This window comes from Prionailurus viverrinus, chromosome B1, assembly GCF_022837055.1.
Source record: "Prionailurus viverrinus isolate Anna chromosome B1, UM_Priviv_1.0, whole genome shotgun sequence".
NCBI classification, from domain to species: Eukaryota; Metazoa; Chordata; class Mammalia; order Carnivora; family Felidae; genus Prionailurus; species Prionailurus viverrinus.
In genome coordinates, this window is record NC_062564.1 from 52,826,565 (window position 1) to 52,940,205 (window position 113,641).

Sequence of the window (113,641 nt, forward strand, 5' to 3'; positions counted from 1 at the left end):
TTTGAGAGAGAGAAAGCGTGTGTGCGCAAGTGGGGGAGGGGCAGAGAGAGAGAGAGAATCCCAAGCAGGCTCCACAATGTCAGCACGGAGCCCAACACGGGGCTCGATCCCAGGAACCGTGAGATCATGACCTGAGTTGATATCAAGAGTCAAACGCTTAACTGACTGAGCCACCCAGGTGCCCCTTACCATAATAATTTTTTTTTTTTAGGAATAGAATTTAGTGATTCATCACTTATATATAACACACAGTGCTCATCCCAATAAGTGCCCTCCTTAATGTCCCTCACCCATTTAGCTCATCCCACCCCCCAACACCCCTCCAGACCATAATAATTTTTTATAAAGTCCATAAAGGGAAGCTACTTGGGAGCAAGACAGTCCTCTGGTGAAATATCGGACGCGCTGCTCCCCTGGAGAAAGAAGGTGGACCCGAGCTTCTGCATCCTTGTCTTATACTGTTCAGCTCACTCTTTAGGAATTTTAATGATCTGACACCACAGGGAGTTTTACACTAAAATCTTCCTGTGGCATAGTTTTTACAAGCTATTTGGCGGGGGGAAGAGTGTAGAGGCAGATAACAGTAATAGACACCTTATTCATCACTTATAAAAATATTCGTAACTAAAAATTTTTAGAAGGGAAAAATATTCATTTTCCCCTTGTTTTTCCTTTTTTTCCCAGGCCTTCATCTCTCTCATTTCTTTTCCACTACACATTTGCTCTTTGATTTCTGGCAGTTCAGTTCCCTTTTCTGTTTCAGGTTCCTGGTCTACATACGGAAAAAAGGTAGTAGGTTGTATGTTCTCTCCTCACTTGGCAGAGACCGTTGTAAGGATCCTGGGAGTCTGGGAAGCGGGAACTATGTTAAAGTATAAAGGTATTGTTGTTCTTCTTATTATTAAGAACCGCCTCTGGGAGATGCTGATTCCACAGAGGAGACTCGCCCTAAATAAGGCCGGGCCTGAGAGGAAGGAATTCCATGCAGCTCGTTCGACTGATGACTCCAATCAGGCCGCGGCCGGCCGCAGCTCCCTGTTTCTTCCCATGTGCCTGGCACAGCCCTGCGATCTTGGGTCATTTGTGGGGCAGGGAAGTACGGTGGCCAGTAGAGCTGTACCTCCATGCATTGTAGAGTGATGAGCTCCCCATAGCAGGCAGGAGTATTCAGAGTACAGCTAATCACCTCATGGGGATTCCTGCTTTGGGTAAGAGATTGGAATTCTGAGGTATCTTCCAATCCTAAGAATTCACTGATTTCTTTATTGCTACATTAGAGAGCAATTCATCTAGAATCCGACATGGGCTCTATCCTTTTCCAGGCTGTGTGACTGGGCCACCGGCACATTTCTAACCTCTCCAAGCTCAAGGATCTCATACTGTTTTAGAAGCTGCCTGCTGCTCCTGTTGTGAGGAGCCCAGGAAATACTACATGAACAAGTGTTATTTTTTATTGCCTACTGGAAGAGCAGTGCTGCTGTTATTGTTATCTCTGCCCTCAGAGGACGATGTCGCCTAGGCCAGCACCACCAAAGTCTGGACTAGCCTCTGAGAGACTTGGGGGGAAGAAGTCTCATGCTGTGAAGTCAGCATTTTTCCCCCACAAATGGTGACTCCTTAAGTTTGTTTCCTGTAGGTCTCAGTCCTTCTGAGTGACCTTCCGGAAGCATCTCTGGAACCTTGTGAACACTGACTTATTAAAAAAACGTCCAACTAGGGCTTCATTCCCTAACAGGGTTTCCTTCCACTTGTACACATACCGAAAAAAAAAAAAAAAAAGGCTTGCTGAATTAATGAACCACTTCTCTTATCTATTTTTCCTGTTATCTAATTCTGAGGGGAAAGCTGGGAGCTCTGAGGGAGCTGGGAGACTCGGCTCACAACGCCTCCCTCCCACCCCGCTGAGAACAGCCTGGAATCCCTGAGACTGAGGGAGGGACGGAGACCGACCGTTCCTGAGAGACTGCCTCACACCAGCCTCAAGGAGCTGCAGGGACACCGCTCCCACCGAGGGTGAGTCCTTTCCTGGCCTTCCTGGGGACCCTCCGCCCGGGAGGAGAGAGAGGCAGGGAGCTGGGAGGCCAGGAAGGCCAGGAGGAGCAGGGCGGAAGGAAGAGAAGGCCGAGTGAGCTCTGACTCTCAGGTTTGGGCAGAGGGGAGGTGCGGGGATAGGGGCAGGGAGAAGACCTGCCAGTGAGGATGGGCAAGAGGCTCTCAGACCTTTGAGGACAGGAAGAAAGGATGAGATTCTTGGCAGACCAAACCGCAGATACAAGGCTTCCTTTCCCACTTCTTCCCCGTGCTACATTTTCTCTCTGTTTCCCTTTCTCCCAACTTGGTAGCGTGTAGTGTCTCTATTTCCGGGTTCAGCCTCCTACTCCAACAATCAGAAATTGGTGGGGATGGTCAGTCTCTCAGTAAAAAGTAAATAAATACATACCACACAAAAATGCAAACGGATCTGACCAGGTGCCCCTGGGCCCGCTTGTCTTTGCTCGGTCCAACACAGTCAGATCCATGCCTTTCCCCTGGGCCCACGCTGTTGATGCTCAGTCTTGAGAACCCCTTGAGAAAACCCTTCCTGACCCCTGTCAGACCAGCCCGGTAGGCTCTCAGGCCAGAAAGTCTCAGCCGTGTTTCCTATGGCTTCATTAGTGAATTAGCGAATAGGCCTCAGGGCCCTCGGGATCTGATACTTTTCTTTGCCTATTTACAGGCCAAGGGTCAGCCAGGCTAGGTGTAGGGTTTAATTTTTCATTTATTCTGGAGCCAGACATGTGATGGGAAGGAGGAGTGGAGGTGGGTTTTGCAGGTGCACTGCAATGATTGTGGTTTTCTTCCCCAAGCCCACTGCGTGCTTTGAAGAGCTTGGTTGCATATGCTTTTGCATACAAGATAAAATGACCTTCCCTTTCTATAAATCCTGAGATTGGGCAAATGAGCTTTGAATCTTATTTGTAGCTGAGAAAAGAGCCGAGTCCAAAAGGAGAGACACAGGTGAAGAAAGGGGGGCAGCTCTGAGAAAACACAGGTGGAAAGTGAGAAGATCCTGAGTCCAGAGTGAAGCGTTACTTAACAGCTAAGGCTCTGGGAGAGTTTGAAGGCAGCCGGTTTGTCTGAGTTCCTCCCCTTGCCCAAAGGTTGAAAACAGACAAGGGCATATTTTAACCTTGCAGCCTTAGGGAGGACTGGGTGAGCCCTTTCTTGGAATCGGGTAGGATTTAGTGCAGTCTCTTGGTGTCTGTGCACTTATTACAAATACCAGTTCTGCAAAACAGAGAATGGAAAATTATTCCTTCGTGTATGCTTCCCTCTCCCAAAGCCTTGCTGGCTTCCACCAGGATAAATTCAAAAGCTGTCTCAAACTTTATTTTCCCCCTGCCCAGCTCCAGCTTGCCTTGGCCCTCCTCATTTCCCCTGAGTCCCCACACACTCACTCTCCTGCGGATTCACCAAGATGGAGGGAAACTGGAAGGCTTTTAGCTGGGCAGGATTAAGGAAGTGCCAATATCTGAAATGAGGGGAAGCATGACTGTGAAAGTCTGCTAGAATCCCACAACCTATCATCACAAAACTGGCTTGGCTCTTTTATTAGTAGTAGTGATTAAGTGTTTTGTCTCTGTTAGTCTTCTTTGGATAAATGGACCTAGAGTAAAAAGATATTTGAAAGTCCCAATTTATGAAGTTGTTTTTTGTTTTTTGTTTTTGTTTTTTTTTTTTTTACAGAACACATTGGAGTTCATTTTTAGTGATGTAGACATTTCCTCTTTCTTCTGAAGAATTTGTGAAAGTGATTTTTCATTGACGAGTTCAAGGGGCAGGGTGGGACGTTTAGACAGTTTTGTGAGGTTGGTATTGAGGAAATGGGAATAAGTTGCTCTTTATCCCTGCTCTATTTCTCAAGCCCAATAAAATATCCATTTCAAATGACTTTCTAATGCCTAGTTATATTTGCCAAGTGATTTATAGGACGTAAAGTTACAGTTTGCATGTGTAAGTCCAGAGATGTGTTAAGGCTGGGGACAGTAGAGAAGACGGCGTTGAGGGTTGGGGCAGCACAGACACTGAATAAATTCAAACGATCAATCTCCAACTGTCTAAACACAGCACCAAGTGGAGATTCGAGACAATTATCCGAATAATTGCGAGGGGGGAGGCGGGCACTTTCACCTACCTTATCTAGATAAAGGGGCGACACAGGCAAATATTCGTGGCCCTGAAGGCCCTGCCCCGGTTCTCTCCACGATCACGGGAATTGGGGCGATGTTTCTGTAGGTTCTGGGAGCTGAGTCGGGATGGGGCCCAAATGAGAGGTTTTTAGAGAAGTTTAAAAAGGGCTCCCACCGCGCCACTGGGGGGCGAGGGGGGGGGAACGTGCCCCGCGGGACGCTCCGCGGGGCCTGATAAAGCCGCGGAGCAGATCTAAGGTCAATAAACCAAGTGGCGTCAGGCTCTGGCGGAGGGTAGGAAGGGACAGGAGAGAAAAGGGAGCAGGCTTAAGGTTGCCGGAAAAATGAAAAGAACCGAGGACGGCTGAGTTCCAAATCTGGGCGCCAGTGACGAGCGCGCGGGGCCGGAACCCTGGGTCTCAGCGCGGGCGCGCAGCCGGGGAAAAGGAGCCGGCCAGGCGGACTGGGTGGGGTCCCCGCGGCGCGGCCCAGCGAGAATAGCGACGACCTTAAAAGTGTCCCCGGGGAGGCCTTAGTGGGACGAGTCTGGGGCGAACAGTCCTAACCCCGTGGAGAGTTTGGTGAAGGAAACGAAAAGTAATTTTTTTTTAATTTAAGGGAGGAAGGGGCGATGGAGATTCCCAAATAATGGGAACACTCAATAAAGCTTCAGGGACCCCTCAAAGAGGCAGAGAAATGCCCCTAAAGTGTGTGTGGGGGGGGGGGAGGAAGAAGACCGTATTAATTAGTGATCAATATTAATCCCTTTTGGGTGGAGCTTAAAAGTTTACAAATTCACTTCACATCGAGGTGTTGTTTCTCCCACACCTTACATGACGGGAAGAAAGATTGGGAGCAGTTACTCTGCCCAAAGTTACATCGCCTGGGTGCACCGCAAAGGGGCTCGAACCCTTTGCCAAACAACTCCTCATCAGGAGCGATCTTCCCGGGAACAAGCCCCGTGAGAAGCACGCAGCCCTCGCGGAAACCCGGGCAATGGAAACCCGAAGGGACGCTGCTCTCCCGTAGGCTGGGTTAACGTCCCGAGTCCCTGGTCCCTCTGGGGGAGCCGCTCGTGCACAGTCCGAGTGGCCAGGTGGGAAAACGAAGCGGTGGTGGTGGAGAGGGCTCCTGCCTGCAGCAACAGGAGGCCCGGAGGAAACCCCGAGCGCGCGACCACACCTTCTAGACCAGCGAATCTTTGCAAAGAAACAACTAGACCGCTTGAGTTCCTGGCCACTTTGCAGCGGAACCTCCTCTTATCATTTCTATTCCTGGCGAGGCTGAGGTTAGGTTGGTTTGGACGCATTCAACCATTATAATGGGCGCCACATAGGCCAGATCACCTCACACGGGTGTCGCTCCGGCGGCCCCCAGCCTCCCGAGCGGGGGTTATGGGCGAGAAAGCCCAGGCCGCAGACAGCAGAGTCCAGGTCGCGGTCAGTCGTGTGACCTCGTGCCGGGGCCTGGTGCTGCTCAGAACGCGTCCCGGATCGCCCTCTCCCAGATCTGAGCTTGGGGAGCTCAGACCCCGGGAATGCTCAACGCACAGATGGACCCGGGAGCCTAGGAGATCCGCCTGCGCGCGCCGTTCCAAGGGCAGGGGCTGGCGCGACCCTGGACCCGCTCGCCCCAACGCCGCTGCCATCAAGGTCTGGGCAGCGACGAGGGGAGCGAAGCCGCATCCTTCCGCTGTCGTTCCAGTCTCTAACGCCCACGTAAGGTCCCGAAACAGGCCAAGAATTACAGTAGGAGTTTCATCAAAACGTGTATTTTTACACGCACACACCCACCCCCAGTTAGGCTGTTCCGCATTTCAACATCCCCCTGCAGATAGACACCTCCTTCCCACCCTAGTCGAGGGCGCAGCGAACCCGACTCCAGTCCGCAAGTCACTGGTTCAATCCTTTCCTTGGCCGGGTTTGGAGGGTTCCTAAGGGACTTGGATGGCACCCGGATCTGGCTCGCGGGCTTAGTGGCTACGGACGCAGAGTTCAGAGTCTCCCTCAGCCGCGTTCAAAGAGCCTTAATATTTCATGCACAGTTCCTGCCGGCGCGGAGGCCGGAAGCAGAGATTTCTCGAAGCTTCGGGACCTGGGACTTGCGGAGAGGCCACCGGATTCCCAGGCCTGGGCAAGCTGAAGTTCTGGGGAAGGGCACTGCCTTTTTATCATTTCTGGCCGCAAACTCGACAGTTCCTCAGCGCCCCTCCTTCTGAGCCTAGAAAAGACTCCTGGCAGACCCTTCCCAAATCACGTTTCGCTAAACCCAGGGTCAGTAGTGGCAATCCTGCGCACAGATGCCCTCCCCAGGGGGCCGGTGTCCAGGCGCCGGGCGCGGCTTTTACCGGGTCGGTGTTTGGCAGGGCGGAGTTTGGAATGGCTGCTGCTTTTTCTTAGATGCCGTGGTGTGTCGTTTCTCCCTCATCCACCCTACCCACCGGTCTTAGGGATTTTCTTTATTCGTTTAGTATTGTCTTAGCTTTCCCTGTTTTCTCCTTTCCTTCGTTCATCCCCACCCACCCCCACCTCCCTCTCTGATTCTCGTTCCCCTCCCTCTAATTCAATTCCTGAGTTTCCTTTTCTTGCTTAATCAAAATCTTTCCCCCTTACTTTGTTCTTTATCTATAAAACGTGCTCTTCTTTTTAAACTGCGTGCCTTTCTATTTGCCCGGTCCTTGGCGGCTGCAGACCAGGCTGATCATAGTGACCGCAGGATGCTTCCAGACACACGTCCCACATTTAAAATTTCCCTGTGTCTGGCTTGATCTTTTCTCATCCCAACCATAGACCCTTCCCCCTCGTGATAAATTCGTTTTTATTAATTTGGGTGTACCACTTGCGTGCAGAACTTACTGGATAAAGATGTTTCCTTGGGTGAATCAGAAGCCTTCTGTTGGCGAATTATTTTGATGTCTGGATATTAATCTACACAGTAGCTGTGCCGTTTGTCCTTACGAAATTTCTTGATTTTCCACCTCTAAATAAATAGCATACTATAAAATCATTTTCCAGTGGCTAAGTGGAAGTCTACCAAGATTGATTCACTACAAAACATGATGCAGGGTTTTTTGTTGTTGTTGTTGTTGTTTTTAATGTTGTAGAAACATTTCCTACTGAGCCAGATGATTTGTCCTGCCACACCATTTATTATGGCTTTTCACTAACTGCAAGATTTAACAGGAAATTGATATGGTATAAATAGATAACTTTTCCTTGTTCACCAGCTAAGACTTTATTTGCTTTCTGTTATATCACAGTACTTCTATCATAATAATGATAGAACAATTAGTCTCTCCTCGTAGATAAATAATGATTTTGAGCATTTATCATTGTTTTATGTAGAATTTGTTGTTAGAGCATACATGAAATTCTTACTTTTTTATAATAGTGTTGATAAATAGTAGATCCTTTTTTGCTTTTAGATAATGACTGGAGACAAAAAAAAATCACTTGTAGGGGAAAAAATCCTTAAGGTTTATTTAAGGAACTTAAAGAAAACTCTAAAGAAACTTTTCCTTAACAAACAGGATCATTAACAGGTAAAAACTTGACCATGGAGAATTAGGAAGGGAGGTCAGAAAGTCAGCTATGTTTCCTCTGCAACGATGCAAGAACAACAAAAATCAGGAAAGGTACAGCCTTCCTGGCCTCAGGCAGCAGTCGCTGTGCAAAAGCATCTCTCTGGTATTAAGGGGAGGGAGGGTGTTATCGTCAAAGTGTTTCCAGCTTCTCAGAAGTTGACAAGAAGAATCTATGAGTTACTGTCTTAGAAATGCTCCCCAGAATGCAGCAAATAGTAACTACCGACCACTTCAGTAGTTACTTAAATGCTATAGGGGGAGGGAGTGAAGGATTTAGGGTCCAGAGCAAGTTCTGAGAAGAGGCGCTATGTGGAAACAGCCTTGGGGCCCCAGGATTTGTTAGCAGCTCTCTGCTCTCCCTTGCCTTCTAGATTCCCCAGGCTTCTCGGGGCTGCCTTAGAAAGCTCTCACCAGAGTGGCCGCCCGGGTTTGCTCCAGCCATGATAACGGAGGGGCTTGCTATCTAATCTGGACAGCAGCATGAACAATCCATTAGACCTCAGCATTTATCCGGGGCGGGGGTGGAGGGAGGGATGCGGTCTGGCTGCCCCACCCGGTTCTGGGAGGCTTTGAGCTAACCCATCGGCGACAGGAGGGATTAATGAAATAGAGAATTTTGTGTGGACTCAAAACTGACCACTGAATAATATGCTTGCTGATGCTGGTAAATTATAACTCTACCCATTGTCAGTGTAAGGACGAACTAGAATCCCTTTGGGTTTGGCAGATCACATTTCCTTTTAAGAAGTTCAGAATATTTTTACATTATCTCATTCAAACTCTACACCAGTCAAAGGGCACTGTAAGAATCCAATAATCACCAATATTCCTTGGGACTTGGGAGGCTTAAATCCATCCACCTTTCTTTCGGTCATTCATTCAGCAAACATTTACAAAGCTTTTCTCTGCACCAGGCATTGTGCCTTGTACTGACAGGTTAAATTATTTGCCCAAGATGAGAACTTCACTGGTGACCGGGGTGGGACCCTAAATCAACTATTCCAGTCCCGTGACTGCTCACTTCTTTACTCCAACACATACAAATCAGAGACGTCGGGAGCTAGAAGGGCCCCAGAGGTTATCTGGTTCAGCCTTCCATTCAGTGCAGGAATCCCCTCCCCAGAAGGCCAGCAACAGTCTCTACCCTCTACTGGTGCAGTGACAATCGCTCCTGCCTAAGCTTTCCACTTGAATGTGGCTCATAGGACTGGCAGGTCTTTCCCTGGGAGAAGACCACCTCTGCTTGCCCATACCTAAGCTCAGGGTGCTAAGTCCCTTATGCTGCTGTGACCCACAATACCCCCACCAACCCAGCTGTGTCACTTCCCCTTCAGACTTCTCTTGGAAAGGGAGATCCCGGGTGCTGGACAAGAACCCCCGTGAAACTTTAAGGCTCTATGGGTCTTAGTCAATCCTTATTTGCCCACAGAGGGTATTTGCTGGCAGAAGAAACACTATAGGCAGTAGCCAAAGAATCACAAGAGCTTGGATTCTAGTCCCAATGCAACTCCCCACAAACTGGGTGACCTCAGGCAAGTTATTTCTCTTCTATTTCTGGCATATCCTAGAAATAAGATGTATGAATGTGCTTCTTAATAGATGAGTGTCACCTTCTTCACAGATAAATTTTCCCTTCATAGATAATCTGAGATTATTCTCATTTACTGGTTAAAACCTTAAAAGCTACAAAAGGCGACTTCTGGGCAGTGAACTCATGACAAAGAACATTCTGGAGACTTTAGATTTGCCGAGATACTACATTCAAATTTGGTCAGTGGTAAGAGTTTGGACTCCGATGTGATAATAATATGATTTGAATCCCATCTGTACTACTTACTGGCTATGTTATTTTGGGAAACTTTCTTAACATTTTTGTGCTTCAGTTTCTTATATTTTGAAGTGGTTACAAACTTTAGAGGACAGACAGGACCTCTCACCAGTCCCTGAAATAATCTCCAAAGTGTGATTCATTCAGTTTGGCATCAATGTTCCCCTTGGTTTCATTTGGCATTTTGTTTTGTTTCTTACCTGTGGCTCCAGAAATTAAATTTGCCTAACAAGGGATGGAAATTTACCTGACACTTTGTCAGATCTATTTTTGAGTTATCTTACCCAAAATTGAGTGCTGCTGGTGGTAGTAGGAATTTTGGATGCAAAAATTCTAGAAAGCAACATTGCAGTATGGATGCAAAACCCTACTAGTGTTCATATTCTTTGACTCACTTTTTCCAGTAATAGAAATTTACCCCAAGGAAATAGTCAGAGGTTTACAAGGTGCTTTCCTTACCAAAATTTATGTCAATTTGACAAGGACACATCAAACTTCTATTTATAACAGTGAAAAGTAGAAAATAACATGAACTCTGAACAGTAAGAATTTATGTACATAAACAGTGCAATGTATGTAGCCATCATATTGTTTCCTTGAAATATTTAATGACCTAGAAATGTCTCATATTTTTAAAAAATAAAAAGTAGATTGCAAAATCACTCTATTCAGTGTGAAACTGGTGGAGAGAGTTTGGGGAAGGGAGAACACTAATGTTCTCAGGGATTCTTTCTGGGCGGTGTGATTAGGACAGATTTTCTTTTTCTTGATATACTTTCCTGTATTTTCCAAATGAACTACAAGGAGTTCCTGTCTCTTTGAAATTAGAAAATGAGATGTTTTGAGAGGGGTGGGGAAGATTGACCAGATCCAAGATCTGTTTCTTCCTCAGATTTCATGACTATTGTGCTTCTGATAAAAGCTTATCCATTTTAGAGAATTCAGCTTTAGACTTCCTAAAACTCCAAGAATAGCCCTGGACTCTTGATTCCTGGCTAAATACATTTACAATTGGTGGGAGTGAGTTTTCCACAAAGAGGTCCCCTCATGTCCCTTTCGAAATGTTTTCACAGTTGTCTCAGAATTTCACTTGTAACCTTGAGTGTTTCTGAAATTGAAAACAAGTCTAAGTTCTTGTAACTTTTCCTCTTCTCAAAACTCCCTTTGCTGACAGAAGGATGTGCTGGAATGTAAGGCCAGGTGCTGGTCCAGCTGCAAATAAAAGCTGATTATTCAGACTAGGGAGAAGAGGAGGAGAGCTTGGACAGGGGAGGGAAGACAGACATTTAGTGGTGGCCCAAAAGCTGGAGAGGGTGTTCAAAAGAAAAGACCTTTGTGAAAGCAAGAAAATTAATCACTAAGAATGGGACTGAAGATCAAATGAATTACAAGACAAGTATTAATGAATGTCAGGTGCCATTATTGAAACTGAAATCATTTTAATTTGTACATAAATAAGTAGCAGTTTATAAAGATGAAGGTTGCTTCCTCCCCCTTTATAAGCAGGTGTGAGATGGGGTGAGGGAGAGAATGGTAACAAAAAGAAACAAAATCCCACCATAAAATTATGGAGGCTTCAGGAGCCTGGCTGGCTCTGTGGCTGGAGCATGTGATGCTTGAACTCCAAGTTGTAAGTTCGAGCCCCACATTGGATACAAAGATTACTTAAAGATAAAATCTTTAAAAAAATTTTTTTTAATGTTTATTTATTTTTGAGACAGAGAGAGACAGAGCATGAACGGGGGAGGGTCAGAGAGAGGGAGACACAGAATCTGAAACAGGCTCCAGGCTCTGAGCTGTCAGCACAGAGCCCGACACGGGGCTCGAACTCACACACCGCGAAATCATGACCTGAGCCAAAGTCGGCTGCTTAACCGACTGAGCCACCCAGGCACCCCAAGATAAAATCTTTAAAAAAAAAAACGTTAAAACTTAAGGAAGCTTCAAAAACCTTTGCACTGAAATTTTTAACTTAATGTGTAACTCATTTGGTCATGAGAAGGTAAAAGTAACATCAAACTAAAGATCAGTTTCATCACTGTTAATTAGCAAATAAACATTTAGCAAATAAAAACTTGTAGTCTGAGTACCTAGGAAGTATAGACTTACAATACCACTCTTATTCTCTTTCTCTGTGCTCTACACTTTTTTTTTTTTAACTTTGAGGTCAGCCTTTGTCTATTTGGTTGGTTGGTTGGTTGGTTGACTGTTTGGCAGTAGGAAATATGAATAGAATTTTGATAGAACCACAGAATTTTAGTTTTTGTAGAATTAGTTTTGTTGACTGTTCATCTCTGACCTTCTCCACTACAAGGTAAGCAGGACCCAGTCAAGCAACATATTTATCGTCATGCCACATTTGCTAGCCCCCTGGCACTGTACAGACATGGTGGGAGTGCTGTCTTGAAGAATAATTCTCACAGGGCTGTGTTCCAGACACTTTTGCTGACTTCTTTACAACAACAATTCTCAGCAACAACTGCTTTCTCTGCACACATCTCTCTAGGGAATTAAACCCAAAGCCTTGGGCAGACCGTAAGTACTTTTCACATGGCCAGGGTGAACCCCAAAGCAAGGGGTCTGAGACGCAAGGAGAACCAGAGCTGGAAAGGGTGCATATTTTCAAAGGCTTCAGAAAATGCTTTATTTTCTATTAGCTGGGAGTTCCTAGGTTTGTGGGCCAGTAAGATATTAACTGATTTTCTTATCAATATGTCATTTAGCATTCCCAGAAATTTCTCATCAGGCACAGGTTTCTTTTGAACACTCAATCTTTATATAATCTTTGTATAAAGATTATATAATCTATTTATATAATTTTTAAATAAATTTCCATATGTAATCCAAATAGAACAAGAGAGGTCAAACAATCCTTCCCTTGGCTCTGCTACAAACTGATTAACCAAACGGTACCTCAAATGGTCCTCTCATCTCTAAATTGGGGCCAATGAATAACATTTATCAAAGTGCTTTCACATGTATGTCACATTTGATCTTCACATTTTATTGCTCTTTGGAGTAATCAGTGTATTACTGGAGTATTGTGCCCGTTTTATAGATGAGGAAACTGAGACTCAGAAGTGTTGCATTGCCAAAGGTCACACCACTAATAAGTAACAGAATACGACTCAGAATGCCCTGCTCTAACTACCAAGTGCTGCCTTCCCCACCCACCAGGGATATGCCAAGGATTCATGAGATAGTCTATACGAACCGATTTTTAATTGCTCTAATAGGTATTATCAGGGTCCCTTAATTTCCTCCTTTGAAAATCATGGAATCAAGGGCTCTAAGACCAGCAAAGCTCTTAGAGCTGATCTAGCACCCCCCCCCCCACCATCTTCCTTCTGCAGGTGAGGCCCAAGGAGGTTAAGTGATTTGCCAAAGGTCATCTCGTGAGTTAGTGGAAAATGACCAATGTGATTTTTAAAAATTAGTTTAAAAAACTGCCTACCAAGCCCATTTTTATGGCTTATTTTAAGCAAGTTAATAAGTATACCAGACATAGCTTTAAACCCAACTGAGTAAATGCTGACACTAGTTTATAGATTTAGCAGATAAGTAGCAATAAGGAATTATTCATCTCTCATTTATCAACCAGCCTCTCCAAGGTGCAAGCTATAAAGTGAAGCAAATAGCACTTTAAGAGCCCCCACACATATGAGATCAAAACAGTGAAAATAAAGTGGTTTACAAAGCCATACTTTTACAATGTGGCTGTGACTGAGGTTTCCTGAAGTGTGAAAAGAGAAAGAAATTTGCACAAATTATTGCATTTCAAAAATAGGAAATTTCTTATACAGAACTCCAGATTCAGTTTCTAGATTTATTCGTTCAGTCACTAATTCATTCTTTTGAATGTGTATTGAGCACCTACTATGTGCAGGGCATTGTGGGGGATCTGGAAAATTCCTAAATACTATTCCAGACATCAGGGATTTTTTTTTAAGTTTAACAAAGTGACAAAATAACGTGTACACACACACACACACACACACACTTGAATTTCAGAGTCAGCCGGTATAAAGGGAATGTTTATGTGGAAATAGGAGGAAAGAGGAGACTGCCTGACTGTTGGGGTAGCCACAACAAGGACCACACTGAGGAGGTGGCCTTGCCACAACCTTCTCCCCAACACCATTTCTTTATCATGAGAATGGTGTTGGGAAACATTATGGGATGGGGGGGGGGGGAGGATAAAAAGAGACGGTGAATTAATGGCCCCAATTGAGAACCACATAAAACAAATCCTGTCTCTTCCATTTAGCTAGGTATTAAATACAAACAAACTGGTGGAGAAGAGAAAGGAGAACTGATAGGGTGCAACAGCAGTTGTAATATTTGTAATACAGTTCTAATGAGTAATATTAACATGATCTGCTTATTTGGGAGGTGAGTGCTAATTAATTCCCACATATTATTCAGAAGGGCTGGCTTATTTTATTATTTTTAATCAATCCCAGTTTGTCAATGGTGAACCTGAAGCCCAAAGTTCAATGTCAATAACAGAGCAATCACCAATCCATTAGTGACTTTGCTCTCAGCTGCCCAGACAAAAGAAGCCGTGAAGCTTCTCTTGCAGCCCCACATTCATAAAATTGAAGCATTTTCAAAACATTGAAAAGAAAACTTGAAAGATATATGCTCAAAACCCTTTATTTTGTAGATGGGGAACCAAGGCTCAGAGAGTTCGAGTGACAAAGAGTGACCATTTAATTTGTGTGAAACTGATTGTGTGCGCTGCTAATAATTACCCAGGACAGCAGGCATAAACTGGAACACGGGATCACCCTATGAAATGATGAGAATCGGAACAACGATAAAGTCCAGAACTCTGCCCATTATGTGCCCTCCAACTTTGCTGTCTTATTTTCTTTATTTGGAAGGCTGGAATATTTATGAGTCCACAGGATATGCAGAAGATATTCAGTCTAGGAATATAATATATAGCGAGTGCCCCTTTTGGCTTGGTTTGTCCTTGGTTTAAGAGGGGCATGGAGTGACTAGAGTTTTGAATGTCTATGATTCCTTGAGACCCTGTGTCACATCCTCATACCCCCACTGGCCCCCCACTGGGGCTGAGCCAGGGTGACTGTTTCCACCTTCCCACAAAGGGCAGGCTGAGCAGTGCTAACCAGGTTCCCAGACTACCCCAGAGCTCAGTGCTGCCTTATCACTAATCTTCTCACCCTGGTGATTGTATCAGGGTGAGGAAAGCTTGGCCTTGGGGTTCAGATTTATAGAGGGGAGATAGCAGTTCCTATAGCAGCATGTTGAAGTAGAAGAACAGGGTATGACCAGGGCCCCAGATCCCCTGCTGCCAGCTTTGCCATGAAATAGCTGTGTGACTCTGAGTAAGTATGTAGACCTTTCAGGGTCCTTGGACCAGAATCTCTGTGATGCCTTGCAACTCCAGCACACTACATCGATATCAGTCAGAGAGAGGCTGTCCTGTGACCAATAACTGAGCCAAAGGTACATACATGGAGCCTTAATTGTGCCACCAACAGGTGCACTAGAGCTAAGACACTAGTGAGGCATCACATGGCATCTCCTGTATGTGCGTTTTTCTGTTCGCACTCAGTGGAAGGGACCACGGCACATGTGTTTCAGCCACATCCCTGATAGTACATCCTCAGTCATAAAGGACAGGGATTTTACACTATATAAGGACAAGTTGAAACTCCAATTTTCTTAATTTAATTCAACAAACTTCTTAAAACATCAACTACATGCTAGAAACTATGGAAAATACAAAGGCACCAAATATAGGCTTTCTGCCCTCAAGAAGAGTGAAGTTTGGGAGAGAGGGATGCAGAGACAGGCAGGCACGTGGAGATATTACACTGAAATACAACGTGTTAAAAGGCTGTGAAACCAGAGGGAGAAAAGGGATTGATTCTGGGAATGGGGGGTTAAAATATATTTTTAAAAAATTAAAGGAAGATACATAAGAAGTAAGCCCTTGCTTTCCCCCTTTTATATCCCTCCTGGTACCAATGCCTTGTTCATAGCGGTAGTGTTTGGATTGTGAAAGCAAACTACTTGCCTATAAATCTCGGCTGTCACCTATCAAGCTGGGTGAGTTACTTAATAGCTTTGTGCCTCAGTTTCTTCATCTGTAAAATGGAAACAGTGATTGTGTGGCTAAATGAGCTAATCTATCCATGCAACATACTTGGCAGCATGCCTGGCATATAGTAAGTGCCCAGTGTTAGCTGTTCCTCAATAAATGTTTGTCTAGTAAATGGATTGAAGTTTTCATCTGCAGTCCAAGTCTTTTATCATACACACTCAGTCGGGCCTCATATTTTGGGTTCCTCGCTGAACACACTCATTATCTTCGGCTAAGATTAGGTTCAGACTTAGAGGCCTGGCATTCCCGCCCTTCCACTGTGCAGGACCAGGAATGAACCTCTTGGTATCAGATCTTTGGGGGGCACAGAATGGCACGATTTGGTGCTATCCACTTGGGGACCCCCCCCCCAAATTACAAACGTTGACGTAAGAAGGTGTCCATTCTCTTCATCTGATAGACAGGAAATTAAAGCTTAGACAAGTTAAGTGATTTGCCTGGCTGGGATCCTGCCACTCGCTGGGTGGAAGTGTCCGGGATTAGAACCCAAGACTTCTGACTCCCAGATCAACGAGCGTCCACCATTGGCTGCCCAGATCCTGCCCCTCCTGGCTTAAGTTGCATTCTCCAATAAGTGTCTTGAGCCACGCCAACATCCACTCTCTCTACTGAGCCCCCGAGAAAAGACTGCCTTTTTTTTTTTTTTGGTTCTTAAGTCTCATCGAACGCAGAAGTAGGGCCCTTTACCTGTCAGGGCTAGCCCGTGCTCCAAGTGGGGAAAACAACAGCGTGTACCCCTCAGCGCTAGGAGTTAAGTTGTCTCCGGTATTGCCTTACTCCTTTCATCCTTATGAAGTAAAGCGCTTTGCAGGTTACGTTCACGGTTCTCACGTTAGTGTCACCAACAGAGAAGGTGGCCTTGGGGGCTTTCGCTAGAAAGGCAGAGGAGCTAAGGCACCCTGCCCGTGTTCTGCAGCCCGTCAGGCGCTCCCACATCGGCCGGGCAGGCCTTCTTCTCGTTCCGAAAGGGCAGTGGGAAGAAAAAGAGGCAAAGCAAGGTGGGAGAAGGAGGAACTGGGAGGAATTAGGAGGGCGGCGCGAGAATGAACTCAGCTCCAGTGTATCCCAAAGGAGCAAGTAAAATGCCTTTGCTGTTGGAAACGAATGCTTGCTCAATCAGAAAGTAAGCGTACAAAAATGGGGGAAATGCCACGTGGGGCATCACCAACTTTACCCGTAGGTGTACTTTATCTACTTATCGATAACTGTATACGTTTCTGAAGAGCACGAATGGAATAGTCGCCGGTGTCCCGGCTTTTCTCACGCCCCGCGTGGCTGCCGTGAAACTCCTTCTAAACTGTGCTGCACGTGAGATTGGCGGCGGCGGCCGAGTCCCGCCTCGCAGGGCGCGGCCCCTTCGCTCGGGAAAGGCGCTCCTCTCCCCGAGCAGCGCCGGCGGACACCGCGGCCCCGGACGCCCGCGCCGGCCTCGCCCGGGTAGGAGCGGAGGTCCCGGCAGCGGCCGAGCGGGAGAGAGAGGAGGGGCCCCCAGGGGAGGTGTGCGGCCGCGGCCCCGAGGGCAGGGGTGCGGGGGGCGGGAAGCGCGGCGGCCGCGGGGAGGAAGCGGGCCCCGCGCTTCGGGCGCCAGGCCCCGGAGACGCTTCCGCACCCGCCGCCCCCTCTGCGGAGCCGGGCCGGGGCGCGCCGGAGGGGCGGGCGCGGCCGGCCGGGGGCTGACCCCGAGCGCCGCCGAGTCTGCGGCCGCCGGCCGCGCCGCGCTCGCCTCCTGCCGCCTCGGGTTACGCGGCGGCCGTCAGCGCGCACCTCATCAATAAGCCCTGACAGGCCGCCGGCTCCGCGGCCATCCATCACGCGGGCTCGGCGCGGGCTGCGCGGGCGGAGGCGCAAGGGCACCCGCGCGGGGGGCGGGCGCGGGGGGGTGGGGGCCGGGAGCCGGCGGCCCCCCCGGAAGAGCCAGACCCGGGATGGGCCGGTGTTCACCGAGAGGCCGGGCGATTTCGTGCAAGCCCCAAACAGACCCGCGTGGTCGCGGGAAGCATTTGTCTATCAATCAACAAATATTTGACGTTAGTCCACCCCTTAATCCTAGTTGTCTTTTTAGGATGTGTTCATTTGTTTTTAAAGAGCTGTAAGGGAGCTTAGAAATGATGTAGCACAACCTGTCCATTTCACAGATGAGGAAACTGAGAACCAGGTGGGGGGTGTGGGAGGCTGGACATGCGGGAGGTCACACGACCGGGTGATGGTAGAAACTAGAGCCCACATCGCCTGACCCGGACTCCCAGCCCAGGCGCCTCCGGCCACAATGGAACTCTGCAGGAGCCATGACCCGTATGCATGTGTGGCTTCCAATGTATGAAATGGGGGAAGTCGTGCATGTTCTGAGTTTCGTCTGCCTGTCAGTGCAGGAACTATGCAGGGTCCTCACAATCCCTGCTCCCAAGCGAGGCCACCGCATCCCTAGGTCCGCAAAGAGAATAGTTAATGAGGCAAAAGTATGGGGAGTGGGAGACACCTACACATACAAATAATATAGTTCCTTGAATCCATTTACTTCCTCCTCCCACCTACCCTTCCCCGCCCCCCCGCCCCCCGCCCCCCGCAAGGAGTTTACATGGTTTCTCTTCATGCATTCGTCTATTTCCAGAACTTTCTCCCCGTTGCCTGTTTGCTGTACTCTTTCTCACTGATCTGAATAGTTTGAGTGTAGAGACTTCGTTGTGTTCCTCCTTATATCTCTCCAAAGTTTGCAGGGTGCCTGGCACATAGTATGTATTCAATAAATGTTTGATCTATGAATTTCAACACTTGTAAGAGAATTTAAATAATTCCAGTTCAGAAGACATCAAGGCTGAAAGAACTATCAGATCATGGTGTTGCTTTCATAAGAGGGAGACTGGTCCACAACCCTGTCCTTGATTTACCTAAGGCTTCCCAGGGGGTAAAGTCGATGCTCGGTGGTTCCCAGGGTTCCCTTCCTTTTTTTTCATTGCCTGCCATCATGCTCTCCTAGTTGTGATTCCTGCGCCCTTTTCACTTCTTTCCTTGTCTTCCCACCTTTTGGTTCTTCCACTGATTAATTAGCAAGCTCTCCAAGGATGGGGATGAGAGTAACAGGGAAATCCACAAAACCAAACTGTTTGCTCTGGTTCTAATAGGAAACAAAATATCTTGTGGGGTTTTGTTCTGTTTTTCTATATTATGGTGTTATGATGGTATTGTTGGTTTTTTAATTCAAGTGAAAAGGATAAGATTAAAGCCCATGGCAATGGGTGTCTGTTAACCTTAACATTATTCATTTTCCCTCCTTGACCACAGTGCTTTGACTGTAGTTGGAAACAAGGATATTATCCACAGCTCTGGGAAAGGATAGAAATCAATATACACACTTTTATTGAGCAGGAAATGTAGCAGAGGCGTTCTATGGCCGAGGTAATCAGTGGCATTTGGGTTCCCCTGTGATGTCCACTAGACTATGATTTCTGTAAATACAGGTACAAAGTGTGGTTTTATCTGGCACCGGGCACTCTTTCTTCCCATTACCATCCACCCGATGGTTGCCAATCCATGTGCACATCATAAACTGCAGCTAAGTGTAATGAAAATTGATGTGAGAGTCAGAGTCAAAACAACTTAACCCGCAGAGCTGTTGTGAGGGTTGACTACAATCATGTGCAGGAAAGGCCGCGGTCCAGCAAATGCTTTCCCTTTAGTCCATTCAGAAATACAGCCCTCCTCTCCGGGGTACACTCAATTTTTCAAGGCCAGGCCTTGGCTTCCTCTTGCCTCGTGGGACTAGCTGGAGGAAACCCAGTCTGCCTGGGGAGACCGGGTTCTGGTCAGCTGGGTCTCTGCATCCTCCACTGCCAGCAGGTTGCCTGGGAAGTGACTTTGAAATTTCTGAGCTTCTGATGACTGGCTCCAGGACTCTTGGGATGAGAAAACAGAATAACCCATCCTCATGCGTCACCCTCCTTGCAGCCCACTGTGAAAACTAGGTGCAAGTGTGGGACATGTAGGAACCAGGCACTGGAACTGCCATAGCATTTCCCGTGGATCTGGAGGAAGGATGAGCAATAGGGAGGACCAGCCTTGGAAACTGGATCCTTTTGAAAGAGATGCAAGGCTTTCTTTTGTATATAAATCACTCTTCTGAAGTGTTTCAGGTGGGAGGTGAACATGTACCAGGGATGTGGCGTCTCGCTAAGGACTGGGGATAGCTGCACGCACAGGGATGGGGTGGGGGGGAGGGCAGGGAGAGAGATAAAATAAGGGCTGAAGAATCTTATCCTACCCCAGCCATACTGTTTCCCCCCTGCTTTTCGAGAAAACTAATTTATTGAGATGAAGTTTACTTCCAGTAAATTTATCCTTTTTAGTGTACAGTTCTTTGAGTTTTGACAAACACACAAATGGTGTAACTACTCCCACAATCAAAATATAGAACAGTTCCAGCACTCCCCAAAATTCCCTTCTCCCCTTTTGTAGCCACCTCTTCCTCACCCCCCTGCCCCTGACAACAACCACTGATCTGTTTTCTGTCCCTATGGTTTTGCCGGTGTGACTGTGCCATATGAATGGATTCATTTAGTCTTTTGAGTCTGGCCTCTTTCGTGCAGCCCCAGTGCCCGAGATTCACTCATGTTGCTGCACGTGTTTGCATCTCATTGTCTTTTGTTCCCGAGTAGTATTCTGTTGTGTGGATACATATCCCTGTATCTATTCCCCAGTTCAGGATCATTTGTGTGATTTCAAGTTTGGATCAGTCATGTATACAACTGTAGGGCTTGAAGGTCCCAGCAATCCTCTTTTACAGATTAAAGACTAACTAACTTAAATTTAGCTGTTCTTATCCTGAAGCATACTGGGAACAATACATCTGCTCAGGAGCCACGTTCAACAAGTTTGGGGTGAGGATGTCAGAGTCCCTAACAATAGTGGCATATGGAGGTGTGGGGTGGGGGAGGAAGAGAGCAGAAAATAAAGAAATGAATGAATAAATATGGCGAGGAATGAGTGTGTGCTAACTACTGAAGCAGGGAGGGGTTGGGGGAGGGGAGACAGAGGGGATGAAAATTTAGGGCTTTTGAAGTGGACTAAAGACATTTCTCACATGGTGATTGAGAAATTGATCACTTTTGATTGATGAGGCTCTGTCTTATACTATCTGCTCTCAGCCTTCTGCCTTATCCCCACCACACCCTCCAAGCAGAGTGGGACTTCTCCAGAGACTTTGTAAGGGGTTGGGTGGGAGATTCGTTCCCCTCACCAGGGAAAGGCTCCAGCTCCTCACGTGAGGTGGTAGGAGATGGCCGAGGGAGGATGGGAGGTTAGCAGAGACTCCTGGGGTTAGCTCTGCACCTCCAAGAGTGAAAAGCTCCCCTTCTTCTAGGTGCTGATTAGTCCATTTCACTCAGACCTTTGCTTCTTGCTCTGTCTCCCTGTAGTTTCTTGCCCTGTGGCAATTTGCTGTTTATTAGTGCTTCTGCTGAAGAGGCCCTGGGGCTGTGGAAGAAAGCAAACTTTAAATCTAGAGCACCTGTGTCTTCCAACCAAACTCACAGATACCAAATGAATGGGGGGAGGGGGAGTTGAAACTGGTTGAAAAGACAAGGAATGCCAAGGATCTTCCAGTCTTCATACTCTCTCAGGTCAGAGTATAGTACATACCCTTGGAGGGAAATAGATCGGTGTAGTTATTGGAAGCTGCATGCCTCTGCTTTCCTCCTGCTGTTGCAAGAAACGAATTATTTCCAAACAATGAGTACCTCCAAGCCCAGATGGGTGTTACAAGAATGAACAGAGCACTCTCTATGGGCACCTGCTACAACTGTGGGTTGGTGGCACGTAAAGCCACGTTACTGTCCTTTACAGGGAAGCCCAGGCCTGTCTGGAGTGGGTCCTCACAGGCGTGAAGGACCTCAAGGCCTCCAGCCGCCAGTACCCCCAGCCGCCCCCGCCCCGCCCCCCACCCCTGCCGCTGTTTTCGCACTTGGGCTTCGCGCTTCCTTGACACTTTCCTGTCTCTCGCTCTGCCGCGCCAGGTCGCGGCGCCTGCCTGGGCGTCTTCTCCAACTCCGGGTCACCTCGGGCTCCGTGGCCAGGGGAAGGGTGCAGGGGCTGACGGAGGAGGGGGCAGCCTGTGCGGAAACGCACCCGAGCTGGCGATCGGAACATCACGTCTCTGGTGGCCTCACAAGTCCCCCGCTATGTGCGTCGGGGTCTGACAACTGGCAGCGCTCCAGCCGCTGGTGTCCTCGTCACCACCACTGCCCTCCCTGGCAGCTGGGCGGGGGATGGGAGTGGGGGGCGGGGTAAGCCCTCGACTCCGGATTGACCTCGTCCCTATCTGGTCCCTCTCCTCCGATCGAGCCCTGGCGCTTTCCTTCTCATTTCTCTTGCTGGCTTTTTCTCGAGCTGTCTCTATTTCTGTCGCCAGGTCTCTTGATTCCTATTTCATCTTCTTTCTCTAGATTTGTGCTTTTCTCTCCCATCTTCCCCTCCCTCTTTTCTCTGGTCTCCGTCTTTAATTCCTCTCTGCTCTCTCTGCGAGTCTATTCCCTGCTGTTTTTCCCATAACGCTCCACCATTAATACTCAATATATTTGACTTTTTTATTGTCTGTCTTCCTCTTCTAGAATGTAATCTCCTGGAAACAGAGTTTTCTCTATTTTGTTCCATGCCGAATCCGAGTGCCGGGAAAGTTCCTGGCACAGAGTAGGTGCTCAATGAATATGGAAAGGAGGAAGGGAGGAATGCACGAGTGATCCCGTCCGTCCCTCTCTGGCTTGCTAAGGCCCCTCTCACTCTCAGTTGCTTCCCCCTACTTTTTTTCTGTGCTCCTCTCGGCCTGCCTTCCCTTGTCTACCTCCCCCCCTTCTCTCTCCTTTCTCCTGTTTCTGACTCTCTCCATAGCCCCCTTCATTTTTTCTGGGTCCTAGTGTCTGCCTGGCTCTCTCCACCTTTTCAGGAGTTGTGGGTCTGGGCCCTCCGTGCTCCAGAGACAGTGCACCCAGCACCCTTGTCTGTCTTTGCTCTTTGTTCCGGGGAGTCCCGAGGCCTCCCTTGCCAATCGCCACGGCCTCAGCGCCTAATCGGGTTCTTCAGTTTAACTCAACTTCCAAAATCCTGACTGCGCTCCGTGCCCGGAAATCCCTTCTTCCTGCAGATTCCGGAGTCCAGGGACTCCGGGGTTTCCCTAGGGGCAGCCTAGATTTGGGCAGATTTGTAGTTGGCCAGGGTGGGGCTGAGCATTGCAGATAAATGCTCTCCAGTAACCCAGACTGTGCTACTCTCTTGGTGTCCAGCCTGGACCTCAGTGAGTTACTTTGTGAACTGGTGGTGACCCTGGGCACCTACTATGTGCCCGGGGACACATTCCCCTTTGAGGGGAGTGCTCCATTCTCCAACTGCCAGCAGCCCTGGGAGATGCCATTGCAATCCCTTTTGTAGTTTTAATCATTCAACAAACATTTATTGAGCAACTACTGTGTGCCAGCCACAGTCGCGGCCCTCATGGAGCTTACCTTCTGGGGTGTGTGTGGGGAGGGCTGTAGTATCACCAACCACAGATAAATGAATTTATAACTCCAGGGAACATAAGGCCTGTGGATAAAGCAAATTAATATTTTATGTATTCCAAGAACATTTATGGAGTTCTTGTTATGGACTCGGTGTTGTCAGCACTGTAGTTTCTAAAAGTCTCTGCCAGGGAGGGAAGGGGGAGGACCCACAAGTGAACATATTGAGGCCCATGTCACCAAGAGAGATCCCAGAGGTGACAGTTTTGGTCCCCAAAGGGTAGAGGCCCTCCCCTCAGCTCAGAGTCTGCAGGCAAGGAGTCTCCATGGAGCTTGGACAGTGGGTACAGGAAGCTCCCATTTGCTGCTGTTTTCATAAGGTTCTTGGGCGAGGAGGGAGAGAAGGAGCCAGGCTGGGAAGGGGGAAAGGGGTCTGTGCGAAGGCGTCAGCGTGGCCGCAGTGAGTTGAATGATCCGGGATCCGCAGCCTGCTGGCCCAAGTGCCCGGACTTTCGGGCGCCGCAGAGACTGGGTTTCAGTTCTGCCCTCTGCGGCCCCGGGACCTAAGGAGCGCCCTCCCCATTTAAAAAGTCGCTGGCATCCTTCCCGAATTTAATGAAAATGTGGGGCCTCGTTTTTGTTTTTCTTTCTCTTCCCACGGGCTCTTAGGTTATGAGACACGACCTGCTTTGTTTTAAATTGATTTTAATGTTTAAGTGTTGGGCGTATTCATTAAAGCAAATTTAGAAATATTTGAAAAACAAAATGCAGGTTTAAAAAAGTTTCATTATAGACATAAACTCAATATTAACTAGAGTGGAAAAAAGAACTAAGACTCAGGAATCTAGATTCAAGACCTGCTGCGGAGCACACAGTCTTTGCCACCTGGGACAGGTGTCTTAACCTCTCCGGTCTCTGAGTTCCTGTTCCTATGAGACGGTAACACCTTCTCTTCCGCCCTCTCGCTCATCGATGTTGTTTCCTCAAGAGAAAAAAAAATGAAATCTGGGAGCGTTCTATAATCTTGAAATGACTATAAAATATTAGGAGCTGTGCCAAAAACTCCAATCCTCACAGCCCGAAGCACCAATGAGGCGTTCGCCACGGTCTGTGGGCGACATCGTGGCTTCACTTTGCAACACCGAATAGTATTTTTAAAAACAAGACAGAATCGGAAAGCGTTGCTGCCTTTGCTCCGTTACATCTGCCAGCGGGTGATGATCACTTCCTGGGGTGCAGAGCTCGGTTCCCGGTGGGAGGGGGCAAGGGTCTCTAGGTCCCCGACGCCCTTCCCTCCCCGCCCCTCACAAAGAATTCTAGGTGTGGAACACCGGGCTCTAGGAGAGAAAGAAGGTCTCCGTAGCTTTGCAGCTTAATTCGTTCTGCGTGTTTGCATCAGCGGGAACGGCCCTGCTCCGCAATTTGGTTCTCCCAGCTCCAACCGCTTGTGGGGGCGTGGGTTTGCCCTGGGAGCAAGGTGGGCCACACGAGCAAGGCCCGGGAGTCGCAGAGGGAGGAGGAAACGTGTGGACCCGGTGGGGGAATTCGAGGGCCCTGTGGGAACCGGAGCCAGCCTACGTTCAGCGCGGGTCACTTTGCATGTCTTGTCATGAGCCCTGGCGCTCTAGTCCATAAGAAGCCTCTACATCTGGGAGGGATTCGTTATAAAGGGCGAGGGGAGACTCCTGTCGCCTCTCTGGTCCTCTCTCCCTATGGGGGTCTCTTGTTCCAATTAGAAGACTTTGGGGGCCCCGTGTTTCTTCAGACACGGTTGGTTTTCAGGTGCTGTCCGCGGAGGCTGATGGCCGCAGGTTGCCAAACGGCGTTACTAACCCAAATCTGAGATTGTGGCACCTGAGGTTGCGCTCCGTTTAAAATAAGATGGCTCGGCTCCGGCTAGGAAATCCGGTTACCCCGTGAGGGTAGACCCTCCCTGGTGTCACCGTGAATTCCATCGCCCAGTTTATTAACCCTTTTGTTCAGGGAACTAGAGTTCAGCTTCCTCTGTACACTATGTCCAAACACAACTGTGTCTCTACCAGGGTTTGGACCAGCTCGCGTCCGGGAGACCTTAGTGGAGCAAGAAAATGCAATCTATTCTTGTGTCCTGGGGAGATTAAAAAAAATTTTTTTAATTTACATTATTTTTGAGAAACAGAGTGTGAGCAGGGGAGGGGCAAAGAGAAAGGGAGACTCAATCTGAAGCAGGCTCCAGGCTCCTAGCTGTCAGCACAGAGCCTACTCGGGGCTCAAACCCACGAACCCACGAACAGTGAGATCGTGACCTGAGCCCAAGTCGGACGCTTAACCGACTGAGCCATCCAGGGGCCCCGGGGAGACTTTTTTTTGTTTGTTTTTAAGAGTGAGGTACATCTAAATAATTCTTATTTGTCAAAAATCTCAGGACTTGACTCTTCATTAGACCCAGGCCCTTAGTAAAAAAAAATTTGCAGTGTCAAATTTTCCCTCTCGACTATGGGAAAGAAAAGAAAAGAGAACGTGAGTGGTGTTGGGCCACCATCCCAGGCCAGCCCAGGGACATGTCCTTAAAAATAGCCAAGACTCCGAACCTCAAAGCACCCCCTCCCCTTCCCAGCGGCCTCCTGAGCGAGAGAGAAGCCTGGGAACTTAGCGGCAGCCGATAAACCTCCTCCAGCCGGCGGGCCAGCGAGGCCTTGAAATGCTCCCCGCTCCTGGCAACGCGCAGCGGCCGGCCGCGGGGGCTCCCGCCTTGTCCTAGAGAGGGGAGAAGGAGGGGGCCGGGCGAAAATGGAGGCAGGGAACGAGGCAAAATGAAACACCCCCAAAGGAACAGACCGCTAGCCAACCACCTTCTGGGCCATCCTTGAGCTGAGCCCTTTGGGGAGAAAATTTGGGGCGCCGGGCCCAGAGAAGAAGGCCACCGGAAAGAGACACAAACTTCTCCATCCCAGGCGCATTCTTAGAATCAAGGAATCTTTCAAGATTCCCAGACCTCAGCCTACCTGAAGAGCGCCAGCGGGGGGGGGGGGGGGGGGGCGTGGGTAAAAGAGCTCTGTCATGTCCCTTGTCAGAAGATTCGCCCCCACCCCGCCCCCACAGCCATGAATCCGGGGTTCCTAGCAAACGAGCGCTTAACAAAAGCAGGCTCTTCTATCTAGGGTCTCACAACAGCCACAAAGAGCAGGCAGGGCCTGTTGTGCACCCTTCCTGCCACCCCCCCCCCCCAGGAGGAGACTGAAGGTCCGAGAGGTCTGGTGTGGGGGCAGTGATGTGGGAGGCTCGCCCCTGGGCACCCAGCTAATGTGAAACTCAGCACACATCCTGCGCTGCTGGAAGAAGTCTGCCTAGGAGTGGCCTGCGTCCTTGGCTTTGGTGAGGGCGCTTGGATGGCCACTCCACCAGACGCTAAGCCCCAAGCCCAAGGCTTGTTGCTAAGAAAATTCACTGCCCAGGCCGAAGGTTCGGCGCTGAGGACCGTGTGTGGAAGGCAGCTCTGAGACCTAAGGCATCGTTGGAGCCACAAATCCCCACTGAGAAAAGAAAGGCCAGAACAACTTGCCGCTCGACTAGCCCAGACTTTTAACTCTCCAGAAAGCCCTCGTAGGCCAATGGGGATGTTGTTTCAGACTGCGCTGAGATCGAGCACCCTTCTCCACCATTCGGCTGAATATGCGTGCGCCCGCCGAGTGTCCTCCCCCAAACCGCCTCTCCCCAGCTCCAGCCTCCGGGGTCCTCAGAACACCCTCCCTCTTAAGTTCCTTAGACACCTGGGATCTGCTGCGCCAAGTTCTGCAGAGGCGCTGGCGAGGAGTTGAGGGAAGCTGGAGAAGGGTCTCTAAACACACCGCCCTAAGCTTCCGGGGCTCGAAGGGTCCTGGGCCAGCAGCTCCTAGGGGTGGGACGGTGAGGCGTGGGTGCGTCCAGCCGCAGCGCAGACCTTACGTCGCTCCGCCGGGCGCCTCAGTTTTCTCTTCTAGGCTCCGGCCCCTCTGGACCTCCGAACGTTGAGCTCAGGAAAGAGAACTCCCCGCGCAGCCGCGCTCAGTCCTTCCTCCGGGATTTTCCTGAGAATCCCCACGAGTTGGCCACGATCCCTGTGGGGTTTTCCTTCCAATCAGCCCTGCGTCCTACTCTCGTCCTCAGCGCTCAGGTTGCCCTCGCGCAGGCCAGGAATCCACCACTGATTACCAACAGCTGAAGCTGGCGTAGCCCCTTACCCTTCCTTCGCAGCCGCACAAGTTTCGTGTAGGATGGTACCCCGGCCCCCTCCCGACCCCTCTAATCTGGTATGAAAAACCTGCTCTAGGGAAAGAAACTCGGCCTTAGTGGGGCGGGGTGGGGGGAGTTTAACCGAAAGGGTGAGAGCCACCGGCCGGGTGTTATCTGGGGCTGAAGGCTGCGGTAATCGATGGGTTATTTTTACGCGGTAATAGGGCCCTGTGATTGCTCTATTAACCTTTAGACCTGTCTGAGGGACTCTCCGGCTCGCAGCCCCGCTGCGCTGGGGCCTCTAGGCACTGACGCCGACTACAGACTCAGGCCTGCCACCCTCCCCGCCCCCAGTCCTAGGGAGGGGGCTGAGGAGCCTTGGAAGAGCCCTCTCGGCTGGGAAAGCCTGCTCCCGCTGGACTGCCAAGCCTCCCAGGACCCCGCCACGTCCCTAGGATTGGTGCAGCGGCGCCGAAAGCTGCTGGGAAAACGGAAAGATCTGAAGGGAGGAGGCCACAGGAGATGGGAAGCGTCGCCGGGAAGGGGTGCACGTTTTGCATAAATACATAAAACTGAGGGCTGGAGGGCCGCCTTGCGGACTCCCCAGGCTGCTGGGAAGGCGGAAGGGAAACTTCGGTCTCTGCGCTCTGACTTGAGTGGGCCTGTCCCAGGTTTGGTGTCTTTTCCACCGGCACTTCGGGGCTAGCAGGAACCCCACTATCCACTACCTCCTGGAGACTCGCAGCTAGCCGGGCACCCCTGGTAACCCTGTGCTCCACAGCCGGTCAGGGGTCTCGCCCAAAAAGGTCACCTTCCCGTCTATCAGCGCCGCCCCTTGACTCTCGAGTCCCGGGCTCGGGCTGGACCAGGACCACCCGGAGGCGGGGTGAGGTGGGGGGTGGGGTCGAGGGGGGAGGTAGGAGAGGGGACTCCTGAATAAAGCTGACCCTGGGCAAAACTGCAAACCGGATTGACCTCTGGCAGGGCGGTGGGTGAAGCCCTGCGCCCCGATCGGTGGCACTTTAGCATTTTCCGAGATCCGAGCGCCTGGACTTTGCCTGCTGGGGGAGTTTTTTGAACAGCCCCGAAGCCCGGCGCCGAGCGGAGGTGCAGCCTCTGTGGCGCACCCCCGCCCCCCGCCCTTGCACGTGACTCCCACAGGCCAGTCAGCGCTCGGGAGCTGGAGCGCAGGGCGAGGGGAATAGCGCCGGGAGGTGGGGGACTCGGAGGCGGCCGGCACTGTGGCCGCGAGAGGCACCGCTGCTGCCAAAGCTCCCGGGGCGCTCAGGGGAGCGTGCGCCGGCCCTCCAGGAAGCTCAAGTCCCGCCAGGTACTGCGTTTTCTGTCTTCTCCTTGCTCTTTCCCACCGTTTGAGAAACCCAGAGCTCCTCCGCGCTTGTTTGCCTGGGAGTGGAGAGGTAACTAGTGGGTGGAAAGGAGACGTTGATCACTCCCTCCTCCCCAAACTGGCCAAAGCCCGCTTAACTTTTCGCTTTGGCTTAACAGTTTCTTTAAAGCAAAGTTAAGATTTGCGGGGAAAGCGGAGAGGGATATTCGAAGTGCTTTTTGATTTTGTGTGTGTGTGTGTGTGAACTTGAACGTTTTTAATCCCTGCCCCAGCGTATATATTCTCCAGCCCTTGTTTGCACCTCCCCAGGCCAGGGCCTGGATGGTGATGATGGCCGTGCGGAATCACACTGATCAACTGACCCGGGACAGGTCGCACGGAGGGACTCAGGCGAGGAGTGTCGCCGGTCGGTGACTCCGGGGACTCAGAGTGGCTGTGGGAGGCTGCGTAACTGGGCCTTGGGCCCCGGGGAGGCGCTTCGAAGCCGGGAATGGCTACTGAGCGCCCGGACGTTTTATGCCCTTCTGGCCAGCCTTCTAGCCTTCCTGACTGGGGTCCAGAGAGTCAGAACGCCACCCGCGAAGCTAACAACCCCACCCACCCACACTGCTTCTGGGTAAAAGTAGCTGAGGGCCGGAACCCGGGAGGAAGGCAGTGACGTTCCTCCGCTGGCCACGGTTAGCTGCCCCGATCCACAGTATTATGTCCCTTGGCTTTGGGTTGGGGGGTCCTTCAGGTAGGAGGAGGATGCCCGGATGGTGAACTGCCACCAGGCTGAGGGAACGAGGAGGCCTTTCGGTTGGGAAGGAGGGTGGAGGACCCAAGGCTGGAGGGATTTGGGGCCGCACGGACGGCTTTTCGGGGAAGGTTGGGGAAGCGCCGAAGGCAAGTATTTCCTGTGTTTCTCAGAAATGGAATGGACAGCCAAGAGCAGGTTTCAGGCTTTTAAAGTAGGGTTTCATTTGGGATAACGAAGTGGTGCCTCCTCCCCCCCTAAACTTCTGAGTCTCCACGTTCCACAGCAGCGGACAGCTATATTACTGCTGGCTAGTGTGTGTTCGTGTGTGACAGTTTTCTGCGCAGCAGGCCGAGAGTGAAGGCGAGAGGCTGAGCCCAAAGAGCAGGAGTGACCTGTAAATAAACACAGACATTAGGGCAAGTTTTCAGAAATAGATCGGAAAAGGGCCGGGGGCTAAATCACGAAGAAAGCATCTCCTATTTGGTCTGTGAATTGGAGGTGAACTGAAATGAGTGATCTGGAGGAGAGGGAAAAACTGGGAATCAGGCCTGAGTCCCCATGATGAGGCCAGATCTCTTCTGCCATTCTCAGTAGCTCTCTCTGCTTCCTCCACGGTCAGACGCCTGAACCGAAGCTTAATAACAGAAGCAAGCAGAATGATTTCTTGTCTTTTCAGAAAGGTGTAGAGGGGTATTTTCTCCACCTTCTATTGTTCAGTAATCCAATGCCCAGGTAATATACCAGCCATTTAAAAAAGGCCGAGAATTTAGTAAAGATGAGTGTTAGATTTATGGCATTTTTAGCATTTACATTTTAAAGCTGGTAAGTTAGCATCTGTGTGTAAGTTGGCTTGCAAAATTATAAATCTTCCTTCTCTACAGTTATGTGAGAAAAAAGTATGATGTTATGCATTAGAACTACAGAAGTTGAGTATTACAGAAAATACAATGAAATAGGTGAACTATTTTATTTAAAAATTAAATACTGAATATTTTATCAAGGTAAGCCTATGTGTTTACTTATTGAAGCGCACAGATTCCTATAAGGTACTAATTTTTTGCCTTCATTTTCAAAGAGTGAAGTTGGTGATTTCAGATTAAAAATTGTTTGTAATATTTTAGTTTTAAGTAATCTCTATACCCAACTGTGGGGCTCGAGCTCACAACCCTGAGATCATGAGTTGCATGCTCTACTGACCGAGCCAGCCATGTGCCCCTCAGATCAAATTTTTTGTATCTACCCTCTAGCCAAACTTCTTCCTGGAAGGAAATGTCCAACAAACCAATAATTTGTTGTATAGTTTTGAAAGCAAATGATAAACCATCTAGAAGTTGACATGTGACTATAGAATACAGTTCTATTAACTCCATTATCATTAGTGATGTTGCAAAGATGGTTAAAAGCATTATATAGGTATATTAGATATAGTGTAGATTAGATTTTCAGAATTTTTTACAATAATTAAGATGACCATTCATTATAGTATGATTATATCTGAGGCATTGTCTTATGGTACATTAGAAATCTGTAATAATAATAATAGCCAACAATTATATAGAACTTTGTACCTGTTATAAGTTTTATAAAACCCTATTATACTTGCTTTACATATATTAGTTTACAATCCTTACAGTCCTCACCATGACTCCACAAGATAGGCACCTTTAACATTTGCATTTTTGCAAATGAGGAAACTGAGGCACAGAAGTTAAGTAATGTGTCTAAAGTCATTTATTCAGTAAGTGACAGAGCCTGGGTTTAGTACAATAAAGGTCAATTGATGTTTTTGTAATTCTGTGGCAGTGAAAAAGAAACCAGTGTTAAAAAGTGGCTGTCTCTTAAGGAGACAAGTGGGAATGTAGTGGTCAGCCTCAAATCCCTGGAGACCCACGGATTCTGTCCCCCAGCTCCTTTAATTGTACTTTGATCTTTGGCAAGTTTCAAAACTTTACGATGCTTCAGTTCCCTCTTTTGTAAAATCAGGAGACACACTTTTATTTGAGGAGCTGTGGAGAAAAAAAAGACCTGAGACAGAGCAGGTGCTTCAGAACACTGAGCTCTTATTTTATCAGAAAAATTGCCTGAGAAAATAGGAACACAGGATACAAGGGCATAACCAAGCCCTACGAACTGTTCTTCCCCTTCAGTTTGTCATTGGCGTTCTGATTTCCCTCCACGGGTGGACCAGTGATTCTATATGGGAAAAAACCCATTCAGTGAATCTGAATGGTCCAGTGAGTAGTTCCACAAAGCGAACTTGTACATTTCCCTCACTATTCCGGTTTTAATATCCAATCTGCAGAATCACTAAAACATAACTATTTGCCAGAAACAAATGTCTTGTCTGATTTGACTTCCATATGGTATAGTGTGTGGATGGATAAGAGATTTCACAATCCTTTTCACAGAGGTTTAGCAGACACTATGCTCATGTGTAAACATTTAGACTCTACCTCTAGTTTTAATAAAAAGATTACAAACAAAACTTTCTTAGGTTGCTTTTTTTTTTTAAGTTTGTCATTGTGTTTCATGGGCAATCTAAAGTTTTTTCATGGCCAGGGACGCTTAGGGTTGGGTGGGGGAACAAAGATGAGCGATATTTCTTGGGTCCCAGGCATTCCAGCGAAAACTGAAACCCTTAAACTTATCTGTGACAAGAGTCTTTCCTGACAAGCAATACCAAAAAAAATTGACTAGGTCACAGTCAATAATTACATGTCTAATAACCGTGAAGCCCCACTTCTCTAAGGCTCCCCTCCCTAGGCTTCCCTGGGGCAGTCAGACCCCACGGGCTGAGAAAAACAAAGACCCCAGCTTCCTTCGGAACTTCGTGGCCTCCAAGGCTGGGCGCCGAAAGTGGCGATTTCTTTGGTTTGCGGTGCGGGAGAAGCAGCCGAGCACAAGGAAAGTGGGCTCCGGTTGAACTTGTGTCCCTTTTTGTTGTTCTTCCTTTAGGACCGCGGCTGCGGCGAGGAGGACAGGAGACAACCCAACCCTCCGCATCGGAGCCAGCCTACTGCACCCAGAGCCGGAGTCTGCGGGTGTCCTGAAGAGGGTGCGCAGCCACGGCCACCGGCGTGACCCGAAGGCCCGTGCCCCATACCGGCGCCCAGGCACTACCCCGTTTCTGCCACTCGTGTAGGCGCTCAGGACCTCTAGGCCCTGGGGTAGATCCCGCCCCTTCTCCAGCACCTCCAGGAAGAACCAAAAGTTCAATTTGGGATTTTCCTGTAAACAAGAGCCTAGAGTGTTTTTGCTCGATGCTGGATTTAATACGTATATATTTTTGAGGGATTTGCATTTTTACTTTTGATTTTGGACCTTCATTTACGTGACAGCCGTCACCTGTACATTATTATTATTATTATTATTATTATTATTATTATTATTACTCTCTCCCTGCCTTGCGCCTTGACTCGCGAGTGAGAGAGAGGACTCGGAGGCGGAGAGCTCCCAGAGGCCATGTACCAGAGCTTGGCCATGGCCGCCAACCACGGCCCCCCTCCCGGGGCCTACGAGGCGGGCGGCCCTGGCGCCTTCATGCACAGCGCGGGCGCTGCCTCCTCTCCCGTCTACGTGCCCACGCCGCGGGTGCCCTCCTCGGTGCTGGGCCTGTCCTATCTCCAGGGCGGAGGCGGGAGCGCCGCGTCCGGAGCCACCTCTGGCGGCAGCTCCGGCGGGGCCCCGGCGGGCGCCGGGCCCGGAACCCAGCAGAGCAGCCCGGGCTGGAGCCAGGCGGGGGCCGAGGGAGCGGCCTACACGCCCCCGCCTGTGTCCCCGCGCTTCTCCTTCCCGGGAACCACCGGGTCCCTGGCTGCCGCCGCCGCCGCCGCCGCCGCCCGGGAAGCCGCGGCCTACAGCAGTGGTGGCGGAGCGGCGGGGGCGGGCCTCCCCGGCCGCGAGCAGTACGGGCGTGCGGGCTTCGCAGGCTCCTACTCCAGCCCCTACCCAGCCTACATGGCCGACGTGGGCGCGTCCTGGGCCGCGGCCGCCGCCGCCTCCGCCGGTCCCTTCGACAGCCCGGTGCTGCACAGCCTGCCCGGCAGGGCCAACCCCGCCGCTCGACACCCCAACCTCGGTGAGTACTGAGCGCGAGTACCCGGGTCCGTTGGCTCCCGGAACAGGCTGTCCCGAACACTGCTTGGGGGCGTTTAATTTTCCGCAAGTGTGCGTATGGTGGGGAGCGGTGGGGAGGGGGCAGGATGCGTGAGTTTCCAAGGAAAGCAAACTGGAAAACAAGCTGTCGGCCGCGGCACGTTGGTGGTGGTGAAGGTCACAGCCCCAAGAAGCCTATATTCTGTTAGGTGAGGGCAGGCCTGCTTCCTAAATGCTTTTCTGAACGAGAGAGGACTGCAGGGTGCAGGGTCTGAGTGTGTCCCCAAGCAGCCCCGACGTCGGGTATGTCTGTGCGCCGTAGGTGAGCGCTGGAAGCCGACCGGCTCCACGAAGAGCTGGGAGGAGCAGCACCGGCAGCCCTTGATGGACAGCACTAGCGGTCGCGGCGTTTCTGTTCGCATTTCCTCTCGGCCCTCCCTTAGGGTCCTCAGCAGGGAACTGATTACATTGGCTAGGGCCCAAGATCTTCTGGGCCATTTGGCGGCCCAGTTGGAAGATCCTTCGGAGTGGCAGATGATTTTCCTGTCGGGATTTCACACCTGGAACAAAGGAGGGACTGGAGCAGCGGAGATGGGTTGAACGGAGGCTAGCACCTTGTGGGTGCCTCGGGGCCACGGCGTTCTGTGCACATATTGTGCACTGCGCTGGTATGCCGCCGCACTTGTGAGGGGTGCATTGAAAGCGCATGCCTGGTCAGCGTCCAGGAACTCGGGAAGGGCAGAGGGGCTTCTTTGTAAGACCTGACTTAAATGGACACTTTGCAGCAGCTTCCATAAGCGGAGCGTCCTCTTGTTCGGAGGGCCGGGGTTAGAAATAATCTAACGGGCACGACTGAATATTTCCTGTGAATGTCAGACCCGGCAAGGACGGCAAGCCTGTGCTACCCCGCTCCGATTTACAGTTGAACAAAATGAAGCCTGAGAAAGGGTCCGGGTGCTTTGCGCTGGGAGAGAAAAGGAAGTGGCAACCACTAGTTCAAAATGGAAACAAAACAAAACAAAACAAAAAACACCTCTGGTCTTGTCGAATTTCAGGAAGGGACAGGATCGGGTTGGTTGGAGATGGCTTCTGGGGGGGAGGTGAAGTCCAGACCCGAGAAACAAAGTTAACGTTTACTGACTACCTACTAAGTGCTAAATCTTTTCGCATTTGTTCTCACTTTGAAGAGTAAAGCCTGTCCCTCCCAGGTTTCCAGTCTTAAGCTGGCTCCGAGAAGGGTCCCGGCTTTGAAGAGTTTTTTAAATTATCCTCTGACCCTGGGTGGCCAGGGAAGGTCCCCAGGGGGGTGCAGCCAAATACACATCCCAGGTAAACTGATTAACCGTGGAAGTGGCGCCGGGGCTGGGTCTATAGCTCCTAGTTTCCCCCTCCCCCTCTCAGGGGAGCCAGACGGCACCCCCTGGGGGAGGAGGGGCAACTGGCTCCGGAGCCTTTCGGGAGGCCCGGAGTGAGATAGCTGGCCTGAAGTATCTCCATACAATGGCAGCTCGAGGTGGGCGTGTTGGGGAGGGGGTGGGGCGCTGTGGCCCCGCGTTCTCGGAACTCTTGCGTTCTCTCTGAAACTCTAAGAGCGCATTGTACCCACTGTATGCTAGCCAGTTTGACAATAAATTATATTAGAAATAAATAAAACTTTCTTTAGAACTTATGTTTTAAAACAGGGAGAAATGGTCCCTCCCCATAGTTCTGCTTTTTGAACTTGTGGGAGGGAGTGGAGAGGTTGCTTTCTAACCCCTATCACCTGGAGTCAAAAGACAAAAATGGAGGATGCTTTTCTGATCGGGAGAGTTACAACCGCAACAATGTTAAACACACACACACACACACACACACACACACACACACACACACACACACACACTGTGTGAATGCACACAGTACTTAAATTCTAAAATGTAACCCATACCAGCTAGGAGGGTGCTGAAGTCAGTAATGTTTCCCAAATTAAAGGGTCAACAAATGGTAAGCTGACCTCCACGGAGCACTTCATCATGGAGAAGTGTGGCCTGTCTTCCCAGTACTCTGCTCTGTGCCATTGGTTCAGGAGGTCCCACCTGAAGACAGCCCTTGGGTCTGGCCTAGCAGCTGGATTGGCTTGCCTGGACAGAGCCAAGTGTGTTAAATGGTCAAGTCAGGAAAGCTTCCCTGTTATCTTTGTGAGGGAACATGAGGCATGCAGAGCATGTTGGCATGCACGTCTTCCGCGTGTTCTGCAGGTGGCACTTACATAAAAGCCAGCTAAGTTAAAAGCAGTGCATGTAAATAAATATGCTTTTTATATATGCCCCTCCTATCACATGGACCCTCCTGTAAATGCCTGGTAGCTGTCTCAAGGACCAACACCGGCACATTAGCTGATGCTGAGTGATAGGAGCATGGTGATAAGTGATTACTGATTCCATGAGATTTATCGAGAGCTTGCTGTATGGAGCTGCCATTGGACTCTCAAACGGTAATACAGTGTGGTGGTATGGGACAGGCAAGCCTGGATTCCATTCCAGGTACCCTTGTGATCCTGGGCAAGTTCCTTACCTCTCAGTTTCCTCTCTTGTTCTGTAAAATGTGATAATCATAACTGCTTTCAGTGTTGTCTTAAATTCGAAAAATAAGGCAGTGTTTGTGAAGTAGTTGGTTTTGGCTCCTCATAAGTGATGGCTATTTTATTAAATAGCTACTCACTATCATGTAGAGGGATGTATTTTTTTGATTTTCCTAGGACTGAGGGGTTTCCCAGGACTTGGGATTTTTAGTGCTAAACCTAGGACAGTCCCCAATAAATGGGGATGGTTGGTCACCCTAAAGACATGAAAATGGGTAAATGACCCAGTATCATGCTGCAGGAATGAGCTGAGAGAAAAGGAGAGAAGACAGAAGTGGTTCTTTCTTCTGTCTAGGAATCTGGAAGTCTTCACCCAAGTGGTGTCATCTGCATTTGGTCTGGAAGGGTAAGTAGGAGTTTGCCAGGAAAAGCCAGGCACCTGCTTTTTGAAAAAAAGGAAAAAAGTTATACCCTCATTTGCCATCACATTTTGTGGTACCATGAAATGACCCACCACAGCTTGGTTTTTGTGTAAATAATATATTTACGACCAGAGGTAAAACCACAGAGGCTAACTCACTCTTCATCTCAGAAACTGCTTTCAATTTCAATGAAGAGAACTAAGAGAACAGCTTTATTTTTTTCATGAGGTATTAATTGCCTCAGTTTTAACAAGAGTTAGTATCTTATGTTGGTTACTGGAAAAGACAAAAATCAAAGTGATGAAAGCTACCAAGGGCCTCAATAAAGACCTGCACTTAGGTTGAAAAGAATTATTCTGCCTTGATGGCAATGTATATGAACTTCAATTCATTCCAAGTTCAATATGAACCTGACCCTGAAACAACTGTTGAAATCATTAATGAGGCTGCATTAATGGAATTATGTGACCTTACTGAGGGCAGGTACAGAGTCTTACTCATATTTAAGTGCCAGGCACATGCTGAGCACTTGGCAAATATTTATTTGAGTAGAGATCTAGGAGGTACTCACCACAGTACTCGGCCCAGGTCAACACACACACACACACACACACACACACACACACACACACACACACACACACACACACACAGTGGCTGCTTCAGAGGTCCATTGGAGAGCCTCTGGGTACAGTGAGCAGGGTGGGAGAGGGTTCTGCAACCCTTGTGACCATCTGCGTGCTCCCCCCCCCCAGAACTGTTTAGGGAGGAGAAGTCACAGGGTGGTTGAGAGAGAGAGAAGGACCGTGTAAAAATACCTAAAAGGTACTTTAACGTTTAAAGGCCTTTTATTTAACGTTGTGTTCCTCCAGGCGAGCGGACATTAGGTTTGGCAAGAACACTGTTTCACACGTGATTGTAGTTGTTGAAATGGAATCTGGAATCTGGAATATGACTTATCTTAATAACACCCCCTGGACACTGAAAGGGCTTAAGGAGGTATGGTGTTGCCATCTGCCAGTGGAGCTGGGCAGGGAATTTCTTGCATTTCAAGGGCTAGGGTCCATTGTTTGTGTGCACATGAAATGGCTAGAGCAGGTAAGATGACTGTCTCCTTTTAAAGAACCCAATGAGGGTAGTTACGCAGGTGTATCAATTTTTCAAAACTCATGATGGAAACGTACTATTAAAACGAGCATGAGGGCACCCAGCTGGCTCAGTGGGAAGAGTCTGTGACTCTTGATCTCGGGGTTGTGGGTTTGAGCCCCATGTGCAATGCAGAGGTTGCTTAAAAATAAAATCTTTAAAATAAAAAAGCAGGAGTACTTTTTTGTATGTACATTATACAACAATAAAGTTGACTTTTATAATAATGCTTGCAAGTATCTAAGGCAGAAAGGAGACAATGGGAATTATGTGTAAATATGCGATGAAGTAAATAGCATTGTGGTAGATGTTACTGGAAAGCTGTGAAAATGTTTTATTATGAAATAATTCCTTTGGGTAATAAACAAGCAATTATAATATTATCAAAGGATCTCAAAATTGTTAAATAATTTTAAGGGTTAAAAAAATAACACAGTGAAAACATGTATATCACCCAGTGTTACCCGAATGGTTTCTTTAAAAGCTTTGCCTCATTTGTGGTGTTTCGAGAGTTTGTTTATGATATAGGTTGGTAGGAAATTCTAAAGTGTTTTCTGGATCTTCTGGGGACTGCTTATCAATTAAGCCAGTTTCTTTCAGAGCCAGTTCATTTATATAGGGAACTTTGTGAGATCAACTCTTAAGTAGCTTGTTTGGCCACAGAATGATTTGTCAGTCTTTGAGAAAACCAAAGTTGTTTAACTTTCCGGTTACCACCCTGAGCAGGTCAGTCCGAGTTGGGGCTGGTCTGTGGTGCTAGATTGAGAACCAATTAAATAGGGAAGGTGTGTGTGGGGTGGCCAGGGGTGTGTCACTGCTTCCAGTGAGATCTGCCACCTGCCCAATTGTGTCCCATCAAAAGGTCAGGCCACATTTGCTAGGCACTTTCTTTCTAAGCACTCAGGTGGAATGATGCACAGGAGACAGTTTTAGATAACACTTTCTTCTGTATCCTTTCCTTTTTTTTTTTTTTAAACTCTAATGAGCTAAGAAAACAAACATACTCAGAGGTGTAGGGAAACAGGAACTCTGATACCTGTGGGTGGGAGTGTAAATTGGTACAACCTTTCTGGAGAGCCCTTGATGGTATCCAACAAATTACAAAGTAGATACCCTTGACCCAGAAATTTAATTTCTAGGAATTTATTCTGCAAATGTACCGGCACAGTTATAGCCCTGTCTGTAATAACAGAAATTGGAAATAACCTAAATGTGCATTATCAGGGGAGTGTTTGTATACATACTGTATGTGCAAACGATAGGATATCACGTAGGCTTTAAAAATTAGGAAATTCATTATGTAATGGTAATAGAGTTGTCTCCAAGAGAAGTACAGGATATCTATATTGCATGTTACTTGTGTAAAAAAAAAAAAAAGGGGGGGGGGAAGAGGTGCCTGAGTGGCTTATTCAGTTAAGTGTCTGACTTTGGCTCAGGTCATGATCTCATGGTTTGTGGGTTTGAGCCCCACACTGGGCTCTGTGCTGACAGCTCAGTGCCTGAGCCTGTTTCATATTCTCTGTCTCCCTCTCACTCTACCCCTCCCCCACCCCTCTCTCTCAAAAATAAATAAACATTAAAAAGAGAAGAAAGGAGTGTATGCATTTGAACATATTTAATTTATCTTTGGAAATATTTGCAAGGAATTTGTAACGTCAATTGCCCATGGAAGGGATAACTGGGTAGGTGAAAGATAAGGGTGGGGAAAGCATTTTTACCACATATGCCTTAGACCCTTTTGAATTTTTAACCAACTTAACCACTTTTTAATAGTCACTTCTATGCTTCTTAATTAGCCACTTAAATAATAAGAAAATATATTTAAAATATAGGGAAATTAAAAAAATATATGGAGGTTAAGGTTAAGTTTCATTTTATTTTTTATTATTAAAAAAATGTTTTAATGTTTATTTTTGGAGAGATAGAGAGACAGAACACGAGTGGGGGAGGAGCAGAGAGAGAGGGAGACAGAATCCGAAGCAGGCTCCAGGCTCTGGGCTGCCAGCACACGGCCCTATCTATGTGAGGCTCGAACCCATGAACTGTGAGATCATCACCTGAGCCAAAGTCAGACGCTTAATGGACTGAGCCACCTAGGCACCCCTAGTTTTATTTCATTTTATTCTTTACCGTCTTAGCCATTTTTAAGTATACAGTTCAGCAGCGTTAAGTATATTCATATCATTGTGAAACAGGTTTTCAGTGAAAACACTTTTCATTTTGCAAAACTGAAACTCTAAACCAATTAAACAACAGCTTTCTATTTCCTCTTCCCCAGCCCCTGGTAACTGCCATTTTAGTTTTTGTCTGTATGAATTTGACTACTTTAGGTACCTCATATAAGTGAAATAATATAGTATTCATCTTTTCAGGGTTGATTACACTTGACATAATGTCCTCAAGGTTCATCCATGTTGTAACATGTCATATGGTTTCCTTCCTTTCTAACACTGAATGATGTATATATCACATTTTTCAATCCATTCATCCACCATGGACACTTGAGTTGTTTTCCTCACTTGTGAATAATGTTGCTGTGAATATTGATGTGAAAATGAACCTTTTGAATTTTGAGCCATGTGAATATATTACCAATTAAAACATATTAAACCAGCTATTAAAGAGACATACAGCATTCATGAATTAACTTCCTGAGAGTCTCTCTCCCTCTTTTTGTCTAAAACAGGGTTCTATATTTAGAGTTATGGATGTCCAGGAAAAGTACTTTATAATATAAATTGTTGTTTATTGAATTTAGCTTTTGGTTTTTGCTCATCCAACAGGAGATTGCTTTACTGAAGGGACAAAAAAAAAGCTTATTCCACTCTCAGTAATGTCTCTCGGTAGCAAATCTCAGCAATTGTCAGGTTGCTGGCCTTGGGGGCACATACATAGGTGCTCTTGGCTGGTATGGTAGTTCTCCCTCAGGTTATCTTGGGACTAGAACCAGAAACCACCTTGGCAGTGATAGGGATTATGTTAGAAAAATAAATTACCTTCCCCCCAGGCAAGGTAAGTCTTTTAACCAATTCTTTTCTGCCTGTCCTTTTAAGGCGATTGAGTTGTTCTGAATTTAGAGCTGAAGCCAGTTGCAAATGTATGCTGCTTTTGTTTGCATACGGAAGAGGAAGGTGTGCTCGTTTTTTCCATTGCCTTGCTCTTAGCAAAGGGCAATTCTTGCAGGCCTCTGGATACTGCTGCTTTAAGAACTTGAAGGGGCCTTTTTGACACCTGAAAGTATTTGTCTGCTGGTGACTTTTTTGGTCTGCTCATCCTGAATAAGGTGCAGGTGATAAAGCCCTCTCGTGGTTTGAGAATAGGTATCACTCTGTTCTATTGACCTTCCATGGACCATGACCTGGGCTCCTGTAACACATTCCATGAAGGATCATTTCAACATTTTATTGGCTATCTATATAGCTATTTCTTTGTCTCCTTCTAAAGAAAGTAGAGAAGATAATATGAGTGGGATTATAATAGGAATGGCCTCTGATCTCTTTTAATTTGTACAAAATAAATTTACAAGTTTGGGTACATTAATGTTTGGAAACTAGTTAACTTTTTAGGGACAGTAGCTTATGTCTTGTGCTACATATATGCCTATAATCTTGCACTATATAAATGCAATTTATGGATAGTGAGTTGGACCCTTTATCAAGGGTAAATGGGGAAGTTGTGATAGGGACTTTTAAGTCCTTGAGAGGGCAGACATAATCTCCATTTTGCAGAAGAGGTAACTGATCCTCAGAAAAATGAAGTAATTTGCCCAAGTTCCCCGTGGTAGTAAGCAAGAGTTCTGGCTTAGAATTCAGGTAAGTCCCACTTCCAGGACTTCCATGTTTTCCTTTCATTTACCTCTTGCATTTGCCAAGATGAGGGCGCTTATCCCTTCAGGACGAGAAGGTGTGTTGTGTTTGAAGGACTCAGATGTTAGTATTTTCTGTTACTTGGTCTCCCCCTGCTCCCTCTCCCCAGTGTAGTTTTTCCTCAGTGCTTCTCCAGGTACAACATCTTCTCTAGTGGCTTTCCATCTCATTCTGATACAGCCCACCTTGCACTTGGGGAGTGTTAGGAACCCCTGCCTTGCATCAACTTCCTTTTCAGGCTCCTGATTCTCTTGTGCAGAGAATTGAAGAGACATTTCCCAGAATTCAGACCCTCCAAACTAGAGGATTCTCCTATTCTGGGGCAGGAGTGGGGATTGCTGGCTGCAAAAGAAGAGCAAAACCATATGGCTTTCTCAAAAATCCTTCCCCTTTTAGGGGAACCATCTCCAGAACCATCTCCATATTCCCTTTTCTCTGAAGATTCAAATGTATTTGTGGTAGGAGCAGAGAAAGGACAGGAGAAAAGCACTATAGTAATTATGCTTTTAGTGAAGATGAGAATAGGGGATAGGGGGATGGATGAGGACAGTGAATAAAACCTCAGGCTGGAAGAGCCCCATGGAGTTGGGCTGAGCTGAACACAGAAGCCGCCAGTGGAAGCTTTCTCATTTCTGGCAGGGGGCCTATGGTTTTATCTATTACTGCTCTGTAATCAGAATTGAGCCAGGATATTCAAGCCTCTTATCTGAATGAAGGGAATTTGGTTTTCTGGTCTTCAGCATTTTGCAGGAATCCCAAAATTGACCTCATGGCTCAGAGTATCTTTTTTTCTGCCTAAGGAGGAATATAATCCAGACAGGTAAGCCATTCCATTCTTTTAAAGTCATTGAAGAGCTGTTCCAAGTGGATTGTGAGTTTTTCACTCTGTGTTGAATTGTCCCAGACATACTTTATTTTGGTGGATGAGAAATCAAGGAGATACCACCAGAATTCGGTGGATTCTTAAACCATAAGCGTTGGGATTTCCTAATTGCAGATCTTAAAGCTGAATTTGGTCCTTAAATTATTTTGGAATCTTCCCTTTTTCCTCCCGGTTTAAAGCTCCATTTTTACTTCTAGAAATCCAGTCAAACTTTATCACCTCCATTCAGAATTGATCAATAGCCACTGGTGAGCAGGTTAATTATAATCGCAGAATAAACGCTGAAGTCTCAAAGTTCACCACTTTTGCAATGTTTCCAAACCCCTCGGGGACCGTGCCAAGAGACTCTCATTGACCCATTCAGAGCAGGTGTGGGAGTTTGAACCAGGGGCAGACAATCGGATCTGATTCAAGACAACTCAATTTGGTTTCTTATCTGCAGCTTTTCCTATCTTACGAGGTCTGTCATTGCAGATAAAAAAAAGTTCAGTCAATTGAGCTGGGAAATGGCAAGTTATGTTTTCTTCTGATAAAAGTTTTCTGGTTGTTGTTTTATCAGATCAGGTTGAAATTGTATGTTTCTGTCAAGGTCTGCAATGACCTTTTCAGATATTTTATCAGGTATTAGGTGGAGGAACCTTTTTTTTTTTTTCTTTCTTTCTCTCTTCGACCTAGCAAAGAATGACCTGACTTCCAAGATCATAAATCAAACCTGGTAAAGAGAGGCAATAATACAAGTTACCCCTCGAAATTGACTAGGCGGGGAGAAAACAAACAACAAATAAAACCTTTCCCTAGCATATAGAAAGAACTTAACTTGACCCTAAATAAAGAATGTGGTTCTCACGGAATACACACTTAATAGGAAAATACAGCTGATTTGAGAAAAGCAAATTGTTTTCCAGGTCAAAGTTGGCCTCAGAAAAGCAAATAGTTTTTTTTTTTTTTTTCAAATAGTATCAGTAAAAATTATCCTTCTTTTATTAAACTCCATGTAATATGGAAAAATGAAAAACTCATATAAACCAGTGCACAAATAGTTTGTAATCTTAGCACCCAGAGATAACCACTGTTAGGCATTAATCCTTGACTTCTTAGTTACCATACGTATGCAGGCATGTGTATACGTATATACTTAAACAGTCATAAAAGTTAGTGTTTAGTTATTCCAGCATTGAAGAAAGTTTTTAAAGATCAGTGATCCAGACTGACTCCTCAAGTCAGACCCCTGAAGTAGAGCAACAATGGGAAACTGGTAAAAAGAACCGCTAGCCAATCAAATGGGAGAGCTGTGTGTAAAAACTTAGTTTTTCAGTCTTCTGATTTTTGTGTATAATAAATGTGAGCAGTAGCTTTCAACCCATTTTTTAGAAAGGGAAGTCAACGAGCTGAAAGCACATGAGTCTGGCACCAAGGGCCCCTAGGACTCTGTCCTGTGCTCTCTTTTCCTGCTGTACAACTGTGAACAGCTTACTGTGCCTCTCTCCGCTTGAGTACCTGCATTATAAGACTAAGATATCAGGCCAGGGGAAGGAGTGGTGAGAAGGGCTTCCTCTGGCGCCCTTTGGGGTATTTAAAATCCTGGGTATTACAGCAGCCCCCAGGATAATAGCTCATGTTGACTTTGTCTTTGTCATACCAAAGCTATCATAGTAACTGGTAACCTTCCCGAGCTTGCCTGGGCATCAAACTCAAATGCATGCAGTCTCTGTAACATAGGTTTCCGTGGTTACCTGTCTCATTTTAAGCAACAGTATCTGTGACATTTGGGGTTTGATGGGCAGTTTTATTTTTTATTATACATAATAAAATACTTAACTACTAAGATGTAAAAACAACTTTTGGAAACCATGGGTTAAGTTACCTCAGAGTTGGTCTTAGTTTATTGTTCCTTTGGTTTTGCTTTTCTGTTATTACTAAACCCATGCCTATGTCTGAGTTTCTAGGAGCCTGTGGAGATCCACAGAAGGTAGGGCTCCATTTCAAACACCAGTGAACCAGCCAGCCGATATTTTTGCCTGCCTCCTGAGAGCAGGGCACTCGTTAGGCATTGGAGATCAAAAATGAACAAGATGGTCTCTGCATTCCAGCCACTTACAGTGTGGTAGGGAGAGGTAAGAAGTGACTGTGCCCCTTCAGTGTAGGGAGAGCTCTAGTGGAGTAAATCTGGGTTCCCTGAGCCCTTAGGGTACCAAAACTGGCCCTGTCACCTCAGACCAGGCTTCCTGGTGGAGGGAACTCCTGTGTTGTGTCCTAAACAGTGATTAGGGGGGTGCTACATAGCAGGGAAGGATAGTACAAGCTGAGGATGTGTCTGGAGTCTGGCTATTCAGCCATGTAGGTGGGAGGCCAGGAGGCCAGGAGGCCAGGAAGCCAGGAAGTAGCTGAGGCGTGTAGAGTTCGAACTTGGCCTGGGTGAGAGCAGACTTGAAAGGAAAGCAGCACAGAGGCAGGACCCGAGTAGCATCTTGGATGTATCGCTTCGGTTATAGTGTAGAAAGGTTGAAAATAGTGGCTCTTAGTTTTGTTTTTGCCTCACTGTGGCAAGGTGATGGCTGCCTTCCCTCTGTGTTTTTGCACGCATTCCCAGTTAGAGAAGGAACTCTGATGGGAAGGAGGTACATGCTAGCAGGATGGTTTGGAGGAGTTACGTGTATGTGCGTTAGCAGCAGGGCACAGCGTGGCTGTGTGGTTTGTGTCTGGGCTGAGGTGGAAAGAAGGGCAAAACGCCAGGCCAGCTCTAGTTCCTAAGCCAGATCCCTCCCTGCCCTGGGAAGAAGAGGGACTAGGCTACTCTGCCCCTGGAGGCGGGATCCCCACCCTCTTTTGTAATCCCTCCTGCCTGCTTCTGGTATTATCCCTAGAGAAGTGGGTGCCAGGAGTGGCCTCCAATAAGAATATGGGTAATTCCACAGAACAACACTGTTTATGCAGGTATGCATCACTAGACCCCATAGGATGGATTAGCCAGAGCACCTACCTCCCAGGAAGTTTAGAGGTGAAGATGATGAAGATTTTAACTTCAATTCTTGCCTTTTAAACAAATTTTGTAAAGTTTCAAGTGTATGCAGAAGTAGAGGGTCACAGTTCAGCCCTCAGCTTCAACAATATCACCTCATGACAAGCTGTATTTCATCTGTATGCCCCCCCTTCCCTCCATACTATGTTATTTTGAAGGAAATTCCAGATAACTTACCACTTCATCTATAAGTACTTCTGTATGTGTCTCTAAAAGATATGATAAAACTTAAAAATATATGTAGCTCCAATGGCAGTATCACTCTGATTTGAATTAACTGTCACTCCTTAATATCATTAACTATCCAGTGTTCAGATTTTCCACTTGTCTAACTTTCTTAGATTGTTTGCTCAGATCCGGTCCATATGTTGCCTCTGTTGATATGTCTGTCAAATTCTTTCAATCTGTACGTTCTCCTTTCATCCTTTCTTCTTTTTCTTATGGTATATTCGCTAAAGAAACTAGGCTTTTCCCGTAGAGTTTTCCCACTCTCCAGCCTAGATTCTGTTGATTGCATTTCCTTCACGACATTTAACATGTTCCTCTGTCCTGGTTTTTTTGTCTTTTTGTTTTTTTTTTAATGTTGAGAGAGCCCGTGCGTAAGTTGGGGAGGGGCAGAGAGAGAGAGGAAGAATTCCACTGCCAATGTGGAGCCGGAAGCAGGGCTCAAACTCATGAACCTCGAGATCATGACCTGAGCTGAAGTTGGATGCTTAACCGACTGAGCCAGCCAGGCACCCCTCTGCCCTGTTTTTCATGTAAATCTGTAATTGGAAAAATAGGCTTGATCACATTCAGCAGCCATTGATGGACAGTGCCTAAGTCCATGATTCCATTAGTGCTTGCAAATGGTAACATTCTAATGCTCTCATTCCTTCTTCATTTACTAGCTGGAATATATCTGTAACAACTAAAGAATACTTCAGTTTCCCAATTATTTGATCACCCTGAGATACAGCTTGTGTCGGAAAGGCAGGATGAATGCTTGTTTCTTTCACTTTACTTTTCAGTGTTCAAAATAATGAATTAGTTCCCTGACCAGTGACTTTTTTTTTTTTTAGTATTGTTAAGAATTCAGAGATTTAAATGTATATGATGTGTTGTAATCCGTGTTAGCTAGTGTCCTAATTGATGCTCAGATTTTTCCATCTTTGCCAGTGGGACCTGTCTAAATTGGGCTCCTGAGTTCTTTTGACAAAATCGTAGTTTAATCCTTTCGTGCTTTCCATAACACAAAATACTCCAAGCTCTTCTTAGCGTTTTCTCCCCCTAGACCTTGCTGTAGCCATTTCTCTAGGAAGCCCTGGCTCCTTTTAATTTGGACACCACTCCTAGAGCCAGCTCTGCTAGTTGTGCTCTTTGTTATTGGGTTAGTCATTCAGTAGAAAGTTTGGAAAAACTTCCCTCATCCCACCCAAAGATAAGATAAAAAAGTCACGTGTCGATACCATACTTCGGATTGAAATTAAGGACTAAAAAAAAAGTTTTCACTTCCTTTTGTGCATCTTTTTTTTTAACCTGTGCTAAAATATACACACCATGAAATTGACCCTTTTAACCATTTTCAAGTGTACATACAGTTCAGCGGCATTAAGTGCATCCGCATTGTTGTGCAGCTATCATCACCAACCATCTCCAGAACTTCTTCCCCATCTGAAACTGTGTATCCGTTCCCCATCTCCAGCCCCTGTGAGCCACCATTCTCTCTTCCCTATGAATTTGATACTAGTTACCTCATGTAAGTGGACTCATCCAATATTTGTCCTTTTGCGTCTGGTTTATTTCACTTTGCATAATGTTCTCCAGGTTCATCCATGCTGTCGCCTGTGTCAGAATTTCCTTCCTTTAATGGCTGAATCATATCCTATTGTATGTATATACCACATTTTGTTTATCCATTCCTCTGTGATGGACGCGTGGGTTGCTTCTGCCTTTTGGCCATTGTGAACCAATGCTGCTGTGAGCATGGCACACAAATATCTGTTCGAGTCCCTGTTTTTAGTTCTTTTGGGCATATACGCAGCAGTGGAATTTCTGGATCATATGGTAATTCCCTATGGTTTGGGGAACCACCATACTGTTTTCCCTGGAAGCTGTAGCTTTTTACATCTTTCATGCATCTTTCTAGCTATAAATCTTTTCATCCACACCAAAAATTACATTCTCAATAACCCAACATCATTTCACATTTGCTTTATTTATGCCACGACATCCACAGAGTCTCAGAAAAAGAACATCGACACTTTGACTGGCAATCTGTTACCGAAACCAGTTTTGTCTGTTTGGTCATTCCTTGCCTTTTGACTTCAGGGTTATGTCCAGTGTTTCCAGCTTTTGGCTTTGTGCTTCTCTTCAACTACATGAGCTGTGTTACTCCTGGTAGACTCCCCCTTCCTCTTGCCTCTTGATACAGGGCTCCACCCTAGATGGCCATGTTAAACATTTGGATGTTATCACCCATATTTCAAAACTTTTCCCAGCACTCTGGCAGCCTGCTTCCATTTTAGGGATTGATAAGGTTGACACAGTTGGGACCAGATATGCAGGGCCTTGAAATCTAGGCAGAGGAGTTTGGGGCTTTATGAATAGAGGGCAAATATATTGAATCAGTAAATTGAGAATACACACAGAGGGGTGTGTGTATGTGCGTGTGTGTGCGTACACGTGTGTGTGTGTGTGTGTGTGTGTGTGTGTGTGTGTGTGTGTGTTGGCTGGCTAGTATGGAGACAAAAAGCAGGTGACTTGGTGAGAAGCTGTCAGAAGTACTCTCTAGCCTGGAGAATGAGTGAGTAGAGGCAAAAGACATGGAAAGAAAGGCAAGAGGAAATCACCAGGCCGAATTGGCCGAAGAAGGGTATAGGGGAAAACAGTGGTCATTACCTTTCTTTTGAGTCTCTATAGCCATAGTTCAAGGAGAAAGAGGTGTGAGAAGTATGCGTAAACCTACTTCCATGTACCTCGGGGGTGGTCATCTTGAACCCACCTGGAAATTGAATTTGAGTTTGCCTCATTTCTTTGGGATTTTGAGCTGTTCTTCCATGTTGTTGTCATAGAGGGTCACTCCTGCTGTATATCCTTTCTGCTTAGCTGATAATCTCCTGCTGGGGGTGGGGGGTGGGGGTGGGAAGGAGGGGACACATAGTAGCATATGGGACACAAGATCAAGGCAGAAATCCTGGATTTGAGGTCTCACATCACTGACCAGTCATGTGGACCAAGTCTAGTCATTCCTTTATTTCTTTGGGGTCTACTTCCCATCAGAAACACATACCATTTTGTTGCTGTTGTTGTTGCTGTTGTTGTTGTTTGCCCAGTACCTTGATTTGCTGGATTGAAAAAGTCAGTAAACTGTTGAGTATAATTCCTCACCCCATAGTCCCATTTAAGCCTCCTTCGTGGCCCAGGGACTGGGGAATCTGATTCATCACTTTCCCCTTCTGCCTGGCAGCCTCTGACTGCTGGGTCAGCCTGGAAAATAAATGGCACTTCTAGGAAGGGCACTGGGCAGGAACTGGGAGTCTCTTATTTGATTGCTTTCCTATGGAGAGAAGAGCAAATTCTGTCTTTCTGGAAAGTCCCTTGGGTTTTACCGCTTAGGCTCAGTAGGTCTTGGTGTTTGATGGGAAGGCCAGGATAATTGGAACATTTGAATCGAGCTCTTGACTCTGGAGGGGCAGCCTTGCTGTTCTCTGTAATGGTGATGAGGAGCATAGACACCGGAGCCCTGGCACACTGGGAGTGTCACGATGGCTAGTGATTCTTACTCAGCACCTTGGCAACCATGTAGTTATCTGGTGGGCTAATTTTTTTCTTCCTACCCTAATAATTCCATAATGGCTTTTTATGCAGACAACTTTTTTTCTCTTGTTCTCACTCACTTGCCTGTGGAAGAACTGGAAACAAACAAGAATGTAGGTTCGTACTGCCTGTTGGAAGCAAAGAGGGAGCAGAAGGTCGATCTTGTGAATGTGTGAAATCTGGAGTGGGATCTCTCTTTGGAATCTCTGCAGTGGGCTTATCTCTGCAGGCAGCCTTTGATATGTCTCTGGGCAGAACTGTCAGTGTTCAAACAGGGCCAGTGTTCTCCCTGTATCTTATGGTACTATCTTTTTATTTGGATTATAGTTCAGTAGCCTGGAAGTGTTTTCAGGATATACGTCATTCATTTTGGGGCCCAAGTTACAATGACATGGTAGATAATAAATGTTCATTATCTGAAAAGACAAAGCCTGGAATTCATCAAAAATTAGATGTGTGGGCCCTCAGGCTCACATGCTCATACCTGCAGGCTGGCCCTATGGAGACTTAGAGTAGGAGGAGAGGAGGCATCCCTGTAAAAGGAATCTGAGAGACAGAAGTCTAGGAATGAGCATGTCCAATTTTATAGGGAGAGGGACCCGGGATGGGTTGGAGGGGAACTGAGGAGATTGAGGGGTTGTAAGAATCTTGCAAAGGCAGCCAAAACCTAGAAGGCCAGGAGAGAGAAGAGCACAGAAGACCCCAATGGTTTTCTCAGAGCTAACAACAAGGAAACAGAGCACATAGAGGTGCGACTATCATTTTGGATATGGTGGGTCTGAAGCCTGAGTGAGGGACATACAGGTGAGATTTCCAGGAGGCAGGTTGTATGAGCTCAAATCTATGGGGTCATCACTCTTACTGAAGCCTTGGGAACAGGAGAGAGCCCTTGGGGTATTAGGGAGAGTGATAGAGGCAGAGAAGCTCTACTGAAGGCAGGAGGGGAGTGAGGGGCAGTACAGCATAACAGATGCCAAGAAAGGAAGCTAAAAACATGGTTAGGTGCCCTCCATGTTTTACTTTGTAAAAGCCACCTGGGCTTGTTTCCTTGATCCTGTGGTGCTCTGCTGGGCCCTGATGGTGCCCCCTTGGGCTTCCTAAGGACCCCCCAAAGTCTTCACACCCTATCAGTGTTCTGGCCTCAGAGCCAGACCGATTATAATCTTTCCCTGCCAGTTTACAGACACTTGTAGAATTTTGGTCATCGAGTTTGTCCTGAATCCACTGTTTTCCCTCCTCCCCACTTTACATAGATTCCTAAGATCCTTCTTAAAGAGCCTCTTGAGGCACCAGGGAGAGTTTTGTGTATATGAGTAACTGCCTCTCAACCTCACCCTAACACACAAGCTCAGGAACTCAAAGAGTCTCTGTAGAAACAAACTCTCCCGTCAGACTCTGTTTAAAGGGTGTAAGTGCCTTTTGATTTGGGCAGGAGGTTGGTCTCTCCCTGCCTGAAGTGCTTCACAGAAGTGACAAGACACTTTCCTTCGGGGAATGTTGATATTAAGTTTCCTGCCCTGTGTAAACACATCTCCAGGAATGGCATTAATAAAGGGGACCCTTTCCCCAGGACAAAACAGAAGGGGCAGTGAGGGGGGAAAAGGACAAAGAAGACAGATCTGCAGGGGAGGGGAGAGATGACCATCTAACCAGCTGTTCGTGGTGAAGGCAGAGCCCATTAGCCAGGCTTACTTCCATCATTTTCAGAACTATTGCTTATAATGCTAATACTTTTTTTTTCATTTTTATTTATTTCTGAGAGACAGGGCATGAGCGGAGGAGGGGCAGAGAGAGAGGGAGACACAGAATCCGAAGCAGGCTCCAGGGTCTGAGCTGTCGGCACAGAGCCTGATGCGGGGCTTGAACTCCCAAACCGTGAGATCTTGAACTGAGCCAAAGTTGGACGCCCAACCGACTGAGCCACCCAGGCACCCCAGAACTATTGCTTATGTTCCTTGTTGGGACCTCCAACTTTTTACCGTTTGGCAGCTGATAGTAGGAGGGGCAGAAGAATCTTGTATTTAAGATCGAGAGTCAGCACCTGATTTAAAATTCTAGCCATTCTTCTTGCTGTGTTCCCCAGTTTTCATGTCCATATGATTGAATAGAAGCTACTTCATAGTGTTACTGTGAGAAATAGGAAATAATGTTCATAAACCGTCGTATTTGACATGCAGGGAGTATCTTTTAAATGTTAGCCATTAGTCATTCATTAGTAAACGCTTGGTGTTATCATTAAAGGGATCATTCAAATAGGATCTTGTTGGTTCCACTAATAGAGGGTTAGGTGGCTGCCAAGTTGAATTAAATGAGGGTTTTTGTATTAGAATTTGCTCTCATTCTCAGTATTCATCTACATTCAGGAACATAGACTCTACATCCAACTTAGTGTCTATAATTCCTTCTACATAGGGGGGCCCTTTACATAAGCAGAGGCTAATTAGGGTTGTAGATACCTCAAGAGTGACTTTTGTCATAGCTTTAGAACATTTTAAAACTCGTTCTAAGGGAGTTGGAACCAGCTGTCTGCATCCAGTGAGACCTAAACAAAAGGAAAAATAACCACTGGGTTGTGCTCAGAAAGAAATGGTTGTGGTATGGCTGCTGTTGGGGAGGGCGTGCATGTTCTGAGAAAGCCCTGACAGTCAAGGTCTGTGCCTGGGAATCTCTGAGAATGAGGGACACCCCCCTTTCACCATGAATTGCTTCCTAGGGTCTTTCCTAGGGTCCGACTGTTAACCAAATGGTTAACATTCTCATGGTGCTATATCGTGTTTGCTGAGAACCAGGGGGCAAGTCGATTGCTTTGTGGGTTTCTGCCAGAAAAGGTATCTAATCCTTGGTGGCTGCCACAGTGTGAGAGGGTTTGGCGAAAGCTATGAAGAAAAGGAGGAGTTGCTTATTAGTTTGTTTTGTTGTTGTTGTAATAACCCAACATATTCCTGGGCGTTCCTCTCTGGCGTGTGTTATGCTCTGGAGACAGATCTAGGTTTCTTTATGCCTCTGTCTCTCCTGGAGGAGTGGCGTGGACTTGGTGCCCGTCTTAGCAGAAGTGATCAGGCTGTCTTTTCAGGAGTACTGGTGGAAGCTGCACTGTCCATATGGGCTTTTTGGGCTTCTAGTTCTTTCGTGAAAATGAATGAATTGGGAATAGGACACCTCTTATATCTATGGGCCCTTCCAGCTCTGCCCATCTGTGAGAGTCAGGGAGGGTGAAGACTCGTGAGGTTGTTTTAATGACTCTACCAAAAATAGGAATAGAATGTGAAAAACAGAAACAAGGGAATTACTTGTGCTATTATTATCAGGAGCAGGGACCTTTGTTTGGTCCTCAATTAGGGGCTGAGGATGGCAGCTGGTTAGAAATATAGGCAGAAAATGAAGCCTAGGTCTCCATTCACAGCTTTGTCCAGGCTGCCCAGCTATTGGGCAGTTTGGAGAGATTTGTGGTAGCATCAAGGCCCAGCAAACACTCTCTGCTGTCTTCTGGCATTGTTTTGTTATTTATTCCCAGAACTGTCCTGCAGGAAGGGGTTGCAATGTCCATTAGCAGGTGGAGAAACTGAGGCTGTGGGATGTGCAAGGCCACAAAGGGGCTGAGGCTGGTGGGACTCAGGTCAGCCTGACTGCCTGGGCCGGTGCCCTTCCCATTCCCCGTATCACCGATGGTACGATGGTACGAGTCCTCCCATTTCAAGGAATTGTATGCACGGAGGCCACCAGACATGCTCCTGAACAGCTCTGTCAGGTCTGGGCTGCTTGGGTAGTCTTCTTTCCCTCAGGACCTTGCTGCCGCAGGATTTTCCTTTCAGCCTGGCTTTTCTGCAGCTACTGCTACCTCTGAGCTTCTTCCTAGAAGACTGAGTCTTACAAAGACTATGCCATGAGGAATCTCCCCAGCTGGGTCAATAAATAGCAGCCATAGGGGTCAAGATCTGATTGTTTTGTTTTGCTATTTAATGCACAGCTCTGCGTTTGTTCTTGATTTTTTATTTTTTTTTGTAAAGATGAATACATTATTGATTAAAAAGAGAGAGACAGAGACAGTAGCTAAAAGGTGGAAGCAACTCAGGCGTCCATAGACAGACCCATGGATGAATAAAATGAGGTATATTTGTTCAGAAAGGAAGGAAATGCTGACGTATTCTATTCTACAACATGGATGAACCTTGAGAACATTATGCTAAGTGACATAAGCCTGTCACAAAGATAAATTCTGTATGATTCCACTTGTGTGAGATACCTAGAGTGGTCAGATCCACAGAGACAGGAAGTAGAATGGGGGTAACGAGAGGCTACAGGGAGAAGGGAGTTGTTTAATGTGAACAGGGCTTCAGTTTAGGAAGATTAAAGAGGTCTGGAGATGGTTACACAGCAGTATGAATATACTTAACACTATTGGACTGTACATTTACAAAAGATTAAATGGTAATTTTATGTCACATATATTTTACTGCAGCTGAAAATAAAAATAAAGAAAGAGACCATGCAGAAGCTTTGCCAGGGGCACGTGGGTGGCTCAGTCAGTTGAGCTTCTGACTCTTGATTTTGACTCAGGTCATGATCTCACGGTTCGTGAGTTCGAGCCCCATATCGGGCTCACGCTGACAGCACAGAGCCTGCTTGGGATTCTCTCTGTCTCTCTCTCTCTCCCCCCTTTTTTCTACTTCTCCCCCAGTCAAGCTCACATGCTCGCTTGCTTGCTCTCTCTCAAAATAAATAAATAAGCTTTAAAAAAAAACTTGAAAAAGAAGAAACAACATGCTATGTAATTTTCTCCAAGTTTTATTTTTGACTATTAATATGTTTCTGAGTTTTAATTATGTTGATAAATATGGAGGTACTTTGAGTTACTTTTATAACTTTCCAATTACCCTAATATATCATATTCAATTTTTAATTTCCTTATTGATATATATTCAGGTTGTTTTCAATTTTTGCTATAATCAATGCTGCAATAGGCATCCTTGTACATATCTGTTTATATACATAAGAAAAGTTTTTCTAGGATATATTAGACATGTTATCGATACGTTCAAAGATATATTTATAAAACACTGATGTTTGCTTTTGGTTCTGTTTAACAACGTTACAGTCAGCTTTTGCTCCATATCACCAAATCTCAGTGGCTTACTATCTTAGAGATGTATTTTTTGCCCTTGCACATTATGTGTCAGCTGCAAGTCTGTCATATGTGTGTGCTTCGCTCTGGGATCCAGGCTAAATGTGTAACCTCTACCTGGGTCATGCCAGCCTCATGGCAGGGGCAAAAAGCTAGGTGAGAACCACATGGTGGCCTTTGAAGCCTATGCTTGGAAGCTGTGTAAGTAGCTTATACACTTCTAGTCACATGTCATTAATCAAAGCAAGTATCACAGGCAAGCTTATGTTTAAGTTTATGATAGGATCCTCCCCCAGGAAGGGCCTCCCAGGAAGAACAGTGCCATTTGCCTGCACACAAATGGGATCATACCATAAGAACTCTTCTGCATCTTAGTTTCTCCGTGGAAGCACATCTGTTTGGATATTCTCCCATATCAGTACAGATCTACCTCACTCTCTTAAGAAGATTTATTAGTTCTACATTTTAAAGGTACATGACACTTATGGGGCACCTGGTTGGCTCAATTGGTAGAGCATGTGACTTTTGATCTTAGAGTTGTGAGTTAGAGTCCCATGTTGGGCGTAGAGTTTGTTTAAAAAAAAAAAAAGCATGTGATACTTACATTCTATTTCATAATTCCTACAGTTGTTTAGCTGTACTTTGATATTTGAAAGGATTTAATGCTTAATGCCAGTCTTTTTATACTACAGCTTCCCCGTTTCTTATGCCTTGGCTGTATTTCTGCAGGTAGTTTTTCACTACTGCGCGTGAGAAGGCTGTAATGAACATCATTACATTAATTTCTGTGCCATTACCTGCTTACTTTCATTTGTTCTGATTTCTGACAGGGCAACATCTCCTCTGTATTTTTCTATAAAAATTAACTTGGATATTCTTATACAATAACTCTTCCTTATAAATTTGCCACTCAGCCTGACCAGTTGCATTTAAGAAATCCTGTTGGGAAGTTTGCTGGGACTGTATTAAAATGAGAGATTTGCTCGGGATGTTTGGAAGAAAGAATACTACTCTATTTTCCAATCCAAGAATAGAGTATCTTTTCCCATTTAGTCATGTCATCTTATACATCCTTTAGCAAAGTTTTGATAACTTTTCCATAGTGGTCTTACAAATTTGTTTACCAAAACAAATTTATATTCTTTCATCTGCAAATATGAAAACGTTGCCTGTTTCTTTCCAATCCCATTTATTTTCTTACCTGGGAAATTTACAACCTGCTGGAGGTCTGAGAGGTATGGCTCTTCAATGTGATCTGAATTTCCATCGCATTGGACAGTATCTCTGTAGATGAGGGTAAGAATTGTTTCCTTGTTTCACTGGAGATGAAACTTTTATTTTTGGGAGTTTGGTTTTTATTTTTGTTTCTTTCTTCTTAATTTGATTGACTGGTGTTCAGGGAGGTCCAGGAGAAAGCATCCCTTTCCTCTGCTTTCACAGGAAGTGTCCACCCCCTTCTTTACCATACACCCTTCTCAAATCCTGTCACCACCTGTCCCTCTTCCTCTCACTAGCCTTTCTAGCCTAACCCAGTGTTTCCATGGGTATACTTGGAAATTAATCACAGCAGTACCAAATTTTATCTACTTTATCCTTGTCATGGAATATCATTTAGATCATTCAGTGTTTTTTTATTCTTTCCTACCAAACTCCATTTTGCTCCTAAGCCAAACTATAAGCACATAGAGATAAGGGTACATTTCACACCTTGTTTATTCAGTTAGTTTTATTTTCTCTGTCCTTTTTCACTCTAGTCTAGGAGTGGAGATTTCCCTGCATCAAAGACTGTACAGAGCCTGGCTCTCAGCCTGTCTTCCTCCCATCCACACACAATACCACAGTTGAGTCCCCGCACTTCTCGAGCATATTTGATAACAAAGGTCTCGTAGTTCAATGCATCTGTTTACAGCTTTCACTTACTTGGCAGACATCTTAGGAAAAGTGTAAAGCTGCTGCAGGAAAACAATCTTAAACAATAAACTCAGGAGGGACAGTACTAGCAGTTATTACATTAATACTGCTTACACCTTCAGAGAAGGCTACAGAATGTGGTCTTGAGGAGAGAGAATTTTTATAGTTTACTCTCTATTCATGAATTTTTTTTAAAAAGAAATGTTCATTTATTTATTTTGTGCAGGGGAAGGGGCAGAGAGAGAATTCCACAGAGGAATCAACTGTATTTGCAATGTCTTTTTCTTTAAAAAATATCTGAAGCAAATATGGTAAGATATTAAGATTTGACAAAGCTAGGTGGTGAGTCTAAGAGTGTTGTTATATTCTTTTTTCTCAGTTACTGAAATACTTCATATTTGTAATAAAGTAAATTTGTTCATGTGATTTACAGTGTGAAGGCATTCAAGTAAACTAAAAAAACACAAAACCAGACTTAATAAAGTTCAGAGGTGCATATACATGTGTGTAAAAATACAAGAATGAATTGGAAGGGTATCTTCTAAATTCAAAATAGTGATTGGGTAAGAGATCGTGACAAGGAATACAAGGGATTATTATATTATTCTTGGTATTTTATGTAATTTCTAAATTTCTAAAAATCATAATTAACAAGATACAAAATGTCTAAAAATGTAGAAAATTTGCTAGCCATCATTGCCTCTAGAGAGCATGGTATCGGTAATGGTGGAGACTTTATTCTTCATGTGACATCCTCCGGTAGTGTTTGAATTTTTATAGCAGTTATGAATTATACAACTTAAACTAGGGGGGAAATTTCTTAACATACATAAATGGGAAGAATTACAATGTAGTGCCAAATTGGATGATTTTGAAAGGAGGGAGCTCGAAATCATCTTGTTCAAATACTCCATTTTTGAATTGTGGAGACCAGAGCAAGAGAGGTAGCATTACTTTGGTAAACATTTCCATTCCTGATAGCTTGTGAAATTGTTTCTTATTGCTCCCAGCCTTTAAGTTTGGTAAATGTAGGTTTGTGATATTGAAGCAATGGATGGACCCTTAACACTCCTACAGCTATGCTCCAGCTCCCTCTAGTGGCTGGAGGACCTTCCTCGAGACCACAGGGTATGGATGTCAGCCCATAGAGGGGGATTTGGGAAGAGTCTGGGATATCTTTTCACCTAATTAGCTGCACTCTTCTGCCTTTCTATGTCTGGCTTCCTCAAATAAATTTTCTTTGAAGACTGCTCAAAACAGCAAATGACAGAAAAATCACCAGTGCAGAGTAATTCATACATTTGATCTGAAATTAATCTGGATAATTTTCAAAGTAGGAAGGACCTAGATTATCTGGTCTAACACCCTCATTTACAAAGAAGATCCTAGGCACGGGCAGGTAAAATGTGTATAGCCCAGGGTCCGTTGTAGGGAAGGATAGTCTCCTAGCCCTGCTCTATGTGGTCTTTACCCTGGTTTTCCGTGTTGTTTTGTCTTAACTGGATTCAAAGCAGAGCCCTTCTGATTCTCCTTAGACTTCACACTTCATGCAAAAAGCTTGCAGGAAAACTAGGTGGATTAGCAGAAGATGTAAAGTGGTGGTGATTGAATTTAACCGTGGATTGATTAAGTAATCCTCAAGAAACCCCCAGAGGGGAAAATAGTCCCCGTGTATATGTTTCTATACCTTTGCTCCCCTCCCCTTCTAAAAGGCGTAAATCTCCCCTGAAATGCCTCCCTAGCATTCAGAGCAATAAAGAGGTCACATTATAACTCCATAAATCTCCCTGGCTGACTGGCTGGCTGGCTGCTGCCATTCCAGGAGGCGAAAGGGAAGTTGTTTCCTCTTGACAGCCACTGGGCTGGAAGGAAAAAGCCTTTTCCCTCCAGACCCATTGTCTTGGTCCCTGAGGGAGCTGGTCTGGCAATTTGTTCAGTGTTTCCTTTCTATCCCGCCAGCTTATAACAAGCTGGAGAGGGGTTTCAGAGTCCAACAGGCCCAGACTGACCTGGGTTAAGTCTTCTCAAATGGCCCCGATAGAGGGTCTGGCCAAAGCTCCCGCTCAGTCTTCCTAATTACAATAAAAAGAATGAAGTTTAAACAGGCTGTGTGTGTGTGTGTGTGTGTGTGTGTAACTGTGTATTAGAAACCAAGCCAGATGCAGTGGAGGCTGGAGCCTGAGCCTGCCTGTGAAAGCCTGTCTGGGGACCCCTTGAGACAGGAGCTAAGGCACTGTGAGAGAAGACCGTGGGTCAGTGAGGCTGAGAACCCACTTGGAAAATGGGAGGCCATAAGATGCCTTTGTGGGAAATCAGAAAATGGAACCTTCTCTAAATTAAATATAGTACTACAGGGCCACTTGCATAGCTGGCGTAGTTGAGCACCCGACCCTTGATTTTGGCCCAGGTCGTGAACCTGGGGTCATGGGATTGAGCACTGAGTGTGGAGCCTGCTTAAGATTCTCTCTCTCCCTCAGCTCATCTTCCCTGCTGCCCCCCCCCCAATAAAAAATAAAATAACAGCAACAAAAAAATAATAGTGTACATGAAACAGTGGTGATGTTAGGGCATATTTGTTTATTTATTTTACATACAAAATAATTATTTATTGCAAATAGGAAATAAATTAACATAGTTCAGTCTTAAAAAGATTCATATGAACATGTGGTCAAAAGCATCCCTGAGCCACCAGGATGTTTCCCTGGCAGCAATCAATATTATCTGTTTTTTGTCTGTCCTTCTAGAGATATTTATTATATATACAAATAAATGTGTGTACAGACTCTTCTCCCCTTCTTTTTGTAAGAGAATATCATATGTACCGTTCTGTACCTTGCTTCTAATATTTCACAGCATATTTGGGAAAAATTCCATATTAGTATATGAAAGATCTTTATTCTTCATGGCTACATAGTGTACTTTAATTGAGTTAACCAGTTCCATACCGATGAACGTACAAGTTGTTTTCAATCTTCTGCTATTGTAAAAAAAAAAAAAAAAAAAAAAAAAAAACCCACAATGAATATTCTTATATGTGAGCCATTTTACACAAGTGCCAGTGAATCTGTAGGATAAATTCCTGGGAGTGGAATTTCTAGATCGAATGGCCCACGCTTTCGCTAAGATATGGTCAGATTGCCCCCCCAGCCCCAGCCCCGGGCTGAACCATGTCACCCTCACCCACAATGTGGGGACTGACATTTAAATGACAGAGGCAGGTTGGCAGGAGGCCTAGAGAGGGACATTGACTCACCCCTCCCCTCCGTGACTCCTGACTCAGAGGGAGGATGCAGGACCAGCGTTGGACTTTGCCCACAGTGTGACTGGCAGACAGCTTTTGATTAGCTCATCGTGTACATCCTCACACTTTCTGGTCCTCCACCCTGGAAAGAGCCTTCTCTTTCCTTCTGTGGGGTAGAAAGAATAGTCGGTGCCAGGCTGGATACCTGAGCTTAGAGGAGGCTCCCCTGTGGAAGGGGAGGCAGTTGGGCCCAAGATAGAGAAGGCACTTTGTTTTTTGGAATGAGAGGATCCCAGGAAGTGGAAGAAATTAAGTAGACCTCTCCATTCCTCTGACTCTTAGGCAGAGATGGCTTTTCAAAATTTAACTTAATTTTTTACTATTTTGTAACACCTTTATTAATATATACTTCACATTCTGTAAAGTTCACTGATTTTTTTTTTAATTTTTTTTTCAACGTTTATTTATTTTTGGGACAGAGAGAGACAGAGCATGAACGGGGGAGGGGCAGAGAGAGAGGGAGACACAGAATCGGAAACAGGCTCCAGGCTCCGAGCCATCAGCCCAGAGCCCGACGCGGGGCTCGAACTCCCGGACCGCGAGATCGTGACCTGGCTGAAGTCGGACACTTAACCGACTGCGCCACCCAGGCGCCCCAAGTTCACTGATTTAAAGTGAACTTCTTCAGGGGTGCCTGGCTGGCTGAGTCGGGAGAGCATGTGACTCTTGATCTGGGGGTTGTGGGTTAAAGCACCACATTTGGGCGTGGAGCCTACTTAGAAAATAAAAAGTGTACTATGCAGTGGATTTTAGTGTACTCAGTTGTGCGTGCATCTCCTGAACCCTTGAGAGCATTTTCATCATTCCAAAGAGAACCTCTGCCTAGGAACAGTCTCCCAATTCCCTTTCCTCCTGCCCTTGGCAACCACCGTCTGTGTCCTTCCTGTCTATGGATTTGCCCATTCTGGATATTTCATATAAATGGAACCACATGCTCAGTGGTTTCTTGGACTGCCGCCTTTCGGGGTGCATGGTATTATTTTTATAACTTTTTTTGTTATTTGTTTTTTTAGCAAGGGAGAGAGAGAGGGCGCACACTCATGAGTGAGTGTGGGAAGGGCAGAGAGAGAAGAGAGAAAGAGAATCTTAAGCAGGCTCCACACTCAGCTTGGAGCCTGACACAGGGCTCCATCCCACAACCCTGGAGTCAAGAGCTGAGCTGAAATCAAGAGTTGGATCCTCAACTGACTGAGCTACCCAGGCGGGCTTTTTTTTTGTTTTGTTTTGTTTTAGTTGTTTTGTTTTGTTTTGTTAACTCCGACGTTATTTTTAACCATTCGTTTCCCCCCAAGTTTAGTGCCTTTGCACTGCTGTTCCCAGTGTCTTCTACATATTCCCCAGATACAGAGATGCTTGTTTAATTAAATGCTTAATTAATGAACTTAAGCTGTGTTAAAGGAGGGGGAGATCTTAACATAGTTCATATAATTGTCATTTTAAAAATCAACTCAAATTTTCCTATATTTTTTTTACTGCAGCTCAGTTTTCTTAGTCATTTCCCTATCTATGGACATTTGGCTTGTTACCAGTATTTTGCCATGAACATCTTAACGATGAACATTTTCTTTCTTTCTTTCTTTCTTTCTTTCTTTCTTTCTTTCTTTCTGGGGGGGATGGGGGTGTCCTTTTGATGTGTTCCAGGGTATTATTAGAGCAGTTTTGTCACTGAATCATGGAGTAGTTTTCCATATCTCATCCATCTGTTATATATAATTATACACACACACACGGTACACATATGAGAAGCCTCTGGCCCTGCATAGTTAACTCTCAGTTGAATTATATGTGTCCAGGAACATGGCATCTCGGTGGCCAGGCTGTCAGGCAGAGCGCTCAGATTAATACCATTCCATGGGCACTATTGCTGCCTTGTTAGACACTTTAGGGCTCTGCATTTTGTTGAAATCTGATCATGAATGTGCATTGAGTTTCCGTTGTATGCCCAGCACGATAGAGTGATTCAGCCTAAGAGCAGCGTGGTGCTGGGGAGGGCAAGGATCAAGTCACAGAATGTTCTGGAATCTTACATGAGTCACTCACCTTCTCTGGACCTTGGTTTCTTCTCCTGAATGTTCATGGAATCACCCAAACATCGCTTCCAGTCTTTAAGATGACTGTGTGCCACCTACCCTCCAGGAGACTTAGAGTCTTAACTGAGACAAGTCAGCACACAGGGGACCAATGATTAGGGGATGTCCAGAGCTAAGCAGTGGCTATAGTCACTATATAAGGCAGGGTCCAGAGAAGGGAGGGTACAGTTTGGACTCAGTACCCAGAGTCCAGAAAGTGGCAAACATTTTCAATTGCTGGTGCCTGGTCAGGGCTCCCGTGGCTGTCACTGAGCCAAAGGCGGAAGCCAGGGAGCTGTGAGATAGCAGTGGCCAACTAGAAAACCCAGCCTTTAGAGTGATTTTACACACTCCTCTCCTTGCATCCTGCATGCACCCTGTCTGGGAGGTGGTAAATCAGCCCAGTTTAAGTCACTTGATGACACTGGAGAAAAATGGCTGTAGGGGACCGCAGAGGGCATAAGGATCAGTGATGCAGGTCTCACAGCCAGAGTTCTGCCTAGAGTGGCCACACATCCTGATTTTAAATCTGTTGTTCCGGAGTAATTAGCAATATGCCCCTTTCCCTCAGAAGCGCCCCATCCTGGAGGATGAATTATGTGGCATCCTGGTCAGACCTGGCAGAAGAGAGGAGCACCAGTGGTTCCAGGTTTAAGAGGGTCGGTATGGGGGGTGTGCTTCAGGACGGGGAGTCCACTGGACACAGCAGCCTGTAGAGACTCAGGCTTCTGCATGCTAAGTAGCGTGAGCTCACGCTCCGTGGGCTTCTTTCTGAGGACCCAAAGGGAAGAACCTAGACTTCTCCTTCACTGAGGGGTAATGGACAGGAGGCAGGGAGAGGGAAGCCCAGAGAGGGAACCCAGATAACGCGAGGAGACAACTGGGCAAAACAGTGTTTGCAAAAGCATTTACTGTTAGAAGGACAAAATATCAACATTTGGTTAAGTTTTATAAATAGAAATGATAACACAACCCTGCCTTTGAGCATTCCCTTCTTTGCTTTGTCCATTTGCCTGCTTTCTTTTTTTTTTTTTTTTAATGTTTACCATTTTTGAGAGAAAGAGAAAGCACCAGCGGGGAGGGGCAGGAAGAGAAAGGGAGAGAGAGAATCCCAAGCAGGCTCTGCGATGTCAGAGCGCAAACCGTGAGATCTATGACCAGAACTGAAATCAAGAGCTGGACGCTTAACTGACTGAGACACCCGGGCGCCCCCTATTTGCCTACTTTAAAGATGCTATTCCAGCCTGTAGATCACCTGTAGGTGGGAAGGGGCTGTGGGGACCCTCTCCTGGGAGTCTACGTGTGTATGTTTAATTTCCAGATGTGGCAAAGGAAGTCATATTCTCAGCACCTAACACCATAGAACTTTTCCTAGCAATGTGGCAATCTACATCATTAATGGACCTAACTGTGTACAATGCTGAAGGCCCAGGACCTAGTCATGGCTGAGGATTAACTTTGAATTGTAAAGCACCAAGAAATTTCTCCTGGAGCTAGTGAGTGACCCTGCATTTCATGGGGAAATCTTTAATACTGTAATTACAGTCTCCCATGTGGGGATTCTTGAAGGTCTCAACATCTAATCTTCCCAAAGATGAAGGCTAGGGAGCATTTCTCAATTGGTATGCCAAAGAGCATTGAATCAGATGCGCCTTCAGATGCTTCTGTGATCATATGAGTCAGGAAGACAGAGCATATGTGGGTCCTGGACTTCTTAGAGCCCTTGCTGCTGACGTGTTATATTGTGACCCTAAACGATCTTTCATGTACCGATTTTTGAACTGTTTAGGTTGACACCGTCTGCTTCTGGGGAAAGGATTGGGTCCCCAGCAGGATGGTGAAGTCCGGAGCTGGAGCTCATGGGATTCTAGGCCCACGGTTAAGAGCCAGCTGGTCAGTCAGCGTGGGTTTGTAATGCCAGTTCTGCTATTGATTCAGTAAGATCTTTTCCGAACCACGTGAACCACGTTAACATTCTTCTATTGCCTGCCCTCCTGGGCCAACCTTCCACTCTGCCCCTACTAGGAACACACACCAGGTAGACCTGGAGGTGGATATTTGGGGGCTTCTAGATGTCAGGGGAGGGCCAGTTGGTCACAGAAAGGAGGACAAATGTTTGACTCTTTCCATATAATCCCTTCAGTGATGGGGCACCAATCACCGAGTAGAGCCTTCTTCTCGTCCTTCTGTTTGTAATTTGCAATTTCTCTTAGCGTATGAGGGAGGTATTAACTCTTGGCAACATGCTCTAAATATTTTTCTTCAGTCTCGTTTGTTCTTCAGCCCCTTCCTTTTGCTTTCTCTTTCTTTCTCTCTTCCTCCCTTCTTGTTTTTGATGCTTTTTCCTTCCTCTCAGAATGTTCTTTCTCCTTTTTTTTTTTTTTAACCTGAGTCACGTTCTTTAACTTTCCTTCTAAACCTGAAGCCAGGCTCCTAGAAGAACAACAGTGTTTTTTGTTTGTGTGTATGTGTGTGTGTAAAGGTGAAAGTTTATTTCCAGTGCAATTACAATATTCGCCTGGAGAAAAGTTTAAAGGTCTCTCTCTCCTATTATTCAGCCACTATTAAGAAATGTAGCATGCTAAATGTTTCATATAGATTATTTTCCATTTCCTTGTTTGTAAGATTCTAACGATGTTACGCATCTCATGAAACCGCAGTCAGAATGTAGTTGATTATCTCTGTGAATCTCTGGCGTCTTTGTCCTTCAGCGCTCAGAAGCAGAGGCCACAGACGCTAATGGCCCACTCTTGCCAGGCCTGGCGGGAACCGTTTCTGTTCAGCTTTCAGAATAGGTGCCCTAATCCCTGCCAGCCTGGATGCTGCTGGAGCTGTGTCCGCCTTCCCCTTGGCAGCCTCCTGTCACAGGCCAAGCCTGACGAAGCCCAGAAGACCAAAGGCTCAGGCTGCCAGAAAAACCTCAGGATCTGTTTGCTCCTTGTGCCCCAGACCCAGGCGCCAGTCCCGGGGACAGATCCAGGCCTGTCAGGAAATCCATACACAATCTCTGGTGAACTTTGGATGGGACAGCAGGGCTGCGGTTCAGCAAGGGACATATGGGTGGGGCTAGGGACTTTGTTCTTGAAGCCCCTTTGGCTCTTGGAGAAGTCTCTGGACAGGTACCTCCTCTGGCATCACCCAGGCCTTGGATCCCCTCTGGATGTAGTTTTATAGCATTGAATGGCTGCCCAGAGCATGGGCAATTTCCATTGTGTTTATGTGTCTTCTCTCCTCAGATTGTGGAGTGATCTAGGACAGCTAAAGATGTTCCCAGAGAGGTGGGGGTGAGTGAAAAAGCCTAGGTGCCATTGCAGTTTGTCACATTTAATAGAATTCCTTGTTTTGAATTGTGTATCCCCAGCCAGACGAAAACAACTTTGGGCAGGGGTCTTGCCCCAGTTGTGTCTGCTAGATCTCCATGTCCAGCACTTGCTACAGGGGTCAGCAGAGTAGACAGATGGCAAATGTTTGGGGCTTCAGTGCCCCCCACGGAAACAGTGGAGGGCCTGAGGTCAGATAGTCTCCACATCTGAGGGTGAAGGAAGGGGCTCAACATGGGCTCTGGCTCAAGACCCAGCTTTCTCTAGCAAGAGAAATCCCTCAAAAGATGGAAGCCCGAGGGGCACCTCTACAGCAGAGCAGAACCAGGCTCTGTGGCACCAACCCGGTGGGCTGGCACTCATGTGGCAGTGCCCACCGGCCTGAGCTTGACCTCCGGCAGTTGGGGGACAAAGCCAGCTTTCGGGCAGTGCTTACCTAGTGCTGCCAACCATGACCCCGACCTCTGATTCCTTTTCCTTGTTCCTCGTACTTTGCCCCTCTCCCTCTTCCTTTTTTTTTCTCCCAGTGTATCTAGGGCACGGGGGTGCAAGTTCACCTGAGTCTGGGGGCCCCAAACAGACCAGGTTTGGCCATTCCCCACTGACAAAATCCAGAGGCAGAGAGACCAATGGTGGCAAAACCAGAAAGGAATTTCTTTCGGTGAGGCCAACCCAGGAAGACAGTGGACTAGCATCTGAAAGGCGGTCTCCAAAGTGCTGAAAACACTTCCAGGTTTATATAAGGAAAACGTGGGGCAAAGGTCCGTGGGTCTGTGCAGGTGGGCAGTGAAAGTCAGACCGATCGCTGTCTTGGAGTCAGTCCTGGGCAGGGTCTTGCTGGCTGAGGGTAGTCCCTGATGAGGGGGTCCTTTGAGTTCCCAGCAGGGATGCGTTACCCTCAGGGTCTTCTGCCTGCGTCTAGAGACAAGCTGGAAAGAAGAATCCAACTAAAAAGTTTGAGGTCAAAATGGAGGCCGCCGAAACCCTCTCTCACCAGCCCTGGCTTGCTTAGCCCTGCCTGTGGGTGGGTTCCCCAAGATGGATGGAGCAGGTCAGGGGAGAGGTCGAAGCCTTTGCCTTTGATTGTGTCAGTTCTCTGTGGGGAAGTCAGGGGTGGGATCCTTCAACCTCCTGGCCCACATTTTTCTTTCAGGCACTTGGGGAGAAGTGATTCCTAGGAACACCCGTAATAAATTGGATGTCTACGAAATCAGGCTGAGTTTGTTGCCCTCTTTAAAAACCATGTTTTCTGAAGTGGGTCATGGATGGAGGTGAGGAGTTAGATCCCCTTTCTCGGGGTTAGGACCCAATTCATTTTGTGTTTCTGATTGCTAAGAGTCATTAATTACTATTGCCTATGAACAGCAGCCTTGTGACCTCATAAGTGTCCCCTGTGAACCACGTTGCCAGTTTGTTCCCTGCCCACCAGCCTCCAACTTGGTCAAGTCTGGGAGTGATACACAGTTTACAATTCTGAGCATGGCCCCAGTGGTTTGAGAAAAGGTCAGATTCCCAAATCTCCTAGCTCTTTTATCTATCCCCTCCCTCCTGCAAAAATCCCTTCTGAAGATTTGTCCCTGGCCTTCCCACTCCTTCTCCACCCCTCCAAACCTAACAATCATCCATCATTGTTATCTCATTTGGTGTTTACAAATCACTTTACAGCCATTGTTGTGAGTTTTGCCTCTCATTTGCAAAGTACTTTACAACTATTATTACAAGTCTTTTCTCCAACGTGGGGCAATGCTGACCCACTTCCGAGAGAGTTGAATTCCCACTGGCCTCTAAGTGATTGGACTCATTCCCATGATGCTCAGCACTGGGTAGGTGGGGCTTTCATAAGTGAAGGTCATAGCTATGCCCTTGGAAATCTGGCTTATAAACTGGCTTCAGACCACCGCCTGCTGGCCCTTTGGGAAGTTTCACCCAGTGCATTTCTTAATTTTTTTTCCAAGATTTTTTAAGTAATCTCTCCGCTCAACTCACAACCCTGAGATCAAGAGTTGCAGGCTTTGCTGGCTGAGTCAGCCAGGCACCCCACCCCCCAGTGCACTTCTAATGAAGGAATAAGAGATGGTTGTTACCAGGGTCCATGCTGCCAGATGTTCAGGCTGGTGTGGGGCTCCCTCACTGCCTATTACCTCCTATTACCTCCTATTTATGGCAGCCTGGCTGCTAAGCAGCAAGGTTTGAACTCCGTTCTCTCCTTCCTTCTGTCCCAGGTAGGGTGTGTGTGTGTGTGTGTGTGTGTGTGTGTGTGTGTGTGTGTGTGTCAGATGCAAGAGAGAATAGTCCCCACCTCCACCCCACCCCCATAGTGGACTGGGAGCTGCTTAACGTGATCAAAAATTTTTCTGGTTTTGTTTTCTGTTTTATGTTTTTAATGTTTATTTTATTTTTTGAGAAAGAGAGAGAGTAAGTGGGGGCAGAGAAAGAGGGAGACACAGCATCTGAAGCAGGCTCCAGGCTCTGAACTGTCAGCACACAGCCCTACTTGGGGCTTGAACTCATGAACTATGAGGTCATGACCTGAGCCTAAGTCGGAGGTTTAACCAACTGAGCCACCCAGGCACCCCTGTTTTTGTTTATTTTAAATCAGGTTTTTATTTTTTATTTTTTTATTTTATTTTATTTAAAAAAAATTTTTTTTTCAACGTTTATTTATTTTTGGGACAGAGAGAGGCAGAGCATGAACGGGGGAGGGGCAGAGAGAGAGGGAGACACAGAATTGGAAACAGGCTCCAGGCTCCGAGCCATCAGCCCAGAGTCTGACGTGGGGCTCGAACTCACGGACCGCGAGATCGTGACCTGGCTGAAGTCGGACGCTTAACCGACTGTGCCACCCAGGCGCCCCTAAATCAGGTTTTTAAAAATAGGCAATATGACATTACAGAATGGTGGTTTTTTTTTTAATTTTTAAGTTTATTCATTTGGAGAGAGACAGAGATAGTGTGAGTGAGGAGGGGTGGAGAGAGAGAAAGAGAGAGAGAGAGAGAGAGAGAGAGAGAGAGAGAGAGAGAATCCCAAGCAGGCTCTGTGCTACCAGCACAGAGCCTGATGCAGGGCTTGAACTCATGAAACCATGAGATCATGACCTGAACTGAATCCAAGAGTTGGGCACTTAACCAACTGAGCCACCCAGAATGGCATTTTTAAGAAAGAGAAGCCCAGAGAGAGGTTAGAGTGGGAGAGAGCCAAAGCATAAGAGACTCTTAAAAACTGAGAACAAACTGAGGGCTGATGGAGCAGGGGAGGGAGGGGAGGGTGGGTGATGGGTATTGAAGAGGGCATCTTTTGGGATGAGCACTGGGTGTTGTATGGAAACCAATTTGACAATAAATTTCATATATTTTAAAAAATTTTTTAAAAATAAAATAAAAAAAAGAAAGAAAAGCCCATATCATAATAACTGGCCCAAGAAAAACTTCCTTCCTGGTGGGCTTAGCTGCCATCACAATGGATATGGCATTTTGTGTATTGCATTTTTCATTTAACATGCAGGGTAAGCCTTTTCCTTTATTGTTACATTGTCTTTGCAATAATCATCTAAAATTTTATAACATCTTATTGAGTAGGTTGGATGGTACAAGACTTTCTGGTAGAAAATATGGAAATCTCTGTAGATTTGGAGGTGTAGGGGATTGTAGAGAGACATGGGATGTCTGAGAGCATATCTTTAGGAAGCATGGCCTTGACCTCCTATCCATTCTCTTCCTTTGGCTACCGTTGTTAACACCTGACCCTTCAATCTGGGTCTGACTTCTGCATTTCCTACCCTAGGCAAGAAGTATTTGCCATCCAAATCCCCAATTAGGTTAAGGTATGTTCTGAATATGAGTTGAATAATACGGTTACCCATTATTGATATTTTGGCTCAATTTGCCCAACTAGGTTATTAGCATTCTGAGAATAAGTTTCCCTCTTAGCATCTGTGACATCTATCAGAGGGCTTAAAAAGCCGATGCTCAGTAAACATTTGTTGGTGGTAAATATGTTATTTGCCAACCTCCAGTGCCTTTCCCTGGCTAGTAAAATAGTTGCTCAAGTGTGTAACCAATTCTGTGAGGCAAATGTGAAGGAATTTCTAAGGCAAACTTTTGTGTTGGGGTCTCAATGCAGCATAAGGCCAGTAACCACCACCCAAGAGACCTATAATTTCAAGGATGGTTCCTTCAATGAGATTCTGTCCCTGCATGTAATACCTTAAGTGTGATGAGAAGAGGACATCTCCCCTCCAAAAGAGAGAACAGATTATGAGATTTTTGTCTGTAGAGGCTTCTTTAGATAAACTAAAACATAGGAAAGAAGCTGGTTTGCCTATCTTTAAAAGGAGGAGAGTGCATCTTTATCTGTGAGAGCTGCATACTGGAATATTTATGAGCGAAATGGTAGAATGTCTGGGATTTTCTTTAGTTATACAAGACAGAGGAAAGTCAGTAGAGAGATACATGAGACCAGACTGGCCACAGCTTGTTGGAAGCTGGCTGATGATTAAATAAGAGTTCGTTCTGTCCACTTTTGAGTATGTTTAGCTCTTTCTGTGATAAAAAAAAAAAAAAAAATAGAGTAAGAGGGTTGCATTAGGTTTGGACTGGAAAAATGATCTAGAAAAGTCCTCCACTCCCAAGGCATGGTTTAGGCTAGACGACTGTCTTGGTTCAATTGTGAGGCTGTAGCGCCATCTAGTGTTTACAGCAGATCCCCACCAAAAGGATGACATTGCCAAAGCCCCTCCTTGTTCAAAGGTCCTTCTGTGAATTCCCTTGGCCTTCCCAGTTCCCTTGTGGGAAGGCCTGGGCCAAGGGAACAGGGTTTACTGGATCAGGGCAAGGTCAGCACATGCCAGTTTGCAGGTGGTGGTGGCTGTGATGGCGGTGATGGTAGTGAGGGTGGTGTGTGGGCTCATTGCTTGCCTCCCCCAGGCATGGGGAAGCAAACTGTGGACAACAGTTGCTGTTTTGTGTGTGGCTCTGAAAGCAGGTGACCTTGCTGGAGGGTTCTCAGTGTGACCCAGGTGCAAAAATAGCCTCTCGTGACTGTGTGTGCTCAGCTCCCTGGCTTGAGCAAATAGCCCCTCACACCTGCACATTGTTGACTCGTTGTGGACACACAGCTACTTGTTTGCAGGTGCAAATGACTGTTTGTATACCCAGACTTGAGGAGAGGGCCCCCCACCATGCTCTTCTTCAGCCCGCATTCCCTTAGAGCAAGTAGCTGGGCCACAGAGCTAGAGAATGTGGGATCTTAAACCTCAGTGCTAGGTCCTCGTGGAGGGAGAGCTCTTAAAAACCCTCCCTTTCAAATATCCCCCTGTTACTAGAGAAGATCCCACTCCCACTCTGGGGGTAGAACAAGAACTACCCTAATACCAGGGTAGCTGTACTTAGGGATGAAAAATAGGGATAGGATGTAAAATATTTTTCAAAATAGGAAGCAGGTGCATGGAGTCAGAGAGACTTCTGGAAGTTCTGAGCCAGGCTTTATACAGATCATAGGGAATAAGAAGCCCACCCCAGCCTATCTCACCAGGGCAACTGAAATGGGCAGAGTGAAATTTGTCGATTGTCAAATTCTGTAGACCTGGACGGTAAAGATGGTGATGTAGCGGGTTTGTCAACGACTGCAGGAGACTGACCATGATGGCAACGTGCCCGTGGGACTGTGAGCAACACTAAGTCACAGTTGCTTGCAGTGCGGGCCTTCATTTTATGCAGTAGGCAGGAAAACATGTCAGACCAGGATACAGCATATCAAACAGATACTGAAATGATGAAATGATGAAAATGATTTCAAAATTTCAAAAAATGTAGTCCCTTTGGTTCAGTAATTCTACTTCTAGGGGAGCACCCTAAAAGAATAAGCAGAAATGCTAAGATTTGTGCACCAAATGAGCTGTGTTTACAAAACAAAAATCGGAAGCTGGATAGTGATTGAGTAAAAGTTTAATAATAATAATAATAAAGGATGGCACATTTGTATGATGGATAATATACTGTGCTAAATGAGTTTACAAAGAATTTTTAAAAACTTTCATGTGTTTTATTTTATTTGAGAGAGAGAGAGCAAGAGCAGGGGAGAGGGGCAGAGGGAGAGAGAGAAAGAAGAGAGGAGAGAGAGAGAGAGAGAGAGAGAGAGAGAGAGAATCCCAAGCAGGCTCACACCCAGCACAGAGCCCAACGAGGGGCTCAGTTCCATGACCCTGGATCATGACCTGAGCTGAAACCAATAGTTGGATGCTTAACTGACTGAGCCACCCAGGCACCCCAAGTTTATGAAGAATGTCTAATGTGGGAAATGCCTTGGTATTAAGTGAAAACAGTTGGCTCAAAATTATATAGCTTGACCTTGACTAGGCACAAATATACGTCAATGTATAAAGTACTGCAAAGGATATAATAGAACAAAATGTTAATAACACTGGTGATCTTGCAGTCATAGGATTACATATGATTTGTATTTTCTTTACACATTTTATTTTCTAACTTCCCAGAATAAATTTTTTTTTTAATTGAAATGGAAAGGGATCTCCATTTTGAAGGGAAAAGGGAGGAAAAAGGTCTGGGCAGAATTCAGTGTTGGGTGAGACCTTCAGGGATACAGGCTCTGAAAGAGAGATAGGGATGAAAATCCAGGCTGCCGGTGGTCGCGGCCCAACTTTTCTTTTTCTCGTGACTGGGGAGAGCCTTGTGATGTCTGGGATGCCCGGGAGTAAAACTGTCCACTCCAGGGGTTGAGGCCAGAGTCAGGAAATGGGAGGCAGCCTGAGGTGATCCATCTCTTTACTTCTTGCAAGGAAAAGACATTATTTCTAGATTTCCCAATGTAAGATTTCTGGGCCCCAACAAAGAATGAATCCTCTGTGTTACTCTCCACCCAGTAGACATGTTTGATGACTTCTCAGAAGGCAGAGAGTGTGTCAACTGTGGGGCCATGTCCACCCCGCTCTGGAGGCGCGACGGGACGGGGCATTACCTGTGCAACGCCTGCGGCCTCTACCACAAGATGAACGGCATCAACCGGCCCCTTATCAAGCCCCAGCGCCGGCTGGTAAGCAAATGCCCGGCTCCTCGAGTCTGCCCTTCCCTCCTCCTCTTGGCCCCCGGCTTTCGGGCTCACACTTAGGTGGGAAATGCCTAGGTTTTGAATTCTGGACTTCGAGTCGTGTTTGTTTGTTTAAGTTTATTTATTTATTTTTGAGGGTGACAGAGACAGCAGGAGTGGGGGAGGGGCAGAGAGAGAGAGAGAGAGTGAGTGAGAGGGAGTGAGAGGGAGGGAAGGAAGGAGGGAGAGAGAGAATCCTAAGCAGGCTTTGCTCTGTCCGCACAGAGCTGATGCAGGGCTGGAACTCACGTAAGGGTGAGGTCATGACCTGAGCTGAAACCAGGAGTCAGGCGCCCAACTGACTGAGCCACCCAGGAGCCCCTTTCAAGTCCTCTTAAAAAGGAGGCGGGTTGAGGAGTTGGGTGGGTGGTTGGCAACATAGTAATGTCTCATCCCTTTAGAGTGCGCTTGAGCTACGAGGATGTTCCAGACCATCTACTTTAACACCTTAATTATGCAGAAGTGAAAAGTGAGGCTCAGAAAAGCTAACAGCCTTGCCCACGGTCACATGGCTACTGAGTCTCCTATCTGGAACCAGGGCCCAGGTTTCCTTGTTCCCAGTCCAGCCTTGCCTCCTACATCTCCTGTTTTCTCATCTATCCCATGAACAAGGTGGACTCTTCCTTACCCTGTTTCAACTGATCAGTTGATAAAACCCAAAGCCCAGGGAGATTAAGCAGGGTGTATCAGGCCCTCTGGCTGGAAAAGTGTTTGTAATGGGGTTTTTGGCTCGTGCCTCCATGGTCTTTTCTAGTAGAATTTTCTTTTGACCAACACAAACTAGCTTTCGTGTATATTAGGAAGGGAGAAATAGAGGGGTTAAGTCCTGATGCTTCCCTTTCTCTCTGGTCACAAGGCCCATTCAGTCTTTGATGTATTCAAATACAGTAATTGTTCACCCACCACCCATGGCTGGTACTGGAAGCCCACATTTATTCTACTTTTGAGAAAAGCTTTTCTGCCTCCAGTGCCCAGTGCTTGCTGAGGTCTTTGATGAATGACTGATAATGCCACTAATGCTACAGTTAGGAAAAGAATTCACTCTACTTCTCCTATAGCTGAAGTCCTTGTTCTCATTCACCACCCCGCCCCTAGGCTCTTTTTTTTCTTTTTTTTTTCCTTTTTTTTAATGTTTTTTTTATTTTTGGGAGAGAGGAACAGAAGAGAGAGTAGGAGACACAGAATCTGAAGCAGGCTCCAGGCTCTGAGCTGTCAGCACAGAGCCTGATGCGGGGCTCGAACTCACAAACCGTGAGGTCATGACCTGAGCCGAAGTTGACTGAGCCACCCAGGCGCCTCGTGCTCTGGGATTCTCTTTTTTTTTTTTTTTTTTTTTTTTAATGTTTGTTTATTTTTAGAGGAGAAACAGAACTTGAGGGTCAGAGAGAGAGAGGGAGACACAGAATCTGAAGCAGGCTTCAGGCTATGAGCTGTCTGCATAGAGCCCGATGTGGGGCCCGAACCCACGAACCGTGAGATCATGACCTGAGCTGAAGGTGGACACAACCAACTGAGCCATCCAGGCCCACCCCCACCCCCCTGCCGTGCTCTGGGATTCTTATACAGGGCTACGATGGCTGACCCTGCCACCCACTTAGGGCCAGCCCCTCGGTGCTCCCTGCGAAGTAGAAGCAGCAGCACTTGCCTTTTACTTGGACTTGAAGGGTTTGCCTTCTCTGTTGCAGTCTGCCTCCCGCCGAGTGGGCCTCTCCTGTGCCAACTGCCAGACCACCACCACCACCCTGTGGCGCCGCAACGCCGAGGGCGAGCCCGTGTGCAATGCCTGCGGCCTCTACATGAAGCTCCATGGCGTAAGTAACCCCACCGCCAGGCGGGGTGAGCAGCCTACCAGCGGCCACACGTTTGTTTCCGTTATTCACTTCTTACTTGTCTTCCAACTTTCAGATCATAATCCATTTTTCCCTTCTTAGCAAAGAAACCTAGATTTAGAAGGGACCTTCCAGGCTGCGTTAGTCCATTGGGGCTGCTGTAACAAAACACCACAGACTGGATGGCTTATAAACAACGGAAATTTATTTCCACATTCCTAGAGGCTGGAAGTCCAAGATCAGGTGCCAGCATAGTCAAATGCTGGTATGGATTTGGGGAAATACTCTCCTATATCATTGGTTTGCATGTGAATTACTGCAAGTATTCGTTAGGAAATTAACCTAGTAGTTCTTATTAAGGACAAGAAACACACATATCTTTTGATTTTGGCAGCTCTGCTTTGGGGAAAGTAGTCTATAAAACAATAAAAGAATCAGTACCTAATGATGTGTGAACTGTTTATTGCTGCGGTATTTGTAGTGGCAAAAACAAGAAACAGTCATAAAGCCTCCTAAAGGAATGGTTGACTAAACTATGGCACAAACTATAGTGTGAAATATTGTGCAGAAGTTTAAAAAATAATTAAGTCAGAGCCCTGTATCTTGACCTGGAGTAACAAAACACATTTGCAAAGTAATGTACATAGTATGACCCCATACTATGACCCCTTACTGTGGGAGTAAGGGTGAGTGAAACACACACACGGATACAGATGGGTGGGTGAATGAATACACACATACATATGTGTATAGATATGTACATGTGCACACCTGTTTGAGAATGTTTTAAAATGTAAGAAACATAACAGGCTGGTATTTCAATCGCCCCATGGGGACAGGATTGATGGTAGTGGAGTGGGAGGGGTTGTTACTAACTTCGTCTCATGAATCTAAGAAAAGATTCTTCATGAACATGAATTTTTTTCATGTTTCCTTTCTTTTTTTTTTTTTTAAATTAGGTGTTTAGTTTGAATTCCAGTGTAGTTAACATACAATGTTATATTCAGTTTAGGTGTACAATATAGCGATTCAACAGTTCTATACATTATTCACTGCTCATTGCAAGAAGTGTACCATGTTTTCTTATTATAGTGAGAAAAAAATAGCCAAAAGTATACTTAAGAACATTCATAAGAAAATACACTTTCTTCTGCAAAGAAGTGTATCAAGGATGTTTGTTGAATCACTGTAATAGTGCAAATTGAGGGGAAAAACAACCTTCAGGAGGAAAACGGATAAAGAAATTCTTGTTCTTCAGTAGGGGAATGGTAAAAGAAACTGATAAAGGAATATTATGCAGGTGTTAAACAGATTGTGTCCTCAAAAAAATTAAAAACAGAATTACCATATGACCCAGCAATCCCACTTCTGGGTGTATATCCAAAAAAGAATTGAAAGCAGAGTCTTGAACAGATGCTTGTACCCTCATGTCCACAGCAGCAGTATTCATAAGAGCCAAATGTGAATGTAACCCAAGGGTCCATGGATGGATAAGTAAAATGTGGTCTGTCCACACAAGGGAATATTATCCAGCCTTTAAAAGGAAGTAAATTCTGACACATAGTACCAGATGGATGAACCTTGAAGTCATTATGCTAAGTGAAAGAAGCCAGTCACAAAAGGACAAATCTTGTACGATTCTACTCATATGAGGTACCCAGAGCTGTCAAACTCATAGAGACAGAAAGTAGAATGGAGGCTGCCGTGGACCAAGGGGAGGGGGAAATGGGAAGTTAGTGTTTAACGGGTACAGAGTGTTAGTTTTGCAAGATGAGAAGTGTTCTGGACGTGGATGGTGGTGATGACCGCACAACAATGTGAATATACTTAACGCAACTGGAAATGGTTAAGATGGTAAATTTTATGTTATGTGTATTTTACCATGATTGTTTTAAAACAAGTACTGAGGTTGGTGGGGATAAACATGAGGGCTGTATTTTTCTGAAGTCAGGATGGGCTTCAAGTGGGCCAAAGTGTGGGGCTGGGTGCTGGAGGGAGGAGAGGCTACTTCCCTCCAAAGGTGGGAACACTGACCTCTCAGTTGACTAGAAGGCAGGTTCAAGTTCATGTAATCTGATACCCTTCTCTCTTAACCATTCCATGTTTAATCTCTCAAGTGGCAATTGCTTTCCTTCAGTATTTCAGGGATGGCCTTTATTAGTCCCATACAGGAGAAAAGCATGGACCAGGAACTAAAAGATTTGGGTTGGCCTGGCCTAAGAGAAACCAGCTGTGAGGAGGGCACATGTTTAAAAATACCAGATAGATGACCCAGCAAGCCTGCTCCCCAGACACTTATTTAGGCATCTGTGAACGGTTCAGGAGCATGATGCTTGACAGTCACTGCTTGTTTATGAGAAGTCAGTGCCGTAAAAGTGTTCCCGATGGATAGTTTATCTCAGGACCTGGCCTCAGGGCCATCTCCCCAACATAATCTCTGGTTGCTCCCCACCACCCATGGAAACACTACGATTTGCTCCAACCAGACTCAGTGCAGTGCAGAGCTGCTCTATTTAGAGTGACTTCACATCTCAATTCACTGAGCTGCACCAGTTTCTGCCTATTTTCTTGGCATAATTATTAATAGCACCCCGTTTTCACTTTCACAGTGTCCTGATACTGCTGATAAACTAAAGGCTTTTGCACATACTGCTCCTGCTGCCTGAAATGCCTGCCTCTTGTCTACTCGACAGCCTCCCACAACTTAGGCATCACCTCCTCAGCGAAGCCTTCCTTGATGTGGTCATGTGCCTCTTCCCCTCCTCCCGGGCCGAGGACAGAGCTTAGTGTTTCTTTTCTGTTCCCCCACATCATCTATGAGTCTGGTTGTTTCCTACTTGTCTGTCTTTCCCAGTAAACTGTGAAGCTCTGGAAGAAAGGAATGGTGTCTTTAAGCTTCCATTTCTCCAGAGCTAGTATAGTACACAGCATATAGTACAGTATGCTAGTATATTTGAACAGCATTGGTTTCTTTCTCAGCAGGAGCTCCAGGGGCTGATTCACTTAGTCCCAGCCCTAAGGTTTGTAGAGGAATTGCTTAGATGTTGCCTTCTCATAGTGTGAGTGCGTGTTTAAATAAGGTAGCAGATCACGTGCAAGTAGAAAACCATATATATTGATTTGTAACTCTCTAGGTCCCCAGGCCTCTTGCAATGCGGAAAGAGGGGATTCAAACCAGAAAACGGAAGCCCAAGAACCCTAATAAATCTAAGACACCAGCAGGTGAGTAAAAGCATTGTGTGTAATTATATTAAGAACTCAGTGGCCCTTGGAATATGTAAAAATCATGTATTCTTAGTGCGTCAGCTCAGGCTACCAAGGCATACTGATAGCATTGTCCATCCCAGCTATTCAGTTTAGTCCCTGCGGCTGTTTCCAATTTTCCACTTTCTCTCCAGCTGCTTTAGGGGAGGGGTGCTTTTCCCGTATGCTCCTCCCCTCCCCAGTCTCCATCCTCTCTCCGCCTGCAAAAGGGGTTCCCTACCTTTCAGGGCTTCTTGCTCCCCAAGTTCAGTTCTTCGTGTTGCGTACCTGCTGAATCCTGTGGTTCAGGTTGTGCAGATTGTTGTGTTAATCTCCCAATCAGTTTTCTGGGTGTGTAGGATGGTTTAGTGTTGGTCTGGCTGTATTTCATGGACGCGAGACACACAAAAAGCGTCATCCCAGCTATTCAGGAGAGAATGATAACCCAGTGAAAAGTAACATCACCACGCAAAATTTTGGGAGCTTTTGAAGCAGGCTCAAATCAAGTTGCACAATTCTTTCCAGTTGCAAAGGCTGCACTGGGCCAGCTGGACCAGTTGTGGGCCAGAGAGAAAAAGAACATTACTGGTCCCTCCATCTTTGGTACTGCGGCCACTCAAGAACTCAGCTCCATTATGTTCTCTTTGAGATAACAGGGATCTAGGAGGACAGGATTCCATTAATTTCAATCCACAAATTGATTTGTAAGCCAAAGTATAGTTAACATCACGTAGTACTTAGCATTCTAGAAAGCTGCTCTACAGTTAGTATCTCCCTGGTCCTTAAAGACCCCCTTGAGACCAATTATCTGCATTTTACTAATGAGCAAACTGGGGCTCAGAGAAGGCAGTGACTTAACCGGAGTCATACAGCTGTGAGTGGATAGACTTGGACTTAAAACCCAGGTTTTTCCACTTCAAGCTCCATATCCTGTCCAGTATGCCACTTTGCCTTTTCAGTTTCTAGATTAAGAATGAGGACTACTTATGCTCCTATTAAGAGCATTCCCTCTTCAGTACTGCTACCAAATCAAAGATTTCACTGGGAAATGCTGCAGTTGCAGAAAAAATAAATCGGCTGATCCAGTGCAAAGTTTATCTTCTAATCTAAGGCATGAAAAACAGATAAATTTTCCTTGTCCACTACTGAGAACATGACCCAAGTCCTCCTTTCCCAGATTCAACCATGGCTTACCCCTTCTGGCAGTATATCTGATTAGGTATTTTATTTTAGATCTTATTTATTATTACATCTTATTTTCTGTGTCTCATGCCAGTGGTCTTCAGCCTTTCTCCCTGTGTCCACACTGTTTTAGAAGCACAGCACATTCCCCTAGGTAACTTCACCTCTTTACATGTTGCAGTGATAGAGCAAGCATTTGGTTCAGGTGAGCAGGGCCCCCCTATCCAAAATTCCCAGTGTAGGGAGCTAGATTGGGCAGCAAAACCTAATCTGAACAGACTCAGGCTATTTATAGTCTTTATTTATCCCATGTGTGAATATTCACATGTTTTGCTGTAGAACAATTAATGTGCTTAGTTACGGAGTATTGTCTCAGACTCCGCTGGGAGTATTCTATAATATACAGTATTAAAATCCCAAAACTTCTGAGTCCTGAAACATGTAGTCTCAAGGGTTTGAATAAGGGGTGGTGAGCCCGTTGCTTAAATTCTGATATTTTCAGTTGTCCCGTTTTGAGAATTGTCGCCCTGCCCTGATGAAGGGCCCTGCTTCATTCCCCAGCAAATAGAAATAAAGCTGTTAGCACAGACCTACCCTAGCTGTCTCAAAGGACTACCATCCATTCGCCCCTGTCCCTGGTCTAGGTGTCCTGACTCTGCCTTATTTTAGGTCCCTCGGGTAGTGAGAGCCTTCCTCCTGTCACCAGTGCTTCCAGCAACTCCAGCAACGCAGCCACCAGCAGCAGCGAAGAGATGCGCCCCATCAAGACAGAGCCCGGGCTATCGGCCTACCATGGGCACAGCAGCTCCATGGCCCAGGTACGTCCCTGGGTGGGGAGATAGGGCTGCCTGTGCGATAGTACACCTCAGACCACCAGGTGGCTGGGTCAGCGCTGGAACACGCGCTTCAGCAGGGCCCCAGCAGGTGGCAGCAGGAGCCGCCTGGTGCCTTTGGGGTCCCACCTGAGGCCCTATAGGGGCTATCTGCACAAGGGTCTATTTCAGCACATCTGATCACATTACAGTGATTTGGACGTACAACTACAACAGACAGATGATTAGCAGCTTCTCTGTGCCAGGACCTTCAGAGACCAGGAGTGGGGAGGGACACATTATGGCACAGCCACAACCTGAATCAGACTGCATGCTTTGGGGGAGGGAGGTACAACTGTAGAAGGTTCTAGGAGGTGGCGCATGGGCTTTCTGAGCAAGTCTGTCTCCTAAGTGAGAGGTGGTGTGACCTTCTCTTTGAAGTTTGGGAAGGGATGGAAGAGGACCCTCCTGGCGTGGGCAGAGGTGTGGAAACTGTGGGGAGGGCAGGGTGGGTGGGCAGGGGGTTGGTGAGGAGGTCACAGGCAGGCTGCCATTTAATGAGGGTCGGCCACAGGTCCAGCTTCACGTGTGTCCAGAAGATGAGTCTGGTCCTGTCCTTTCCCTCTTCCAAATATGATGGCATTCCTACTCCCCAACCCCTTCCCTCTTTGGTTCCCCTATTTGGGATTAGGGAAGTTCTGAGCTTGGTTACAGTTTCTAAGCAGTAACCAAGCTTGGTTACCGTTAACTCTGATCTGTCGTCTGCATGCACTTGAGGGAGTCTGTGTCCTAAAGAGCCTTTTACTGTCAGGGTAAAGAACCCGGGTCCCATAGGACCAGGAGAGCCAGGAACCTCTTCTGGGCACGGATAAGATTGGCGTGGATCTGGATCACCTCTTCTGACGGTGATAAGATTGTGGAAGATGTCTCATGTAACTATGCGAGCCATCTGAGAAACCAGAATATCTACAAACCTCTACTGGGTCACAGTGCTCAGAAGCTGGTGAATCACACAGACCCTTTGGGTCCCACAGCACAGGGGTTAGGAAAAACAGAGAGAAATGTTGCTTGGTGTCTTGTCCTGCCCTTGTCCTAGGGCTCTCTCCCCTCATCCCTTTCCTGGGGTGGGAGCCAGCTGGGGGACATCTGTGTACCAGGGCTCCCCTCTCCAGCCCGGACCTCCCCTCCTGAGCCCTCAGGAGTGATTCTGTTGAGCTCATCTTGCGCTTTTTGTTTTCAGACGTTCTCAGTCAGTGCGATGTCTGGCCACGGGCCCTCCATCCACCCAGTCCTCTCGGCCCTGAAGCTCTCCCCACAAGGCTACGCATCTTCTGTCAGCCAGTCACCGCAGGCCAGCTCCAAGCAGGACCCTTGGAACAGCCTGGCCTTGGCTGACAGTCATGGGGACATAATCACTGCATAATGTCACCTCCTTCCCTCCTCAGATTTCGGCACAGACTTGGGACTTGGAGGACAGCAGAGATGAGGCTCTGGGCTCCCAGGGGCCAGCCTGCTCTGTTGGGGAATAACTCCAGAAGAACAACCGGGAAGAAACTTGAAGTTGACAATTTGGCTTAGGGGAAGTGGGTATTGGATTTTATCGGATGTCTTTTCAAGGGTAGGCAACTGGAAAGAACCCAGACTCTGATCTGGAAGAACCCACCCTTCACTACAAGCACATTTAAGTCCCTTGTGTGGAGTAAGAGACTTCTTTCTTATTTTCCGCCCTACCCCTCCCCTACAAGAGACGAGATATCTTTCTCCTCTGCCTTTCCACCACCATGACCTAAGATGGTGGCTTTTCCATGGTGTTCCTAGCACCGGGGCTCTGAGGGTGGGTGAAGGCTCTGGGACCCCTGGTCCAGCCTGAATTTGGATGCGACAAGCCCCTCCGGGCAGCTGCTGCCCTTGTCCAGCACTCCCCCTTCAGGTTTGGCATACTCCTGCTTTCCTCAATACCGAATCTTGGCTCCTGAAACGTTGCGTATAGCGCCCATGCTACTGAGGGCTTCGTGGGGGAGATGGAGGAGAGGCCCACTTCACCCACTGCCACGTGTGGCTTGGGCAAAATTGCAACTTGGAACTTCGCCTCCCCCAAGTTCCTTTCCCTGACCCAAGGCTCAAGCCTCCGCTCCTTCTCCTCACCCCCAAAGCCTCTGAAAATAAAAATCCCTTCCACTGCTGAGTGATTCAGCTCTGCCTTCAGCTTGAACATGTCTCTCCCTCCACAAAACAAGAGCTTGGCAGCTTAGCCACACAGCAGCCTCCCCCACGCCTGTCCCCCCAAATCCTTCATCCACCCCTTCACACACAGGTGGGTCCCAAGTAAGTACAAAAAAGGTTCTGCTGCTAAAGCGAGTTTGACAAACACTCACCTAAGACTTGAGATCCTTCAGAAGAGCGTGTCTGGTGGACACCAGCCCCGGGGGTGGGCAGGGGGTTTCCGTGAATTCTTGTGCTTGGATCTCGTGGATGACCCTCTTGTTCTGCGGAGCTGTGTCTCTTGTTCAGACAGCAGGCCGAGTTCATCCAAGGGATGCGGAGCCCCTGCACCTACCTACATCCTTTCCCCAGAAGACATCTTCTGTCCAGGAGGCAAAAAGCTAGAGATCTTGCAACATACGTTCAAAGCAAACAAACACAACATGACAAAAACTTAATGGAAAGACAACAACCGATAAGAGAAGACACTGAGGGTGGGCCTTGAGGGAGTGTCTGGCCCTTGTATTGTCCTGGAATTGGCCTTCTTCTCCTCTTCATATTGCCGTTTCTGCCCGAGATGCTGGAGCTCCTCGCAAAGACTTCTCCTTCCTCGTCCTCATCGTCAACAGACCTGTAGCTGACTGTGGCCTTACCACATCTTCCCCCCAGATCCCCAGCTCCCAACCCCCAAATCCTACTGGCTGTAGCAGAGAATATTTTTAAACCAAGATTCTGTTTTAATCATCATTACGTTGCTTTCTTCCATGAAGGCCACCCTCATATACCTTCCCTGACCCACAAACCTGTTAACATTGTCTTAAGGTGAAATGGCTGTAAAATCAGTATTTAACTAATAAATTTATCTGTACTCCTCTTTTCCTTCTCCTCCCTCAGAAGTCATTACTGGGAGGTTCGATGCTGCCCTTTGCCAGGCAATCTTGAGCCACGGAGGCCCCTTCGCCGATCTGCTCACAGGCCGCATAAAATCGTTTTCTCCCTTCAGTCATTTATGGCAGTTGGCCAAGACTTCCTCTGTATGTGATGGTGGCTAGTGAAAAGAACACTCATCCCAGCCCTGCTACTGACTAGTTTGCGACTTTGACAGGTAACCTCTAGGCTTTGGTTTCCCAAGAGAGGGTTGGGCCAACCAGCCCTCAATAATTAAAGTTCCTATGGCCCAACAGTTGTTGCCCAATGAAGGGAGCCATTTCTAGGGCTTTCCTCGGGGCCAGCAGGGGCTGGGGCATGGAGCAGAGTGCAGGGCAGTGGTCTGTCCAGCCCACCTGGTTTAAGACATATCCTGGGGGGTCAACCTGAGTTGTTCTTGCCATCTTCCACTTCTCCTTTATGGTTTGATCCAAGCAAGCTTCTAGAGAGGAGAGGAAATCTTCTCCTTTTTCCATTTGTCTTCACCATCTTCAGCTACAGAATTGCTTCATTGCTTCATCTTAAAAGCGGGGTGGGAGTGGGGGCAGTGGTCCTGAGGCCACCCTCTGACGCAGCACCTGTGGAATGGGACCCAGACAAGCAAACCTGCCCGCATTCAGAACTGTTCATGGTGCCTTCTGCCTTCTCTCAACTGGCTTATGCCAAGCCCACTGGGCAACTGGTGGCCTTTGACCTTTCACAGCACCCCTGTTATTTTTGAGCAGGTAAGAAAAAAATGGAAACAACCATTATTTTACATAAAATCAGAAAAAGCTCTGAAATTTGCTAAGGAATAGCCAAACCTATTAAATGTAGCTACCATTCAGAAAGACAAGGAGCAGATAACTAACAATTAAGAGTAACAAAAGAGATTCAAAACCATAAATAAAACCTACCAGGATTTATGCTGGGAAGCACATGTTTTCTGACGATGAAGTCTCTGTTGAAGACATTTGCCACTTCTCTTTAGGAATGGCTTTCAGAACAGAATTATATACAACACCAGATCAACCTCATTCCTTGTATAGTCATAACTTGGGCTTCATCCTAGTTGGTATAATCAAGCTAGATTCAGCCTCCTTGCTCACTGGACTTGGTTGCTTCCCCAACCAAGGAGGTCAGGTTATTACCAATCAGGATATTCTAAAGGATGCAATTCCCAGAGGGTCGGAAAGTGGCTGGTGTGGAAGGATTGGGGTGGGTGGGGGGCGGGGGGTTGGTCACTAGCAATGATGGTGTCATTAGAATAAGTGTCTGGCCTGGTGTGGTGAGTGAAGCAACAATGCATGTGTCCAGGTTACAAAATCCTTCACATTCCCCTAGAGTCTCACCTCTTGCTATGGCAAAACAGTCTTGTAATTTTTAATTATTTTTTATGTTATTATTTTTTAAGTGTATTTATTTTGAGAGAGAGTGTGTATGCACGTGAATGGAGGATGGGCAGAGAGAGAGGAAGCAAGAGAGAGAATCCCAAGCAGGCTCCACACTGCCAGCTAAGAGCCCTACATGGGGCTCAATCCCATGACTCTGGGATCACAACCTGAGCCGAAATCAAGGGTTAAATGTTTGACCCACTGAGCCACCCAGGGGGCCTTATGATAAAACCTTTTGAAGCACAGTTTAAATTAATGGTGGGAGAGCATTAATCCTTAATATTTGACTTAAAAAAATTTTTTTTTGAGAGAGAGTGTGAGCAAGGGTAGAGGGAGAGAGAGAATCTCAAGCAAGCTCCATGCTCAGCACAGAGCCTGATGTGGGGCTCAGTCTCACGCCCCTGAGATCATGACCTGAGCCAACATCAAGAGTTGAACGTTTAACCGCCTGAGCCACCCAGGCGCTCCCTTAATATTTGACTTTTGAATTCCTTTAGGGGAATGATTGGTAGCACATTTATCTGTGATTATACTTGAATTCAGTTGACAATAGTGAGAATACATTTATAGTCCCTGAACATGCACCTAATGGAGCTGGGGTAGAGGTTATTTGGATGAGCCTCCTACCCCTCGAGCCCCCAGAACTTGACATACATGAATACCAACTGCATGAGAAATAGCCATTTGGAAAGCTGTTTTTGGAGTGGAGGTGACTGTTTTTTGGCTTTTTAATCATTTTCTGACATTGGAGGCTAATCTTCAGATTGTATCCTTGGCTTGCTTGAAGCTAGACCACCAAAATGCCATGTCATAACACAGGTTTAAGTCATCCCATCACCAAGGATCAGCCTCAGAGCTTCAGGGTTTAGCCTGGGAAGTGGAATCAGTCTTGTCCAGCTCTCCCTGCCTCCTGGGCACTTGCTTTCATTTCACTCTTGGCCTCCTGGAGAGTGCTGGCCCGAGTGTGATTCTTATCTCCCCTCCAGTGGCTGTGGCATGGCATTTGCAAACAGACTAGTCTGTAACAAGGAGAACTAAATAATCCAAGCAAAGGTGACATTAAAACAGACCTGGTTTTTCAAAGTCAGTTTTCTTTTGGTCTGTGTGTTGCTTGTTCACTCTTCTGGCTGAAGCCTGGGAGATTTACAGAGGTGATCGATAGCTGTGTTATGGGTTACCAGGAACAGAGGAATCCGAAAAAGCCTGCAAGGCACCCACAGCTCCTGGGCCCAGGCTGTAGAAGTGATTGCAGGCTCCAACTGGGGAGGTCTTCAGATGGATGCGAACAGGGAGCTTTTCCTCCTGAGTGAAGGGTGATAAATGAGATGTCCCCCCACCCCCGACCCCTGCACTCTGCACATGACTCCCATCACGCACGCTCCAACCCCTCCCTGCTCTCTGGTGATTGTCTTCTCTTGTACAGCTGTGGTCGCCCTGGTTCACCTGAGAAACAAAGATGTGACTTCCTCCACCCTGGGTTTAGAAGAGGTTTTTTTAAACAGATGCACCTGCTCTTCTCATCACTGAGCAGTGGAGGTTTCTAAGCAGTGAATTTCTGATTGCAAGTGGTTCAGAAGCAGCTCAGTAATAGTAAACAGTACTAGTGGATAACTCTAGTAGACCCCTCTTACAATGACTTGTCTCTTGTGCTGCCTCTTTAAGATGGATTTGCTCAAATGAAATGGATTGTAATTAGAGATGTGAAAACACTTAGATTCGCCATTCCTCCCTTGTTCTTTTCCTTAGAACGCAAATAAAAAATCGAAAATATCTGTTATTCCTAGGGTTCTTGATAACCTGAGATGTTTGAGTTGGGGCATAGATGTAGTAAGAAAAGACTGACATAAGAGAATTCTAAACAGGTGTACAAGCAGGATTCTCTGCCAAAGTGATAGGCAATGCCGTTTCGTATGCTTTTCATCCTAAAGGCTTTTCATTGCTGTATTATTCCAAGCACCCCCCAGCACTGCTGTAGTGATGGGGGTTAGAAACACTTTTAGGAATCCACCTGTTTTCTCCCTGTCTCTCTGACATCCTTGACAGTAGCTTCATGGTGTAGCTCACCTTGCAGATTTCCTCAATGTGGCTTCTAGCCTTACCACAGCCGAGTCCCCTTTACCCCGCCCCACCCCTGCGTTAATTCGCATGTTTTGAAATTGTTCTATTTACATAATAATCTAGGCCTTTCCTCGTTTTTCATAGATCAAAAACACAACCATGTGTAAATTACACCTCTATTTTAAAAAGAACAAAAACATAACTGCCAATCTCTGCTACCAAGTACCAGATAGTTGATACACTGAAGTGACTGAGTTCCCACTCAAGGCAGATTTTTAGTCTGCTTTACAGTCTTGGTAAAGCAATTAGGAGGATGGTTACCTTGGGACTTTCTGACTATTTAAAAATTACTTGTGGGTTCCTATTGGGTGAATTTCAGGGTCTCTAGAAGGGGGCCGCTGGCATATACACACTCCTGGAATGGATTCTGTGTCCATCTCCATTCATGCTTCTGCTTCCTCAAAAAAAGGGAGAGGGCCAGAAAGAGTTAAAAATGGAAGTTTTTTTTTTTTAAGTTTATTTATTCTGAGAGCACACACACGTGAGTGGAGGGAAGGACAGAGAGAGAGGGAGAGAGAGACAATCCCAAGCAGGCTCCTCACTGTCCGTGCAGGAGCTCAATCCCACAACCTTGGAGAGAGAGTCCACTGGAAAGAGTAAAAAATGGAATTTGGGGCACCTGGGTGGCTCAGTCGGTGGAGCATCCGACTTCGGCTTACGTCATGATCTCATGGTTTGTGGGTTCGAGCCCCTCATCGGGCTCTGTGCTGACAGCTCGGAGCCTGGAGCCTACTTCGGATTCTGTGTCTCCCTCTCTCTCTCTGCCTCTTTCCTGCTCGCTCTCTCTCTCTCAAAAATAAACATAAAAAACTAAAAAAAAAAAAAGGAATTTGAGGGTTCAGAAATTATAGTCCAGGTCTGGCCATCGTCTGGCTGCACGAGTTGGGGCAATTCACCAAACTGCTCTCCACCTCAGCATCTTTATCTGTAAAATGTTTTGGATCCAGCAGATCTTTAAGGCTCCTCTGAGTTCTAAGTAGTTGTGACAGCTGCCATAATCTGAAATTATCCGTGCCACGTCTGGTATCATACAAGGAGTGCACGCTACCTTTCCTGTTTGGTACTCCGTTGTGTTGTGAGGATGATCAGAAAAGGACAGAAAAATTATTCCCCAGAGACCCACTGAATTAGATCTACCGTCCAGGACTTCGGACCAACAGCTCTGAAACTACAAGAAAGTGGCTCACCTCTTTCTCAGTCTTACATACTCTTGTCAGTACAGATGAAACCTCAGGGCCTGGAGTCTAGAGACTCCAGACTGATGTTCTTCGAATGGAAACCCATACCTTTTTTGTGTTCTAAGTAATGCACTTAAAAAAAAAAGTTTCAGAAGCCATACATCCAGCAAGTATTGTCTCACAAAGTACCCACCTTGGAAACTACTTATTTTAATGCTGCAGCCATTGCAGAAATATATGTTGGAATTCCCTTTAGACACTCTCCAGAATCTGCTCATGTCAACCTAAGAGAACCAGGCTTATTGCTCATTGCTTCCTAGCCACATTCAGTGTGGGGCCCCAAATAGAATTATATCACCTGACCAAATTTTGTCACCAGTCCTTTCTAACTACCTCTTTAAAGGATAGGAATTTGTCATCAAATGAAGAGCTATTGAGGAATGTTCTATAGACTCGGAAAGCTACTCCCAGCAAAGAAAGCAGGTGAAATGGACATTTTCGGGTCTTCTATGGATGCCACACTGCAGAGGAAAGCATGCTACGCGCTAATTCTGGTCTGAGGTTTCCAGAAGAACATTACTTACTTAGAATGTTACTTATTTAGAACATTCTAAGTAAGTATTCTGAAAATATAATAAAAGCCAGGTCTACTTGCCCAGAAAGGTACCCACGCCCTGAGATTTTACCCGCTATTCATCATTTTAGGGGTTTCACGGACTCTGGAAACTTCTCCATATAACCCAGGTTAAGAACTCCTGCTCTCAGGCTCTGGTTTGGTCCAGTGCTGCAAGGCCAGGTCAGCTCCATCTAGGGTGTCCTGGCACTTGGTAGGACACTTTGGCTCAGAGTAAACCTTCCTATTTAGCTATGAAGTCAAGCAATCTATCAATCCCAGGGGCCCTGGTGCTGCTCTAGACTCCCAGGAGGCCCTGCAGCCTAAAATCCAGCTGTTTGCACAAGGACAGGGCCGAGGAATTCCGGGTAGTTCAACCTTACAGGATGGTATGGGTCTGGAGTTGTGGGAATACGATGGGGTTACAGGACACAAGCTGCTAAGGATTTGGGGAAGTTAACGTTGCTAAGGTTTCCGATAGCAGGCCTCAACATTAAGATCCGCTCAACATTTAATCATTCAAAGAATATTTATTATTGAGTGCCTACCAACTGCCAACCACTGTTCGACCAGGAGAGTCGAACAGAAAGAAAACTGAACCCTGCTAGGAACAAAGGATAGATACCTGGATTGAGAGACCATGCCTGATTCATTTACAGATCGTGAGGGGTCTCAGAGATCATCTGGTCCAAACCCTCTGGTCTCCCGCCATTGTTGAGGGAACCTGCCCAAAGCCATGGAGCTGACCTGGAGCCACACTTAGCACCTAACCTCAAGGAAGGCTCGGAAATTGGCATAAAAGTACCATCCTTGCAGTTAATGCACTCACCATATGGGGGCACCAGCATCCTCCTACTCTCTTGTGGCCACCGGAATATAAAAAAGCCTGATTTTCAAGCAATCTGGGGTCAGCCCAGAACTTCTACTGAAAAAAGTGCCTACTGCTTATTGAGCATTTCTGCACGTAGGACGCCGCTAGTAGCTTTATATCTCTACATAAAACATGTCTATATCCTCACAGTCATGTTTTGAACACCAGGAAGATACTGCCCATGGATTTTAAGTAACTTACTGTAGGTCACAGAATGAATATGCCTCCAGGCATATTCTGAACCTTCTCAGGGTGGTTCAGAATCCCATACTCTTTCACTGGCAGTTTGATTCCTCACCAGATCCTTCTGCTTTTCTCCTTCATGTCCTTTCTTGCTATCTTTGAGGTGGCTGTATTCTAACTGATTTTCTAACTGATTTTAACTATATTCTAACTATTCTATTCTATATTCTAACTGATTGTATTCTAACTGATTTTCATGTGCACTGTAACTTTAATGCTGTTGGAGAAATCAGGGCCACAAAGGAAGAGGGAGGAATTGGCTCGATGGCCCTTAGAAAGCTAGGTGCTGAGGCCCAGGCTCCTGTGAGCTTTGGGGTTGCCCCCAATACAGGAGACAAATAATAATAACTAAACATATGGAGCCGGGCCCAGTGCTCAGAGATGTAGGGAAATCGTCTCAATAAATCCCACAGTATCCCAGGGAGGTAGGCATTTCATTTCATTCCATAGATGAAGAAACTGAGACACAGAAAGGTAAATTACTCGCCCAAGCTCTGCCCACTGAGTGGTGAGATCTGGACCCAGGTAGTCAGTTACAGAAATAGTGTTCTTTGCTGCTATTCTACAGAGCTGCACTTCTAGGAGTTTGTCCTTCCCCAGCCTTACTCTCTTGGAATGATGGTTACATACCCTTGCACAGCGCTTTACAGTTCATGAGTGTTTTGCATCTAATATCTCATTTAATCATTCAAAGAATATTTATTATTGAGTGCCTACCAACTGCCAACCACTACGTTCTAAGTCCTTGGTACCCCAAGTGTGGTCCCTGGACCAGCAGGAGGGAGCTGCTGGAAAGGCAGTCTTGGGCCCTGCTAGAAACCAGAGTCAGAATCTTGTAAACAAGATTCTCAGGTGATTCATAGGCATATTAAAGTTTGAGAAACCCTGTCCATAATAAAGCCATATATATCTCACTTAAATTATAAAGATTCAAAGACTATTGTGACTTGCTTATCTTCCCGTAGCTAATAACAAGGCAATATAATGTAAAGAGCTTACAACAGTATCTCACATATAGTATCCGCTCAACAAATAGCTATTATAAATGATAGTCAAGCTGTGAAACATTTCGTTTTTTTTTTTTTTTTTATGTTTATTTACTTTCGAGAGAGTGCAAGTGAGGGATGGACAGAGGATCCAAAGCAGGCTCTGCACTGAGAGCAGTGAGCCCGATGTGGGGCTTGAACTCATGAACCGTGAAATCGTGACCTGATACAAAGCTCAACTGACTGAGTCAGCCAGGTGCTCCTGGTTTCTTAACTCTATAGCCCTTTGGCCTCAGCAGAGCCTTCTTAGGCACCATTCATTCCAAGAGCTGAGGCAATGATTGCGTTCTGTCTTCCTTCCTAACTCAGCCAGAGTCTAGAGAATGGGGATTTAGGGGCTCCAGAAGCTACTGTTTGTCCAGATCCTACAGCAGGGGGCATCCTGATGGTGAGGCTGTTCTCCAGAAGAGGCCAGATATACAAAGAGGGAGACTAGAAGGTTCTCAGGGGATCCCAGTTTCCAACCTGGAAATTCAGCACCTGTAAACCTCATCCCGTCTCCAGGGTCCCTCCATGCTGAGGAACTTCAGTATCCCAAGCCTCCCTAGCTCTCCTCTCCTCACTTCCTGCCCCATCCCCTTTAGTAGAAGGCCACCTGTTCCGTTCCCTCTCAGTCAGAAAGACACCATCTGGTAAGGGACTGGCCCTGTCTCCTGTGCTGGCCAAGTCCTCAGGATCCTCTCGGCCAGGGTCTATGGTGCCTGCTATCCTGGATAGTTTCCAGAACACCTGCTCTGGCTCTTCCCCAAACTTCCCTGCTGTCTTCTTGGAAAGTGCTGGCTCCCCATCCTCTTTGGAGAACTAACAAAGGCACATTCATTTTTAAATAATCTACCGTTTTATCTTTATTACTCTCTAAAATAAAAATTTAAATATTAATTTTAAAGCAAAATTTGCTTAGGGCAAAAATTAAATAATAATCAAATAATATAAAGTGAAAGATCCCACCCTTTAAAAATTTCATGAGACTTTTTTGAAACTTGTTTCCTTTCCAAAATGACCTAAGCTTGGACGCCGTGCGAAATCAACTCAAAAAAGGTTTTGCCCGAACCACCCAAAGTTCTCCTATTCAGGAATTTAACTTTTCACTATAGTTGCCTGTCTCCATTAGACAATAAACGTTCCCAAACGCGGTTTGCTGGTCTCCACCAGGTGCTCGATCTCTGCCTTTCTGTGCCCCTCTCTCCCTTTCTCCCGCCGTTTACGCCCAACACGCGGCCACCCCCTCAGGGGAGGAGCCTCGCGCCCTCCCCAGCCAGAGCAGGGCCCCGCCCCCTGCGCTCTCCATCCCCCCCCTCGGGGGCGGAGTCCCGCTCCACCGCACGCCCCGGCCGAACACCGGAGCCCTGCCCCCCTGGGGGAGGAGCCTGGCGCTACCCCGCCCCTCCCCGCCTCGGGATCTGGACCTGCTTCTCCCGGGGCCGTTCCGCGGGTAGAGCCGGGCGCACGCCAGCCTTCGCGTCCTCTCCGTCCTGTGCTCGGAAGCGGCGCCGCGGTCCTGGGGCGGGCTGAGGGGTGCGGGCCGCAGCCGGTGAGTTCCGCCGCCCGCCCTCGCCGTGGCCCGCGCCTGCGGGGAGGGAGGAGCAGGCCGGGACGGCGCAGGCCCCCTGCGCAGCGGTGCGCGGAGCCCCTGCGGCCGGGAGTGCCCGGTTTTCCCGCGGCCTGCGCGGGGTCGTCACCAGCTACCTGCGCGACGACGCAGTGACCGACAGTTTTAGAAGCATCCTTTCCGGAATCCGCACCCGCGGCCCAATTTTTTGGTTGGTTTGTTTACCGCTGTGCGTCCCTGCATTTACCCCTGGGAGACTCCCCTCCGTGCCCTTCAGCCCTGTCTCTGCGCCTGCCCATCTCCCTGCCTCACCCTGAGAGGCTTGGGGAAAAGTAGCCATTTTAGAGCCACCCTCGGGGAGTGAGTGGTTTACCTCAAGAAGGGAGGACGCCCTGAAGCCCCTCTCCGCTGCCTCTTTCGGCTACGAAGCCATTAACCAGCCTCACGGCAGTTAGCCTCTCTAAGGAGGGGCCTTGAGAGTAGGCAAGATGTCCCCATCAAATCTTTGTCCTTTCCCCTTCTGGTCCCTTCAGGCTATGGCAGAGGTAACTTGCTGCCCAGTTTTACATCTCCATAAGTATACCTAAAAGAAATACGCCCCTGTGTCAAGAAATTTCAAAGGGTAAGTGCATTTCAGATGGACGCTTTTCCAGAAACTTCCTCCGTTGGAGATGGCCTGGGTACAGAGAGCTGGTTGAGGTTTAGGTCCGCTCCAGTCTGGCAGGGCTCCTTGCAATCCAGAGCTTTTTGTCAGTAAAGCCTCTCCAGTATCTTGAAGGCCTGATTAAGGGAAATAGCACTACTTTTTAGCGAATCTAAAGCACCATCAAATTTAAAATACACATTATTGAACGTGCTGCTAATTAAACTATGAGAAAGCATGCATATAGTAAGAGGCATCCCCATTTTGGAAAACTTTAAATGTTTTTTAGAACTGCTGAAATACGATAGCTCCCACCATGCCAGGTACCTACTTAGTTCTTTGGGGTTTTGTCATACTTACAGAGTCTTGTGCAGGTGAGGAAATGGATGGTTAAGTAGTGTGCCCTGGTTAAGGGGAGGGGTGGGGTGGGGAGGGACTCCTAGCTGCAGGAAACCTGGGTACAGGCCACTCAGACTCAAACATCTGAATGTTTATACGTAAACTCTGAGTGAACTTGGGTGATTGGGGGCAGAGAGAGATGGGGGTCACAGATAACCAGGGTTAAAACAACCCCAGCTGTTTGCAGTTACCAGGAATAATTATCTGTAGTTAAGCTGGATGTGGCCTCTCCCTGCTCGGAAGGAACATGACCCCCTGTCTGCACTTGTCATGGTTCTGAGCTCTGTATTTGTCATCACACACACAGAACCCCTACTAGTGGGGTGGTCCTGGGAAGACCACATCCACATCTGTGTCTCTGTGTCCCTTACAGCCTTCTCTTCCATCACCATTTCTCCCCTAAAAGTGGGGAGAGAAATCAGCAGCAGTGGGTTGGAATAATTTTGCTGAAGGGGGAGGACAGGGAAAGTGTGGAGAGGAGTCTGGGGCCCACAGTGCAGGCAAACTACCTAGGGCCAGCTCCCGTCCAAGCCGCCACAGGAGCAAAGTGGAGGCTCCCATGACGTGATGCCTAGCATGCTGTTGGTGTGTAACAAGTTTGCTGCATGAAGAAAGGAGAAGGAAACTGGGCCATTACTGGGGAACTGGCCCACACCCTGGCACAGTTCGTCCTTCTCTTTGATCTGACCCCTCTTCTCAGCCGCACTCTCTTTTTGGCCATCTATACTCTTCAAGCTGATGGCAAAACACAGCTTCTTGGAACTTGGCACCCATAAAAAATGCTAGAGAAAAGCTAGCTTCTTTTCCCCACTTCTGCCTGCAGGGATGCCAGAAGGACCATCTGTGAGGAAGTTCCACCACTTGGTCTCCCCCTTTGTGGGGCAGCAGGTGGTCAAGACAGGGGGCAGCAGTAAGAAGCTAAACCCTGCCAGCTTTCAGTCCCTGTGGCTCCTAGACAACCAGGTGAGTTGATTTGGGCTTGATACCTCACATAAATGGGCTGGCTCCATCAGTATGTCCTGTGACCCCCATAGAATTTATCTCTAGGGGCGCCTGGGTGGCTCAGTTGGTTGTGTGTCTGACTTCGGCTCACGTCATGATCTCGAGGTCTGTGAGTTCGAGCCCCGCGTCAGGCTCTGCTCTGACAGCTAGGAGCCTGGAGCCCGCTTCCCATTCTCTCTCTCCGCCTCTCTCTCTGCCCCTCCCTTGCTCATGCTCTGTCTCTCTCTCTCTGTCGAAATAAATAAACATTAAAAAAAAAAAAAAAAGAATTTATCTCCAGACTTGCCATGCTGTCGCTTCCTTGAGCCCAAGACAGCCACGCTAAGACCCCATGCAGCCTCTCCTCTGAAAGAGCATAGCCTTCTGATCTAGATTCCGGTTGACTCATCCTTGCCCTGAGCATAAGTCAGAATTGCCTCAAGGAGGGTCCCAGGGCTCCTGTGGTCTGACTTGTGGCTCTTCCTCTAGGCCTGCTTCTTACCCTGCCCTAAATCTCACTTCCAATCATATTGAACTATCTGGAGCTCCTCTACCAATCCTTCTTGCTCAGGGTTTTGACATGCTGTTCCCCTGCTTGGGCAAGTCTTCCTTTTTTCCCCAAATCTGCCCCATTCCTATCCTTTCATGTGACCATGGTAATTCCTCATTTTCAGGATTCAGCCTTGCCATCACATCCTCTGAGAAGCCTGGCCTGCCTGCTCTAAAGCTGGGGAGAGACTTCTCTGTGCTTCCAGGCCCCCCCACCCTGAAAGGCAGGGGGGGGGGAGTGGGGGGTCCTCCAATTGAATTTGTTTTACTTGTTGAATGGAGGAGACAGATAAATAGGTCAGGGCCTGTGCCCTCATCAGTATTGTATGCCTAGCACTAAGCTGAGTGCCTGCTCTTAGGAGGCATATGTATGGTAATTACCTATAGAAAAAATAAATCAGCTCTGGTGTTTAGCTGTGTGCTCCTAAGCAAATTGCTTAATCTCTTAGCTCTAGTTTCTGCAATCGTAAAATGGGGATAAATCACTTACCAGTTAAAATTGTATTAAACCGACTTTATGCCTGGCACAGATAGGTGTTCCATAAATGCTAATTCTCTTTTTTCCACCTTACCCTTCACACACCCCCCTCAGGTTATAAAACCATTCTTGGTTAGAACTGAAAGAGGTCTTCTAGAACTTCACGTATATTTTCAACGTTTGGAGATGGGGGCTCAGAGAGGTAGAACTCTCAACCCAAGTTGACATAGCTACCTGGAAGCCAGGTCCCCTGACTTCCAGGTCGGTGCTCCTCCCACGGGAGCCTTTGGACTCTTTGACCAGATGCTACACTGCAAAGTTTGCAGGGGCAGGATTATATCCTTTCACCTCTGGATCACTAGCACTTAGCCCGTGCCCGCCACAGAACTAGCTCTCCGAGAATATATATGGAATGGCTGAGTGGACTGAAGAATGTGTGGAAAAGGAAATCTCGAGACGGAACTGGGAGCCAGTTTCCTAGAAAACCAAGGTAGAAATTGGGTGTTGTGGAAGCCTGAGAACCCTGCGGGACATGGCCTTGGGGAACAGCCTGGCATGTGGGTGGTAAGTTCTCATCACTGCACTTCCTTCTCGGCACGTCTCCCTCCTAAGGGTCCAAGAGTCGAATTTGGAAAGTAAGACCTGGATGGACAACAGAGGAAACTGTTAGGTAACAGTGAACGGGAAGGAGAAGAGCATATGATTAAGCCCCATTTGAGGGCCTCAACAGAGAAGAGGTCCTTGGGGCCTAGAGTAAAAGACTTCATGAAGGAGGTGGGATTTGAGTTGGACCTTGAAGGATGTAGGAATTTCGATGGACCAAAAGGAAAAGAAGGGCATTTCAGGTTTCTGAAGCAGTTACAGACAGGAATGAGAACAGTGGGCTGATGAAGCAGGAAAAGATTGGCCCCACTCTGTGCCACCTGTTTTTCTGGCATGTCACTTTCCCTGTCTTTCCTTGTTGGTTCTCCAGTTTCTATATCTGGAATTGTGTTTGATTACTCATGACAGATTCAGAAGAACAGCTTATTCATGTCTGGAGGTTCCTCCCTGCCACCCCCCGCCCCCCTGCTCCCCCCTTCACTTCCTTGACATAATGGGAAGTCTAGAGGAGGCAGTCCAGAGTGGTATGGGAACAACACAAGATCATTAGGCATCAGGTTCTCTGCTTTCCCCTCCCTGGGGTGTGACCCTCATCCTCATGATGATAACATGGCTGCTGGGATTCCAGCCATTACATTCTAGGCAGGAAGAAAGGGGGATAGGGCAGAAGGGACCTGAAAGCTGCTTGTTCACCTGTTTTATTTTACTATTTTTTTAAGTTTATTTATTTTGAGAGAGAGAGTGGGGGAGGGGCAGAGAGAGGAGAGAGAGAATCCCAAGCAGGCCCCCTCACTAACAGTGCGGTGCCTGATGCAGGGCTCCATCCCACAAACTGTGAGATCATGACCTGAGCTGAAACCAAGAGTCAGACATTTAACTGACTGAGACACCCGGGCTCTCCATGGTTCACCTGATTTAAAGAGCTTTTCTGGAAACCACATTTGACCACTCCTGCATATGTATCACTGGCTGCCCCATCTCTAAGGGAGTCTGGGAGACAGAGATTTTTAGCTGAGAATATTGAGGTTCCCATAATTCAGCAGGTTTGTCAGTAGGGAAGAGGAGAGAGGGAGCTTGGGAGGCAGTCAACAGTCTCCCTACACCAGGTTCCATATCTTTGTTTTTCCCTCTCATTTTGCAAAGCACACACTCCAGGAGCTGCCTGAGAAAGAGTGCATGGGGGATAAGTATTGAGTCCTTACATGGCTGTTAATGTTTCTATTCCATCCTTTTTGGGTGGAGTGGGATATCTAATCCAACCCCCCTACATACTTAGACTTTTAACCAATCCTCTAATTAAAAAAAATCTGTAGCAGCCTTACTGAGATATAATTGACATAACATACAATTCAGCCATTTAAAATGTGCAATTTGGTAGTGTTTAGTATCTTCACATAGTTTTACAACCATCACCACAATTGATTTGAGAACATTATCATCTCCCCAGGAAGAAACCCTGTGCCTGTTAGCAGTCACTCCCCATTTCACCCCAACTTTCCACCCGTAGCCCTAAACAACCATTAATCTATTCTCTGTTTCTATAAATTTTCCCCCGTCTTTTTTTTTAAACATTTCACATATATGGAATCATGCAACATGTATTCTTTTGTGACTGCTTTTACTGAGCATAATGTTTTCAAGGTTCATCCATGTTGTAGCATGTGTCAAGAATTTCCTTTTGAAATAATGAGTTTCCAGAGGGAAAGAGTGGAGACTTACTCATCTGTATGCCCCTCAGAGCCTAGCGCACTGCCTGGCACATTGTATAAGCTCAATTAATGGTCAGTTAATTGAAGTAACAACAATTTCACAGGAATTTAAAAGAGGGACAGTAGAAATTGCCAACAGTGTCTTGACCTAGGCATTTTTTGACCTGATGAATGTTTTGATCCTCAGGGGCATTTGACAGATACAGCATTATACCAACATTGGTGAATTTTCATCAAGAGGGTGTTTTCTGGAACAAAGCCTGTTTTTGCCCACTTAATTCTTGCTCACTTTTTTATGTAGCTCAGTTAAAGCTGTTTCTAATATGTGGCAGCAAACTGCCGTGCTCAGACTTGCAGATGAGTTATTCTGGAATTATTTAGAAAGGTAATGCCCTCTTTTAGGGAGAGGATTTCGAAGAACTACAGTTATAATGTGTATACTCACTGACAAATTGGAGATGACATCAGAACTGTGTGATCTCTAAGTATGTACTTTGGGTGGCTGAAAAAGCAACATAGGCGATTCCATTATTGACGCCGGGTGTTTTGGTTTTGCCTGAATTTCAAATCATGCAGATCTGGCTCATCCTGGAATCTGGACATGCATATTACATACTAGGACTAGAAATATGAAAACAGAATATGAAGCAGCTGGAACATTCTTTTACATACATTTCCCTTTCTCCTCTTTTACTGAAATCACTTTTATTGGGATGAGGTGAATTATTTTCCTTATTACATTTTATATACATTTTATGGTTTGATTCATGGATCAGTTTTTGTTGATCGATACTCCAGTTTTTATTGATTATAGTTTTTTATTGTGAGTTCTCTTGTGGTTTCTTCTAAACCCAATTTCAGTGAGTTGAGAAGTACCAATTTTTACGATGTGTAAAATACATTGTATATTTAGAGTGTACACAATACAGTACTTTAGCTGCTGTCGATTTGTGTGGTGTGTGTGCTGGCTATTTCTAACAAAGAAAAGGTATTAATTAAATACAAGAATGACAATTTGCATTTACTTCTTAGCCAATCCGTGAAAGCATTTCCCCTCAGGAATCCTAGGGGGGTCCTGCTGTATAGCATGGATCTGTGTCGTTGCTAATCTAAGTCTTCTGCTTTCAATCACTTTGAAAACTGTGTGCTGACTGCCCACACCTTTTGAGTGGAGAGCAAAAGGCAAGTTCAAAACATTCAACTTGGGAGAGCTTCATGGAAGAGGCAAAAAGGGATAAATTTGCATTCAAAGAGATACCTGCGTACCCCTTTTCTCGTCTTCCCTTCTTTGGGGCTGTAAGCCTGTCCCAGTCCATTCAGACTACTTTAGCAGAATACCACAGATGAGGTGACTTATCAACCACAGAAATTCATCTCTCACAGTTCCAGAGGCTGGAAATCCAAGATCAGACAGCCTGGCGGCTTGGGTGTCTGGCGAGGGCCTGCTTCCTGGTTCATAGACCGCCACCTTCTTGCTGTCCTCACCTGGTGGAAGGGGTATGGGAGCTCTCTGGGGTCTCTTTTAAGGGCACTAATCCCATTCATGAAGACTTCACTCTCATGACCTAATCATCTCCCAGAGGCCTCACCTCCAGATACCATCACACTGTGGGTTAAGTTTGACTGTACAAATGTGGGGAGAACACAACTCCATAGCAAAGGCTTAGATCACTTTCATTTTTTTCAGGTCCATGGAAAGAAATTATTCCTTAGATTTGATCCAGATGAAGAACTTGGGTCCCTTGGCAACAACTCACTACCGGAGCCTCTGCAGGAAGGAGAGAAGAAGGAAGAGGCTGAGGACCAAAAGCAGGCCTTGGGGCCCAGCAGCCGGGAAATCAACCGGTCCTCTCAGTCCCTGGAGCGTGTTGTTCCCAGTGGAGACAACGGTTTGGAGTGTTTGCGGGGAGACACTCCCGCAGAAGGTGCTGAGAGGTGGCTGCAGGTCAGCTTTGGTTTATTTGGCAGCATTTGGGTGAACGAGTTCTCCAGAGCGAAGAAAGCAAACAAGAGGGGTGACTGGAGGGACCCCATTCCAAGGTAATGGCGTGGTTGAGTGGGCTGTGGGCTGTGGCTCTGCAGTGTTTAACACAACGCCCCCGTGCAGGCTTGGGGCTAGGCTCTGTGGGCTCACTCACGTGGCTATCCTCCCTGCTCTCCAGCTGCACACTTCCTAGGAGAGAGAAGACACTTCTGTGTCTACCCATAGTAGACAGCAGTCTGTGGTCTGTACTCAGAGAGCACAGGAAACATACTGGGGCAGCTTAGAAAAAAGGAAGAACTTCCCCCACAGGCGTGGCTCCTGAAGGTGGGATGGCTCTGAAGGACATTTTATGGCTTGACTAGTGCACTGTGAGAGCAATGCCTTGGTGTGTAAGTCTCTGTCCATTTCCAGGATTATTTCCTTAGTACAGATTCCCAAAGGAGTCATTGCTGGTCACGGAGAACACGCATTCTCATGGCCTTGCAGAAGTGCTCACACTTGGCTGGATTCTTTTATATTTATATATATGTGTATATGTATATATAAAGCTTATAGATATATAGATCTGTAGATATGATCTATAGATATAGCATATATATATTATACATTTTTTTCCATGGGGGTAAAATATGTTGGTCAGAGTTTAATGGATAATTTGTCCTGAGACCTTGAAAACTTACAAATCAGGGGTGCCTGGGTGGCTCAGTCGGTTAAGTGTCTGACTTCAGCTCAGGTCACGATCTCGCGGTCCGTGAGTTCAAGCCCCCGTCGGGCTCTGGGCTGATGGCTCAGAGCCTGGAGCCTGCTTCCGATTCTGTGTCTCCCTCTCTCTCTGTCCCTCCCCCGTTCATGCTCTGTCTCTCTCTGTCTCAAAAATAAATACACGTTAAAAAAAAATTAAAAAAAGAAAACTTACAAATCAGAATGCACATCTCAGCACTGTGGGAAGGGACAACCAGGTAGTCCTGAGGCTGAGGCTGAAGCCCCTGTGCACTCTCAGAAGACAGATAATGAAGATTAAGTTTACTCTTATTATGATGCCCTTACTTTATGCAAGTCTCAATATTTTAAGCCACACAGTATGTGCACAATCGCAGATAATGGCGGGGAAAATAATGCCACTAAGTAAATTCGCAACAAAAGATTTCATGTGTCTGTTTGCCATCTGGATGTCTTCTTTGGAAAAGGGTCTGTTCATGACTCCTGCCCATTTCTTCACTGGATTATTTTTGTGTGTGTGGGGGGGTGTTGAGTTTGATAAATTCTTTATAGAATTTGGATACAACCCTTTATCTGATATGTCATTTGCAAATATCTTCTCCCATTCCATTGGTTACCTTTTAGTTTTGCTGATTGTTTCCTTCACTGTGCATAAGTTTTTTATCTTGATGAGGTCCCAATAGTTCATTTTTGCTTTTGCTTCCCTTGCCTCTGGAGACATGTCAAGTAAGAAGTTGATGCAGCTGAGGTCAAAGAGGTTGCTGCCTGTGTTCTCCTCTAGGATTTTGATGGCTTCCTGTCTCACATTTAGGTCTTTCACCCATTTTGAGTTTATTTTTGTGTATGGTGTAAGAAAGTGGTTCAGTTTCATTCTTCTGCATGTTGCTACCCAGTTTTCCCAACACCATTTGCTAAAGAGGCTGTCTTTTTTCCATTGGATATTCTTTCCTGCTTTGTTGAAGAGGAGTTGGCCATACATTTGTGGGTCCATTTTTGGATTCTCTGTTCTGTTCCATTAATAAACATATTTGCTTTTGTGCCAGTACATACAGTCTTGACGATTACAGCTTTTTGTAATACAGCTTGAAGTCGGAATTGTGATGCCTCCAAGCTTTGGTTTTCTTTTTCAACGTTACTTTGGCTATTCGGGGTCTTTTTATTTATTTATTTTGAGAGATAGATTGAGATTGTGCACAGGGGAGGGTCAGAGAGAGGGAGAGAATCCCAAGCAGGCTCCAATGCTGTCAGCACAGAGCCTGAACATGGGGCTCGATCCCACAAACCATGAGACCATGACCTGAGGTAAAATCAAGAGTCAGATGCTTAACTGACTGAGCCACCAGCACCCCAGGGATCTTTTCTTTAAAGCTTCTCTTGCCAAGTCATATCTGTTTTTTTTATTCTTCATGTTTTATATTTTCCTTTGTCCCCCACTCTACTCTTTTTCTTAATTAGGCTTACCAGAGTTTTATCAACTTTGTTCGTCTTTCAAATAAATAATACTAGTTTTATATACTCTATAAGGGAAGAGTGTCTACTCATTTTCCAAATGTTTGAGTGGGGTCATCATTTTGTTGTCATTTTATTACTGGATTATGATCAGGACAGTCAGCCTGTAAATTTTCTACTTTAGGCATCTGTTAAGATCTGTAGCCAAACACATCATTGATCTTTGCTTACATTTTTATGTACATAAATGAAGATCAACGTAAAACATTATGAAACTGTTAAGAACAGGTTATTGCTTTGAAAACTCAAATTTTCTCTATCCTTGCTTATTTTTTTATTTAATACGCCAAATGTGGGAAGAAGAATGTTAAAATCCTCTAGGGTGATTGTGGTTTTATAAAGTTTCTCCTTGTCTTTCTAGTGTGTTTATGTGTTTGCTGCCCTTTTGTTCAAGGCATCAAAGTCTCTGACTCTCATAGGTTCTTTGCAGCTTTATTATTAAATAATAACATACATTCTAGTTGCCTTTAATCTTGAATTCTGCCTTTCCTGATGTGAATAATGCTACTCTGGTTGGCCCCCCATTTGGTCTTTTTCCACTTAGTTATAGGCATGCTTTTTTCATTGATGTTAGGTATGTTTCTTATAAACGGTGAACATCTGGCTTTCGTATCTTATTTCTTTTTAAGTTGACTCATTTATTCTGAGAGAGAGAGAGAGTGTGCAGGGGAGGGGCAGAGAGAGAAGGAGAGAGAATCCCAAGCAGGCTCCACACCAGCAGCCCAGAGCCCGACACGGGGCTCCAACCCACGAACCATGAGATCGTGACCTGAACCAAAACCAAGAATCGGATGTTCAATTGACTGAGCCACCCAGGTGCCCCGGCTTTGGTATCTCTTTAAAGTCAAACCGAAACTGTGTTTTGGAATGGGGTAGCCGCAGTATTTGGATTTCTTCCATTTGCCACTTTATTTTATCTTGTTTCTTTCCTTCTGTTGGATTTTTCAAGTTTTTTTTTTTCCTCTTTTTAACTCATGTTAATTTGGAAGTGCTTCTGTTCATCTCCTTTCTATTGCTAATAATCTTGACTTTAAATTAGACCTGCGTTTTTTCTTAGCTAATAATGACTGCGTTTTAAACAACATTAAGTGAATGACACCTGTCCCTAATTATTGAAACTGGTTTTTTGCTCACTCTCCTTCATCCTTCTGAGAGGAGACCTTTAAAATGTTTGTACTTCACTGCTGCTTTTCTTGTCATATCCACCCTATCTCCTGCGTTTGCTGAGATCGTTTAGAACCTTAGTTCCAGGTTGTTAACTATATAATAGTATTAATTATGTGTAGGTAAATTAATTAATATTAAAAACACATGAACATGGGTATCTTCTGATTCAAGAATGCCTTCCTAACACATTACAGTTCTCCGGTGTACTACTGTATAGTCCGCTTAGATCTCACAATAAATATTACACAACCCAGTGCTGCCCCTTATGACCCCCCCCCCTCTTTTCATCTCCCCTTGGCTTGAGGTCCCTGCTGCTCTCATTCCCATTGGACAGTTAGTCTTCCTTGAGTAGTTAACCTTAGTTGCTATGGTAGATGTGTCTCTGAGTCCTCTTCCTCTGAAGTTGTCCCTTCACTTCCACCTAAGGTGCCAGCTACGTCAGATATGTGGATATTCCCTTTCAGATGTGGAGTCCGTTTGCGGTCTGATTATCTGCCCTCACAAAGTAACCCATTGTTTCTTTATCAAAGTTCCTAAAGTTTCTCCTCTGTCCTTGGAATTCAGGAAGCCCCTGGGAGTACGTGTGGGTATGGATTTCTCAGTAAATCTTGCCTGGACTGGGAGTGGTACCTCTTTAGCATTCATTTCTCTGTCCTTCTTAACAAACTGTGTTTTGTGCAGGTAGCCACACCTGCTGGGCTTTAAGACTTTTCTGTGTGTTCCACACTGTCTTCAGTGAACATACATGTATTGCTATGATCAGAGAAATGAAGCGATACAGATGTCTTCTTTTAATCACCGCATTTAGCCCTGAGATTTTTCTGATGCTGGCAGAGCCATCCCTTTTCTATTCTGGGATCTTAGCTTCCCTGGGTTAATCTTTTTTTTTTTTTTTTTTTGGTTAATGTTTATTTCTGAGACAGAGACAGAGCATGAGTGGGGGAGGGGCAGAGAGAGAGGGAGACACAGAATGGGAAGCAGGTTCCAGGCTCTGAGCTGTCAGCACAGAGCCTGATGCGGGACTCAAACCCACAAACCAGGAGATCATGACCTGAGCCGAAGTCATTCACAACCGACTGACCCATCCAGGTGCCCCATGGGTTAATCTTGACTGTGGAGTGGGAGCACTATGGATGTCTGGCCTGACTCTCGAGTGGGAACTGTGTGTATGCATGCGCTGAAATGTATGGACTTACGATCTTTTCTTTCTTCCCAGGTTGGTCCTGTACTTTGGCGGTGGCGGCTTCCTGGCATTTTATAATTGTCAGATGGCTTGGAGCCCTTCCCCAGTGGTCATACCCGCTTCTGACATCTTGTCCGAAAAGTTCCATCGAGCACGAGCCTTGGAAGCTCTGAGCCAGGAGCAGCCTGTCTGCTATACACTGCTGGACCAAAGATACTTCTCTGGTTTAGGTATGACTGATGGGAGAGGGAGGAGACCACTGTCCCCTGCCCCCCCCACCCCGAAGTGTGCCAGTATTGCTGGTCTTGAGGCGGTCATTTAATCTCTTCAGCTTCACTTCCCTCATCTTTAAACTGAGGGAGTTAGATTAGGCAATTTCTAACTTCTCTCCTAGCTGAAGAATTCGTATCCTAATTATATTATAAGCTGGAGTCTGCCGGTGGCCACAGTCCAGTGTAACTTCCTAAGGGGCAGGAGCCCTGTCTTCTTCCTCCTTGAATGCTCCACTGCCCGGTGCGGTGCCTGGCACCCGGCAGGTACTCGATCACCTGATCGGTATCTGCTGGGAACTGAGAGCTGTACAGTTTGCTAAGGGAGAGCACCGCGTTCGCTGGTGGGGCCTCTCTTGGGCAGGTGGAGCTGCCTGCTGGCCAAAGCACACAAGCCTCAGGCCTCCTCTGGGAGCTTAAAAGACATGACCGAGGAAGCAGGTTCCCTCTCTCTGTGCAAGGGTCATGAGCAATGAAACTGTGAGCGTTTTGAGGCGGGGAGAGCTGAACACTGTGAAAACTAGAACAGCCTGAACTAGAAAAACTTACTGTTCTTCCTGCTTCAGCAGAAGAATTAGTGCACCTGTGATTAGCTGCTGAGGCAATCGAGGGAGCCGGTGATGACAAAATCACCTCATAGCCGAGGCCTCGTGTTGCCTGCCGCAGCCACAGCTCACCTCGTGAGCAGGGAGGAGGCCCAGGGGCTCACCAGACAGCGGCCTCGCATTTTCACAGTAAGACTGTGGGAGTCCCTGAGCCCTGAGGAATAAAGAGACCCTTACAAGTAGCCTTTGGGATATTTATAGCGGGAGCTAATGCTCTACTAACTAGTCATTATTACTAACCATAGTAATAACAGCCAACATTTTTTCAAGTGACTCTAATATGCCAGGCACGTGCTTTCATTCTTACTGTTTCTCTGTAGGATACTTATTACTTTTCCCTTTATTCAGATGAAGCAACTAAAGCAGAGGACACATTGCAGATAAATGGTACAGCTGAGCCGTGAATCCGGTTTGCCAGTGAATTGGTCATCCATCCAGTCCACACATGCTGAACACTTGCCTTCTGCCACACTCAGCTTCCCCTCTTAAGGAGGTTATTAATGGCCCGGTGAGCATGGACTCAGGTCACCACAACTTAAGATAGATTGTGGCAAATGCCTAGTAGAGATTAAAGAAAGTGTGCTGCTGGAACATTTTGAAGAGAATCAGTTAACTGATTCTGGAAGGAGGGCTCAAGGCTGACTTCAGAGAATGTGGCAGCAGTAGAAAAATAATGAAATAATACCTCTTAAACACTTTCTACTTCAGGCATTATGCTTGACATTTTAAATAATAACAGCTAATATTTATTGAGTATTTTCTGTGTACCAGCCACAGTGCTCAGCATTTGTGCTTGTGTGTGTGAGAGAGAGAAAGAGAGAGAATTCTTGTTTACTGCTCACAAAAGCAGGTAACCAAGCCCCATTTTACAGCTGAGGAAAGTGAAGCTTACAGAAGTTAAGGAACTTGCCAGAGTTACATAGCTAGGATCTGGTTGAGCAGGGGTTCAAAGGCAGATGGTCAGGTTCCATAGCCTGTTTTGATAACCTCTTTGCTGTAACATGGACCATGCCTAAGTTTACTTCATTCTGTCTTCACAGCAACCTTAAAGGTAAGTATTAGCAAACCCGCTTGGCAGACAGGAAGTTGACTCAGGATATGTGACTTGCCCAAGAGCCTCCAGTCCGTGGTAGAGCTGGCTCCAGGTCTCCTGGAGGAGCCCCCGCCGCCATCCAACCAGCTTCAGTTTGCTCTGCTAACTTTGCGGACCGAGCTCCTCATGGATCTGTTCTTTTTCCTTCCCTTGCCCTCTCCCTGCCTCCTCCCAGGGAACATCATTAAGAACGAAGCCTTGTACAGAGCTGGGATCCATCCCCTTTCTCTTGGTTCCCTCCTTAGTCCTCCGCATCTGGAGGCCCTGGTGGATCACGTGGTGGAGTTCAGTGCCGACTGGCTTCGGGGCAAGTTCCAGGGCAAACAGCAGCACACGCAGGTCTACCAGAAGGAGCAGTGCCCCGTCGGGCACCAGGTTATGAAAGAGGCATTTGGGCCTCCAGGTGGCTTCCAGAGGCTCACCTGGTGGTGCCCGCAGTGCCAGCCCAGGCTGCCACCTGACGAGCAAGAGCAGGGCCGGCTCTCCTAAGGCTCTCTAGCCCCTTCTTCATAACACTTTGCCCTGCAGGGGCTGATTCCTGAGTGTCAGGAAAGCGGGCACTGTCAGTATGTGGGACTGGGCACAGGAAGTGGAGGGCAGCGTGGGGCGGGGGCGGGGGGCGGGTGTCAGTACCATTGCTGTCCATCTCTCTGGTGTTCTAAGGCACTTTCTACAGGGTTAGATTTTTTTCTTTTCTCTAGTTTTGGTTAATTCTTCTTATCTAATTCTGCCATTGTGAAAGATGAGAAAAATTATGGCAACGGTAAAGGGAGAAACCTCCCAGTGGGGCATTGAAAGTGATAGCATATGGAGAACAGCTATGCCTCCACATTGCTTTGCAGGCCTTTGGTTTTGTTTTTGAAAGCTTGGTTGGTTTTCAGGCCCTCCATTTGGAAAAAGGAGTTGTCTCTCTTTGTTCCCCTAGAGGGATCCAGGGATGAGGATGGAGTAGCACATGAGGGTAGTGACCCACCTGGATCCTTTCCTGTGGGATGGAGACCCCGAGAGAAGAGTGGGAGGAAGAGAGGGACCAGGAATTGACCACCTTCCTGCCATGCCCAGTGGGCTTAAGAGAAAAGCTGCTTATTTCCTCCTTAAGGTGTTGATATGTTGAACAGTGCAGGAATCGAGGATTGTGGAGACACGTTGTCAGGTTGTTAGCAACATGTCCAAGAAACGAGGACAGTGACGTGAAAATAAAGCTCTTTGTTCTTTTCCGTTGTTGTCTTTATTTGGTAGTCAGGGCTCTCAGGCTGTAAATACCTGAGCTCTCGTGAAGGCGGCTGTGTAGGACTGGCTGAGTTGGTCCGACGGGTCTGCTGAAAAGGAGCAGGGCAGGGAGGGGGTGAACACACACCTGCTCTTCTGCCCGTAGGTGTGCTGCATTGCCATGAAATGTGGCAGAGCACAGGTGGATTTATTTCCATGCACCAACCTCTGGGCTGTAGAAGACAGTGATTTGCATGAGCAAAATGGAAAAACAGTAAATATTTTAAGGCTTTCCTTTACATTCATCTCTTATGTCATCAAGAGTTGTTAACACTGGGGAAAGCCACTTTATGGCAGACCTGTAACCTGTAGGGACAGTTAACATGTACTGAGTACTTTGTGAGGAAAGCTGTTAGCCCAGCTATTGCCATATAATCTGCAAAAAAACCTTTCGTGGAGATAAGTACTCACTGTTACAGTCTTTGTTTTATAGGTGAGGAAACAGAACTCTAGACTAGAGGCTGAGGAAGTTGCTTAAGATCACACAGTTAACAGAGTTCAAGGGCACACACATATCACTCACAACTTTGTGGTTCCTTCTGTACAGGCCTCTATAACTGTGCCCCCGTACTGACCCAGGTGATGACTGACATCAGTAGGGGTATGTCCCTGAAAGTAGCCAAGTTTCCTTCGATGCAGCACCTCTGAAAATATGACCTTAGGAAGAAGCATCACCCCTGATGTCTCGCAAATGAAGGGTTCTGTCATCAGATAATGCCTTATTCCCCTCGTGGTGCTTTGTGGACCTCATAAAAGGCTCCCAGAAATTCTGCAATGAAGCAAAGTGCTCTTACTTTGCCCACTGTTTCCAAACCTTATTTTACCATGAAACGCATTTCACCTTTACTCCTCCTTGGAACAGAGTGTGGAAAAGGCAAACTTCTTCAAGCACCATTTGAATCTGCTCTCACATGTGCCTCTCCACTGTCTGTTTATCCTTTGGATCATTGCCTGCAACCAATATCAACAACCCCATTCAGTCATGACTTTTTTTTAAAGTTTATTTTGAGAGAGCACACAGGCAAGTGGGGGAGGGGCAGAGAGAGAGAGAGAATCCCAAGCAGGCTCCCCACTGTCAGTGCAGAGCCCGATGTGGGGCTCAATCTCGTGAACCGTGAGATCCTGACCTGAGCTAAAATCAAGAGTCAGATGCTTAACCGACTGAGCCACCTAGGTGCCCCTCAGTCATGACATTCTTATATCCAATCTAAATCATTTCTGCTTTCTTTGTATTTCTTTCATAAATATCTTACACAATTGTACCTTAGTTACCTTTTATACTTTACAGAAGTGCCATTCTTTCGGCCTTAGGCTGTATATGAGTCAGCTAGGGTTGCCTGACAAAATAGTATGGCGTGGGAAACTTCACAGAAATTTGTGCTCTCATGGTTCCAGAGCCTGAAGTCTACCATCAAGGTGCCAGCATGTCAGTTTCTCCTGAGGTCTCTCTCCTTGGCTTACAGCTGCCTTCTTGGTGTCCCTACAGGGACTTTTCTCTATGTGCAGGTACTAACTGGGGTCTCTTGCTCTCCTTAGAAGGATACCAGTCCTGTATATGGGTTAGGGCCCCACACTTACGACCGCATTTAACCTTAGTCACCTCTTTAAAGGTCCTATCCTAATATCCCACATGGCAGGTTAAGACTTCAATGTAAGAGTTGACTGGGGAGAGAAATGGGGGTATTTAACTTAAATTAGTTTGTAAAACCCAACTTCCAGACTGGATACTGTGAAAATAACTATTTGAGTAATAGACTGCTTTTTGTATCTATAAGAATTATTTATCCACTCTTGCATGTATGTGTGTGCATGTATATATATTATATGAAAATGTTATGTGTGTGTATGTGTATATACATACGCATATACGTATATATATGTTTCCTGAATTCAAATTTATCTTTCTAACTCACGTGGAAAAACCTGAGTGTAAAATATTAGGTATGAGCTAGGGCAGTGACGAAGTCCAGACTGTTTCCTCTAAGTCAACATCTTATCAGTACACTTGGTCCAGAGTACAAGAAGGGGAATGGCTTGGGAAGGTTCTAGAGACACGGGAGGGTTGGGCACTGTGGCCTGTGTGTGGGTCTATCCCATTGTGATTGGTAGAAAAGGAAGGAGAAAAACGCTGTGGCTGCTGTTGATAAAAGAAGTGACAGAACTGGAAACAGCAATGGGAATGGAACGGAGGGGAGGTGCAAGGGCAGTCACGGGGTCGAGCTCCTAGGTGTCTAGATGTGGACACTCGAGGCCGGGGTTGGAGAGGGAGAGCTGAAGATAGCTCAAGCCTGGCGCCTGAGCTAGAGGAGCTTCCCCACTGACCGATAGGGAAAATCAGCGAGGAGGTGAGCAGGTTCTGGGGAGAAGATCAAACTTGAGGCATGTTGAGCTGGAGGCACCTGTACGGCACCGGAGCTGGGGAGGACAGCGTAGTTTGGAAGTAGACCTGGCCCTCCATAAGTGCGGGCCGGGCTGGGAGGTACGGATGTGAGAGCTTTCCTCATAGCATGATGCTCAGTTAGAGAAGGTTAACAAGGGCCATCACATATCATGAGAAAAGATGGCGGTCACAGTGGGACCTTAGAGAATGTCTTGTGTTTAAGCGGCAAGAGCAGAAAGAGAAGCCAGTCAATGAAAGATCAAGTATAACAGGAGGAAAAGTCAACTTCAAGTAGAAGCTGATAGTCAACTAGCTCATGCCAAGTTGAAGGAGGAGAATGAGAAGAGGCCTTTGGATTTGCCAATCAAATGTGAGGTCATGAGAGCCTTCAAGAGAACAATTGCACAGGGTGGCAGCCAGTCTAAAGGGGCTCAGAACTGCACGGGAGCTGAGGAAGTAGAAGTGATGAGGATGGTGTGCCCTTCAAGAAGGTTAGTCTTGAAGGAAATGAGAACGAAGAGGTCAGGGAGGAGATACTTATTAAAGGCTGGATATTGGGGCACCTGGGTACTTCAGTCGGTTAAGCATCTAACATCGACTCAGGTCATGATTTCAGGATTCATGGGTTCGAACCCTGCCTTGGGCTGTGTGCTGACAGCTTGGGGCCTGGAGCCAGCTTTGGATTCTGTGTCTCCTTCCCTCTCTCTATCCCTCACTTGCTCATGCTCTGTCTCTCTCAAAAATAAATTTAAAGAAATAAAACATTTAAAAAATTAAAATAAATAAAAGGTGGATATGGTGTGAGGATTTGTACGTAATTAGTTGAGAGGAAAAACTAGACAGCACAGTAGCGCTGGCACTTAAAGATGACCAGGCAAGGATAGGAAGAGAAAAATAGATCCGGAGGAAATTTGCTGAAGGTGAGATCTCTTTAAGTACAAAGGAGGAGGGGGCGAGTTTTATAATAGCTGGGAATTTAGAGCCACTTAGGGTTCAAGGGAAGGGTTGTAGAGCCACACTGAACACGCAGGGTGAATTGCTCTACCTCCCGACTTTCTCCAGCAGTATCCAGTAGCCAAGGCTCCAAAACAATGAAATGGATGTTGTATTAACCCACATCTGAAAGTAGCCTGGGTAAGAATGGTAGAAGGCCAAGAAGGTGAATGAGAATCTTTATTATTTAAAGTGTTTTTATTATCTTTTAAATTACAGATATCAAAAGATTCAAGTGATAAAGTTTACAGAATAGGGACACTTCTTCAATGGCTCAGTTGGTTGCATATCTGACTCTTGATTTTGGCTCAGGTCATGATCTGTTTGCGAGATCAAGCCCCCGGGTCAGGCTCTTCGCTTGCTGACAGTGCAGAACCTGCTTGGGATTCTCTCTCCCTCTGCCTCTCCACCCCCCCACCCCACCCCCACTCACATTCTCTCCCTCTCTGAAATAAAATAATATAAACTAAAGTAAGATAAAATAATAAAGCTTATAGAAAAACATGGAAGAATCATCCTTACATCTGCTCTGTCCTCTCAGGAGGACTTCTTATTTCTCTGACTTCACTGACTTACCTAAAGTCTGTAGAATGGGGAAGATACAGCACCTACCAACAGTTGAGTTGTAGGTGTTGCTGTTGGCACCATCAGAACTTCATCAGAATTACACAGACTGGGGGCGGCGGGGGGGGGGGCGCCTGGGTGGCTCAGTGGGTTGAGCATCCGACTTCAGCTCAGGTCACGATCTCACGGTTCATGGGTTCGAGTCCCATGTTGGGCTCTGTGCTGACAGCACAGAACCTGGAGCCTGCTTTGGATTCTGTGTCTCCCTCTCTCTGCCCCTGCCCTGCTGTGTTCTCTCTCCTTCTCTCTCAAAGAATACATAAACATTAAAAAAAAAAGAATTACACAGACTGGGTTCTGCATGGAAGAAATGTGGAAGCAGAAATGTGGAGAGCTGACAGAAACCACAGCTACCATGCTCCCTTCTAAGATTTTATTCATCATGGCAGGAGGGTGTCAGAAAGTTTTAGTTGGTCCTGAAAGGAGGGAGGAAGGTGTGGCATAAGTGGAGTGAATGGGAGCTAGAAAAGAGGTGATGGTGGTACAGAAACAACAGCAGGGGGGGGGGGGGTGGGTAGAACAGTGAAAGTACTCTTATCCTGTGCCTTTTGGATGGAAGGAGAGGCTTTTGCTTGACAGAATTGCAGGTGAGGGATGGGATTCATAGAGGGAGAGACCAGGTTTCACTTAGAAGTAAGGAGAGGTGAGATTTGTATTCAACAGATTTAGGGGAAAGATTTATTTATCTCATGAGCTGGAGTTATGTGATGACTGACATTGTGAAAAACTTGGTATTTAGTGTTGTGTTTCAGTGGCCCTAGCCATTCAATAAATTTTTTTCTTTTTCTTTTTCTCCTTTTCTTTTTCTTGTCCTCTCCTCTCCTCTCCTCTCCTCTCCTCTCCTCTCTCCTCTCCTCTCTTTCTCTTCCTCTCTCTCTCTTTTTTAAAAATGTTTGTTTATTTTTGAGATAGAACACGAGTGGGGTAGGGGCAGACAGCAAGGGAAACAGAGAATCGCAACCAGGCTCCAAGCTGACAGCAGAGAGCCTGATGCAGGGCAAACTCACAAGCTGTGAAATGTGACCTGAGCTGAAGTCAGACACTTAACCAACTGAGCCACCCAGGTGCCCTGTAATAAAGATTTCTTAAATGGCTTCTAAGTGCTGGGTCTGGGAACACAAGGATAAAAAAGACAAGAAAACCCCTACATTAGTAGCAGGAGGCTGGCTTATTACAAAAAGCATTAAAAGTGTTTCAGTAGGTTATGGAAAAAAAATGTTGTGTTCAGGGTGGGGAGGATAAGTGAGTGCTGATCTTGTGTTCTAAAAGTTCCAGTACAGAGGCGCCTGGTAGTCTTAGTGGAGCATTTGATTCTTGATCTTGGGGTTGTGAGTTCAAGCCCCAAGTTCGGTTTGGGATTGCTTAAAAATAAAATCTTTTAAAGGGGTGCCTGGCTGGCTCAGCCAGTGAAGTGTCTGACTCTTGATTTAAGCTCAGGTCATGATCTCACAGTTCACAGGTTTGAGCCCAAAGTTGGGCTCTGTGCTGACAGCATGGAGCCTGCTTAGGATTCTCTCTCTCCCTCTCTCTGCCTCTTCCCAACTCACGCACTCTAGCATACACACTCTCTCTCTCCCAAAGTAAATAAACTTTAAGCCGTATATATAACATATAAAATCTTAAAACAAGTAAATTAAAAAAATGAAAATAAAAGTTCTAGTACGGTCCCAATTTCAAGCATTGTTATTCCACAGAAAGTAGTGGAGGTTTTGTTATGTGGCAAGCACTGTGCCAGGTGTTACATTTTGACATGGTCTCTGGCCTTGAGTTCACAGTGAAGAGACAGAAAAGAGATTTTGGACCACACCAATTTCAAGATGAGAGCATCCGATGAACATGATCCAAGTACTAAGGTTTATGAAAATAAAGACTACTGAAATAAGAACAAATGAGGCCCTTTATTCAGAGCTTGCTATATAGCAAGGGCATCAGCCACTGTCACTTGTCATCCGCATCTGGCAGAGACTCAGGCAGGGGAGTGGGAAAGCTTTATAATGAACAAAAAGGAAGGACTCAGGTGTGCTGACTGGAGGATGTTGTCATAGAGAAGCTGGAAGCAGGCTACCTGGCAGCTGGGTATCTTACGCGATTTCTTTGGCTTTCTGTGGTTGTTCTTGAGTTGAAAGGAAGCGCAATAGAGAAGTTACTGACCTGGTCCTGACTATTCTGGGCCTACTGCTGCAGAGGTTGTGGGTCAGTGTTGCTATGGTATATGGTCTGGCCATTGACTATTTGTATACGTAGTCTCTGGTTGGGCACACAGGTCAGACTCAGGGAGCTGGATTAGGATTCAACCATGTCTCTCATAAATACCAGCACCATTACGCAACCGTGTCTGGTGTGGTGCCTCTGGAAGCTCTTTGGGGTCAAAGCTCACCTTGCTCATCTTTGTTTTTTTCAGTGCCTGCCACATTGCTGATGTTCGGTGGATGCCTGTTGAATCTAAAGAACAGATAATGGTGAGGCCAGGGAACTTCAGAAAAGGATTTCCGAAGGAGGGGATTCCATTTAAGCTGTAATGAACGTGAGGTGGGTGGCTAGATGAGGAGCAAGGGAGAGCATGCTAGAGGTGAATTACTGGGGCCGAGACTGGGGTATACTGTGGCCTGTTTGGGGTCTGCAGGTGCTGCCAGGGCTGGGTCAGGGCTAGAAGTTAGGGTAGTGATGGGATAGAAGGTGGCTAAAATCCAAAAAAAGGAATGGAGGTGCCAAATGATGAGAGAGCTTTCTTTCTTTCTTTCTTTTTTAAAGTTTATTTATTTTGAGAGAGACAGAGAGCAGGGCAGAGGATCTGAAGTGGGCTCTCGTGAACCTCGAGATCATGACCTGAGCCGAAGCTAGACGCTTAACCGACTGAGCCACCCAGGCACCCCGAGAAAGTTTTTATTACATGCCAGAATCATTAATATTATTGAAAGGCATTTCCTTTGAGGAATTTAAAATTGAAGAATTGTAGGCAAGAGGGTAATATAATGAATTGTGTGTTTTAAATAAATTAAGCTGTCACTAGGCATGCATGGAGAGAGAGAGATGCGAAGTTGATTTCAAAATAGTTTGGGAGAGAAGATGGGACTTAAACCAAGATGGATCAGAGAGGAGAGATTAAGACAAGAGATGTTTGTTTCTTGGACTCTAGACTTGATGAATGATTTCAAAGGGGACAAGTTTAGGGAAAGGAGGAGTGAGGGATGACATCTGGATTTGATAAT

The 113,641-nt window shown here is 46.4% G+C and overlaps 2 protein-coding genes across 5 annotated transcripts; both read left to right on the plus strand.

Moving 5' to 3' along the window:
- The first annotated feature begins 1,939 nt into the window (after positions 1-1,939).
- Positions 1,940-82,216, plus strand: GATA4 (GATA binding protein 4). Of its 3 annotated transcripts, none has more exons than XM_047854720.1 (7): positions 1,940-2,013; positions 32,431-33,553; positions 71,865-72,034; positions 73,774-73,899; positions 77,052-77,139; positions 79,012-79,160; positions 80,395-82,216. In XM_047854720.1, the coding sequence occupies exons 2-7, from the start codon at positions 32,938-32,940 to the stop codon at positions 80,575-80,577; spliced, it is 1,332 nt and encodes a 443-aa protein (XP_047710676.1). In that variant the 5' UTR covers positions 1,940-2,013; positions 32,431-32,937; the 3' UTR covers positions 80,578-82,216. The 3 variants fall into 3 exon arrangements, with proteins under 3 accessions (XP_047710676.1, XP_047710675.1, XP_047710677.1); XM_047854719.1 differs by lacking the exon at positions 1,940-2,013 and adding an exon at positions 28,612-28,718; XM_047854721.1 differs by lacking the exon at positions 1,940-2,013 and adding an exon at positions 28,612-28,718 and having other exon boundaries at positions 71,868-72,034.
- An 8,898-nt stretch (positions 82,217-91,114) lies between these two features.
- On the plus strand, positions 91,115-106,382 carry NEIL2 (nei like DNA glycosylase 2). Of its 2 annotated transcripts, none has more exons than XM_047857106.1 (5): positions 91,115-91,256; positions 93,140-93,279; positions 98,324-98,676; positions 103,233-103,429; positions 105,342-106,382. In XM_047857106.1, the coding sequence occupies exons 2-5, from the start codon at positions 93,142-93,144 to the stop codon at positions 105,653-105,655; spliced, it is 1,002 nt and encodes a 333-aa protein (XP_047713062.1). In that variant the 5' UTR covers positions 91,115-91,256; positions 93,140-93,141; the 3' UTR covers positions 105,656-106,382. The 2 variants fall into 2 exon arrangements, with proteins under 2 accessions (XP_047713062.1, XP_047713063.1); XM_047857107.1 differs by lacking the exon at positions 91,115-91,256 and adding an exon at positions 91,284-91,485.
- The last annotated feature ends 7,259 nt before the right edge of the window (positions 106,383-113,641 follow it).

Excerpts from the sequence above, each read along its gene's own strand:
- GATA4 (XM_047854720.1), top strand. The coding sequence starts at position 32,938 with ATGTACCAGAGCTTGGCCATGGCCGCCAACCACGGCCCCCCTCCCGGG. Across the intron at positions 73,900-77,051 it reads TCTACATGAAGCTCCATGGC|GTCCCCAGGCCTCTTGCAAT; the intron begins GTAAGTAACCCC and ends GTAACTCTCTAG. Across the intron at positions 79,161-80,394 it reads ACAGCAGCTCCATGGCCCAG|ACGTTCTCAGTCAGTGCGAT; the intron begins GTACGTCCCTGG and ends TTTTGTTTTCAG.
- NEIL2 (XM_047857106.1), top strand. The coding sequence starts at position 93,142 with ATGCCAGAAGGACCATCTGTGAGGAAGTTCCACCACTTGGTCTCCCCC. Across the intron at positions 98,677-103,232 it reads TGGAGGGACCCCATTCCAAG|GTTGGTCCTGTACTTTGGCG; the intron begins GTAATGGCGTGG and ends CTTTCTTCCCAG. Across the intron at positions 103,430-105,341 it reads AAGATACTTCTCTGGTTTAG|GGAACATCATTAAGAACGAA; the intron begins GTATGACTGATG and ends GCCTCCTCCCAG.